General features: G+C 39.1%; 8 protein-coding genes and 1 non-coding gene across 11 annotated transcripts; 5 read left to right on the top strand and 4 right to left on the bottom strand.

The window, feature by feature from the left end:
• Positions 1–962: 962 nt before the first annotated feature.
• On the bottom strand, positions 963–8698 carry LOC139946064 (mitochondrial ribosome-associated GTPase 1-like). 2 transcript variants are annotated; one of them, XM_071943663.1, is made up of 11 exons: positions 8612–8698; positions 7374–7543; positions 6827–6891; positions 6056–6166; positions 5338–5424; positions 4679–4826; positions 3827–3888; positions 3230–3326; positions 2474–2555; positions 1651–1757; positions 963–1101 (listed from the first exon to the last, which is right to left on the bottom strand). In XM_071943663.1, the coding sequence occupies exons 2-11, from the start codon at positions 7474–7476 to the stop codon at positions 1004–1006; spliced, it is 960 nt and encodes a 319-aa protein (XP_071799764.1). In that variant the 5' UTR covers positions 7477–7543; positions 8612–8698; the 3' UTR covers positions 963–1003. The 2 variants fall into 2 exon arrangements, with proteins under 2 accessions (XP_071799764.1, XP_071799763.1); XM_071943662.1 differs by having other exon boundaries at positions 8529–8672.
• Positions 8699–8897: 199 nt separating this feature from the next.
• Trnae-uuc (transfer RNA glutamic acid (anticodon UUC)) lies at positions 8898–8969 on the bottom strand. The gene has a single exon. It is a non-coding gene; the product is annotated as a tRNA-Glu (tRNA).
• A 264-nt stretch (positions 8970–9233) lies between these two features.
• Positions 9234–17411, top strand: LOC139946043 (arsenite methyltransferase-like). Its single transcript, XM_071943628.1, is given in 9 exon segments — positions 9234–9456; positions 11974–12124; positions 13445–13581; positions 14778–14929; positions 15359–15496; positions 15751–15893; positions 16737–16826; positions 17231–17321; positions 17324–17411. Coding segments are annotated over 9 exon segments (1149 nt in total). The 5' UTR covers positions 9234–9289; the 3' UTR covers positions 17404–17411.
• An 803-nt stretch (positions 17412–18214) lies between these two features.
• Positions 18215–28560, bottom strand: LOC139946042 (BRISC and BRCA1-A complex member 1-like). 2 transcript variants are annotated; one of them, XR_011787201.1, is made up of 8 exons: positions 27999–28560; positions 26691–26749; positions 25028–25148; positions 24590–24699; positions 23995–24130; positions 23008–23094; positions 21042–22470; positions 18215–20164 (listed from the first exon to the last, which is right to left on the bottom strand). XR_011787201.1 is itself a non-coding variant. In XM_071943627.1 (7 exons), exons 1-7 carry the CDS (start codon positions 28482–28484, stop codon positions 22300–22302), a joined length of 1170 nt encoding a protein of 389 aa, XP_071799728.1. In that variant the 5' UTR covers positions 28485–28560; the 3' UTR covers positions 18215–22299. The 2 variants fall into 2 exon arrangements, 1 of the variants encoding a protein (XP_071799728.1); XM_071943627.1 differs by having other exon boundaries at positions 18215–22470.
• A 578-nt stretch (positions 28561–29138) lies between these two features.
• On the top strand, positions 29139–55634 carry LOC139946590 (membralin-like). The gene is made up of 11 exons (XM_071944286.1): positions 29139–29252; positions 32600–32915; positions 39563–39764; positions 40953–41192; positions 41835–41945; positions 42760–42882; positions 44149–44307; positions 45071–45154; positions 50157–50289; positions 50469–50568; positions 51759–55634. Exons 2-11 carry the CDS (start codon positions 32718–32720, stop codon positions 52467–52469), a joined length of 2061 nt encoding a protein of 686 aa, XP_071800387.1. The 5' UTR covers positions 29139–29252; positions 32600–32717; the 3' UTR covers positions 52470–55634.
• A 1414-nt stretch (positions 55635–57048) lies between these two features.
• Positions 57049–75622, top strand: LOC139946589 (E3 ubiquitin-protein ligase HECTD3-like). Its single transcript, XM_071944285.1, has 18 exons — positions 57049–57429; positions 58226–58401; positions 59026–59254; positions 59979–60097; positions 61309–61422; positions 62457–62539; positions 63407–63509; positions 64174–64395; positions 65253–65358; positions 65891–66008; positions 66413–66516; positions 67322–67444; positions 68245–68334; positions 68546–68752; positions 70049–70253; positions 71152–71245; positions 72815–72883; positions 73357–75622. The coding sequence occupies exons 1-18, from the start codon at positions 57049–57051 to the stop codon at positions 73439–73441; spliced, it is 2628 nt and encodes an 875-aa protein (XP_071800386.1). The 3' UTR covers positions 73442–75622.
• A 79-nt stretch (positions 75623–75701) lies between these two features.
• On the bottom strand, positions 75702–89278 carry LOC139946588 (GPI ethanolamine phosphate transferase 2-like). The gene is made up of 14 exons (XM_071944283.1): positions 89193–89278; positions 88285–88528; positions 87459–87649; positions 87023–87232; positions 86261–86449; positions 85403–85544; positions 84160–84378; positions 83596–83810; positions 82893–83174; positions 82032–82336; positions 79883–80059; positions 78859–79231; positions 76863–77029; positions 75702–75960 (listed from the first exon to the last, which is right to left on the bottom strand). The coding sequence occupies exons 2-14, from the start codon at positions 88478–88480 to the stop codon at positions 75717–75719; spliced, it is 2910 nt and encodes a 969-aa protein (XP_071800384.1). The 5' UTR covers positions 88481–88528; positions 89193–89278; the 3' UTR covers positions 75702–75716.
• Positions 89279–89434: 156 nt separating this feature from the next.
• Positions 89435–104380, top strand: LOC139946428 (protein KRI1 homolog). The gene is made up of 16 exons (XM_071944072.1): positions 89435–89538; positions 90408–90481; positions 91019–91121; positions 91484–91736; positions 92838–92925; positions 93219–93308; positions 94266–94369; positions 94472–94592; positions 94877–94972; positions 95628–95798; positions 96846–96924; positions 97926–98020; positions 98453–98615; positions 99530–99725; positions 100619–100720; positions 101545–104380. Exons 1-16 carry the CDS (start codon positions 89445–89447, stop codon positions 102971–102973), a joined length of 3258 nt encoding a protein of 1085 aa, XP_071800173.1. The 5' UTR covers positions 89435–89444; the 3' UTR covers positions 102974–104380.
• Positions 104381–105405: 1025 nt separating this feature from the next.
• LOC139946421 (protein wntless homolog) lies at positions 105406–127465 on the top strand. Its single transcript, XM_071944061.1, has 12 exons — positions 105406–105691; positions 113451–113717; positions 114568–114692; positions 115965–116135; positions 116822–116958; positions 118614–118654; positions 119745–119872; positions 121111–121208; positions 123080–123143; positions 123472–123615; positions 124779–125019; positions 125376–127465. Exons 1-12 carry the CDS (start codon positions 105586–105588, stop codon positions 125501–125503), a joined length of 1650 nt encoding a protein of 549 aa, XP_071800162.1. The 5' UTR covers positions 105406–105585; the 3' UTR covers positions 125504–127465.
• Positions 127466–140305: the final 12840 nt, after the last annotated feature.

Here is a 140305-nt window from a genome sequence, read left to right as displayed (position 1 = left end):
CACCAATGCGCCCTCTAGTTCTTATATATAACTCTATGGTAAACTCCCACAAGGTGATATAAACACCAAGTTTGCAGCAGGCAATCTCTCTCACACAAATAGTGGTTTAACATCTGAATTCATTTAGGACAATACTTATTATAGTCATTATTGTGAACACAGTGGTTAGCTTGGATTCGTAATCCACATTTTGTGATTGCCAGTCCTGCGCTCTAACCACGGGTAACCCTGTTGAGGATGTTTCTTCCAAAAGCACCTTGTACCTCCACTCGTTTCATATGGAGATTTGCAGTCAAATCCTCTGTACATGTGGACCAGTCTATGTTACCTCCACTCGTTTCATATGGAGATTTGCAGTCAAATCCTCTGTACATGTGGACCAGTCTATGTTAGCTCCACTCATTTCATATGGAGATTTGCAGTCAAATCCTCTGTACATGTGGACCAGTCTATTTTCGCTCCACTCATTTCATATGGAGATTTGCAGTCAAATCCTCTGTACATGTGGACCAGTCTATTTTCGCTCCACTCATTTCATATGGAGATTTGCAGTCAAATCCTCTGTACATGTGGACCAGTCTATTTTCGCTCCACTCGTTTCATATGGAGATTTGCAGTCAAATCCTCTGTACATGTGGACCAGTCTATGTTACCTCCACTCGTTTCATATGGAGATTTGCAGTCAAATCCTCTGTACATGTGGACCAGTCTATGTTAGCTCCACTCATTTCATATGGAGATTTGCAGTCAAATCCTCTGTACATGTGGACCAGTCTATTTTCGCTCCACTCATTTCATATGGAGATTTGCAGTCAAATCCTCTGTACATGTGGACCAGTCTATTTTCGCTCCACTCATTTCATATGGAGATTTGCAGTCAAATCCTCTGTACATGTGGACCAGTCTATAATAGCTCCACTCATTTCATATGGAAATTTGCAGTCAAATCCTCTGTACATGTGGACCAGTCTATGTTAGCTCCTTCTGATCCAGAGGTGAAAGTTCAAAGGTCAAGTGTGATAGTTCCAAGGTGACCTTGACGGAATGACTTGATCATATGTGCGGAGGCTGCGTGTAAATTGGGCCTCATGACGACTGTTCCTAACCAACCAAAAAATCGAAAAACAAATTGTTACAGAAAAAAAAACACATTTTGACTTCACAAACTCTCCAAAATTTAAATTTGCTCTTTCAAAACCACACACCAATACGGACTAAAGGCAGGGTACACTTTTGGTAATTGTCAAAGACCAGTATCCTCCAATCGGTGTATCCCAATAATAAAGTTATTAAAGTTGCAAGAAAATAATGAAGGAAAAAACACCCTTGTTGCAAAAAAATTGTGTGCTTTCAAATACCAGAGAAAGACGTACTTTATGCCTGAAGCTCTTTTCAGATTCAAGTTATTTTTGGGGGAAAATGACCTTTTCTCTCAAACTACGTTACTTTGGAGGGAGCCCTTACTACATGTAGCAATGTTTTATACTATCAACAGCTCTCCATTGCTCTTTACCAAGTAGGGTTTTGTGGACGTTAATTTGTTGCTTTAATGCCAAAGGTATACCTTTCCTTTCACAATTCAAACTACAACATGTCGTTGTGACGTCTTCTCAAAATTTCAAGAGTATGCCAAGAATTACTTCTCCTTACCGTCCAGAGTTTTAAAGCGTGAGGTCTTGTTGAGTTTCTTGGCAACACCGACCAAGACCTCCAAAATATTATCATTGGGAGCCACCAGATCATAAAAATCGACGTATCTGTCAAAATAAATATGAGAAAATAGTATTAATAATAATAATAATAATTGTGGCTTCTTATATAGCGCACATGTCCGTCACTCAGTGACGCTCCTGGCGCTCTAACACAGTATTTCCTGCAAGATGTGGGACTGTTTTTGAATTATGAGACCTAATTCTTATAGCACCATGTAATGTTTTACAAGGTGCTGTGGCGCAATTTGCTGCCGATCGGACCAGGAACACCGGGGCGAACCCCTTCTCTTTTCGATACGTGCACTGGGTTCTTTTACATGCGTTACATAACACATGGGACCAACGGTTTAACGTCCCATCCGAAGGACGAAGCAATGGTGAAGTGTCTTGCTTAAGGACACAAGTGTCACGGCTGGGGATTCGAACCCACACTCTGCTGATCAGAAACACCAGAGTTTGAATTCGGTGCTCTTAACCGCTCGTCCATGACACTTCCACATTAGCTGTTTGCAAACTGCTGACCAACCAAAAGGACCAATGGTATAAAATGCATACAATAATTAGTGGTCCGACGCTTAGTGGCCCGAGGTTATTGTTTCAAAACCTGCTCTAGTCAACTTGTCTTTGACCAACCCAAATTCGTATAAGCACTTATAGTTACTATTGCTACATTTATTGTTATTATTATTGTGTTAAAATGAATGATTAATAGTCTCCAATCATAAAGACATGGCTTTGGTCTGATTTCTGGACTGCCTTACCTGTTGTGGTTGTATTTATTGAGGTAGTACAGGAGATAGTCTGCGATGACGTCCTCGCCAACTTTGTGATCTTGAAGCATTCCTGCAAAACACAAAATTGCAAACAAAAAACTTTCAGAATTTGACCGACTTTGTTTAGTAACTTTTTCTTCATTTTTTTTTAGATTCTCAGAAAAGCAAATTTGATTACTATACTAGCCAAGAACCCCATGGAGGGAAGACTAGGATGGAAGTTTCATTTTGAGACGTGGGAGAAAAACCAAAAAGAATTGTTCCATGGAAACTCAGGCTACCCGATAGAGACTTTTTCATATTTTTTATATATGAGCACTCTTTGTTTTGTACTTTTTGATGAATGTTTTGACGACTAGTGTCAAAGTCGCAACTATTTGAGGCATGACAAGCCTAGTAGTAAATTTCACTAGTGGGATTGTCGTGGCCGAGCGGTTAAGACCACCGAATTCAAACTCTGGTGTTTCTGATCAGCAGAGTGTGGGTTCCAATCCCAGCCGTGACACTTGTGTCCTTAAGCAAGCCACAAAACCATTGCTTCGTCCTTCGGATGGGACAAAAAGCCGTTGGTCCCATGTGTTGTGTAACTCCTTGCAGTAATAATACCTGGGGCTTTGTATCCTTTGGCAAAAGGCGCGTTATAAATACGGTTATTATTATTATTATTAGTCGCCCAGGCTTATTGTTAATGCTGATTTATCATTAACTAAGCTCGTTAATCTATCGTTAATGCCTAAATCTTACCACAGAGGGCGAGTTTCATGCCGACCTCGATGTCCCTAATGTAAGGTGTCATAATCCCTGGTGAATCCAGCAACCACACTTTGGGTCTGCTACTTACCTTCAACAACAAAAACACAAGTTCATTCATTCATTCATTATTGGTTTATTATTTAAAAACAAATTCCCATGGTGACCGGAGGGCGAATAACAGGAAAATACAAAGATATTAAAAGTAAGAAAAAATGTGTTAATAGCACGTTTAAACATGGCCAGGTAATCTTCTTTTTACCAATCAGGGCCCAATTTCATGGCTCTGCTTACTGCCGAATTCTGCGCTTACAATCGCGATTCCCAGCTAATGTGCAAGCGCAGAATTTCTGCGCAAGCCTTGTAGGCGTAGAATGCCTAGTAACTTTGAGTACGCACGCGCAGAAGCCCAAATTCGCCGCTAACCCGTGAAATACCCTTGCCGTAAACACAGAATTCCCTGCTTCCGTAACGCCGATTCTGTGCTTATGGTAAGCAGAGCCATGAAATTGGGCCCTGAATGTATGGATAAACTGTCCCAGGTATTTATAAATCAAATATAATAATGGTGGCCATAGAATTTAATCTCACCTGTATTTTATGCATGAGGGATCTGGTCACGCCTGGCTGTATACCCACTGGTGTTGCTTTTCCTGAGGTTAAATATGATACAACAATGGAAATTAGCATAGAGTTTCTAAACTAGACCTGAAGTATAAGGACTTAAATTAGCACTTCAATTGACACAAAGCACCTCAACAAGCACCCAAGTATCTCAATTAGTACCTGAAATGTTAGGCCTTAAACTGAAACTAAGCAATTCAACTACCACCAAGTACATCTGCACCTAGTTATGATTGCGCCAAGTATCTCAATAGTACTTCAATATGCACCAAGAACAATGAGCGCTAAACTTGCACCAATAACCTCAACTTTAACCTTATTTTAGCACATTATTTGTGCACTTACACCACATCTAGCACTTTTCACCAAGTATCTCAACGAAGTACTTCCAATTTAGCACCTATTAAATCAATGTTGTTCCTCACTCACATGTTCATTTAGTACCTCAACTCCAACCTCAATTGAGTACTACCCTCTAATAACAATAATATCTAGTTCTTATATAGCGCATTTCACAGTAACGTCTCATATGCGCTTTACATCAATGCGCATTTACATGGCCCAATAATAACATCCCTTTAATCTTTCTCAGATTTCTTAGGAGTGTAAACCTGAACTGCCATTAGTTTGTTTATACACAATATCAACCTCTACCCTCGCAGGTACCCATTTATTCCCCTGAGTGAAGAGAAGCAATCATAGTATCTTGCTCAAGGACCGAGTGTCATGATCAGGATTCGAACCCACACTCTGGTGAATTGGCACCAGAACTTTAATTTGATGCTCTTAACCACTCGGCCATGACACCCTAAGTAGTACCTTTCTTGAGGTGGATTCTCCTCATGGCGTTGATTAGAGATGACTTTCCGACATTAGGTACACCAATGACAATCACTGTGTACTCCTCAGCCTCTACTCGATTGTATCTCTCGCTGTTTTCTATCAGTTCAATAACTCGCGGTATAATCTACAAACCAATATTCATAAACACCTTAAGACAGTTTATCCATTCAGGAAAATCCCCCAATCAGTCAAAATCCAATAGCACAGAGACCATGTGAACTTTGTTTGCAATAAACACAACCTTGTGCATTCTTTGGCTATTCTGGCAGGCAAGATACTGCACTGGTTCTATGGGAAAGTTGACATTTTGTGCCATAATTTCCACCTAATTCCAAGAGTTATGAAAGTAAAAGCTGGACAAGTTTTGGGATGTGCCCCCTTTCATCATATCAAAAATTGAAAAGAATTGGACAGTGCAATCTCCATAAAATATAAGATTTGATGTTTTCTTCCATTGAGCTGTGTACAAATCATGCCTGCAGGAAGTCCAGGCTTGGTGGCTCTATTGTAAACATGTAATGTCACAGGTCACATCGTCTGTATTTGTATCGCGCATTTTGTATTGATGCAAATATAGAAGTTTCGGTTCTGAGGCTGATTGATAGAAAAACTACAAAATTATTCTTCAAACTCACATTTTTAACACTTGGGCTGTTCTGTGTAAGGCACTCTGTGTACAATACATCTTGTACTCCTTCCTCTTTCAAACGATTACGAACTTTCTGTAACAAAATCAATTTTGAAATCTTCAGAAAATTTTGTTGTCATTCATAACATGAGAGACGCAACAAACTAAAATCTTTCATGTCAAATTCGGCATGCACTACAAAAAAAGTGTGTTGTTACTTATACACTGTAGTGTGACAAGCATTGTAAACTTAAGAAGAAACCATAAATAAACAGTAAACTTGCGGGTACAACCATGTGTAAATCTCTTATGGTGAGTGTTGGCTCTAAAAAAGAGCCGGTTTGGTCTCGACGTTTCGAACAGTATACTCTGCTCGTTTACTTTGGACACCTGTGGTTAAAAATCCACAGGTGTACTACTCAGGTACACCATTCTAGGAAGCGGCCCTGTCTGCCATTAGAGAGGGCGAGGCATCCGGTTGGTGCAAAACTACTCTAAAACTTCAAGCCAAGCTGTTAATAACACACCATCAGTTTTGTCGTGTTGGATTTTCCAAACCTTATGCGTCTTCACTTGCAGCTTTCGCCTCTGACGTCACACTGCAACACATCCCAAATTACTTCTTTCTCAAAAACTACAATTACTTCAGATGGAACTTTTCTCACAACTTACCAAACGTTCTTACCAAACGTTATATCAATGCTATGAATCTTGAGCATACTTACACTGGTTTCTTGAGGCGTCATATCAGCCACATCTTTCTTATTTAATATCAGCAGATGAGGTCTAACATCCAGTACATCACCGAAGATTGGATTCCTCCCTGAAAAAGGAATCTTCCCAAGAAAAAAAAAATAACAAAAAGGTTTAAGAAGAGTTGTTTGATTACTTTCCTGAGTCCATCAGATTTGCTCCAAATCTAGTAAAACTTGGTTTCATACTGACTGCGAATGCAGTGCAAATTTTGATGTCACTTTTGAGTTGAGTGTGGTTCATACACACTATTCGTGTTTCCTTTCTTAGACCTCAGTGAGGGCGACTTAAAGGCAGTGGACACTTTTGGTAATTGTCAAAGACTAGCCTTCACAGTTGGTGTATCTCAGCATATGCATCAAATAACAAACCTAAGAAAATTTGAGCTCAATCGGTCATCAAATTGGGAGATAATAATGAAAGAAAAAAACACCCTTGTCACGCGAAGTTGTGTGTGTTTAGATGGTTGATTTCGAGACCTCAAGTTCTAAACTTGAGGTCTCGAAATCAAATTCATTGAAAATTACTTCTTTCTCGAAAACTATGGCACTTCAGAGGGAGCCGTTTCTCACAGTGTTTTATACCATCAGCCTCTCCCCATTACTCGTCACCAAGAAAGGTTTTATGTGAATCATTATTTTTAGTAATTACCAATAGTGTCCACTGCCTTTAATGCAAGGGGTCTGGATACAACCGTTGCAATGTCACTGTCTATTCTAAATGAAAATTCTAGGACTACGTACTCTGGCGTCGTGGACTTCTATTATGCAGTCTACAGATCGTAGAGCATTCCTCATTTTCTTCATACCTGCAGAAACCATGACCAGAGAAAACAAACTGAATCAATAATTATTGACCCTGTGGAATCAACAGGGAGTATAAACCATGACTCACTTGTGAACGAGTGATCACCAGGACAAAATTTTTTTTTTAAATGCTAAAAAAGCAGAGAATTATGTTAAGCAACCTTTCTAGTGCTTAGCAAACAATAAGCAGGATACCAGTCACAGATTGTACATGTGAGATGGTACTTTGGATGGTAACCTTATTCTGTTCAGCATATTTTTGTTTTACTTAGCAACTTTTAGTACTTTAGCAGCTGTATGAAAATTTGGACACTGTTCCTGTGTTAGGCCAGAAACCACATATGTATGTGTGGACACCTTGTGCCAGGACTCTGGCCTGCAACGGGAGGAGTTGCGTACAGCAACGGTAGATACCAAAATGTTTAGAGGGTCATCGTTTGATGCTCCGACTGAATGCATGAATAAAAATATATATGATTTGTACCTCTTGCCATGTGCGATGGGAACCAGTGAGTCAGATCTTTACTTCCAAAGGTGAAGAAGTCGCGGAAGATGCGCTGACCCTGCCTAGCTCCTTGTCCTGCCATTGTAAAGAGCAACGCCTATGTCTTCAGACACGCCCCTCCTCATCCATAGACATTAATATCCGATAACCTAGGATTTTAAATAGAATAATCTGTCTGCATATTATTGTTCTTTGTATAGCTCTCCGCATTTATGATAAAAATGGAACCTTAGTACTCGGATCTCAGACAAACGTTCAACATTTCACTAACATACATGACATACACGTGGGTAAACACTACAGAGCAGTGGGTACATGCCCGCATTTTATGTTTACTTGCGTTAGACTACTGTACTAGTACTTACATCTTGATGATTGCCTGATCGCTAAAGTAGTGGAATGTTTGTCTGCCAGCCGGGTGTTTTGAGCAAAAGAGTAAAGACAACCCCCCAGGACCCCACAGTTTAAAAAGCAAGAGAAGATCGATAGACTCGCTCACTGAATTGGGTATGAATCAAGATAAACAGTGTCGTAAAAAGCATGTTACTTTGTAAAGATAGTATTTGTACTACTAACTTTTGCTAAAACACAGAAAGTAATGGCTAATACCAGACATACACACTCGATTACTACTATACAGTCCCACTCCCATTGGTTTTGTGCGTAAATGCAATTTGAATGTCAATGGTCAATCGAGGAACTGATTCGTGTTTGACACGAATGTCCAATGTCAAATGTGAAACCAACTTCACACCGGTGTAATAAATCATGGAGGATCAAATATAAATCTACTTCAAACAAGCAGGCCATAAAACAGTAAACACAACAAAACTGAACTCAATTAAATAAAATTGATCGAAACATCAACATCACGGAACATCATCAACAAAGAAAGAGTTCTACTATTTTTATTATTACTAAAATACTAAACTAAAGTCTAAAATTTGTGACCAGATGGGAGACTTCAGAAAGTTCATTATTAGACCCAGTAACTGGAGCGCTGTGCTCCTTTTTTCGAATTTTGACATTATTATCGGTCGGTAGAAGAAGAAGTACGACACAGACAGAGAAGAATGTCAAAATTCGAGAAAAGGGGAGAACAGTGCCACAGTTACTGGGTCTACTCTTACTTACACTGTCGGCACAGGCCATGGAGGTAGAATTCAGACCAATCAAGTAAATACAACAAAAATTTATAGTAAAAGTAGAGAACTCACGTCGGATTATCGTCCGTATTTAATATGCAGCATTCACTCATCGGACATCAGCAAACAGATCGTGCAAGTTTAAAAAGTCACGTGCATGTCATGTGTTTCGCTAAAAATAACAAACAGTACTAGCGCCCTCTAGAGAGCTCTCTTGATTGTAAATGAACAAGACCCCCCCCCCCCGGTTCTTTTTTTTCACAAATAAAACGGGAAAAACAAGTTTATTCTATATCTAAGCAATAGTGCCTCCCAAATAAACTCCAAAAAAAGAAAAAAAATATTTAAAAAATACGGCTTCCCACACCGGGAATCGAACCCGGGCCGCGTGGGTGAAAACCACGAATCCTAACCACTAGACCATATGGGATCACGACCAAAAGTGGGGAAATAACAAAATTGAATCATTAATAAATTTTACTAGTTCCGGTCTAATACATTGCTCAACGACTCAGAATTCCATGTATAGTCTATTCATTTGGAAGTGATTAAATCGAACAAAATTATGAGTGAGTGTGGTAAACATGTGATGTCACAGGTCACATCGTCTATGTCCATGTTTTCTGTTACCAAAGTTTTATTGCTGCTGTGCGATTCAAACGCAAGAGGGCGCTCTAAATTCTGATGACTTTCCCAAATCTTTCAACTTTGAGTTGCTTTTGACCGTCGACCTTTTGAGTGCAAAAGACCATGGCTGATTGTGATAGTATCCACGATAATGTCAAAGATTACTACGGCAGTGTTATTCAGAAAAACACAGATTTGCAAACAAATGCTTGCAAAGTAGCGGGATCAGTAAAACCACCGTTGAGTGTGAGGAACGCTATTGCAAGCGTTCACGATGAGGTTGTTTCAACGTAAGTCATTTTTCTATCTCACTGGGTTGGGTTTGGGCTAGTTGCGCTAACGTAACCCTCCTGCCGTCTGCCGACGGCTCCGGCTACGTCGAGGGTTACGTTATCGCAACTAGGTTTGGGCATGGAGCTATAGCTCCATGGTTTGCGCTTGGCTCTGTCTTTTCTATAGTCGTGTCTACTGTGTACAGTGTTTCTATCAATTTCTAATCTATACTGTTTACTGTGTTCATGGTGTTTGTTTCGCCCAGCCAGCCCGAAGCAGCAGCTATTATTATTAACAATAAGATTCAATGACAAGCTACCACCAGATTCAGCCACAATGCCAACAATTGATTAAACATAGATAGTAAAGATAGATCTACGTTTTGCTTTTAAAATTTTAAGTTTACTTTTATTTAATTTTTTTGTTGTTGACTATATATAATAAAGTTATATATTTATTATTTTTATACAGTCATTTGACCAGTTCGGGATCATTGACCGGTTCGGGATCACTTCAACTTTGCAATAACCAAATAATTATTTCACTTCTCATTATACCCAATTTCTGTTGATAAATGTGAAGATTAACACCCATTTAAACCAACAAACCCCCCAAAAGGTGCCAAACATCATCAGCAAATAAATTATGGCCGTTTTCCTGAAGGTTGTCTGCGAAATTTATCATTTTTTAGTTTAAAAATGTTGGTTGAAAACCACTGTTAAAACTTCTTACCTTTAGAATTGGAGTGCCGGGGCAAAAAATATTTATGTAAAATGATAAGAATGTGTAAAAAAAAATTCCTGTAAATACTGTGCAGTCATCTTGTTTTTTTGAGGAGACGAAGTTACCAAAATCTTCTTTGGGGGGGCAACTTACCCTTGACCAGTTCGGGATCACTCAACATCTCATTGCGTCAAATGGTGCCGCACTAACTTACTAAGTAAGGTAAAATCATACTACTGCAGTAGAAAGTTTTTTTTTAGTTGATTTTGAGAAACATTACTTCAACAAATTCTTGTAGATTTTTTTTTTGTGAGAAAATTAAACTTGGAGGGGTCAATAATGCTTTTTAGGTTCGCTTCACTTCTTCATTTGCCTTTGCTGTTGTTTTGTGGTTTTGTCGCTGGGTTTTTTGCGCTGCTATTGAAGACACTTGCATGACATTCACTAAAGAAAGGAAGTCCAAGTCCATGCCAACACACCTCTGAAGTTTCGTGTCCTTGAGAGACAGTTTTATGAATGGGAGTATGGGTTTGCAATAAAGGGCACTCTACTGATTCAGAATAGATTCAACTGATCCTGAACTGGTCAAACAGGTGACGATACTTTTCTCAAAGCCCCTTCTAAAGGACTAATCTTTTTTTGTCAGTGAATACTTGGTGAGTTTTATGTCATGTTTAGGTAAACTGATAAACTTTTTTGTTTAAGATATCAAAGAGATTGCAACAAAAAAGAATGTGAATTCAAAAAGTGATCCAGAACTGGTCAAACGACTGTAATTTATAAAGCCAACTCAAATAATATATTTTTTTTCTTTCCAAAGTCAAACACAAGAGTATATACATGTAATATGCTTATGAACAATAAAACAATTTTTTTAGTATTGGTTTCTCCCGATTTATATGTTTAAAAAATAGTTAGAGTTATTTGGGGAGCTGACTCCGCCTATCCCTTTTGTGACGTCAATCGAGATAGACTTTGCCTGCAATGCGTAGAGTAAACACACGTGCAAAGTACATTTACAGTCCAAGTAGTGAGTTTATACGCTTCGAAAGAAGTTTTTTGCATTTTTCCGGCAATGCCGACCAGGTGTATTGCTGCTGGATGCAGCAAAACAACTAAAGATGGGGTCAGGTCGCATGTGTTTCCTGCAGATCCCAAGTATGGGTGGTTGCTGGCCGCGAAAGTCAGACTCACAAGAGCAATAGTGGTCCGGTCCGGCGTCTTTTTCAGCGCTGTGGAGCGAACACTTCGGCCGTCGTGCTTCGAATCCGGAATACACCACACATTTGACACGAAGAGAAAAGTTTTTCTTAAACATGACGTCATCCCAACAAATTGTCCAGAGTGGGAAGTCAAAGAAGGTCTCTGAAAGACGTGATGAACCTAGGGGAGCGTATGCCAAACGTGAAAAATAGTTTGAAATTTGAGAACATGCTTTTAGCTTGCGATTCACCGTGCAGGGTAATCCGAGGGGACCGTCCGCAAAGCAGCGAGATACTAGTGCGTGCAGTCTGCTGCGTGACTGTAGTTCTGTACGTAGGCATCATACCGATCAGGTACCCAGACGTAGTGTAAGGGGCCAGACAACACATTTTCTCTTCAAATATCGCGCCTCGATTGACGTCATAAACAGCGCCCTCTTGGGTCGGGGCCTACTCTTAAATTTGTGAAATAAAATGAGAAATGATTTGTTTAGAACCTTAGTTCTACTCATCAAAACACATCATTAGTTACAAAAGCTTTATTTTTGAAAAAATACCACTTCCAGGTGACTTTACGCAATCATCTGCTCTGCTTCTTTCATATGACAGGTTCTATGGATGTGGTCTGACTATTCCAAGCCATGTTGAAGGGCTAAGAGTCTTAGATCTGGGATCTGGAACTGGCATGGATTGTTTTGCCATCAGCAAGCTGGTCGGAGAAAACGGATCAGTGGTTGGTGTTGATATGACGGATAATCAGGTAAAACTAAACCAGTATCTGGTTTACCAAACATACAGGTTATAAAAAGCACCAATGTTTCAGTATTTTTATGGAAATTTGTTTTAATTTTTCTTATTAAAGATGCTACATGTATGTCAGATTTTTTGCCCCAAACATTAAAAAATTGATTTTTTTATCTGGTTTACCAAACATACAGGTTATAAAAAGCACACCTATAAAAAGCCCCAATGTTTCAGTATTTTTATGGAAATTTGTTTTAATTTTTCTAATTAAATGTATTCTTATTTTGCATTTATTTTATTTATTTTCATGAAAATGTACATTATGATGACTGTAATCAGTGTGATATAGCCCAAGGACAGTGTCTTTAAATGGTGGTTTATTATTATGATTATTGTTGTAATTATTATTATTAATTTTACTTAGGTTTTGTTTCAAGCCAATGAGCCTTTTTGAGGTATGGCGGACGTGATACGCGCGTGTCACACGCCGCGACTGATGCCAGGCTCAACATGTTGGTGGTCATGAGGTTTACGTGTAAACGCCGCGTCGCCTAAAATGCGCACTTCACTGAATGACATACGTTCTCTTTCTATGGTCAATACGCACAAATTGTCCACAACTTTACAGTGTTGTAGCATTGTGTCCGCCATACATGTACCTCAAAACGGCTTTTGATGTCGGTAACACTGTTTGTGCTTGGGTTTCTTTGAGAAGGGAATCAATCTCGTACAACTGCCATATTTGAGGTGGCAGGTTCAAATGCCCTTCTAGTCAATGGAACCCTTGCGTCACACTCTCAAAAAGTGCCCTCACCAGCTCACTGAGGCAAAAAGTGCCCTCATCACTGAGGCCAAAAAGTGCCCTCACTTTGGCTAAAAGTGCCCTCACTTTGGCTAAAAGTGCCCTCACTTTGGCTAAAAGTGCCCTCACTTTGGCTAAAAGTGCCCTCACTTTGGCTAAAAGTGCCCTCACTTTGGCTAAAAGTGCCCTCACTTTGGCTAAAAGTGCCCTCACTTTGGCTAAAAGTGCCCTCACTTTGGCTAAAAGTGCCCTCACTTTGGCTAAAAGTGCCCTCACTGAGGCCAAAGCGGAGGCAAATCATTGTGCGATAGGCCCAGATGTTCTTTGTGCTTAAAACGTACGAGTGACCTCAGCGACCCTGTAGCGTTCATATTGATTTGCTTTCTTGTATTTGATTTTGTATTACTGTTTATTAACATATGTAATAATTTTGCAATTAGGCCTTTGGCTGCCATGGAATGTACATGTATCCTAATAAACCAATTTAAAAAAGTATTAATTGTTTGTATTCAACTACATACATTTACTCCATAGCTTGCAATGGCAATCAAGTATGTGGACTACCACACAAAGGAATTTGGGTACAGCAAGAAGAACGTGGAGTTTGTCAAGGGCTACATTGAGAAACTCGGAGAAGCCGGACTGCAAGACAATCAATTTGATCTCATCGTGTAAGTAACATTTCGTGGGGTGTCGTGGCCGAGCGGTTAAGAGCTCCGAATTCAAGCTCTGCTGATTCTGTTCAGCAGAGTGTGAGTTCGAATCCCGGTCGTGACACTTGTGTCCCTGAGCAAGACACTTAACTATTATTGCTTCTCTCCACCTAGGGGTAAATGGGTACCTGTGAGGGCAGAGATGGTTCTTGTGATTGATTTAGCCGAGTAGCGCATATTTGTTGCACGAGGCTGTATACTCCCCAGGGAGCTGAGATTGTTTAAGGAGTGAATTAAGGCCCAGTGACCAGGGGTAATAGCTTGAAGCACTTTGAGACACCCGTAGGGAGTGAAAAAGCGCTATATAAAAAAAAAAAACACTCAAAACTCAACCTTTTCAGAAAATGAATCTAATCTATTTAAATGTTCTTCCATAACAGGCTTCACCTAGGTAAAGGTCTAAGCCAAGATTTTGGAAAAGGGTGTCAAATTTTGCTTGAAATTTAAAAAACTGGGTGTCCAAATTGTTTTACTTACATTCATAGCAAAAGTTATAAACTACCATTTCATCAAGATCACAGCGGTTTGTGATGATATACAGCAAAAGAAACATAGGAACAATGTTACAAAATTGCAAATTAAAAACATTAACAACCAAACAATCATTGTGGAAACGGGTGTGTTTTCAGGTGCTTCTTGAAAATATGAAGTGAAAAGGCAGAGTGCTAGAGATGGGGGGGGGGAGACTATTCCAAAGTTTAGGTGCGACAAACATGTTTTTTCAGCAGCTGATGCAAGAGATTTTTGATGAATTTTGTTCTCGACAAGACAAGTAGTGTCTTTTGATCAACGCAAGCTGACTCTTTCTGGGGTATACAAAACCAAGCCAAATTTTAAGTGTGCTGGGGTGGATTTCACAAAGGTAGTCCTAACTTAGGACTAGTCCTAGGCAATGCTAAGAGATAGGACTGGTCCTAAGTAAGGACCAGTAACTCATCCTAACTTAGGACTGGTCCTATCTCTTAGCATTGCCTAGGACTAGTTCTAATTTAGGACTACCTTTGTGAAATCCACCCCTGTGCCCATAATACATAATACATATTTACATATGAATGGCAGATAAAATTGAGTGCCAAAAAGAACAGGGTGTTAACAAGACTCGAAGATGATCTCTCTAGAACTTCTTAACGAGATTCTCCATGGTTCTTTTTCAGTTCAAACTGTGTTGTGAATCTGTCTCCAGATAAGAAGGCTGTCTTGAAGGAGGCATATCGAGTTTTGAAACCGGGCGGAGAAATGTACTTCAGTGATGTCTACACCAACAAAGTAGTCCCAGAACACCTCCAGAAAGATAAAATGCTGTGGGGTGAGTGTTGTACTGATAAAGACCATAGTCTCTACAGGTGCGGAAATATTTCCAGTCTTGTGACCAAAAGTTTAACATGTATTTATTTTTGTCAAATAATAAACCAGAAGGGAAACTGACTGGGTACATTTTTAAATGATTTTGGGTTGAACAAAGAAAAAATGACTAGAGCTCGATTTGAACCCCGACCTCCGGTTTAACGTGCCGGCCCTCTACCAACTGAGCTATCTAGCCCTATGTTGGTGGTCTCCCAATTTTGTCAATATCTTTGTTCGAGGGGTGTCTGTCAGAAGCCATTCAACCACAAACTGCCGTGTTTCCTGTTTTGTGTTACCCGAGTGTAAGCTTCAGGGGGAAAACTTACAACATTTTGATATTTTTGTATCAAATTACCACATTCTGACATACGATCTTTATGTTTGGTTTTAGGAGAATGTATAGCAGGGGCTATGACTTGGCAGGATTTGGTGAGCTTTGCTGGGGAGGTTGGTTTTGCGACACCTCACCTGGTCTCTTCCACCATTATGGAGGCAGGCTGTGAGGCCGTTGCAACACCATTAAAAGAAGGTAGGTTTCATCAAAAACCAGTCTTGATATTTTGTTATCTCGTTGCAACCCTGGCAGAGTTTTTATCGAAGGCTTTATCGATAGACTCTGCTAGGGTCGAAACGTTTGGCCCTTAAAAAATTGTTGTATTTATACCATAGGTCCTTTTGGTTGGTTGGTTCGCAGTTTGCAACAGCTAACTCAATTTTCTCGTTTTGTATTACCCGAGTGTAAGCTTTAGGGGGAAAAACTGACAACATTTTGATTTTATACAGCTGGTATCCACTTTGTATCTGCCACTTACCGCCTGTTCAAGCTCACTGCCGGAGCACCAGCCAATAGGTCAGAGGTCAACTACCTTGGCAACGTAACGGATTATCCAGATGAGCTTCCTTTTGATGCTGTGGCTAAATTCAAGGTATGTGATATTATTTATTTATTTATTTACTTATATAAGGTGGGTTTTTTTTTTTTGGGGGGGGAGGGCATGGTGCAGCTTCTGATTCAGTAATATTACAGGATACATGTATTAAACAAGATTTGTGAGGATGAAAAACACCACATTTTAAAGACAGTGGACACTATTGGTAATTGTCAAAGACCAGTCGTCTCACTTGGTGTATCTCAACAGATGCATAAAATAACAAACCTGTGAAAATTTGAGCTCATTTGGTCGTGAAAATTTGAGCTCATTTGGTCGTCGAAGTTGCAAGATAACAATGACAGAAAAAAACACCTGTGTCACACTAAGTTGTGTACTTTTAGATGGTTGATTTCGAAATCTCAAGTTCTAATTCTGAGGTGTCGAAATCAAATTTGTGGAACATTACTTCTTTCTCAAAAACTATGTCACTTCAGAGGGAACCGTTTCTCACAATGTTTTTTACTATCAACCTCTCCCCATTACTCGTTACCAAGTAAGGTTTTATGCTAACAATTATTTTGAGTAATTACCAATAGTGTCCACTGCCTTTAATTTTAGTTTGAAAGCTTACTGATTATTAAGTTCATACAAGAACTATTTTTTCTGTAGACTGTTAATTCCGTCAGAAATGAAGTGGTATTCTAGAAAACTATCCGACAATATGTTAACATGCTGACAATTGCGCATGGTTTTTAACTATTTTCTCCTGGCTCACACAATGGATTAAACCCAAATGTCCACGTATGTACAATCCCTGTTGTTGGACTTTGAATTGTCGGGACTGTAAAGGTATACAATAATGTTTGACTTTTCATCATCTCCTACTGTGTGTTTCAGAAAGGATGTCCTGTCAATGTCAGTGGCGAAGTAGTCCAGATCATACGCCAATCTCGCTACTCCAGTGCTTTTACCATTAAAGATGCAGAGGTATGCATAAAGACCATTTAACCTATGACATTAAACCACTAGAATAGAATAACAGAGTAGACTTCTTCAGCATCCCTACCATGGGCAGCCCGATATACCGATATCTCTTGCCACTAATCCTTTGAAGGGATGCACAAAAACAAACAAGGATACATACAAGAATTACAAAAAGACAGTGGAATCACTCTCTTCCGGCAGAAACTCAAAACACACTTGTTCTTGCTTGCTTTCCAACATCTTGACAAAACTTGACCGGCGCCTTTGAATGTTCCTCTTTTTCAGTAAAGTGCGCCTTATAAATGCTGTAGTTTTTATTATTACAATCTGAGTTGTCGTCGAAGGTAACACAAAAAAACAAATGTTATGCTTTTGAAAGGTCTTGGTTTTTTTGTGTCAATCATCAGGAGTGTCCGGTGGATCCATTTAAGTTTCTTACGACTGCGCAAGCATCTTCAGGGGGTTGCTGTGGGCCCCCCAAGCAGGAAGTCTCAGGGGGCTGCTGTCCCCCTCAACAGCAACCAGCCACTTAGGGTTGTTGTGGTCCTCTAAATCAAGCATCGACAGGCAGCTGTTGTGACCCTCAAAAGGTAAGAGGATTTAATTTGTTTTAACCCTTACAACGATATGTTCAAACACTGTATACTCACTACTTTCCGAGTTCTGTGAACAAAATCACAGGCATATTACTCAGTTGGGATTTGCAAAGGTCGTTGGTAATATGTCGGTGATTTTTTTTTTCCACAGAGCTTGGGAAAAGTACTGAGAATACAGTGCTTAGATATATCGGTGTACGGTTTAAAAAAACCAAATAATATTCTCTATCCCGATGCAAATTTAACAACTAAAAAGTGGATTGACTTGTTCTTAAATTGTCTATGTAATTTTTGTAGGACAAAAAAAACAATGTCCACAGATTTACACTAAACTTACACAGTTTGAAGATAATGATATTAGGGAAGCTTCCCTGAAAATATAACGTGCTGAGGTACTGTAGTTTTTGGAAAATGAGTAAAACAATGTCATGAAAATAATTTTCGTCTCATGAGACGAAAATTATTTTAATCATTTACAAACATATTTTCGTTAACTTATTTTACTAATTTCTCAAAAACTACAGCACCTCAGTAAGTAATATTTGAAGGGAAGCTTTCCACTATCATTATCTTCAAACCCTGTAAGTTTAATGTAAATCTATGGACATTTTGAAAAAGTACACAAATCCTTAGAAGTCTTCTTCCCAATTGTTGCCGATCAGATCTCCATCTGAGAGCAAGTAAACTTTTTTGTTGGCCAGGCTGTGTGGTTCGTGGGAGTGGGGTGCTTTTTGTACTAGCAGTAGGCCTTTAACAAATCCTGACAATGTATTTTATTTTTGTTTCTACAGGAAAAGCCTGTGACAAGTTGTTGTGGCCAAAAATAAGTAAGTAAAAATAATTTCAGACAAAGGTATCTTAACCAAGATTTACTTTCCAATAAATAAAAAAAGGATAAATGTAAATTTAAGCTGTTACAATATGTAGTTTGGGGAATAATGACTTAATACCATCATCTAGTTTTCAATAAACGAAAAAAGAAAAAAAGGTTTGGGTCTCGCAAGGGATTTTGTGGATATTCCTATCCAATTTGATCAGTGGTGGTCTGATTGTCATGAGATGGTACTTCAGAACTTTGACAGTTTTTTTCAGGTGGAGATATTTCTCTGGAAGATTGGTACTGGTATGAACTTTAGAACCATCAAGTTTTCATGTTGATATATTTTTGTGGAGGATTGGTACTGGTATGAACTTTAGAACCAGAAAGCTTTCAGGTGGATATATTTCTCTTGAAGATCGGTACTGGTATGAACTTTAGAATCAGTGAGCTTTCAGATGGAAATATTTCTCTGGAGGATTGGTACTGGTATGAACTTTAGAATCAGTGAGCTTTCAGATGAAAATATTTCTCTGGAGGATTGGTGCTGGTATGAACTTTAGAATCAGTACGCTTTCAGATGGAAATATTTCTCTGGAGGATTGGTACTGGTACGAACTTTAGAATCAATGAGCTTTCAGGTTGAAATATTTCTCTGAAGGATTGGTACTGGTATGAACTTTAGAATCAGGGAGCTTTCAGGTGGATGTATTTCTCTGGAAGAGTGGTACTGGTACGAACTTTAGAATCAATGAGCTTTCAGGTTGAAATATTTCTCTGAAGGATTGGTACTGGTATGAACTTTAGAATCGGGGAGCTTTCAGGTGGATGTATTTCTCTGGAAGAGTGGTACTGGTACGAACTTTAGAATCAATGAGCTTTCAGGTTGAAATATTTCTCTGAAGGATTGGTACTGGTATGAACTTTAGAATCGGGGAGCTTTCAGGTGGATGTATTTCTCTGGAAGAGTGGTACTGGTACGAACTTTAGAATCAATGAGCTTTCAGGTTGAAATATTTCTCTGAAGGATTGGTACTGGTATGAACTTTAGAATCGGGGAGCTTTCAGGTGGATGTATTTCTCTGGAAGATTGGTACTGGTATAAACTTTAGAACCATCAAGCATTCAGATTGATATATTTCTCTGGAGGATTGGTACTGGTATGAACTTTAGAATCAGTGAGCTTTCAGATGGTAATATTTAATGGTTTTGCAAGTAAACTTATCAGGGTTTTCAGAAAGAAAAAAATTCTTGTTAGTTTTGTAGACGGTGGAATAGACTATGTAAGTCTCTTGAAAAAAGGGAAATCAACCTAAAATATTTCTATAAAATAGTATTAATATATGTGTAAAAATTGAGATACTTGCACGAATTGAATGCTCAGTTCTAGAAACCCCATATATTTCCATCTCGCCATAATTTGTGGGACCATTGCATAGTGTTGATAACATTAACATCAAACAAGTAATTGGAAACAGAAGTCAAGTTCACAGATTTTATTTGTTCATTGTTAAATTTGTGTTACTTTCTTTGGTGGCTAAATTGTCTGACAATAATAATATAATTTATAAAGTCATTTGACGAAACAGTATTTGAAGAAACAGAATCGTGCACAAGCAGGGCTAACAGTCATTTGCACCAAAATGGTTCCTAAAGTGTGAATACACGCAGGTCTGCTAAATTCTTTATGTTTACTACCTCAGTTTCAGAGAACCAGTATTACCTCATTAGTTTTGGTAAATTTTCATATTTAGTTACTTGTTTATTATTCATTTATTAAAATTATGTTTTTGTTACACGGATATCTTTCTAGATAACTTTACATCAAATGTATGTTTTCTGTGAGGACAGAAACAAAAATCCTCACCATTCTTTAGAGGGCAGTAGACACTATTGGTAATTACTCAAAATAATTATTAGCATAAAACCTTTCTTGGTAACGAGTCATGGGGAGAGGTTGATGGTATAAAATATTGTTAGAAACAGCTCCCTCTGAAGTGCCATAGTTTTCGAGAAAGAAGTAATTTTCCACAAATTTGATTTCGAGACCTCAGATTTAGAACTTGAGGTCTCGAAATCAACCATCTAAACGCACACAACTGCGTGTGACATGGGTGTTTTTTTTCTGTCATTATTGTCTCGCAAATCCGAAGACCGATTGAGCTCAAATTTTCACAGGTTTGTTATTTTATGCATATGTTGAGATGCACCAACTGTGAAGGCTAGTCTTTGACAATTACCAATAGTGTCCACTGCCTTTAATGTTACTGAAATCTTAGAATCATGTTCAATCTTTGAGCAAGGGCAAGCACTAGTGGTTCAACATGTACATTTATTTTAATAGGGTAAACTTCAAGGGGTTTTCACAGATGCTGATCCAGTTTTTAAGGGGGGGAGGGAAGGCACAACTAAATATTGACCAAGACATTAGCTCTCTACACAACTAAAAAATACAAACCAAAATATTTCCCATCAAGTGCTTTATATAATTACTGTTCTCTCACACGGGTTACACAACTATGTTTCCACAAGCCTATTGTTCCGACACACCCATGTTCCGACACACCTAGTGTGTTTCTTGTTCTATATACCCTAATCCTAACCCTAAACCCCAGCATGTAAACTAGGAGGGGGAGTTCTTGGGAATATGAGGATTTCGGAATATAAGGGTGTCGGAACAAAGGGGCTTCAGAATATAGGGATGTCCAGAATATAGAGCAGTCACTCTCACTCATGGGCAATCCATCTATAATTTAAGGCAGTGGACACTATTGGTAAATACTCAAAATAATTATCGCATAAAACCTTACTTGGTGAAGAGTAATGGGGAGAGGTTGATAGTATTAAACATTGTGAGAAACGGATTTTCTGAAGTGACAAGGGTTTTTTCTTCTTTCATTAGTATCTTGCAACTTCAAAGACCAATTGAGCTCAAATTTCACAGGTTTGTGATTTTATGCACATATTCAACATTGTTGAGATTGACCAAGTGAGACACTGGTCTTTGACAATTACCAATAGTGTCCAGTGTTTTTAAGGCAAAGATGAAACATCATATATGATAAAATGTGGAGGTAAACAAACTGACTTGTTATAAAGTCATTAAAGCAACTTAGAATTTGCAAGTATGATTGAAACAAATGAATATTTATTTGTCAGTGTTTTTGTATCTTACATTTGAGCAACTGAAAAAATACCCAAGAATGACCACACATTTTGAAGAAAAGAAACAAATAAATAAGCAATGGTGCGCCACCAAGAATTTGGCCAATAAAAGAACATTTTTCCGGCCCCTTGTCTTCTACCGCAAGGATAAAGACGGGTATTGGTTTTACAGACCCAATGATGTCATTGGATAAATGTAAAGTGATGTAATCTTTCCATTTCTGTGTTTTGATTGGTCCGAGTTTAAGAGCAAATAAGTTTCAAGCATGAAATTGCAATTATTGACATTAGAACTGAGCTGACCATATGTTACTTTTACTGTTTTTTCTTTATAAAAGTGCCTATAAATAAGCATATAAAGCATCACAAAACCCAATCTATTAGACCCTACATTTACAACTATTATATAGACCCATTGCATATTACGTCACAATTTAAAAAAAAAGAAAAAGATCATTGGACAATAGCTGTTCTCTGTGCTTAAAAACTTGCGCGTGACCTCAGCGTACCTGTAGGGTTTCGCGTTATGCAAGGGGGAGCTACTGATTTCTTACACGATACAGAACACGCCTCCGAACAATGCACGTAAGTTTGGGTGTCGACTCTCTTTTGTGCATGTTTGTATACGATTTTAACGCCCAACATGACACCCAGGATAGGGACATGTGAGTAAGCTGCGCGTATTGCAAGGGGTCTATAGACCTTATGCACATGACGTTATTTCAGTACGGCGCCCTCGCCTTGAGGTCAAAAGGAGGATGTTCATTGGCCAATGTATGTGCGTTTCGATTGTTTTGTCACCGTTTGACCTCAAAGATGGCGGCTGGATGACGTCAATGCATAAGGTCTATACCAAAGAAAAGTTGGTTACCGCAGAGAACAAAATAATAAAAAGTATCTACTCCGCGTCTCTGAAGATGTTATACTGGCACTGTGTCTGGGGTGGTCTCTGTAAGGGATGAGCAACTAACATTGCCATCTTGTCATGGAGTTGAGTTGTTTGCCGTCCAACCTCGTGGATATATGAAGTGTTATGGACGTCAAGGTTTAAGAAAACGTCGTAAATTTCCTGCATGGGAAAGAAAAACATTTTTGAGACTGTCAGGTTGGTCTTAGTGGTGTCTTTCTTCGCCTTCCCGTAGGACCCTGGGCCCAATTTCATAGAGCTGCTATGCATAGAAATTTGCTTAGCATGAAACTCTTGCCATGATAAAAGCAGGATTACCAACCAAATTTACAAGTGATTTTTAGGATAAGCAAACAATAGCTGTATACAAGTTCAAAACAATATGCAACAAATGGAAATTTGGTTGGTAATCCTGTTTTTATCAAGGAAGAAATTTCATTCTAGGCAAATGTTCGTGCTTAGCAGTTCTATGAAATTGGGCCCAGGTTCAAATACCACCGGGATAAGCAGAGCTGTGAAACTGAGCCCAATATTCTCTGATCATACTTATTGACAAAGTTTAGTTGCTTTTATTTCTCTTTGCAACGTCTTCAAAACTGATATGGCACTAACTATTATTACCTTGACTTTTACTGGGTCTTATCAATGCTCGGTACACACCCATAGTCTGTCATTGAGAAGGGGGATGGTTATTTTTACCTTGCAGCAATTATCTTCTGTTGGAGGCTCATGGACATAAAAGACGTCAAAGAAGAAGTACGGAGATGTTGTCAAACTCTGTTGTGACTGCAGAAGACAATAAAACATATAAAGAAATTAACTTTCAAACGTTCAAAACAAGATTGCATTTGGGAGGTGCAGATTCACCAATAGTAATCTGTTTGGAACAGAAATAGAAACCAAGCTATGGGTTAACAACTAAAACACTATGAAGTACGATACCGGTTTGACTTTAGACTTGTAGACATGTTTTTAAATGTTTGTTGCAGAGATAACGGCTTACTCCAACATAGCACCAAGACTCTGAAACTCACTTCCGGAATACCTCAGACAAATACACAACATCACTCTCTTCCAGCAGAAACTCAAACCACACTTGTTCTTGATTGCTTTCCAACATCTTCACAAAACTTGACCGGCGCCTTTGAATGTTTCTCTTTCTCAGTAAAGTGCGCGTTATAAATGCTGTAGTTTATTATTATTATCATGAAACTATAGTCTTGCAAGATATTGCGTTCTCACAATACTGTGCCGTTCTTGCGATACTGCTGCTGTCCGTTCTTGCGATACTGCTGCTGTCCGTTCTCAGGAAAGTGCTGCTCTTGCGAGACTTGTGCTGACGCAACTATGACCGCGCCGTGAGCCAGTAGCTGTGAAAACTGGTGTTTGTATGCAGGTGTATTGTGTGTACACATGTGAATGGGGTGAAAGGTCAAAGGTACATCTGGTAGGATCCCGCCAGGTGCTCAAGGCTAGTATCTTTTTCTTTCTTCTTTTTTTTTCTTTTCCAAGGAGGAAATTGTTTATTCACACTTAAGCCCACTAACAGCAAAAAAATTAACAAAATACTTAAGGTTAGTATCTGGCGTTATTCACGTGCCGCAGATGTTCAAGCTAGAAGCTGGTTTGCTATAACCGCTACAACCAATTTAACGACTCTAGCATGGTCTCTGTAATAAAACCAACCTGTGAATGTGTGTCATCGTCTGCAGCAAGCTGAGGGATGCATCGTGATCGACCGTACACAAACAGGATCCTGACTATGTGTGGAGGTGGTAAGCACTCAATGTCTTCAATTTCAGGCAGCTTCACTTTATCTTGTCTGTAAAAGAACAGAGGGAGTACAGAATAGGAGATATAAAGTGATGCCGAATCAAAACTGGGATTGCACATACAAAGAGTCCATTGCAAATTTACATTTTGTTTGCATTTTGTTATACGGACTTTGAATTTCTGGCACAGAAATTTTCCTCAAATAACAATTTGTATTGGAAATTCACAAAGAGCACCACAGCAAAAGCTCAGGGCAATTGGTGCCATGGGTCATTTTTGAGGCCTGTGTTTAGCATAAATTTAACACTTTGCGAAGCCAAGCAAGGCAAGGAAAAGCAAGGCATTTGGGGCGCGCAAATTTCACTGCACAATTGAAGTCTGCATGCGTACACTTACTTCACGCAAGGGCACTTGGTATCAAATTTTTCAGTCTTTCACTTTCAAACATGAAACGGTTTCAAAGTATGAAACGGAGCATTAAAAAACCCCATAAAATTAATAAACTTACATGACATCAAAGAGTGATCTCAAATTACAGCTCTCACATTCTGTCGTATCGTTGGTCATATCCAGTAACACATTTACAAATTCTTCAACATCAGATGTAAAGTCCTGGATCTGAAAATAAAAAAATTCAAACTTTTAAAAACAAACCAACAAATACTGTAAAATTAGTACAACACCCTAAACAAAGATGTTGAGAAAGTAGGAGGGAGACCACCAACAAAGTGCTACATATTTCAGTTAGTAGAGCACAGGTATATTAAAAGGGTGGCACGGTTGGCTTGTGTGAAAGCGCTCGCCTCTCACCAAGGTGACCCCGGTTCGATTCCCGGTCGGGAAGCCATTGTGATACACAAAGTGTGGGTCTTGGACAATACTGTTTACCGAAAGTGTCCAATGGCTTTAAATGACAATAAATTTGTTCTTGGATGAGGTGTCTTACCCAAATTGCACTTTCCTGAAGGAGGACTAGCGCAAATTCATGCTTAGGGCTAATGGCACTCTTCGTCTGGACGAAGATGTTTAATGCTCTCTTGATAAGCTCCAGAGGATTATGCTTGATACTGTGAAGAATAAAACAGAATTAAACGGAATAATTCTCAGAATATTTGACTATTTGATCATTTTTAAAAATCACTCTACCAATGAACAAACCTACATGTACATGTACATGTATGCCCCATTTCATATAGCCTTGCTCAAGGCAGTCGAATTATTCACTCCGAAAAAAGACCGCCGCTGTATAAAAACCCACCCGTATTCACTGTGCGTAAAACCCACCCGTATTCACTGTGCGTAACATCGCACGACACGATGCCCCCGTACACTATCCGCATGCGGAGGCCGTCAGGCCGACAGCCTTGTAGGATCTGTGTTTAAGCCACTGACCTCATTACTATAATAAGCGAAGAGTTCCCACGGTCAGCTCATTACCATAATGCCCGCGAAAGACGAGACATGTTTACCTCACACACCACCACCACCACGGACGCATGATAGGGTCCAAAGGTCGTGATAAGGGAAGTGCGTGATTGGACGTCAAAATGAATAATTCATTTGCCTCACATCCTGTGTTGTCTGATAGGTCTGACGAACGATATACATATTCATGAGCTGCATACTAGCATATCCTCGAGCCCCCCCAATTTCGTCCACTATTGGAATTTTTTCAATAGAACACATTAAAACGGGAAGATACAGATCCGACAAGGCTGTCGGCCTGACGGCCTCCGCATGCGGTTAGTGGTGTACGAGTGCGATGACTTGTGTGAACAGTATTCGTGCGATGTGACAGTGTGTATACGGGTTGGTCATTCGGTGTGATCGCACCATGCACAGGGTATACGGCGGGTGGGTTTACAGCTGCGTCTTTTCGGAGCGAATAATGCGACTGCCTTGAGCAAGGCTACATTTCATAGAGCCAGTAATGTAAGTATAAACACTTGCCATTACAGCACAACAAAATATTGCCGAGTAAAATTAGCTTACTGTACCAGCCAGAATAATAAACAGTTAAATTTACATTTTTTGCTTAGCAAAGACAAACAAATTGGCTCAGCAGAATGTTCTGCTTAACAGCTTAATTGGATAGCGCCCTGATGCTTTATTGCCAAGGGCAAGGCAGCTTTTTCCTTTAGTAGAGGGCACCTCTATTGTCTACAAGGGAACTTTCTACTGGAACTATGTTTCTACTGGAACATTCCAAAGGGCACAAAGGCAACAACCAAGTATCAGGCAGGCCAGGGCCCAATTTCATAGAGCTGCTTCAGCAAAAAAATTTGCTTAAGCAAAAAAATCTTTGCTTTGCAAAATCAGATTACCGGCTAAGACTCCACTCAATTGTTATGCCAAGTAAACAACAGCTAAATATTAGTCACAAGCAATGTACATGCCATGAAATCTTTGCCAGTAACATGTGTAAAATAAGCAAGCTATTTTCGTGCTTAAGCAAATTTTTTGCTTAAGCAGCTTTATTCATCTTTAAATTTGTGCTGTGACAGTCACATCACACTTTGTACTTGAAATTGATGCACATCTTAAGATCCCAAACTTTGTGAACTGCAGAATACGCTGAAAAACAACGAATTTAAATAACTTTCTCTTACCCTTCCTTGGATACAAAAGGAACTCTGTTTACTTCGGTGGCTAAATCAATACAGATGATCTGCAAATGAAGAGAACGATAAATCTGATAAAATCACATCTGATGATTTGTTACATATGGCTAGCTGCTTGCTGTGGAATTCTGTGCTTACAGACCCCTGTAAAGCTTGTAACTCTATGGGCCGTTAGCGCAGAGTTCCTCTGTAAGCAGAGCCATGAATTTAGACCAGGGCCCAATTTCATAGAGCTGCTAAGCACAACAAAATTGCTTAGCATGGAATTTCTTCCTTGATAAAAACAAGATTACCAACCAAATTTTAAATTGTTGCATATTGCTTATTACTGGTATTCAGCTGTTGTTTGCTTATCCTGAAAATCACAAGAAAATTTGGTTGGTAATCCTGTTTTTATTAAGGGATAAATTTCATGCTAAGCAAATTTTTGTGCTTAGCAGCTCTATGAAATTGTCCCAGGAGCAAGCAGAGATAATGGGGCCAATCTTAGCATGAAAACGCCAAGAGATACTTCTAGATCTGTTTGATATTGTCTACGATATTGTCTCCAGATGACAGCTGTAAGGAACAACCCTCCAAGTCGTAGTTCTAAGACTAGGCAGTAGAGTACATAGCAACTACTTCTAGAAACTTCACAAGGGAGCATTATAGTTTCTAAGGTACATGGTAACAAGGTTTTAAAATGGCCTTAAGTTAAAGACTGGAACTTTGAAGTAAATTGTAGTTACTCTAGCAAGCTGATCAGATTCTCAAAATACCACACAAAACAGTACACAAGATAAGGCATTGGTTTTATATAGTATACCAGCACCAGCTATACTACTCCTACCTAGAACTATGAGGTTAGTTCCGAAATGGTTCCGCTATCAATCATCTATACGAACGGAGACAATACAAGAACGAACCTCATAGTTCTACGAGTACAGCTGTTTTCTTATTTGCGATAAACGAGGATGGATGGTTACGATTATCACAACTAAAGCTGTACAGATGGAATTCTAGCCTAATGGATGGTTCCGTGGCAGTCTATGGTATTGGTAATTGCAATAACGTAATCCTCCTCCCGACAGTGGGAGGAGGGTTACGACTTACGTTATCCCAACTAATAACTATGGTATTGGGTGATCTTTGGTACAACTAGTTGCAGTAACTATGGGATAATGGTACCATCAGTGTCAAACTGCAATATTGATTCTTACCCCCCCCCCCCAAGAATCTAGTCCTGGTTATGTAACTTTGATTAATCTTCTAATTAAAACCCTCGATCCAAATCAAACAAATGAGTATTAATTATACAATTTTTTCAGGACAGTTGATGCGCGGCAAATTGAGCGTCGGTGCAAATGTTTCTTGTTGATGTGACTCAGTCCCAAACTCCATCTCAACATTGCCATGGTTACGATGCTGATCAAACTGCATCTCTCGTTCCATATCCGGCGCTGGACTCCTTGAAAGCCCAGACATCAAGTCAGAGTCATTTTCACTTTTGGTGGTGCTCATTGAATCGTCACTGTCCTCCACTTCGGCAGCGCCGAGTCCACCAAGAACACCCTTCCGGAAAATCTTGTCTGCTGATGCGTGCAGGCTCTGCCCAACTTGGCCTAGAACTTTTCTCCCGACACCGGTGATCGGCATTGAAGTTGAACCAGGAGCTGTTGTCCCAACGGCTTCGTCGTCAATTATGTCATAGTCTCGGGTTGGTTCAATTTGAGAAACCCCTTGAGGAACTGGTGACCTTCGATCTGTCATTTTGGGAGGTATTTTGGGCAATTTATGCTCCATTTTCTGGTAAAACTTCTTGACACAATTTCCTCAATGTTTTCAATGTTGACAAATTTAGGACTGGTATCTGTTTCCCTGAGTTGAAATTATCGCATACGTTTTCTTACTGTAAAGGGACCAGACTACATAAAGGCAAGTAGTCAGTGGCCATTTAAATCACATCTATTGTAAAAGGTAAATACGTCTAGTTGTATGACCTAAAATTTGACTGCTCTGAAACATGCTAAATAAAAAGTGTTTTGAGAAAGAAATTTCGTTGTGTTTTACCATTGTAATGTGGAAAACTGTTAAATTGGTGGAGGTTTGTTGAGAAATGAATCAAAATAGTTAAAAATTGATTAGAATTGAGTCGGAAATATTGGGATGGGACTGACCTGTATGGGTATTCCAATAAAAAAGGGGGTTTCCAAAAGAAGTCTGATCAACTTATATTAATAACAGTTTTGTTTTAATAAATTAAGTACATTCAAAGTCATCTGAATATTAATTTAATACAATTTTATGAGGCTTTTGCAGTAAAAACGATAATTTGGAAGAGTTTTGTTCAAATTTGTATTGCAAACAATATTTTTTGCACCCCCTCAGAGATAATGGTTTTTCCGTCGATGGTGATTCACCTTCACTGGTCCACGTTTCAGCTGTGCAAAACTATTACGAAACACTAGGAAACCAGCGATAGCAGCAGTCAATGATTTTACCGATTGGTGATTTTTAACACACAGAGACTAGACAGAGGACAGCAAAGCTACACATGCTCAGCAATAATTGGTATGCAAAAACTCCTTTTTGTATGTTTTTGTTCAATTAAACTGATATAGAAATGTGAAATACCATTTTGTTGATTCATAATGTATTCGATCATGTAATTTAATAAAAACTTGTGGTTTGTAAAAGGTTATTTGACGAAGCATTTAATGTTATTTTTTTGTACTTCGTTTTCATGATGAGTCAATTGAAATCCTCTATGATCAAGCTGTCGTTATAAAGTTGTTTGTCTTTTTTGTGATTTTTAGACTTGAGGTTTTTCTATATGTTTTTCTATATTTTATATCAGTTGAATGCCATACAGATATATACATTGTATAGCATGCATCGTGGTTCTGGCAGTGGTGTCAGACAATTTGTTAACATAAACATATTTAATAAACATAAAATTAATATTAAATCAAACTTCAAAGTTGTTTCTTCCATTGTTATCTTTTTGTCAGTTTGTATAGTTCTTGAATTTTGAATTGAAGGAGTTGTTTTGGGACATTAAATTAAGATATAGGCACAACTATAGAATGCAGGTACACTTCGAAGCTTCCACTGCGCCTTTGCGGAGACGGAGTCGCGGTGACAATCATACATACACAGTACACTGGAGTTGAGGTCGCGCTCTGTTGCTTAACTATAAATATTTGGCAACCTAGGGGGCACTCTGAAAGATGCACAACAGCGCCCTCTCATTAGGCTCGAAAATACACAACTGCGCTATAGCTAATGCGCAGCTGTGTTGTCAATTTATTTTATACGATAACTCACAAGACCATGGATTATTTAAAAAAAGGGAAAGAAAGCCCGAATTCCGTACAATAATTAATATTGCCCTCATACATTTGACCTTATTAGAGGATTTAAACAAAAGGGAAAGGGAAAGCCCGAATTCCGTACAATTATTATTATTGCCCCAATACACTTGACCCCATTAGAGGATTATTTAAAAAAGGGAAAGAAAGCCCGAATTCCGTACAATTATTAACATTGCCCTAATACACTTGACCCCAATAGAGGATTATTTAAAAAAGGGAAAGAAAGCCCGAATTCCGTACAATTATTAATATTGCCCTCATACACTTGACCCCAATAGAGGATTATTTAAAAAAGGGACAGCCCGACCGCACCTCCGCGCCTCCACCTTCCCCTTCTTCACGATTGCATCATATGCTCGTATTCCTAAAGACGCCCTCTATCGGCCATTGTCCACACCGCGCCTCCGCGCCTCCACCTTCCCCGTCTTCACGATTGCATCAAATGCCCGTCTTCCTAAAAACGCCCTCTATCGGCCATTGTCAACTGCCCGACTCCGCGCCTCCGCCCCTCCACGCCTCCAGCTTCCCCGTCTTCACAATTGCATCAAATGCACGTCTTCCTAAAACGCCCTCTATCGGCTGCTTCACCTACCCCACCACTCACGTCACACTTTGACTCCCTACGACCCTAACATTTTATCTGTTGTATTCATCAATCGCACTCAATACAATCAAGTAGTATAGTACGACCAGCTATTTTCTTCCTCCATGCTACGACCAAGTTACTTAAAACGTACGTGACCGCGACTCCGCCTCCGCGGAGGCACAGATAGAGCTCGGAGTGTACCTGTATTCTATAGTTACTCCAAGATATAAACCGAGTTAAAATGTGGTTTGTTTTACATTTAAATTTACCGATTGCGCTGCGCTGGAATTCATTGCACTCATTGTCAATATCACATAGTTGTTGTCTTTCAAAAAGTCATAGTATTATTTGCAATTATAACTTTAGACATGTTTTGTTATTGTTAATGTTAGGTTCGGAAAAGTTTCCGTATGGCGCCACCACTTTTTCATTCGATATGAAATAATAGAGTATCTAATTTACCTCAATGAGATATCCCTTTTTGTAAAAATGAGTGAAAAAGTGGTGGCGCCATACGGAAAGTTATCCGTTAATTCGTACTTCTAGAAACTACAAGGCTCACCTGTGAGGAGCCTTATAGTTTCTAGAAGTAGTTAATTCGGAGGTCGCTGGTTCCAGTCCCACTCTTGTCAATCTTCTTTGTTCAACCCTTAATCATTCAATCTTCTAATTAAGAAGCCCAAATTGAGTAAATAATAATAGAAAAGGAGAGACAAGTATATCTGAGATTTCTGAGTTTTCAACAAGTACTCTATCACAGCAAAGAGTACACTGGCTGGGTATTTCTCTTTGGCCAACTGAGAAGAAAGCAGTCCTACTATTTACTGTCAACACACGGTCGACACAAACAATAACAATACATCTACACAACATCAACAGAAATCAACAAAAGGAGTAGTTGTGATAACCTAACCCTCCTGCCGACGGCGACCACTTTGCCGTCGGGAGGAGGGTTACATTATCGCAACTACAACTGTAAAGTATGAGCTAAAGAAGATTTTCCATTGGTTTGAGCTTAAATTTCATTTGTGAAAATTTGTTTTTCTTTTTCCCGCGAATTTTATTTTATCCATTGGCCATCATCTTGCCTTTCACAGAGCTTGTTCAACATGGACAACAGAGGGTACCTTACTGCAGATGGCTTGCTGTAGATTAGTCTTGGCCCAAGACAACGGTGACCGATAGCTGATAGTCTACCCTTTGATTTAAATCGTTATCCGCTGTCGATCACTGACGTCTGAGGCCAAGACTGATCCCCAAGTAGTAGCCATCTGGGAATCCAGGCAAAATAAAGGATAACAATAACACGTGATCTGTGTGCATCCAATAATAATAATAATAATAATAATAATTATTACATTTATATAGCGCTTAATACTAAAAATAAGTTTCTAAGCGCTTCACAAAAAGAACATAAATAAATGATAAGTAAGCAAACGGGAAAATTAAAGCTAGAAATATACAATAATAATACAAAAGGTACACGAAATATACAATATAACAGGCTATTTAGAAGAAACTAATATCATTAGACTATGAGGAAAAAATATTGTAATCTCATTGGCACTGATGGAAACCATTGAAAAGATGGGTTTTTAATTGTGAAACTGCCAATTGTCTGAGCATTCTGGATGTAGGAGGGGAGACTGTTCCATAATGTGGGGGCACATACTGAGAAGGTTGTATCGCCGTATCGTGTGTTGGTACGGGGACCTGGTGCAAACTGGGATGACGACGAAGATCTAAGGTGACCGTGTTCTGGAAGACAAAAGTTCAGCTAAGTATGATGGTGGCCAATCAAATGAAAAGGATAGATCTCTGTGTATGATGTTAGTATTTAATAGGAGTTCATCACTAACCATTGTTTTAACTTGGGTTATTATCAAAAGAAAATGAGATACAGTCAAATGATTCAGTTTTGTTTAAAAATATATGAAAATGTTTTTATTTTGACACAGGGCTGAAACAAGTCTGTTCTCAGAGTTCAAAGGTCGCTCATCAAGGACTTTCTTCCAGCCATTATTTGTTTGACTTTCTTCATCGGTGTTGATAGAACTGCAGTTGTGGGTACCAGCCATGCCGCCTGTCAACCCACAGCAGCAGCAGCAACCAGTGAATCCTGATGCTGCACGCAACAACAACAACAACCCAAATCCGTTACTCAACGTTAGGGACAGGCTTTTTCATGCGCTGTTCTTCAAGATAGCTATTACATATGCAAGGGCGTTTCCTCCCTCCGTAAGACGCTTCTTTGAGTTTGCAATTCTCATGAAGGTAAGAAATTCTTTGAAACCCAATTTGAATTATATAAAAAAAAACTTGTTATATGGTCTGTACATTTGTAACTTTGTGGTTAACCAAAACTTGTAACATTTTAGTTTTTGGGTTTGTACTGTGGAGACACCAAGTGTACATAAAACTCTTTTTTTTTTATCCATCACAGTATGACTATGTATTTTTACCTAATGTACAAACAGCATGTATTGTATCTTCGCAAATGTCACTGAATTCCCACCATGCAAAGTTTAAATTCGTATACCATATTAAATTCTTAATCGTTAATAGAAAGTACACATTATAAGCAGCCTTTACTTTAATGTTCCAACACGCCTGCCGGATGAGTCAACCCAAAGTTGTTTCACTAGCCCTGCCTATATGAAAACTATTTTCGAAGCGTCCAAAAAAAGAATGAAACAAAAATCTACCATTTTCATGGATCGTGATTTGAGGATTGATTTTATAGAACTTCAGTGCAATAAAATCTTTGTGAGTCAACGGTCGGTTAACAACGCACGTTGTAAACAAATTGTGCTAAGTGAGAGCAATGTGTGTATGAGTGCATGGTTATAGCTTTGCATAAAATTTAATTGTATCAATATAAACCACAAGGGAAACTGACTGGGTAAATTTTGAAATGATTTTTGGGGTTGAACAAAGAATTGACTAGAGTGGGATTCGAACCAACGACCTCCGGATTAACGTGCCAGCGCTCTACCAACTGAGCTATCTAGCCCTATATTGGCGGTGTCCCTATTTTGTCAATATCTTTGTTCGGGGGTGCCAGTCAGAAGCCATACAACCGTTAACTGCCGTGTAGCCAGGGATCACACCCAAATTACGATACAACCTGGGAAGCGACAGCTGGTAGAGCACCGGCACGTTAATCCGGAGGTCGTTGGTTCGAATCCCACTCTAGTCAATTCTTTGCCAATTTTTTTTTTTTAATTGTAACAGGGTTGAGATTAGACACGAGGCGTGTCTTCCAACCCTCGAAATTGAGTTGTGTGTTTCCCAATGCGCCTCCATATCGTTGTATGGAACATATGAGAACCAGACTAATGTGCGTGCCTTAGAACTAGACTAATGTACGTGCGTGTTGAAACTTTTGTATACTGAAATTAGCGATCGTGGTCACAAGCGGCCACAATAAATTAAGCAAATATCAAGTCTTGTCAGACAGTTTTTGTGAGGTTATACAATTTACCACCGTACCCCTCATTTATTGTGACGGGGAAACAATGTTTTGACTCGCCCGGCGAACGAGTAAAGAAGGTCTTTGACTCACCCCCACTGTTTCACTCGCATTTGGACACAGGCTTGCATTCCCAAATCCTTTAGCAAATTCGAGTGGGCACATTTAGTTGACCCCTGGTTGACTACTGACCAGCAACTTACATGCGCAGTGACGCACTCCCTCGATGCTCATTTGGAAGTCTAGTCAACCTTCGGCCTTTTCGCTAAAGTGTCACTTGTTCCCCTCTGCGCTTTACACATGTTAAAATGGAACATGCTGTTGGGACCAGTGAAGAAACCATGGGCTCGAGGCTGGTTCCAAATGGTCGACAACAGTAGTCATACTGCAGGGTATAAATGGGTACCTGCGAAAGTAGAGGTTGATATTGTGAATGAAAAAGCCTTTGGAGTGATATAAACTGTTGCCCAGGTTGTATACTCCCAAGCGAGCTAATTAAGGTTTTGGGTATTGGTTTTCCATACTGGACATGCTGTGGGTTCGAATCCCGGTCGTGACACTTGTGTCCTTGAGCAAGATACTTTACTATAATTGCTTCTTTTCACCCAGGGGTATAAATGGGTACCTGTGAGGGTAAAGGTTGATACTGTGAATGAAAAAGCCTTTTGAGCGATATAAACTATTGCCCAGGTTGTATACTCCCAAGGGAGCTGAGAAACATTAAATGGGATGTTATTGGCCCTATGACCAGGGCACTTTTTGTAAAGCGCATTGATACGGTTATTGTGAAATGCGATATATAAGAATTGGTTATTTTTATTATTATATTATTATTATTTATTCTGATGAATTTATGAATTTATGGTGCTCTTTGCAAAGTTCAATACAAATCTACATTTGCACATAGAAGTGCTTACCCCTTACCAGGGCCCAATTTCATGGAGCTGCTACAAAAACACAAAATTTGCTTGGCATGAAATTTCATCCTTGATAAAAACGGGACTACGTACAAAATTTCCTGTTGTTTCATGTTGCTTGTTACTGGTATTCAGCTGTTGTTTGCTTATCCTAAAAAATCACGTGGACAATTGGTTGGTAATCCTGTTTTTTTCAAGGGAGAAACTTCATGCTAAGCAAATGTTTTTGCTTAGCAGCGCTATGAAATTGGGCCCTGAGGGCAATTGTCCTGATAGTCCATCAATCAATGTTTCCACCAGTTCATATTTTCCATATTAAAATAGAGACTTGTTCAACACTAAATCAGACAGCTGGACCACTTGGAGATAATTTTGTCTGGTCCTTGTTTTAACTAGCATCTGGCTAGCGAAACCACTGTCAAGAAAGAACGCTGAAGTGATGAAAATAAATTTATGGCTACCAGTAACACTAACAGGTTTAAGCTTTTTTTTTTTAATGCCTTGAAAAAAAGAAGAACAAAAAAAAAGTAATGCTTATTTGATGTAAAGCTTTCATTTAAAGGTTAACAATAAAACCTTTTATGCCGAACATAAATCATGAAATGGCTGTTTTGATCTGTTCTACAATGGGTCAGAAACACAAACATGTATGTACTTTGATTACATTTGTTATATAATTACAAGTATTTCAAATCAGTTTGATTAGAGTGAACAAGAAAACTTGTTCATTTGATGTACATGTACATTTGTACATGTATGTGTAATGTACTTATTCCTAATCCCAAGTATGAAAATACACGTATAATATCATAACAAATTATCACCAAACATGTACTTTTGGGCTTTTTGTACCACATTCTTTCTGAACAATTTCCAAGCCAACAAACTTAAAAGTGTAATCTTATTTTCTCAAGCTCGAAGAAATAGAAAGCCTGTGGGTTTATTTTGGCTTGTGAGTAGGTGTGCAGCACAGCGCTTCTATTTTGGCTTTTTGACCCGCGGCATAAAAGCCCACACCAGACTCATTGTTAACACTTCTTAATGGTGTCCCTGCAGTGGCGCTCATACAGGCTTACTTACATCTGACCTACAGACATTTGTAGCTAGGGCTATTTTTGTAGGTTCTGTTTATGTACAGGAAGTGCATTGTATCTGGATGTTTGTATGATGACAAAAGTCAAGAACTCAAGTTATTGCCATTGTGCATCGGGTGTGAAGGGCACATGTGTACTGTACGGCCAATATTTATACTCACAAAATATGCTTACACATGTATGTAAAATTAAACATTATTATAATGTTTGTCTGACCATGTACAGGTACCCTACAAATGCTGCCCTACATAATACCTTCTTTGTGTATTAATCCAGTATCCATAATAACTACATGTATTGGCTTTTATTAGTGGCTTTTATGAATTCCCCAAACTGCCATTTAGCAAGAAAACAAACATACATGATTTACATTGTAGGCCTACAGATTTGCAAAACACAAGGTGATGACTGAACGGTTTTTTAGGTATGAAAAAGCACACTAGTAAGTCCCTGTCACACAAGAGCAATTTACATGTACTGTAGCAAGGGTCCCTCGCTAAATTGCAGCAAGGTTGCAAAAGTTTACAAAATATACCTCAAATTATATACCTGAGACAATTTTTTTTTGTAGTGTCCAAGGTCCCTTGTAAAATCTTGTCCATGGGCTGCACATTTCAGTTATTTGTGATGTTATTCATGACCAGGGCTCAATAGACCCTTCCCATGAAATATGTAAATTGCACATAGCGTGTGCGCACTAACGTTTTGGTTGGCAAAATGAGGGAACATCGCGCTGTTTTGTACACGGCTAATGGGTGCGTGACGCAGACGCGATTGCGCGTCTGCTTAGTGCACAACTCTATGGCATTTGCCAACCAACAGGGTCTGTACGCATGCGTGAATATAATTAGCATATTTCATGGGAAGGGTCCATTTCATGGCTCTACTTACCGTAAGCACAGAATCAGCGCTTACGGAAGCAGGGAATTCTGTGCTTACGGCAAGCGTATTTCACGGGTTGGCGGCGAATTATGGCTTCTGCGCTTGCGTACTCCCTGTTACTAGGCATTCTACGCTTTACACGGCTAGCGCAGATATTCGGCGCTTGCACGTCAAGCGAGGAATCGCGATCGTAAGCGCAGAATTCGGCAGTAAGCAGAGCCATGAAATTGGGCCCTGCTGTTACGCAGAAAACATACATTGTACATGTACTTGTTTACATTAAATTAAGATGTGGCGGTTTGCATTGTGGAAAGACAACAATTTATGTAAGCATTTGGCAGTTGGCACTATGCCAGTAAACATCATAAATCTCTCTCTACAATATTGCATATAATGTATACGATCATGGAGCAATAAACGATGTAGGTCTGTTTTTTAGTAGCGTAACACTTTGTACATAATGTGTGTAGTTAAACTATTTCAGTCTGTGATTCCATGGTTATGACCTATCCAGACGTGAAGCACAGATGTATTGCTTTGACCAATGCGTACGTACAGTATGTATGATGCACACATTGTACACACACGTACTATGATGCACACATTTACATGTACCTGTTTGTGTGGCAAAAAACATGCAATGCTTTATTCATGTACACATTCATGATTGATTTATATTACCTCAGTCATGAACATCACGGACCCTAAATTAAGTTGGCTCCTCACAGCGTGGGAGTTGACAGCCCCTAGATTCTGTCATAATGCGACCAATGCTTAGTGTAGGAGGCTTCTGCACATACTGTAGCAAGAGGTAGTGCCAGTAATTTTTCAGGGGTACAGGTCTTCATTTATGCTCCACCATGAATTGAATACTCTAATGCTTGTGGTGGGATTTCTGCCTTGCACTGTCATGACTGTAGTGAAGTTGTAGAGACCTAAATGTTGCCACTTCTTGGAAGAATTGCATTTGTAGCATGCAAACTCGCTGTTCATAAAAAAGGCACGATAAAAATTCTTCTTCATTTACAATTTTTTTAAAGACATTTTAATGGTTATTAAAGGGAAGGTACACCTTCGTAATTACTCAAAACAAATATTAACTTAAAGACTGACTTGGTAACGTGCATTAGAGAGCTGTTGATAGTATACAACATTGTGAGAAACGGCTCCCTCTGAAGTAATGTAGTTTTTAAAGAAGTAATTTCTCACCAAAATAATAAAAGACTTCTAGCTAGAAGTCTTTTATTCTTATCTGAAAGCACACAAATTTGTCCAACAAGGGTGTGCTTTCTTTCATCATTTTCTCACAATTTCGATGATCGATTCAGCCCAAATTTTCACAGGTTTGTTATTTTATGGTTATGATGGGATACACTAAGTGAGAAGACTGGCAAAATGACTGGTCTTTGACAATTACCAAACGTGTACCTTCCCTCTAAATCTAGATGTCCAAAAACTTTCCAATTGTCAAAATGTGTTTTCAAAAATATTGGAGATGAATATGTTGTGTACTATTTTAAGTAGTTACCTTTTGGATTATCTTGCTTTATATGTAGTTACCTAGTCTCCTGGACAAAATTGTACTTGAATCAACAGACAGTAGAATCAACAGATGATCATTGTTTATAGTATGGCAGACTACCCCATGTAACCTGTGTGTGACATCACACCAGGGCCTAATTTCATAGAGCTGCTAAGCACGAAAATTTGCTTAGCAAATTTCTTCCTTGATAAAAACAGGATTACCAGACAAATTTCCATTTGTTGCATATTGCTTGTTACTTGTATTCAGCTGTTGTTTTTTTATGTGAAGCAAATTTTTGTGCTTAGCAGCTCTATGAAATTGACCCCTGGCCTTAAAAATAAAAAAATGACACCCTTTTTTTTGCAAGAAATCGATGTTTTAAATGTACTTTTTTTTGTAATCATCTAGTCCAAGTAAAGATGATAAAATCCAAGTTCAAATACTTGACCATCATAAGTCACAGTTTTAGTCAGTGTGCACATTACTGCAGTGCTTATTTTGCAGTCATTAGAGTTTGGCTTTTTTATGGACATTGTTCAATACATGTAATAAAAATGAATTAGGCCTATAAACCACGTGGCCTTTGTCACAATAAGTGTGACCTTGTACATTCTTTGGCTATTCTGGCAGGCAAGATACTGCACTGATCATATGGGAAACTTTACATCTTGGTGTCATAATTTCCACATAATTCCAAGAGTTATGAAAGTAAAAGCTGGACAAGTTTTGAAATGTGCCCCCTTTCATCATGTCAAAAGTTGATAAAAATTAGACAGTGTAATCTCCATAAAATATAAGATTTTATGATTTCTTCAATTAGGCTGTGTACAAATTATGCCTGCAGAAAGTCCAGCATGTCCAGACTTGGTGGCTCTTTTGTTTGTCACAGGTCACATCGTCTATAGACCAACACAGTAGTTTGATTTAAAATCTAATTTTTACTTAAATTGTTCAATAAAAAAGTGCTATATAAATAAGTATATTATTAATAAATTCCGCTTATTTTCTTTATTCTGTTGTCTTTTCCCCAGGCGTTGACAGCCCTCTTTGTCCTAGCGTACATACACAGCACATTTTCCCGGACACCTATTAACTGCTTAGCAGACTACCAGGAAGTGTGGCCACGTGACGGCATCCTCCGAGTAGAGATAGTTCACAATCGCACCAGCCCCCAGGCCTTCTCTATATATAACAAGAAAGGACAGACAGACAGTCAGTCATCCACAAATGCTGGTATGTCTCCATGATGTCTTAAAGATGCTATGTTGGATTTTTGGCCGATTCGACCCAAAAGTTTTGATTTAAAATTCAATATTTTGATGGGGGTCGAGAAAGTTACATGCTTTCATTTGCCCCGCTGTTCGAAAAAGTCCGCCAATTATTAGAAGCAGTGAAATAAAGAGCTCAAAATTAGTTTTTGTCGGGATCCCGACAATATATCTAGATATTCACTAAATATTCACTAAATATATTATTTAGTTTTTGTGGTTAAAATTTTTGTTGTTGTAAAGCGCCTGGGAGCATTTTTAATGGATTTGGCACTGTCTAAATATTTTTATTATTATTATTATTATTATTATTATTATTATTATTATTTTATCACGTGACCAATTCTTTTGTGTTTTACAAGAAACGTTTTAAATTTTTGTCATGGTTTCGTTAGAGCGGGTGATACTTTTTGAAATACCATTCACTCAAAAAAATCAATTTTTTAATGTTTGGGGCCAAAAATCTGACACAGCATCTTTAAGGTTTATGAAGTCAAAGTGCCTTTGGTTTTTTGAACCGTTTGATTGTTTTTTTTTGGTTATATAAATGACGATGACTACCACAAAAAAAACATCATGTGAAAATTTCATTTTAAAAGGTGGTTGTGGAGCCAATACCTAAAATAATCCCTAATAGCAACACAATCTGAGAAACAAAAATGACGGTAATTTTGCTTCTCAGATTCAAGTTTTGGGTCATAAAAACTGATTTCTTTTTTACATATGACCACATTTCATTAAAAAAATGTTTCTCCAATTACTTTATACTGTTGAAAGCTGCTGTGTAGGCTTCTGACCAGAAGTTGTTATCACCACTAATTTTAAGAGTGATAACGATATAGAAAGGTTTGAGGTAACACCACGTAATGACTATCGCTAATGAGTTGGGGCGGTTCTGATAAGAAACGTTGGTTTCAACTCAATGTTTCGATCAGTATGCTCTGATCGTCTTCTGCAGAAAACATCCAGAAGACGATCAGAGCATACTGATCGAAACGTGGAGTTGAAACCAACGGTTCTTTTCAGAACCACCCCAACTCATTAGAGATAGTCATTACGTGGTGTTACCGCAAACCTTTCTATATCGTAGTTCCACCATGCAAAGTTTCAAATCCTACTTAAGAGTGATAACCAAACGTACTCTTTAACTCAGATGCCGACGAAGCGGACCAAAATGGAGTCACCCTGATGCCAATGTTCTGGGAGTACCCTGGGAAAGATGGCAACTTCTGGACCAAGGATTCAGAAAACGTCCAGCATGAAGGCCCAGAGGTAGACCCTGCTCTTGACGATGCTAATATTACCGTCGACATCATGGTGCCCGGGAAACCAGTCAAAAATATGCAACCATTTCGAGAAACGGTCTCGGAGTTTGAAATGTTCACCAGGGCAGGTAAAGACTACATACAGTTGAACAAGAAGCCATTTAGAAATAAAATTTTGAATGTGTGATGCATTGTTTTGATTGGTCGTAAGTGTGTTCAGTTGTGACCAATTAAAGGAAGCGGACACTATTGGTAATTGTCAAAGACCAGTCTTCTCACTTGGTGTATCTCAACATATGCATAAAATAACAAACCTGTGAAAATTTGAGCTCAATCGGTCGTTGAAGTTGCGAGATAATAAAGAAAGAAAAGACAACCTTGTCACACGAAGTTGTGTGCTTTCAGATGCAAGTTGATTTGGAGTCCTCATCTAAATTTGAGGTCTTGAAATCAAATTCGTGGAAACTTACTTCTTTCTCGAATAACTACGTTACTTCAGAGGAAGCCGTTTCTCACAGTGTTTTATACTACCAACCTCTCCCCATTACTCGTAATCAAGAAAGGTTTGACGATAATAATTATTTTTGAGTAATTACCGATAGTGTCCACTGCCTTTAATTAATCTAATTATTATTATAAGATTACTTAATTTGCAAACCTTGTACATTTCTTGTACACAAATATAGCTGGCTGAATAGTTTTACATACTTTTTCCACATTGTCTTTTGTGTGGTTCACCCTTTTCTGTTTTTCCCCCGTTTCCTTGACAGTGTGGCCTGCCGATGAGTATATCATGGAGTATTCATTGGAGTATGGATTCCTTCGCCTCTCATCGAGCACCAGAGAGAAGCTTGGCATCCCCGTCATGGTGGTTCAACTCGGTAAGACTATCAAACTAAAACTTTCACCTGGATAAACCAAACTCCCAAATTAGTGATACCTGCTATGGTGACATACATGTATTCAGATGACCAAAATTAATATTCCTATATCCCCGATGCAAATTTAACATCTTTTATATCGTTGCGGTACCCGCTGCCAAAATATAGGATTCGAACTGCCTCTAGCTGCCGGGCAACCTTGGTAGTCTAGTTGGTAAGACACTGCTCTAGAATTGCAAGGGTCGTAGGTTCGAATCCCACCCGAGTAACATACCTGTGATATTTGTTCACAGGACTCGGGGAAAGTACTGAGTATACAGTGCTAACGCACATCGGTGTATGGGTAAAAACCAAAATTAGTATTCAGATGAGCTTTGTGGTTTCACCATGTGTAAATCTCTGTTTAGTAGTGTTGATTCTGAGAAGAACGGGGTGTTGACATCCTCCTGATTACAATCATAATTTGTTTCTGTTCAAGATGTTACAAAGTGAGGCATTGTTATTGGAATTGGGAGAAAACAAATGTTTTTGTTAGGTCATGATATTGCTTGCCCGAAGCTAGTTTCACAGGGGTCGATTTCACAAAGAGTAAGGACTAGTTCTAACTTAGGACTAGTCCTAACTTAGGACTAGTCCTAGGAGATATAAAAAACATATGGGTAGTCCTAAGTTAGGACGAGTAACTCTTCCTAAATCGAGATAAGACTAGTCTTAACTCTTTGTGAAATCCACCCCTGGACTCGGGCCTGCGGTCCAGTGTAAAATTTGAGCCCTGTATTAGTTCTGAATTGGGTTTTTTGTGGTTTGATTTTAGATCCAACACAAGATGAATGTTTTGGGGACACATTGAGTCGGTTCTTCCTGGAGGAATTTCTTGGATATGACGACATTCTGATGTCTAGTGTAAAGAGTCTGGCTGAACACGAAGATAATAAAGGTAGAAATTTACTTTATGAACTAACATGAGATGTGCGTATTGTGGGGTCGATTTCACATACAGCTAAATCATACAGTTATATATCAGAACTAGAGGGCGCACTGGCCTATATACGCGACCCGGCATGCGTGCAGACGGCCATTTTCAAAGTTGACAAAACAGGCATTGCTTAGCGTGTGTTTGTGCGGCCATTTTGTAAGTTGACAAAACAGCATCCCATAGCGTTCAATAAACACAGACTCCATTGGTTTTTATATTCAACGCGTGTCCCATTGTGTTTGTGCAAGAAGCATCACCAGTGCGCCCTCTAGTTCTTAAATATAACTCTATGAGCTAAATTGATCTTAGCTGTGTGATGTCGCAATACAAATCACTATGGAAATGTCAACAACTCATATACTTAAGATGAATCTTAGTGCTTTGTGAAACCGCCACTGGTTTTTAAATTTGTAATATAAAGTATAGAGCCTTCTTACTGACTGATTTCGTTGCATATGGACAGAACCATTTTACAAATCTTTTAGACCCTTCAAATTATTATTACATAATCGTCCATTTAGTGTTCTTTGTATATGCATGCACGGGACTGGTGCAAGTTGGACAGGGTAGTTATTAAGCAAGCAGGGGTGGATTTCACAAAGGTAGTCCTAACTTAGGACTAGTCCTAGGCAATGCTACGAGATAGGAACAGTCCTAAGTTAGGATGGGTTACTGGTCCTAACTTAGGACTGGTCCTATCTCTTAGCATTGCCTAGGACTAGTCCTAAGTTAGGACTACCTTTGTGAAATCCACCCCTGATAAAGTTACTGGTACATTGGTACTGATGAGTAAATGGTTGACAGTTAAAATTATATTAGAGAGGTTTTGTAAGTCTACGGATAGACATACAGATACCGATACGTCGACACTTTGACTTTGTATTTTGCACACACGTTACAGGATACAGGAGCTCGTACACGTCGTAGAAAAGCGGATACTGTTTTGCAGACTTTTAGTTGTCCTTTTGTCCCAGATCAAAAACATTTCCCACGGAAATGCTTTGCTTTCACTGGTATCGCGCTTGATATGAAATTTTGTTTTAGTCATTTGCTAGCAAAACGATGGGAAAATGCAGTGTATAAAACACGGGGTCTCTATAGGTCGTACTTGTCGGGAAAAACGCTCATGATGAATTTTAACTTGTTGATGTAAAGGTTGAAAGGTTAAAAGATGTAAAGGTTTGAAATTTGCAGATCATAAAGTGAATTGAATTTTCTTTGATTCAGGATACCTACGCAATGTGGTGACCGGTGAGCATTATCGGTTTGTCAGTATGTGGATGGCAAGGACGTCTTACATCGCGGCGGGCTTCATCATGCTAATCTTCACCATCTCCATCTCAATGCTACTCAGATACTCACACCATCAGATCTTCGTTTTCATTGGTTAGTTTCAGTAGGCTCAAATGAGACAGGAGTTTTGATTGGCTAGGATTGTAAATCTGTGAACATTTTGGCTCAATTGGTCATCGAAGAAAAAAATGAAAGAGAAAACACCCTTGTTGTACAAATTTGTGTGCTTTCAGATGCCTGAGAGAGGCTTCAGGCCTGAAGTCTTTCTCAGATTCAAATATTTTAGTGAGAAATAAACTCTTTCTCTAAAACTACCATTCTTCAAAGAAAGTCGTTTCTCAGAATGTTTTGAACTGCCAACAACACTCTGTTGCTTGTTACCAAGTAAGTTTTTAAAGGGTCTGTATAAATTTTGTAGGACAAAAAACACAATGTCCACAGATTTACACTAAACTTACACAGTTTGAAGATAATGGTAGTAGACAGCTTCCCTGAAAATACTACGTGCTGTTGTGCTGTAGTTTTTGGGAAATGAGTAAAACAATGTCATGAAAATAATTTTCGTCTCATGAGACGAAAACTGTTTTATTCATTTACAAGCGTATTTTCATGACATTGTTTTACTCATTTCTCAAAAACTACAGCACCTCAGTAAGTAAGATTTGTAGGGAAGCTTTCCACTATCATTATCTTCAAACCCTGTAAGTTTAATGTAAATCTATGGACATTTTGAAAAAGTATCCAAATCCTTTAAGCTATAATAGTGGCACAACTAAGAAGATCAATATTTTGAGTTAAACTTTTCTCTCCTTGATCTTGTCATAATGGATTTCCGTGTCCTTTTTTTCTTCTTCAGTGGATTTACTACAGATGCTTGAGATGAACACTGCTATAGCTTTCCCTGCAGCTCCTCTTCTAACAGTCATTTTAGCTCTTGTGGGTAAGTTGACTACTCTATGAAACACTTCTACCTGACATCAATATAAAAATCAATCTGGGCGTTTATGTAGCACTTGTAGCTCACACAGGTCTGATTTGCAATCATAGAGTTATATATAAAAACTAGAGGGCGCACGGGTGATGCTTCTTGCACAAAGGTGAAGGGACCATAAGGAGACACGCGCGCGCCATTCTGTACGCGCGTTGAATATGAAACACACGTTGGAGTTTGTGTTTGTTGAACGCTACGCGATGCTTTTTTGTTCAACTTAGAAAATGGCCGCCGGAGCGCGTATATAGGCCAGTGCGCGCTCTAGTTCTTATATATAACTCTATGGTTGCAATCACTCTGTGGACATTCCTTTGTTCTGTACACGTATGGAAAATCCCAATTCTTCAACACTGCAAATAACACTGTGGACATGTGTAAGTAAACATCGTGTCGAGTCTATCAGTCTATATGCTGTGTGTACCGCTTTTGTTCTCAAGTCCACACTTTGTATGTAGTGCTTGCCCAATGGTGTCACAAGGCTGTACAGAAACTAAACACACATAGGTTGTGGCTTTTTGGTACCCCATGCATTGACCACCATCGCTGAGGTCAAAACTTGCCTCCAATCAGAGGTCTTCATTTAACTCAAAGAGGGCGCTGTTTTATGCTTGCGATTAGGTAGATTGCATTGATGTCTTAATAGGTTTTACAGCTTTTAGATCCGTGACCAGGGGTCAATTTCACAAAGAGTTATTAGGACTAGTCTTAACTTAGGACTAGTCCTATGAGATGATATAACCATAGAGTAGTGTGCGCCTCCGTGTTGCCCTCTCACACTGCTCTCGTTTATTATGGTGTCTTTTCTGCATTCATCATAAGTAAGCATATTTTTGTTGGATCATCTGATAGTTAAACTCCTGTGGAACCAGTACGACAATTTTAAAGGCTCTTGAGTGGACTTTTACTGATCTGTAGAGGAGGGAACTTTTTGACTTTTGCTGATAGAATTATATGCCATCTCTTCCACACACCCCCACCATTACAACTTGCTTACTCAACCCCTGTACACAACGCTATAGCTACTGTTGCCTTGACAATACAACTACTGTTCAACAATGGAGCAAGTTGACTTCACGACCATTGTCTTCTTTGTCCTTCTTTGCAATGGAAAGTGTATCCAGTGTTCCACCCCCCTTCCACAGAACAATACACCAGCGACAGTCAAGTATTGCTATGGCAGCCCTGTGTGTTATTACGCCAACTCAACCGCTACCTTTAACCTGTTGCTTTTAAGATCGGGAGACATTTGTCCCAACCCTGGTCCTGCATCTCATGAACCTGACAGCCATGGAAACATTTCAATGACACTGAATGATAAGGTAACTTACGAGCAAAGCTTTCTCCATAGCCTTAATCCGTCCAATCTACATACACGTACCCACAGACTGGAGAAAGATGTATGGGAAAGAATGTTATTTCTTGGTATTTCTAAGAAGGGAAAGACACATCGCGGGCGAAGATCCCCTAGAAAACAGGAGGAAATTGCTATTAGAAGGAATCTCTTCCATCGAACCAGTATTTATTCTACACCTGAACTTAATAATAACCAGTTATTGCTCTGCACCATAAATGCACGTTCACTCCGGAACAAATCCACGGAATTTCAGGACTATGTTAATGACAATGGATTTGATATAGTGTGCATTTGCGAAACCTGGCTGACTCCATTGGATGACGCAGTAATTGCTGATCTGACCCCAACTGGCTACATCTTTAAACACCAGCCAAGAGCTAGCCGACGAGGAGGTGGAGTTGGCATTTTATTTCGTGATGTACTGAATGTCAATGTCAAATCTTCTCCGGACTATCAATCTTTCGAAACAATGTCTGCTACCATAACTTCTACCGGTAGAAGTGTGGACCTTATTGTTGTCTACAGACCCCCTGGGCACCAATATCCTTTTGCCAACTTTGTGGACGAGTTTACACCCCTTCTCGAAGATTCTACCTTGAAGTGTACTCCGCTTGTAATAACTGGTGACCTGAACATTCATTTTGATAATGTATCGGCTCCTAACACCAAACGCTTCAATGACTTGCTTGTCGGTTATGGTCTCAGGCAGAGAATCTTGTCACCGACCCATGACCATGGTCACATCCTTGATGTTTTCATCACACGCATTGCTGACAGCAATTTCTTCTCTGACCTTGATGTTGTTCCTGGCATTTCTGACCACTCTGCCATCGTAGGCCAGTTACACTTGGAAAAGCCACGCCCCGTCTGTCGAACAAAAGTCCTGAGAAACATCAAAGCCATTGATAGACTTTCCTTCGCTGCGGATGTTCAACAGAGTAACATTATAGCGAGCTGTTCCGATGGGATTGCCAATCTGATTGATTGCTATAATTCCACCCTAAAAACTTTACTGGATGTCCATGCTCCTGCTAAATCTCGCCCCGTCAAGTTTCGTCCTCATGCCCCATGGTACAACCCCACTGTTTCCGTCGAGAAACGAAAACGGAGACATCTGGAAAAAAGGTGGCGATCCTCTGGATTGGAGGTGGATCGTGACCTTTACCGCAAGCAACGTCAGCACGTCAGTTCCCTCAACTGCAAGTATAAACGTGCTTATTATAATGAAGTTGTTGATGACTGTGGAAATGACACAAAACGTCTGTTTCGTGTGGCTAATCAACTTCTTAATCGCAAGCAAGCCTCTCCACTTCCTACTCACAGTTGCAGTATATCTCTTGCTCGGCTCTTTGGTGAGTTCTTCACAAACAAGATCGATGCTATATGCACCAGCCTATCTCCTGACATCTCGCAACGACCTTCTAGAACAATTACAGTTTTCGATTCCTTTGAGCCTACTTCTACAGAGGAAATTGAGTCTCTCATTCGTCACACTCCTGCGAAATCTTGTGACTTGGACCCCATCCCCACTATGTTGTTGAAGGATTGTTCTCATATATTTGCACCCATTGTTGCGGAGATTGTTAATTTGAGTATGAACAATGGTGTTGTTCCTGCAGCTCTCAAGCTAGCCCACGTTCATCCTACACTCAAAAAAACGTCTTTAAATCCAGAATTGCTCAAAAACTACCGTCCTATCTCGAATCTTCCATACATATCCAAGGTACTCGAACGAGTGGTCTTCTCAAGACTGTCAGACTACCTCCGTGAAAACAATCTTCTCGATAGTCGACAGTCTGCGTATCGGGCACACCACAGTGTTGAGACACTCCTCGTGAACTTATCTAATGACATTCTCATGGAGATGGACCTTGGGCGGATAACTGTCTTAGTTTCGTTAGACCTTTCATCCGCTTTCGACACTGTTCATCATGACATTCTCTTAAATATTCTCTCATCCCTCGGTCTTCAAGACGTTGTGTTAGATTGGTTTAAATCCTACCTGACTAATCGCCAACAAGTCATGTACATAAACGGGACTCAATCTGATCCTATCTCCTTGAACTGTGGTGTCCCACAAGGTTCAGTTGGTGGGCCAATGTTATTTTCTATATATTTGAGTGAACTCAGGGATGTTTTTGATCGCCATCACATTAGATACCATTGCTATGCTGATGATGTTCAAATCTATGTTTCTTTTGTTCCTAATCAACAGAATGCTTCTAGTGCCATCCACAAACTAGAATCATGCTTAGTTGATGTCATACAATGGATGGGATCCCATTCACTCAAGTTAAACAATGACAAATCTGAAATGATTTTACTTGGTTCTGTAGCTCATCTGGCCAAGGTCAAAGTCTCTCATATCAACATTGGTAATTGTAAAATTAAGCCTTCTGTAGTCTGTAAAAATCTAGGTGTTACATTTGACTCTGCTATGTCTATGTCTAACCAGGTTTCTAACATATGTAAATCAGTTTGGTATCAATTAAGAAATCTGGGCTTTATCCGTCAATACTTAACTCGTTCTACCACAGAAAAGATTGTTCATGCTCTGATTTCTTCCCGGTTTGATTATTGTAATTCTCTCTTCTGTCTTCTACAACAGAATCAAATCTCTCGTTTGCAACGACTGCAAAACACTGCAGCTCGGCTGGTCACTTTGTCCTCCAGGAGAACCCATATCACTCCGGTTTTAAATGCACTTCACTGGCTCCCTGTTCAATATCGCATTCAATACAAATTACTTCTGCTTGTTTTTCATTCTTTACATGGTTCTGCTCCTCAGTATAATTGTCAATTAATTACCCGTTACAATCCTTCCAGATGTCTTAGATCATCCACTTCGTCATTACTGGTTGTTCCCCACACCCACAACAGTTGGGGTGACAGGGCTTTGTCTCATGCTGGTCCTTTACTTTGGAATAATCTGCCTCTTAGTATCCGTAACATGTCCTCTATTCATAAGTTCAAAGAGGCCCTCAAAACCCACTTTTTCACAGCTGCTTTTCATTAATTTTGTGTTTCTTCCTTGCGCCATGAGCATCACTTGTGGTGGATACCGGCGCACTATAAGTGTTCATATTATTATTATTATGTTAAAAACTTAAAGGAGCGTTACAGAATTGGTGAGAAACAAAAATTGTGAAGATCACAGATTTACATAAAACTTACACAGTCTAATGATGATGATAGTAGAAAACATCCCTTGAAATATTTCTGTCTGAAATGTCATATTTAATGAGAAATAAATGATCCAACTTCGCGTTTGGAGTTTATGGCTCAGTGAGCATTTTATTTGTTTTTATTTTGACATCAATGCAATGCAAAGTTTGTAATCGGTTTTTCATTATTCTCTCGTGACCCAGATGGCTGATCGATCTCAAACTTCTACAGGTTTGTCAGTTTATGTATATGGTGGATTACATAAACTGCTTACACTGCCAGCAACTGTTTTGTTAGCAAAAACCAATTCTGTAATGTTCCTTTAAACTCTGTGTAGTCCTAAGTTAGGACGAGTCGTCCTTACTTGAGATAAATCCACCCCAGAGAAATGTCTCTTGAGTTCAGTATTTACTTGTGTTTTCATCTCTGTAGGTATGGAGGCAATCATGTCAGAGTTCTTCAATGATACGACAACAGCTTTCTACATCATTCTGATTGTGTGGGTTGCGGATCAATATGATGCTATATGCTGCCATACAAACATCACCAAAAGACACTGGCTTAAGTAGGTTCAACATTTTGGCACTGATTTGACGTTATAATATTACTTTTTAAATATTTTATTACATGTGATTTTAGCTTTTGACTTTGATATTTTTCTTTAAGATTTTTGGATGAAAACTTGACTCCATTCAGAGCTTACCTAACTCATTGTTTTTTAATTTCATTTTTGTACGTCTGCAGGTTTTTCTACTTGTACCACTTTGCGTTCTACGCCTACCATTATCGCTTCAACGGCCAGTACAGTGGATTGGCTCTCATCACATCATGGTTATTTATTCAGGTATGTCACAATACTTCTATAGTTTTGTGTTTCCGTTCTCGGAAAGTTTACCCTCTCCAAAGTCTTTCAAAACCAACGTACCCTGCAATACCGTAATAATTATGCTTAATACAAGACAGGCTTACCACTGGATTTAGAGTCTAAAGGCCCGGTCCCACTGCAGCGATAACGCATTCCATTGGTTGAATGAGCGTGTGCGTATTCTGCGTGGAGCAGTTCAACCAACACTGTGCGTTCTCCGTGTGTCGTGACTCGGCCTTATCAGTTTGGTTCTGGTCTGACTTCATGACATTGGGTTTGAGTACAGGGCCAAATTTCATAAAGTCTGTAAGCACAAAAACTTGCTAAGCACATACAAGTATTGCTTAACAGAAACAGGTTACCAGCCAAAGTTACGTTAAATTTACATTAGTGTGACTGGTGCCAACTCAATTTTTGCTAATAGCAAAGAAATTTGTCCAGCAGTAGTTACTGCTTAACAGCTTTATGAAATTGCGCCCAGGCTGGTTCGTACTTCAGGCAAAAGCAAGCGAGTTTCTAAGGTGGTGAATTGGTAGTTGGAAAGCTGCAGTCGAGACTAGACAAAGAAGTCAATAGTTGTGAAAACCATGCGCAGCAAAGAGCAAGTTCGAGTGTGCACAATGGTTAACTAAAGGTTGACCATTTTGACTCGAACCCAGGCTGGTCGACCATTGGTTGACTACCATGGTCGACCATTTGGAACCAGCCTCGAGCCCATGGTTTCTTCACTGGTCCCAACAGCATGTTCCATTCTAACATGTGTTAAGCGCAGAGGGGAACCAGTGACACCTTAGCGAAAAGGTGGAAGGTTGACTAGACTACCAAACGAGTCGTTCGGGTGAGTACGTCACTGCGCATGTGCGTTGCTAGTCGGTGGTCAACCACTGGTGGACTAAATGTGCGCACTCGAACTAGACTAAAGCAGCTGCAAAGGAGTGATATCAATTTTACTTTGATTTTGCAATGCACATGGATTATTAACAGGGCTTAAGGTGGATCTACATAAATAACAACCCCGTGTCACTGGCTTTTGAGAGACACATCACATGATTAAATGTATACTTTGGCAGTTTCTTTGAAAGATTCTTTGAAAACAGTATTTTTCCATGACCAAGAAGAATTTGCTTATAATTCTCAGAATTAATTTTGTAAATTTTATTTGTACACAGCATTCAATGATCTACTTTTTCCATCATCATGAGTTACCAACGATCCTACAACAAGCACGCATTCAGCTCCTCCTACAACGGAACCAACACGGCGGCATGCACGGTGCGGGCCTAAATGCTAATCTTAATCTCAATCTTCAAGACAACATACCCCAAGATATACCTCTAGAGGAGCCTCAGGGAAACCCCCAGGGTGGGGCTGAGGCGCAGGCGCACCGTACCCCAGGGAATGACACCACGCAACCCACGGCCGTCCCTCAAGCACAGCCTACCACCCGACCGACCATTTGGCAGTTCCATCTGGGCCCATTTAGGCGGGTTGCAGCTCAACGTTACCCACCTCAGCCAGCTAGTGCCAGTTACCCGACACCGGCGTCCAATGCAAACATTAACAACTCAGTTCACTCCAACATTCAGCAACAAACTGTGCCTACGACGGAAACTGTACTAAACAGTAATAGACAAAACAATGCGAGTGGTCCTGGAACAAGTAACAGTGTCCATCCCTCCACCACAAGTATAAACAATGAAACTGTACACGCTGACACAGCGATAGAACGGGACTCCAATAGTAGCATTTCAAGTTTGCCAGAAAGAAATTCCGTAGATAAATCTCAGCAGCATTATAAAAAGGATACACAATCAAATCTTGATGCCACTGACCGGGAAGCTAGATTGAGTAATTCAATGGACAGTGGAACAAGTGTTTGAGGAGTGAGCCCTCGCTTGAATGCAACTCACAAACCTTCAGTGACTATTAGTACTCATTGAGTGCAACTACATGTATCATCTAGTGGAAATATCTTTGTGACATGCCGTGCCAGAATTGTTACCTTTATGAGTTTGAGTAATTCGGCTTTGAGTAACTTTTAGGGTCTATTTCCTATATAATTATTCCACTTTATGGTGGCTAATGCGTACAAGCGCTCGCCTCTCACCACTGTTGCCCTGGTTCGAATCCCCACCAGGGCCATGTGAGTGTAGAGCTGTGCATTGGTTCTCTCCTATGTCACGAGGGCTTTTCTCTGCAGACCCTCCGGTTTTCCTTCCTCTGGACGAATCAAACACTGTTGATCTCCAGCGAGTATTTTGTGTTGCCATATCGGCGACTACGTTGACCAAAAGAATCGTGCCAGTCAAGACTATCCAAATCCCAGTTATTTATTGAGCTTTTAAAATGCTTTTTTTTTTTTTTTTTTTTTTTTTTCATCTCATCAAGTAAGCATAACTTGTAAATAAATTTGTCCCTTTCATGAAAATTTCATAGAGTTCCTCTAAATCTTAGCTGTCGTAAAATTATCAAAATAAATTAGAATTCTCTCGAAACATTATGACTGTGTAATATTTTGTCTAAACAAATTTGTTCAAATTGGTTTAAATTAAATGTATATCAAGCTCCTCAAACTGCTAAATGTGTTGCCATGTTATTGTACTATGTACATTCCTTTAATGTGAGTAATCCAGTCATAAAAATTAGTAGTATGGTCGTATATCTATTTGTATGCTTCAACACCTTGCAGTGGCTATGTCACATCCACAGCCCATTCGAAGGAGTCACTTAAAGGCAGTGGACACTGTTGGTAATTACTCAAGATAATACGAGCATAAAACCTTACTTGGTAACGTGACGGGGAGAGGTTGGTAGTATAAAACATTGTGAGAAACGGCTCCCTCTGAAGTGGAGTACTTTTTGAGAAAGAAGTAATTTTCCACGAATTTGATTTTGAGACCTCAGATTTAGTATTTGAGGTCTTGAAATCAAGCATCTAAAAGCACACAACTCTGGTGATAAGGGTGTTTTTTCTTTCATTATTATCTCGCAACTTCGATGACCGATTGAGCTCAAATTTTCACAGGTTTGTTATTTTGTTTGCATATGTTGAGATACATCAAGTGAGAAGACTGGTCTTTGACAATTACCAATAGTGTCTAGTGTCTTTAAGCAGATTAAAAACCCAATCATTTTCTGCTCAGCACAAATAATCACGATACCAATCACACTTTCTGCTTGATACTTTTTGTCTGAGCTAAGCACTTTTTTGTTCTGACCAGCTTATGAAATTAAACTTGAGATGCAAGTGAAAAGAAAATTTGGCTGTGTCTGTATTGGCGAAGATGGCTTTAGCCTATGCTTCAATGCTTGTGGTACTGTGATCCAGCCACCAACTCCGACTTTGGCCTTGTGCCCAATTTCATAGAGCTGCTTAACGGTAAGCAAACTACCAAATTGCTTACTGTAGCAGAAAAATTTGCTAGGGTGCAAGCGTATTTCACAGGTTGGCAGAAAAAATTGGGCAGCCATATTGCGCAGTTACCATGGATTTGCATTGTGACATCATTTATTTTTTTGCGGTTAGCACTGGAAGGTTAGCATGCCTTTTCTTGTGCTTACGGTTAGCAGCGCTTTGAAATGGAAATCGCACAGTAAGCACAAAATCAGCCGCTAAGCAGCGCTATGAAATTGGGCCCTGGTCAGTAGCGGTCAGTAGAAGATCCTTGATTAAATTAAAGTTGTGGTCACTAAGTCTGACTGTGATTGGTCAATTGTCATTCAAGGGAGAGCAACCATTAATCATTTTTTTTGCTAGAATGTCATTTTTGAATTGTTTACTTCGAAACTTTTTAATTAACTGTTTTTTAGTGAAGTATAAAGCCTTTATCAGGATGCGGCCATCTTGATTTTTTTTCACCCACATCAGTGTAACCAAACCGAGGCTAGTAGGAGAAACAGTCTGGTTCCTTTTTGTACAACAAGTAAAAGAATTCATTACTGTTTTTGGATTCAGGGAACTTGACCAATATGGTGGCAGCATGATAATGGTCTATGTTAAGTGTGATTCTGTGGGTGGTAAGCACAGACTTCTGCAGTAAGCAGAACCATGAAATTGGGCCCAGGTAGGGACTGAAAACTCAAACCATGCAAGGCTCCGGGTAGGATATGAACCAGGGTCTGTTACGGTTGAAAGGCAGGGAAACATGTCGTGACCATCCTGATCCCACAGACCTATGAAATATTGCCCTTTGAAAAAGTTAGATATGCCATTTTTTAGCTATAAAACTCATGAAGATATTTATCTAGGTTTAGAACACGTATCACGGTACGGTCAATAGCATTGTAGGGCAAAACTAATGTGACATGCTTACAATATTAAAAACAAGTGTCCCCCCCCCAAAAAAAAAGCACAAATTGGACTAGTTGATAGAATTTAAACAAAATGTACATAACATTTTATCACAGAAAGATTTCAATAAAATATTTATTAGTTTTCAACCAAGACCTAAACATGTTGCACAAATTAATTTGTTTTAAAGCAAGATATATTATACCCCTGTTGGTACCCCCTTTCCCATGTCTAATTAAATCTGAGATGTTTTATTTCAACAAATCAACGGTGCTTTTACCTAAACCTTCATTTTGTTTTTGCTACAGTGTAACTTAAGGCTGTATCCGGATTGGCGGGTACGGCTACAGCTACGGCTAGCTGCGTCATCATGCATTGAAGTATAGGACATCCTTAGCAACATTATTAGCAACAGCCGTAGCCATAAGCTGTAGCCGCCAATTCAGTTACGGCCGAAGTTTAGGATTGACGGGTACGGCTACAGCTACGGCTAGCTGCGTCATCATGTATTGAAGTATAGGACATCCTTAGCAACATTATTAGCAACAGCCGTAGCCATAAGCTGTAGCCGCCAATTCAGTTACGGCCGAAGTTTAGGATTGACGGGTACGGCTACAGCTACGGCTAGCTGCGTCATCATGCATTGAAGTATAGGACATCCTTAGCAACATTATTAGCAACAGCCGTAGCCATAAGCTGTAGCCGCCAATTCAGTTACCGCCGACGTTTGGCCTTTGAAAAGAATAAAGCTTCTAAAAAGACATGTCGAATATACTAGCTGAGAGTTATGAAGTGTTATTGTGTACAGGGTTAGTTCTTTGAAACAATTGAATTTGAAAATGGTGTTTGGATATTTCTGTCACTTTTTTTTTTAAGGTTGCAGAAACTGTTTTTGTTCATCTTCAGATTTTCAATCAAATTAGAATGATTCGTGTACATTGCTTGTTTGGAAGTAAAAAACACACACAAATAAAATAAATTGCAAAAGGAGCAAAAAAGGGGGGGCCAATCCTATTACGGCTATGTGTGAAGGTGAAAGAGGCTGCTTTTTCACCGATAAAAGAACCAGGAAAATCTGTATTTACTCTATGAGGGTGGGGGTTCAGTGATTTAAATAGTGGTATTTAAAACAAAATTGTCGGGGTTCATGGATTAGGCCAACTCTGTAAAAAGAAATTATGAACAGGAAGTTTATTGTCACTTTTGTGTTTTGGTTTTCAGTTCACTTGGGAGGGGGGGGAATGATTTGGATAATTGGTAGAAATATTAAGGTTAATTAGATCCAGCAACCTTATATTCATGGCTTCACAAAATTAAATAAATTATTTGGAAACTTAAAGATGCTATGTCAGATTTTGGGCCCCATTAACATTAAAAAATAGATTTTTTTTTAGTGAATGGTATTTCAAAGAGTATCACCCGCTCTAACGAAAAAAGGTTTAACTTTTACTTTTAATGGTCAGGAACCATGACAAAAATTTAAAACGTTTCTTTATAAAACACATAAGAATTGGTCACATGATATTTGTCGGGATCCGACAAAAACTAATTTTGAGCACTTTATTTCAGTGCTACTAATAATTGGCAGACCTTTTTCGAGCAATGGCTCAAATGAAAGCTTGTAACTTTCTTGACCCACATCAAAATACAAATGAAATTTTAAATCAAAATTTTTGGGTCAAATCGGCCACAAATCTGACAAAGCATCTTTAAATAAAATGATAACTACTTTCATGAGTGTCTCACACTTTTTATTATCAGTGTCAGGTGGGAGGCTGTTTTGTAGGCCTGTATGATAAACTTGACAGGTGAGTGTGTACCTTTTTTTTTTGTAGTCGGAAATATTTTAGAGATAAATACTTTGGAGACTCCTATTAAACATTTTTAGAAATTTAAAAGACAATCGTTACAGGCTTATGGGTAATTAGCTAGAATTTATATCTCGAGTTCAAGACAATCTTGGACTGAAAATAAGACTTTATGTCATAATTTTGACCAACAAAGGGGTGTGGTGGGCGGGGCGGGTGTGGGTATTTAAAAAGTCAGATGCACGATGGTCGTTGGTGGCGCTGTTAATCAATGTTGTTAAAGTCTGGTAACGCTATCCGATTTATGTATTAAATTAACAACTCATTTCATGGTACCAGTCTAATAAGATTGTTGCAAAAATGGGTTCCGCCGAAGTGGACGGAAAACCACTTGATACGAGAGCAATTCTGGCCAGAATTCGTTGTCTTCAGGAAAGTATAGAATGTTTTCGAATCTCGACAACGCTTCCCAAGTCACTGTGCTACGTCACAGGAGAAATTGAATACAAAATCCACCCGACTTTTGCCGGACGGGCAAGCCCAAGAAGCCGGACGACCAACGGGGCCGGTAGCCGAAGAACACCGAGAACATCGCGCGTGAAGCTCGGTGTGTATGCCGTGCCCAGCAAGGATTGCCCGGCGGAGCAACAGTGTCATGTCTACTGCGGTAAAGACACGAGAATTGTCGCTAGTGGAGAAGAAATGTGCAATAGTTTTGGCAGCTGGATAAGACTGACGACGGTAAATTCTTTGTTTACTAAATTTATTTTAGTTTGTCATAATAATTGTTGCACCATTTTTAATCATGATTATTAAACATTATTATTATGTCATGATCAGATTGTTTCAATTCAAGTTAAATAAGTTAGTAAATAACAAATAAAAAACATTCAAGTCAGTCACAAAGCTAGGGCCGTCACAGATTCATTCTTTGTATCAACTGTTAAACTCTGGAACTCACTCTCCTCAGCTGCTGTGAACAGCGCAACACTAGCTGAATTCAACTTCAAGAGACATAGTTATAGTTATACTAGTAACTATATAGTATAGGCCTATACATAGACCTTATGCTCATGACGTCATTTTAGTACGGTGCCCCCGTATTGAGGTCAAAAGGAGGTTGTTCATTGGCCAATCTATGTGCGTTTCTATTGTTTCGTCACCGTTTGACCTCAAAGATGGCGGCTGGATGACGTCAATGCACAAGGTCTATTATAATTAAGTAATACCCACCACCAGTACAGTAGTCTATTTCCACACGCAGTGCGCAAGTTAGCGTTGATGTATCCGGCAGGATATTTTGCTGACAAAACCAATGGAGATGGAGATGAAAGTTAATAAAAGATTGATGACACAAGCTCAGCTTAAATTATCATTTATCATGTTTATCACAAAAGTTCAACAATAGACTATCATAAACTACCTTAGGCAAATTGCATCTATAACGAAAATGGCTTTGCCCTCTCAAAGAAAAAAAAAATAAGGACTGTATTAAAAACCATCTTCCCTTTGAATTGATTTTTAAAATTTTATATAGAGTTGCTTGGAGAAACTGAATGCATTTCCAGGGAGTGATATACGTACCGGCTGGCTTCTCATCTATGAAAGCAAAGCTAACCAAGATGATCCGCCTCCCCTTGTTCCAATCACTGAAGAAGAAATGAGTGAACGGAGAGAAATGCTGTTTGGAAAACAAGAGAAGGTTATCACAAAGTAAGAATCTATCCCATCACTTCTCTGGTTTCATGCAGCAGCTGCACAAATCGAAGCTCTTTGACTTTAGAAGAAAGACAAATTAGTTCCAACAGTGTAATTGTTAGGCAAAGATATCGGACCAAAAAGCTTATTGCACTGTTTGTCTACCCGCATTGCATTGCCAAATCTTTTAAATGTAATAATTAGGCCTAAGTTCTGTTAACCCTTAAAGGCCCGGTCACACAGGCCTCGATAACGAGAACAAAAACGAGAACGTTTACAATGCATGCCCTCAATTGGTTGAATAAGCGTGCGCATATTCCGTGCGGAGAAATTCAACCAATTGAAAGCGTTCTCTTTGCGTTGTTATCGATATCGTTTTCATAATGGCTGCTGTGTGACCGGGCCTTTACACTGATTTTAAGCACTGCTGTATACTCGGAATACGTACGTAATACACCAGATCTGATGGTGGACTGTACTTTTACGGAAGAAGAAGAACTTTCCACAGTTCTGTGAAAAAATTCCACATGCTAATCAATCGGATGGGATTCGAACCAACAACCTCTACATTGGTAGCGCAGATGCCTTACCACTGAGCTAACCCAAACTTTCAAATCCTGATTGCCTTTCCCTCGACAGTTGGCTAGCAGTAGTAGAGGAGACACACATGTTAAAGTTGGGCTCGATGAGGAAAATCTCGCCTTCAGATGACGCTGCGGTGAAAACCCTCCAAACTGTCCCTCAGAATTGGAGTCTTGAATGTGATGAGGAGTTAGCGAGGTTTCTCTTTGAGAAGACGGACCAGGTCAATGAACTTTTGGGAAGCAACAAGCAGTATATCAACTCTGTTGTGGTGTCGTCTACTGCTGTAAGTTTAATAGATATTGGAACTTTACTTGATATGTGGCTGAATCTAATTGATGGAAATTTGCATCGGGGATAAAGAATATTAATTGTGGTTTTACATATATATACACCGATGTCTGTAAGCACTGTCAGACTGTATAGGCCTACTCAGTACTTTCCCGGAGTCCTGTGAAAAAAAAATCACTAGCATATTACTCGGGTGGGATTCAAACCAACAACCTTTGCAATTCTAGAGCAGTGTCTTACAAACTTAATGGGTAAGACCAAAACTAATAGGGGTGAATCTTAATCAACATTTACAATCTTGGGTGGTCTAATCGGCGTAGTGGACCATACCTTGCCCTCCACCTTCAGGACCCCGCTTTGAATCACGCCGGGGGGCACCAAATGGATTGGCTTTTCAGTTCTTACCTCACTGCATGGGTTTCCCCTGGAATAATTCTCTCGGGTTTTCCTCCCACATCTAAAACTGAAACTTCTTTCTTGTCTTCTCTTTATTGTGTTCTTGACCAGTACAGTGATCAAGTTTCGCTTTTTTGAGAGTCCTTCGCTTCACAACCAGAATAAAATAAATGAAATCGACCATCGCAGAACAGTTCACAAACTTTTAAGATTCACATCCTTTTCACCAATTTATTTGTGTGTTATATTGTCTGAAACTATTTCTTGTTAGATGTACATTTCCATTTGTAATTATCATGTTTTTCTTCCTTCAATTTATTCAGGCTGATGATGAAGATGCAAACTGCTTGACTGACGGAGATGAAAACACATACTGGACCAGCGACGGAACTCATGGACAACACTGGATCAGAATCAACATGAAGAAAGGAACTATCATCACGTAAGTCTTCAGTTTAGATAGACGTCGGGTGGCCTGGATGGCGAGAGTGGTATCTTTCCTCGTCTTCCGCCCTTTCGACCCAGGTTTAAACCCTGCTGAGGGCGTTACACGGATTGGGTCTGCAGTTAAAAGAACACGTTGCCTTTGATCGGTCGAGTTGGTCTTTGAAAAGTGTTTGTTACCGTTTGTTATAAAATGCAAATGATTAGAAAGATATTTTAAAAGTAGAATATAATGATCCACACATGTATCACTCGAAATTGTGTGGTTTTCCTTTTACCTCGTCGACTAACACGGTCGGCCATTTATGAATTCCATAAATTGCCCACCATTTTAGTTCGCAAAGTAAAAGGGAAACCACGCAATTTCAAGGCATATTTGTGTGGATCATTGTATTCTACTTTTACAACATTTTTCTAACCATATGCATTTTATAACAAACGGTTACAAACGCTTTTCAAAGACCAACCTTGAACGATCCAAGGCAACGTGTTCCTTGAAGTTGGTGTAGTGGTTAATTTTCTTCGCCTTCCACCTTCAAGACCCTGGTTCGATTCTTTCCGAGGGCACTATGTGAATTGGGTTTTTAATCGGGTTGGCGTAGTGGTATCTTGCCTAGCCTTCCACCTCTAGGACCCTGGTATGAATTAGGCTGAGGGCACTATGTGGATTCGGTTTTCAGTTGTGAAAGCTCAATAACCAGTGCACTAAAGTAAAGTGTAATGATACGTTAAAGCCATTGGACCCTTTCGGTAAACAGTATTGTCCAAGGCTCACACTTCGTGGATTACAACTTCTATATCAAATGACAAACCTGTGAAAATTTAGGCTCAATCAGTCATCGAAGTCGGTAGAAAATAACGAGAAAACCCACCCTTGTATCCGCGCGTTTCGCCGTGTCATGACATGTGTTTAAAATAAATCCGTAATTCTCGCTAACGAGAATTGATATTGTTTTACTGTTTTCTCAAAAAGTAAATCATTTCATGGAATAAAATTTCAAGAGAAGTCTTTCACCACTACCTTCTCTAAACCCTGTAAGTTATTTGTAAATCTGTGGTATTTTTTTTGTCTGTACCAAAAGGGTCCAATGGCTTTAATGTACACAGTGCTATACAAGAACTACTTAATTATTATAACTATCACATTTTTTACCACCATAGTATCAGCGTTTGACCTTTGACATACTATTTTGTTTTTTCCCCCATCAGTAAGTTGTCTGTCACTGTGGATTCCCAGGATGATAATTACATGCCAGACCACATCATCGTCATGGGAGGAACGATAGACAACCTCAAGAAACTCAAAGACATCAATGTTGACTTGTATGTACTTGTTGTTTGTTACCCCAGATTGAGTTTTGTTTTCTTTAGGCCAAAAAAGAAAACATGTTTAGCGTCCTGCCTGTTTAAAGACAATTGGCAGGGATACTTTCAAAATTATCGTTTTCCGTCTGAGATTGTTCAATTGTACAACTTTTGTTTTGTAAAAAAAAAAAAGTAGCGAGTGGGGCTACTAAACATGTTTATTTAACATTTATTTGGCCTTATTTGTTTATGAGTCGAACTCGATGTCCCAAGTTTAATAGTAAAACTTAGGTGTGATCCTTGGCAACACGGCAGCTACATGTTACAGTGTATGACTTCTCTCTGGTATCCCCCCCTGAACAAAAGACATTGACAAAATAGTGACACTGCCAACATAGGGCTACATATAGCTCATTTGGTAGAGCCCCAAGACTTTAAACCGGAGATTGTTGGTTCAAATCTTGACCGAGTCAATTTTTCTTTGTTTTCAATCCCAAATGAACATAATATTTGTTTGTGATTCGGAAAAAAAACATTAACCTCATAACCCATGATTTATCAACAATCTAGATGAACTTAATTACATAATTTTAGAGTCAATTAAAAAGGGGGGTTGTTGTAAAATTATTTCTTATAAATGTTGACAAGGAACAATCTTGTAAGCCACTCAAAAGTTGGGTTCACTGATCTGTCCCGCTCCCATGAGTGTGATAGAAAGGAAAACCCATAACAGTGCAACTACTTCATTTACGTAGGATTTGAAACTTTGCATAGTGGAAATACGATATAAAAAGGTTTGTGGTAACACCATGTAATGACTATTTCTAATGAGTTCTCCAGAAGACGATCAGAGCACACTGATCGAAACGTCGTGTTGAAACCAACGGTTCTTTTCAGAAACGCCCCAACTCATTAGAGATATTCATTACATGGTGTTACCGCAAACCTTTCTATACTTCATTTACAAGTACATACAAAAGTTCTTTTCCAAATCAATCTTACGTTATCTATTAAACTTTCTAAAATTCGTTTCATGAACCCATTTTTTGTAGAGAGTTTTCTGGTGACATTTGCCTGCTGGAACAAATGAGTCAACACTATCCAGTCATTGAAATCAGGATTAAGTCTTGTCATGGTAAGCTTAAAAAATTCTCATGCATATTCATTTTTAAATAAGGGAACAAAAGGGTAGCGACGAGGTCTTCAGCGTACGTTTAAAGCCGGCAGGGTCGGCGGCCGTGTGATAAAGCCCTTTATCGCACGGCAACGACCCTGCAAGGTTTTAAACGGACGTTGAAGAACGAGTCACTGCTCTTTTATTCCCATTTATAAATGCCCTTTTGTTAAAAAACGAATACAGTTATAGACACTTTAACAATGGAAAATTTGGGGGTTTGAAATATTTTTTTCCCCAAAACTTTGTGAAGAATCTGTTTGAGGCGCGTGGGTTGTGTGTACGCGCGCGGGCTTAGATTACGCGCTGATAGCTATGATTTGCGTGTTCTGCATGAAAATCTTGCGCGCCCGACACGCGCTAGCCAGCTCAGTGTGCATAAACAGAGCTCCAGTGTGCATTAACAAAAGGTTTATGCACACCCACGTGACGCGCTCTCCACCAATAGGAGTAGAGAAACTGTCTGGGGTATTTATGAAGATAACATTCATCATCTTGTTTGCATTTTTTGAAAAAAGTTTGACGTATCTTGGTACAATGACAGTGATTTGATTTGTCATTTAACATATTTCAGAATGGTATCAAATGCCACTGGTATCAAACACGGTACATCACTAACGACGTTCAAATCTAATTTGCATTTGGCAAATAACTAAAGTTTGATGCAGCCCATTTACAATGTCAGTGATTCTGGTTGTTCCTATACTTAGATTGGTTTCGACTGTAGAACTTGTGCTATCAAAACCACTTTTGTATATTCAGATAGTATTTCATTAATATTTGTGATTTTATTTGCATTGAAAATTTTTGTCTTCTATCTTATCTCAGATGATGGCATTGACTGTAGAATCCATGCTATTAAGCTGGTCGCTAACATGGAACGTCATCTTGGGATCAGTAAGGACGTCTTCTCTGAAACGGAGCTTGTCAGGTAAGAACTGTTTACAAAAAATCATTTTCACTATTTTTTTTTTTTTAGACTAGTGCTGTCCCAAAATCCGGACAAGTTTTCCGGTTTTCATGACCTGGGCCCAATTTCATAGAGCTGCTAAGCACAAAAATTTGCTTAGCATGAAATTTCTTTCTTGATAAAAACAAGTTTGTTTGTTTATCCTCAAAACCACGTGGAAATTTGGTTGGTAATTCTGTTTTCATCGAGGCCAAAATTTCATGCTTAGCAAATTTTTGTGCTTAGCAGCTCTATGAAATTGGCCCCAGCTCACAGGCCTGGATTAAGCCAAGGCTTTTAAAAGACAGCCTAGACAGACAAACTCCAAACATGGAGACAAGACAAACAGGTTACAAGAAAACATTTCCAAAAAAGACCCAGACTCGGTTGCTATGAGAGAAATATGAAAGCAAATGGCACATAACTTAATGTACATGTAGGAGCTGGAATGACTATAAAAGAGAGCTTTTCCACATAATGGGAGAGAAGAAATCTTTTGTAAGAATACTTGAAGTGTCCCACAGACGGCAATTTGCTAATTTCATCATGAATAGAACTCCACAAGCGGGGCCCATAGAAACGAAGAGTGTTGCTGGAGTAACAGGGTGGCGAGTATTAAATTCTCATCGCTCTCTTCTTGTCTCAGGTACCCAAGACTGGAGCTGGTAGATAAGGAGCATCTATACCGTCGAGCTTTGGTCCTTCAGCGATTTATCACTCTCCTAGACGGAGTGATCCATTTCATAGTTCCTGCTTGGGAGTATACGCTGGGGTCGTTTTCATCCCTGGAGGTCGTCCGTCAGCTTCTGCCTCTCTCTAGGAAGAGGAACGCAATCATTCGACACTTCCTGAAGGCTTCTGAAACCAGGTGATTACGCTATTGCTGCATCACTTATTTTAAATAGAGTGATGGCCGAGTCATCAGAGTTTGGGTTCAAATCCCCCTCCATATGTCCACTAAGACAACTACTATCTTGTTTATTCTACTCGTCAAAACAAACTTGAGGGGAGGAGCAGCCATGTTCATCAGTGACTCTCTTAAATATCATACAAGAGAAGATCTCATGACTTCCTGTTCTGATTATGAATCCATCTTCATTGAGATCGAGCCTGATCATGCAAGTAATATAATTGTTGGAAATGTTTACAGAGCTCCTAATACCTGTATTGACAACTTCAATAATTGATTTGATGTATGTCTTAGTGTGAATTTTTTTTTTTTAAATCCCCTCAGGACACTTACAAGTGTTCCTGAGAGAGACTCTTTAACCATAATTTGTTTTTCTCCTGAAGACTAGCGTATACTACTGGCTCTTTTCTGAGCCAACACTCCCTTAACCGGCCCCCTCCTCCCATAAAACCCCCCCAAAAACAACGTAATTTTTACATGGTTGTACCCGCAAGTTGACTTTTATTTACAGTTTATTCATTAAGTTCCTCTCCTAACCCAGGTGTGAAAATGGAGACCTGCAAGGGCTGAGACGTTATTATTTTGGATGAACACCTAAGCTCTAATATTTGCAGCTTTAGGCTGTATACTCCCTGCTCCCCAGGGAGTTGAGAAAGTTTTGAACTAGTAAAACTATGCCCGATAAGCAGGGACAAATTTGTAAAGCGCATTTTTCTCGCTTCCGTAGCGCACTTTGATTTCAAGAGAGACTGTTGCTAAGGTTGAAACGTCAGACCACTAAACTATTTGATTGCATTATTTGATTTGCTCAACAGTCAACCTCAGCAGATTCCTAAGCTGTACATCAACAGAAGGAGTGCGTCTGAACACCGAGGCAATCCTTCTCAAGATCCTTCCTGTAAGAATGCTGTCTTTACGCAGGTCAGTCTCTCCTTTAGTATCGGATAATTATGTCTTTGGGAGGAAGATTTGGCGTGTTGTGGCTCAGCAGTTCAGTACAACCGTTGTTTCTGATCAGCAGAGTGTGGGTTCGAGTCCCGGTCACGACACTTGTGTCCTTAAAGGGTCTATGTACTTTTTCCTAACACAAAACACAATGTCCACAGATTTACATTAAACTTATACAGTTGAAGATTATGATAGTAGAAAGCTTCCCTTGAAATCTTAATTACTGAGGTGCTGTGTTAATTTCCATTGTTTACATAGTTCTGAACATGAGCATAATTCTGAGAACAATGGATTTACCTGATAAAGTCTGCTGCCACCTATCGTCCCAGAAAGTCTCCTTTTAAACAAAAATTAAAAACATGCTTTGCATGTTTTGTGTTTGTTCAAGTGCCTCGAGTACCTTATTGCTACAGTGTATTTAAAATATTGTATTTTATTGTTATCTACTCACACCTGTTTCATCAGTCTACAGTATTAAATATGTCTTTCTTCTCTTTGTTTCTAGATCTACGAAGGTTTAAAACCTAAGGATCGTAGCGAGAAGTCTCTGGACTTCAGATGGCCTGATAGCTATGATCAGTGGTGGGAGTGCAAGTTCCTGTCTGAAGGCATCATTGATCAAGGTGAGATTATTAAAGAGGCCATAAAACTTTGACTACAGCTGTATTGGATTGGGTAGCTACAGCTACGACTACGTGATGCTAAGAACCCTCTAAACTTCAATGCATTACGCTGAAATATAGCCAGTTTTAGCATGAAAAATGTATTTCCAGCAATGGTATATTACCAAAACTTGTTAATAAGTTTTACATGCTAAAATAATTTTCGTCTCACTGACACAAGCATTATTTTTGTGACTTGTTTTACTCATTTCTCAAAAGCTACAGCACCTCAGCTAGTAATATGTTAAGCAGAGCTTTTTATCATCATTATCTTCAAACCTTGTAAGTTTAATGTAAATCTGAGGACATGGTGTTTTGTGTAATACAAAAACTGACTAAAGCCTTTTTGTGTGCATTGGTTTCAGGAGGAGGTTTCCGAGATAGTTTAGCTGATATTGCTGAGGAACTGTGCCCAGTGGGAGGAGAGCATCCAGTCCCTCTACCGTTCTTCATTCGAACACTCAATCAGGTAATATTCAGAGCTGATTCCTCTTAGTTGTGGGGTGTAGTGGCCGAGGGGGATAACAGCACCAAACTCAAGAAAAAGTAGTACACATTGTGTCCAAACCTGTAGTGGTGCACAGAGTCTGTCAACCTCCTAAATTGTACTGGGTTTAGAATGACTGAAGGGAGTGACCCACCTACTTTCAGGAATAATAATAATAAAGAATATTTATAGGGCGCCAAAATCCACCAAAATGAGGTGCTCAAGGAACGTTCACATTCGTCCAATCTCATCCCTTGTTATAGGGTGCGTTCGTTTGGCTTCCCTGGGTCATCTCCGGTCTGCCCCGGTGCGTTCGAATAACTTTTGACGTCATTCCAGGGGCTCACTCAGGGCAGTGGAGTGGGTCACTTGGGGGCTGGCCCCAGGTAAACGACGTCACTACGAGAGCGGTCGTTCGTTTAGCTCTTGTCAGGGGCTCACCCGAGTGAGCACTGCGGGGTATATCCAGGGAAGCTAAACAAACGCACCCATAGTATCTAGCCCACAAGCACAACAAGGAGCTGAACCCACTCTCTAAAGACTAGGTCATTCAAATTTAAGTTCAGTAAATTTAACCGCTCGGCCAAGAATCACTCAGACCTTGAATTTCTTTCTTGAAAGCACTTCTTAGTGGAATTTGTTAACTTGTATTGGATCTTTGCAAATGGCACCACAGCAAAAGCACAGGGCACCACGGCAGTTGCTGTGAGTGCCCCAGGTGTCATGGCACTGGTGTTGTATTATCATTCTTATAATAAAATGTTGGTTTTTTTTTTGTACTTTACAGCAATTAGACAACTCTAATGTTTATCGTGATATGTACGTGCCGAACCCTTCCTGTAAACTGTTTGCTAAGTACGAATGGATAGGAATGCTGATGGGAGCTTGCCTACGTAGCAAGGAGCATCTGGTATGTGAGTTAAAATAACAACATGTAAAATTAATATGTAGTAAAAGGAACACGTTGCTTTGGATCGGTCGAGTTGGTCTTTGAAAAGCGTTTGTAACCGTTTGTTATAAAATGCACATGGTTAGAAAGATGTTTAAAAAGTAGAATACAATGATCCACACACATTTGCCTCGAAATTGCGTGGTTTTACCTTGCGAACTAACATGATCGGCCATTTATGGTAGTCAAAAATCTGACTCCCATAAATGGCCGACCGTGTTTGTCCACGAGGTAATAGGAAAACCATGCATCTTCGATTGATACTAAATGTGGATTATTATATTCTACTTTTAAAACATCTTTTTAACCATATGCATTGTATAACAAACGGTTACAAACGTTTTTCAAAGACCAACTCGACCGATAAAAGGCACTGTGTTCCTTTAATCAAATTAATGATTCGGGTTTGAACATAGACAAATTTACAAAAGCGGGTTTTGAACAAACAACCTGCAGATTGACATGTCGTTGCTCTACTAACTGAGCTTTATCGACAGATTTGTCCAAAGTCTCCCTCTTTTATCAATATTTTTGTTATTTTTGTTTGAGGTGCCAGATAGGCCTGGTATGCTAACTTGTGTAAAGATAAAACACTGTGTCCATGCACGGGAGAATTGTGAAAGTAGTGTGTTTTTGAATCAGAAGTTGGTGTAGAGACTGCAAAAGTGGGGTTGAGGAGTGTTAGATTGGCACCTGGTACCAATAGTTCAAAATTTGGATACAATGTACGTCAGTAATGTGTTGAGTTTTGTTGCTTTCAGGTGTTGGCTTTGCCCTCGTTTATCTGGAAGATACTGGCTGGAGAGAGAGTGACGTGGACCAGGGACTTTAAGACGGTTGATGAAGCAGCTGTAAGTTCTTTAATAAATACACGAATGAAAAATTTCAGAGTTTGTTGTAAATTCTGTATTTTTTCTGAGAATATTTGGTTTTCATCTGATCATCTGTCATTGTCTGTGAATGATAAACCAACTTCAATTTCAATTTACAAAATGAATAAATAATTGATTATTATTTATATTAAACTGACAATTGTTGATTGATTGATTTTTCTTTTTCCAGGTGAAGTTGTTGGAATCGTTCCAAAAGATGGACAAGGAGACATTTGAGACCAATTTTGCCAGTGAGATGACCTTTACAACGGTGTTGAGTGACCAGTCAGAGGTCATGTTGACCAGTCGAGGGTCGGAGGCCGCAGTCGCCTATGAGGACAGAATGGAATGGTGTCGGCTGGTTCAGTCCGTCAGGATGAATGAAAACAAAGACCAGGTGAAGATCAACAGTTTTAATATTTGGTGTAATTTTGTGTTAGAATCTGTGAGTGGGAACTTACCCGGGGAGCGTCTCAAAGGTCGGCATATTCAAGGCACAAAAGAATATTGAATTTTCTATGATCTTGGTTCTGAGTTTTTATTGTTTAGCATTGGTGTGGTGTGCTATTCTTACCAGAACCCCAGAAAAAAAAGAACTCCGAAACAGTCAAAATTCCACACACTGCTAGAATGAGTACATTGTTCAGAGTTTTAGTACTGCATGTAGTTAAACTTCCACCCTTTTGATTTGTTGTTGCTTGAATAATTGTTACTATACACATTTTGTTTTTTTAAAGCTGTTTTTTTTTCAAAAAGGGAAAGTACACGTTTGGTAGTTACTCAAAACAAATATTACCTTAAAAACTGACTTGGTAACGAGCATTCAAGAGCTTTTGATAGTGTAAAACATTGTGGGAAACGACTCCCTCTGAAGTAACGTAGTTTTTGAGAAAGAAGTAATTTCTCACTAACACAATAAATGACTTCTAGCTAGAAGTCTTTTATTCTAATCTGAAAGCACACAAGGTCGTCCATCAAGGGTGTATTTTTTTCTTCATCATTTTCTCGCAACACTGATGACCAATTGAGCTCAAATTTACACAGGCTTGTTATTTTATGCTTACGATGGGATACACCAAGTGAGAAGACTGGTCTTTGACAATTACCAAACGTGTACCCTCTCTTTAAACCTTTGTAAATTTGTAAATCTCCCTCCTTTGTATTTTGATTCCTTTCTATTGCATAAATGTTGGTGTCCATATGTATTCAGTTATATTTGGTTATTTGTAAAAGTTCTATAACCTTTTACCTCTAAGCTCGACTAATTATATACATGTACATGTGTATTTCTGTTTCATCTTTTTATGTATGCCAGTGGCTGAGGATCTTGGCGTAGGGTGATGTGCTGGCAACCTCTCCCCTGCGGCATTTGTCTTTTAAATTACTTTAGATATTTTAGTATCCATATCTAATTTGTAAAAATTATTCTGTTATGCCGTTATCTTTTTGCCTTTTTACCTTTTGTTTTTGTTTTAATATTTTTTTTCTTCTTCATCTTGTGATTTCATAATTGTGTTCTCTGTATTATGTATTGCTTTTTACCTAATTGTAATTTTTTATGAGTTAAGCTCGAGGCCTAGCGTAAGTCGTATATACATACCTTTTTTCTATTATTTATAACTTGAAATTTGGCATATTCTGTGATTTATATTTATTGTAAAATAAACTGTTACTGAACTGAATTGAACTACAGGTAGATGCAATGCGACGAGGACTTCTGCGCGTCGTCCCTCAAGCGGTCCTTGACCTTTTGACCTGGCAAGAGTTGGAGAAGAAAGTGTGCGGGGATCCGGAGATCAGCGTAGAAGCCCTCCGCAAGACATCCTTCTTTGAAGATCTTGAAAAGACGGATACAAGGGTGAAATACCTCTGGGAAGCGCTGACGAACTTCACCAATGGTAAGCGGACATCTCTGCCACTTCATTTTGGGTGAAGGGACATTGCAAAGTTGTGGGATATATTTCTTTCATGTGTGATAGAAACAGGGGTAAAAGTCACTGGTGACAAAATTGTTCTGAAAGTGGGATCCAGGGCCCAATTTCATAGATCCGCTTAAAGGCACTGTACACGTTTGGTAATTGTCAAAGACCAGTGTTCTTTCTTGGTGTATCCGATCATAAACATACAATATCAAGCCTGTGAAAATTTGGGCTCAATCGGTCCTCAAAGTTGTGAGAAAATTATGAAAGAAAATCACCCTTGTTGGATGAATTTGTGTGCTTTCAGATATGAATAAAAGACTTCTAGCTAGAGGTCTTTTATTATTTTAGTGAGAAATTACCTCTTTCTCAAAAACTATGTTACTTCAGAGGGAGTCGTTTCCCACAATGTTTTATACTATCAACAGCTCCCCAATGCTCGTTGCCAAGTCAGTTTTTAAGTTAATATTTGTTTTGAGTAATTACCAAACGTGTACCTTCCCTTTAAGCCACAGCAACAAACACTGCTTAGAAACAAAAATAAACGGGACACCAGTGACAACTCGTACACATGGAAAGCTATTTTGCATGGAATTCTTATTCTGCTTTTCCTTTTTCCACTATTTCTGCTTTAAAAGCGGCTCAATGAAATTAGGACCTGACCTTAGGAGGTAGAATGAAGTTATAGCATTTCCTACACCCGTGGAGTTATATGTTCATGAAAGAGGATGATTTCTTTATATCCAAAAAAAAGCATAGAATTTTAACCAGGCAGACATTGAAAAGCCTAAAATCTGAAATTACTTAAGAACTGTCCCATCTGGAATATTTCAATCCTAAATGCTGGTTCTGTCTTTGCATTTTTTTTTTTTTACAGAGGATCGGAGTCGTTTCTTGCGGTTTGTGACGGGGAGACGTCGTCTTCCAACACCATTGTATATCTGTCCTGGGAGGAGCTACTCCAGTGACAAGTAAGTCATTTTTTTTGTTATGCAAGTCGCCAGACACACGAGGCCTGAAGGCCACTTCAAGGTGTGGGCTACAATTATTTTTGTCCAGAGGCCGTTGCCACCTACTCCTAGGGCTGAAACAGGGTTAGCCCTTTTACAGTCCATACGGATGTAGGCTTGGGTATCATCAGTCCGAAGCCTGGCCGGTAGAGCAGAAAGCAATACCTCCCCAATTTTATGTAGCAAGTGTCACAACCGGGATTCGAACCCACACTCTGCTGATCAAACAGCAGAGCTTGAATCCGGTGCTCTTAACCGCTCAGTCATAAATTCAGTAGGCTGCAAATCCATGTGTCTTTCATGCGCTGTGCGTAATGCGTGCAATCCTTTTTTAATCCTTTTAAATGAAACCGCAAACCAAGCACAATGAAATAAACTTTTAAGGATACCGCCATAATACGGCTACATAGAATTGAGTGCATCATGCCTGGAATTTCATATTTGAACACGTTGAAAGGGCAATGTCATTTTCATTTTTCAAAGGGCACTTCCATCATAAATCTTAAAGTCAACGGGAAACTTTTGATGGGCACCAAGGCCAAAATCAGGGGCATAAGAGGCCCTGACCTCCATGACCTTCATTTAATTACAGGCCTGGTGCATTGTTAGGCATGTACCTCATTTTAAGGCTATGTGCACTAAACCAGAATGCATGATGAACACATGTCTTTTGGCTTGTCGTTGGTCCAGTTTTGTTTTGCTTTTGTTCTTGTGTTGTCCTCCCTTTGTTAGGCGATCTGTTCTTTGTATAGCGCCTGATAAATGCTTTGTATTATTATCAATGTTGTTATTATTATGTATTTCCACATTAGCTAGCAGGCCATTTTGCATATATGGCTACAAGTTTAGTAAAATGAGTATTTACAGCTCCAGTTACATCTTTATCAGCCATTTAAATCAGATCTTAAATAAGGGAATAAAAGGGTAGCAACGAGTTCTTGCATGGCCGTTTAAAGTCGGCAGGGTCGAGTTGCCGTTTGATAAAGGCCCGAGCCGAAGGAGAGGGCCTTAAGCACACGGCAACGGCCCTACAAGGTTTTAAATGGACGTTTAAGTAAGAGTCACTACTCTTTTATTACCATTCATAAATGCCCTTTTGTTAAAAAATGTTACAAAAACACAATTACAGACACGTGACAGTTGAAAATTCGAGGTTTGAAATATTTTTTTTCAAAAACTTTGTGAAGAGTCTGGTGTGTGTTTGGTTGTGTGTACGTGCGCGTGCTTAGAAATAGATTACGTGAGCGCGCTTAGAAGTAGGTTACGAGCTGTTACTAGTAGTTACTTGTATGAGTTGCGTTCTGCATGATAATCTTGTGCGCCTGACGCGTGGAAGCCAGCCGGATATAAACACTGGTCATTATCAACTGTTTAAACACCCCCACGTGATGCGCTCTCCACCAATAGGAGTAGAGAAACTGTCTGGGATATTTATGAATGGTCATTTTGTCCACCACTGAACCAATAGGACAGCCTAAAATAACAGGGGTGTTTATGAATATTGTTTTTCTTTATATGTTTACTTTTCAGTGATATGACTGATTCACTACCCGAATCGTCCACATGTTCCAACACGCTGTTCTTGCCAAACTACTCCAGGTAAAACACTTCTATAAAGATGTATTTCAATTTAATTTAATTTCATTTATTTATTTCACAGATAAAACATCACAATTGCATCATCAAAATATCATAACATACAAAAGAGATATAAAAATATAGACAGTAAGAGTAAATTTTAAAAAAATCTTCTGTTTTGGACATTTCCATATTCTGCACTCAAAGTAGGATTTGAAACTTTGCATAGTGGAAGTATGAGGTTCGTAGTAATACCATGTGAAAATCTCTTTTGAGTGATTTTTTTTCTGAAAAGAACTGTTGGTTTGCTCTGATCGTCTCCTGAAGAGTTAAGTTGTCAGTTCTTTTCAGAATCAACACTACTCAAAAGAGATTTCCACATGGTGCTACCACATACCTCAACTAATTCTGCATTCTAAAAGATCCTGTCAATGAAGTAAGATAAACTTAAATAAAGATAATAATAAAAGAAATAAATTTTACGTTTCTTTCAGTGCCAAAGTTGCAGAGGAGAAGTTGCGATACGCAGCCTACAACTGTGTCGCTATTGACACAGACATGAGCCCCTGGGATGAATGAGCAATCTACATTTATCGTAAGCTTTTATAAAAGTTCATTCTATAGATGATGTGACCTATGTTTACATTCAAACTGCCCTCTGTTGAAAAAACACTGTATACGTCATGTTTCGCCGGGCAAAAAGAGTCGTAGTCATGGTAAGATTACATACACTTTCTAGCTGGTTGCCAAAACACAAAGGTTTTGCCTGGCGGTATGCGCGCGAATCATGTTATGGTTTTCGTGTGACGTCAGAGGTCACATCGTCTATAGTAACCGATGGTTTAAAACCAATGGTTTGAAGCCAAGGGCTCTCGGAAAAGCAAACTTACTCGCTGTACAAACCAAGAACTTAAAGAAGAGAAGACAATAAAGGAAGTGTTCTTAGAAATATTCAAGGGATAATAATAATGTTTATTTGGTTGCGGTAACACCATATGTGTATCTACTTGCCAGGTAGAGTTTGTTCTTAGAGAACTGTCTTGCTTTATTCTACTGCCGTGGAGTAGATAATCGGAGGTTCGGGAGACTTCTCAGTTCTGAAAAGAACTGTCCTGCTTTTTAACTATTACCAGGGCGGATGGAATAGAAAATAAACTGGACTACTACTTTAGCTTACATAGGATCATAATTAACTGTACTGCCGCGGAGTCAGTTCTGAAATGGTCTCAAGGCTTAGGTATACTGTTTGTTTAAAATAATAATATTAATAATAATAAGACTTGTAATGCGCGTGTAGAATACCTACACAGTCAGCTAGAGGGACTCATTCCATAGTGCCCCTAGCCTAAACATCTTACGTCACACTTCGAGGCTCGTAAATAACGCCAGAGACCGGCCTCCAGTCGGCGTTAACATGCACATTTGTGAATATGCATGTTCACATATGCATATGAAATATGCATGTGAAATTATGTTTGCCATAAAAAAAAAAAATATTTTAAAATATTTCAAAACCGTTTGATATTAATACAAAATATGAAAAATAGATAGGTTAATTCTTCTTTGGAATGCATAATTTGTCTCTCGGAAAGAAGCGATAAGCTGTTTCAGGCTTTTGTGTACTGTTTGTTTAAAATAAAGTTTATTTATAAATGATGATATTTTGTTAGATTTCATTTGATAAATTCTGATACAACTGAGTGACAGAAACATCAACCTGTATTTTCTAAATACTGCACAATAAAAAGTCAAAACAGAAAATCCGTAATAGAAAGTTCCTGAGAAATGTCATCTTTATGAGCAACTTTGCTTTTGAGCTGCACCATGCAACTCTCCTTTGTAAAGTTTCATTCACACCGAACTAGTTCTCAAAACATCTAAACACGTCCTAAAACAAATCTTAAAGCCATTGGGCACTTACGGTAACAGTATTGTCCAAAGAGCCACACTTCGTGTATCACAACTTATATATAAAATAACAAACCTGTGAAAATTTAGTCTCAATCGGTCATCAGAGTCGGGAGAAAATAACGAGAAATCCCACTCTTGTTTTTGCACGTTTCGCCATGTCATGACATGTGTTTACTATAAATCCGTAATTCTCGATGTCGAGAATTGTTTCAATGTTTTCTCAAAAAGTAAAGCATTTTATGGAATGTTATTTCAAGAGAAGTCTTTTACTATTACCTTCTGTAAACCCTGTAAGTTATTTGTAAATCTGTGAACTTTTTTGTTTTGTTTCTGTTCCGAAAGTGTATAATGGCATTAAGGTTGTTGTCTGGCTGGAACAGATAGCTTTGGCCGGACAATGTCTAGAGAGTGACCCTAGTTAGTTAAATTCTGGTCAAAGTTATGTATTTAGAATGAGAGTTGGGTATGTCTGTGAACAGGATGAACGTGCTTCGAACGTGCTTCGAACGTGCTTCGAACGGACTCGGTGTCTGTGGCACACATGCATCCAATTAATGCACAAACACACCACGTCGTCTAGTACCTAGTACAATCCAAGTACGGCAATTACGTTCGTAGTACGTCCTCGTACTTTTTCACTCTGTCAAACTGCCAGACGAGATGGACGCCCAAAAATCTTGGGCATGCTTAAAGTTCTGAAGCACCTCTCCTGGATCAAACCCGTCCGAGCCCACCCATGAAGTTTATATACAGACCGTAAAAAGTTGCTATTACGTTCACTGCGTTTGCATACCGTTTAAAGTCCGTTTGACTACATTTTTCCAGAACGTAGTGCGAACAAGTTCGTTGTGATGGGGCAATTCAGGGCCCCTATATGAGGAAAATTGTAAACCTCTAGTGGAACATTTGAGGGGCACCAAGGCAAGGACCAGTGCCTCTGTTGTTATAAAGTCTTGCTCATCCTGTGATGCATTAACCACTTTATAATTCCCAAATGCACCAACAACACTGCAATGCCTGCAGTAACTACATATGTATGCATTGTGTCATAGAGTAGCTTAGGTGAAAATACACTCCAGACGAATAGATGATACCGCTGGAAAGAGACTAGCACAGTGTAAAAGGCTAGAGGTAGGGCTCGAGTCAAGGCTAGTGTGTGGGTGACTTCCAGTATGGCAGAATTATATCTGAACAGAAAAGATTAAGAATATGAAACATTAATCCTTTAGTAGGATTTGAAACTTATCATGGTGGAAATACCTGGAAAGGTTTGCGGTAAACATGTAATGATAAGATCTGAGTTGGGGTGGTTCTAAAAAGAACCATTGGTTTCAACTCAACGTTTCGATCAGTATGCTCTGATCGTCTTCTTATAGTAGGATTTGAAACTTTGCATGGTGGAAATACGATATAGAAAGGTTTGCGGTAACACCATGTAATGACTATCTCTAATGAGTTGGGGTGGTTCTGAAAAGAACCGATGGTTTCAACTCGACGTTTCGATCTGTATGCTCTGATCGTCTTCTTATACATGTAGTAGGATTTGAAACTTTTGAAATACGATATAGCAATGTTTGCGGTAGCACCATGTAATGTTAATCTGAGTTGGGGGTGAGTTTGGGTGGTTCTAAAAAGAACCGTTGGTGTCAACTCAATGTTTCGATCAGTATGCTCTGATCATCGTCTAGAGGTATAACCCTTTAGTGCACCGTTCATTTCTGTATAATCATCACATAGATTGCCTCCAAGTTGCCTGCAAAAGTTGCCTCGTGTGACAAGGGCCCAATTTTATAGCACTGTTGAGCAGAAAAGACCGCTGAGCAAATTTCTGTGCTAAGCAAAAATGAGGGGGTCACCAGTCACAACAGTGTAAACTTTATGAACTTTTGACTGGTAACCAGTTTCTGCTAAGCAATATTTGTCTGTGCTTAGCAAGTTTTTTTGTGCTTACAGACCTGTGTTAAACACGTGTCTTTGTCATGTCTTGGCTTAATGACTCAGTTGGTATAGCACCAGCTTGTTAAACAAAATATTTTTGGTTAACACTTTTTTCTTTATAACTCAAAGAAGTGGTTTACTTTGTGCTTACCTTTGTGAATGGTGTTTAGCTGTATAGGCAAATAGACTAAGCATCCATAGTATAGGACCAGCATAGGTTGAGATACACGTTAACAAACCAGCCACAGAGTGTACATATGAGCTCATACCAACGTACCCGGCTGATATATCCACTGTTGCAATACTATTGGAATTACCCTGTGTGGTTAAAGGCAGTGGACACTATTGGTAATTGGTAAATAATTATTAGCATAAAACCTTACTTGGTAACGAGTAATGGGGAGAGGTTGATAGTATAAAACATTGTGAAAAACGGCTCCCTCTGAAGTGACATAGTTTTCGAGAACGAACAAATTTTCCACGAATTTGATTTTGAGGCCTCAAGTTTAGAATTTGAGGTCTCGAAATCAAGCATCTAAAAGCACACAACTTTGTGTTACAAGGGTGTTTTTTCTTTCATACTTATCTCGTAACTCCGACGACCAATCGAGCTCAAATTTTCACAGGTTTGTTATTTTATGCATATGTTGATATACACAAAGTAAGAAGACTGGTCTTTGACAATTAACAATAGTGTCTGCGGTCTTTAAAGTGTAGATATGGGAATTAAACGAAATGAAACTGGAAGTTTGGAGTGATGATGAAGTTGATTTATCACAGGTGTCGGAAGCTAATCTTATCATTATAATAATAATACTCCCTTTTTTACAAGAAATAGTACATTAAAGGTAATCACTCTTAAAACCATTATACACTTTCGGTACAGAAAAAAAAAAAGTTCACAGATTTACAAATAATTTACAGGGTTTACAGAAGGTAATGGTGAAAGACTTCTCTTGAAATATTAGTCCATGAAACGCTTTACTTTTTGAGAACACGGTAAAACAATATCAATTCTCGATAGCGAGAATTACGGATTTATTTTAGACACATGTCATGACACGGCGAAAGGCGCGGAAACGAGAGTGGGTTTTTCCGTTATTTTCTCCCGACTCCGATGACCGATTGAGCCTAAATGTTCACAGGTTTGTTATTTTATATAGAAGTTGTGATACACGAAGTGTGGGACTTGGACAATACCGTTTACCGAAAGTGTATAATGGCTTTAAAATGAATGGCAATGAATATGTACCTGGTTAGAAGTTCAGCAACTTTCGATAGTATAAAGGATTTTGAGAAACATTCGGGTTTGAAGTCATGCAGAATTTTTTTTTTCAGTTTGTATCTCTACAAATTTGATTCTAAGAAGCTTTACTGAAAGTAAAGTCTATCAGAAATGTGTATTCCAATTGCAGATAATTCTTCCTGCGTAGACATTGCTCTGGATTTTCAGTGATTTTACACAAATTTGTGTGCTTTCAGGCTTGAAGTCTTTTTCAAATTCAAACTTTTTTAGTAAGAAATTACCTCCTTCTAAAAAACTTTGTTACTTCAGAGGGAGTCGTTTCCTACAATGTTTTTTTTACTATCAACAGCTCTCCATTGATAGTTACAAAGTCAGTTATTTGTTTTGAGTAGTTACCAGTAGTTACCATTAGTCTCAAGTGCCTCCAACAATGCAGGCTTACGTTTGCAACACAATGTCTACCAAGCACTGTGAGTAATGGTTTGATGACCTTTTGTCGCTTTATCTTAAAGTGAAATTTTATCATACTTTAAAGGATTTTGGTACTTTTTGTAACACAAAACACAATGTCCACAGATTTACATTAAACTTACACCGTTTGAAGATAATGATAGCAAAAAGTGTACCTGAAAATATTGGTTGCTGAGGTGCTGTAGTTTTTGAGAAATGAGGTAAAAAAAATGCCACAAAAATACGTTTTTACATGCTAAAATAGAAAATTATTTTCATGACATTGTTTTATTCATTTCTCAAAAACTACAGCACCTCAGCAAGTAATATTTTCAGGGAAGCTTTCTACTATAATTATCTTCTTTAAGTTGAGTGTAAATCTGTGGAAATTGTGTTTTTTGTCCTACAAAAAGTACATAGACCCTTTAAAAGAAAAAGAAACTCAACAAACCTGAGCAAAGAAAGAAGCCTGTCCCATCCATACATGCACCAGGGCCACTGCCCATGCTCTCATCTGTAACCATGGTAACACTACTCCCACAATGCAATACTGAAGCACAACTAACATGGCTGCCACAGCGCTATTGTGAGGTCTCAGCAACAGCGCCACCAACATAATGTGAATGTCGTATAGTTCATCAAAAACTTGTCCAAAGCGAAACACATCTGCCGTTTTCATGTCCGATTTGCGGGAGTTTTTGTGACTATTTTCTTGGTTTGGACTCTTGTTATGGGAGATGTAAAATTGCCTTCCATAACTCAGAGAAACTCTTGCCAAGGAGACAAACAGCAAAAGGTACACCAGCCTTGCTTCATGGAGTCCTCTGCAAACAAAATAGCAAACATATTGCAGAAATGTTATATCTGTTCTTAGAAACAAGACGGAAATTCACAATACAGGTTCCCAGGAGAGGCTTTTTTCACAGGTTATCATAAAATAAGGTTTTAGAAGACTTAGAAAAAGAACAGACCAAGAAATTAAAAAAAAAAAACGGATGAATATGTAGAACTTCAAAACACACAGCAGACACTTTGTCTGATATCCAGGCACTAGTGAAAAGTGCATTGAGACGTTATTGTGAAATAATAATAATAACATAACATTTATAATGACAGTATCTAGAATGGTACCATTCTAAGTCTCTTGAACTAGTTATTATTGCTGGGTTTTTATTTTAATTCAAGCATTAGTGCTGAGTGATATTTTCATTAAATGCTGTGGACAAACAAATCAATACTAAATGTGATCAACTTATGTGATTTATAAAATGCTGAATATGTAAACCTTTTAATAAACCTTATGCATATGATGTCAAAAGGACATTGGTTTCTTGGTAAATTCCTCTGAGCCACCACGCGTACAAATCTGTACAATTCCATTTTTTCATCATCGAGTTACCACTAAGATGGTGGCTGGACGACTTCAATGCAAAAGATTTACTGTTGGTGTTTAAGTATGCTACAAGAATGCTTACTTTTGAGAAGTTGGCAGTGACACTGGCAAGTCCACAGATCCTGTTGCATAGCGGTAGAGATAAGCCCCAACCAGAGCTACTAGAAGTCTATAGTTTGGTCTTTTGAAGCAGCGTAGGATGTATATGATCATGAAACTAGCCATAGTCAAGATGGAAAGACTCGTCTTGTTCTCTGGTCTACGAAATAACAAGATTATGTTTTCGCAGTGATTATGATATTCAATTTAAAGGGATGCTGCAGTGAACTAAAATAAAACAGTTAATTTTGCTGTCATTTATTTCTGATATATGTATTGAACATCAATAAATGTGTTTTGTTTCCCAACATATCTGACTTGCGTAATGACCCTTTTGTGGATTGTTACAGCCCCTACCATCGACGTCACGTCGGGAATTCAAACATATCTTCGGCAAAAAGAGTCTGGTCCCTAACTACACGCGCCTAGGTACCAGGCCACACAGTGCACACGTCTCTATATGCACACAGCCAGGGGGCCCAACGACTCGGGTTACCGACATGATGTCACGTTTATGCAAACGTTTAATCTCTTGAAAACCATTTTTAAAATACTTGCACATTTAATAAACAATTTTAAAAAATATTTTAGGTTTAAAAAGTCATGGTTAATCGTTTAAAGGAACACGTTGCCTTGGATCGGACGAGTTGGTCTATATGAAAAGCGTTTGAAACCGTTTGTTATGAAATGCATATGGTTAGAAAGATGTTGTAAAAGTAGAATACAATGATCCACACAAGTAGCACTCAACATTGTATGGTTTTCATTTTACGTCGCGGACTAACACGGTCGGCCATTTATGGGAGTCAAGTTTTTGACCCCCTTAAATGGCTGACCGTGTTTGTCGACGAGGTAACACGAAAACCACGCAACTTCGAGGCATATTTGTGTAGATCATTGTATTCTACTATTACAACATCTTTCTAACCATACCAATTTTATAACAAACGGTTATAGAACGCTTTTCAAAGACCAACTCGACCGATCCAAGGCAACGTGTTCCTTTAAATGAATAAAAAAAACACTGCAGCCACCCTTTAAAATTAATTTTGATATGCACATGTTTTACCAATAAATAGGAATAGTTTGGGTGTTAGTTTGTGGTGTGTCTTGGCCGAGCAGTCATCGGAGTGTAGGTTTGAATTCTGATCATGACCCTTGTGTCCTTGAGGAAGGCACTTGACCATGATCACTTCTCTTAAAGGCAGTGGACACTATTGGTAATTACTCAAAATATTTATCATCATAAAACCTTTCTTGATTACAAGTAATGGGGAGAGATAGATGGTATAAAACATTGTAAGAATTGGCTCCCTCTGAAGTGACGTGTAGTTTTCGAGAAAGAGGTAATTTTCCACGAATTTGATTTCGAGACCTCAAGTTTAGAATTTGAGGTCTCGAAATCAAGCATCAGAAAGCACACAAATTCGTGTGACAAGGGTGGTTTTTTCTTTCATTATTATCTCGCAAGTTCGATGACCGATTGAGCTCAAATTTTCACAGGTTTGTTATTTATATCAATATAAACCACAAGGGAAAGTTTACCTTGTGGTTTATATTGATATCTGAAACAAAAAGTCGCATCCCATTAGGGTGATCCCCTGGCTGCCGCTTCCCAGGTTGTATCGTAATTTGGGTGTGATCCCTGGCTACACGGCAGTTAACGGTTGTATGGCTTCTGACTGGCAACCCCGAACAAAGATATTGACAAAATAGGGACACCGCCAATATATGGCTAGATAGCTCAGTTGGTAGAGCGCCAGCACGTTAATCCAGAGGTCGTTGGTTCGAATCCCACTCTAGTCAATTCTTTGTTCAACCCCAAAAATCAGGTTTGTTATTTCATACATATGTTGAGATACACCAACTGTGAAGGCTAGTCTTTGACAATTACCAATAGTGTCCACTGTCTTTAAACTGAAAAATAAGGATTAAGAGGGCCTGAAAAGTCAATTAGAGTCTACGCCATGTGTACATGATATGTAGGGAAGAAGTCTTTGTACTTTGTACTTTGAGCAAAAAATTCCCACCTTTTTCAGAAGACCATACATCGTGCCTGATCTAGCTACTAGAAGTTGCCCTATTTAAGAACCATTTTTTTATTATTATTTATTAAGTTAAAATGAATTTACCTGACAAACCAATCTCCAATGTCCGGCCTATCCGCCCACTTCATCCCGGTCTGATTCCACGCCCTCAGCAACCGACAAATAACAAGAGTTGCTGCCACCGCCATAGCAACCCTTGCGGCCATCTTGTCCACGGACTGACCAATAGCAGCGCTTGTTACATAGATGAAGACGGCCAGTAGGAGAGTGAGAGTTAGGAAGTACCATGTTTGATGCTCTTCCTCAATGAAGCTGCTAGCAGTAAATGTTAGGGTATGGGACACTGTTCCTATTAATAGGAAAATCTCACACCATGACAGGCTCTGAAACTTTAAGAAAAACAAGAAAGAAACACTTGGATGTAAAAATCACTCAAGTATGAAAAACCCTAAAGGGTGCACCCAACTAAAGAAGGGGAAAACGGAGCGTTGGCCTCATTATTATTTTGTAGGTCTTTAATTGTTGTCTATTAGACAGATTTGAGAGCCCAATAGTAAAAGGGGTACAGTGTTGCCTAATTCTGACCTGGGGTTGTTGACTTCCAACTTGATCTATACTTGATGACATAAACCCCCAAAAGAATATGGGGAGGATTTCACAAAGGTAGTCCTAACTTAGGACTAGTCCTAGGCAATGCTAAGAGATAGGACCAGTCCTAAGTTAGGATGAGTTACTGGTCCTAACTTAGGACCAGTCCTATCTCTTAGCATTGCCTAGGACTATAGTCCTAAGTTAGGACTACCTTTGTGAAATCCACCCCTGGTCCCCTTTGCTGGGAGGTGTAGGTATATTTTTCAAGATTGATCCTCGGACATTTTGTAAAAATTACACCGATAGTGAAACATCTGTCTTGATTTTGAAATGTTTTTGTCATCAACAACTTACATTTTTTTTAATCGTCTGACGCCATTTAAGACCGCCGCCAGTTGATACCAAAATGGCCGCCAGTGATCCCCCTGTCACTGTAAGAAGTAATGGTAGCGTTCCGGCCCCAATGGTTGGTATGCAGAGCAGTTCACTGGTCTCCCCACCCGCTGCTGTGCATAGTGCAATCTGGGTTATTCCCGCTGCTAGGCAACAGCCAATCAGAAGCAAGAGTGAAGGCTTGAGGTCAGGGGTCAGTGAAGTGCCAAGTGAGGAAGCGCTGTAGCAAAGCAGGAATAGAACCTTCAAAGAAAAAAGGTGAGACATTGATTAGCAACGGCACAGATTTTTAATAAGATTCATTTCAGAAATACTTCATTTTCTAAGTTGCAGATGTGAGGCATTGCATTGTGGAGTAACAATGTGTATTTAGTTTCTGTAAAACCATTTTGTATTATCTACATTGCTGTTTAGAATTGTAATAATAACAGAATTGTTATGCGTAACAGAATACATACACAAATAAACAAATTTGTGTACAATATTTAAAAGGCAACACTCAATTCTCAATCTACTTCTTATAAGAACAATATATAACAAGACGATCTACATAACAAAGTGTTACCAGGCCTGGAATTTCATATTTGAAAGGACAATGCCATTTTTATTTTGCATAACGCACTTCTATTGGAAAATCTGAAAGGAACTGAAGTTGTTTTCATACCTGCCATAACAACACCACCCCACAGCCCATGGCATGTAGGTCATATCGCGAAAGTGATGAAGCTACCTTGTTCCTCATAGAACCCATGGCTTTCAGGTACTGCCCAGCCGCTTTGTCAAACAGGCTCTGTGCATTGTGGGTTGAGCTATTAGCTGTATGTGACAGCCAGGTGGCATGCAGACGTAAAGCATGCTGATACATTGAGTAAGCAATATCTATGAAATGAGAGAAAGAAAAAAACTCTCTTAAAGGCAGAGTATTCAATGACCATAAAAACTTACTTAGTAAGAGCACTGGAAAGCTGTTGTTATTATAAAACATGATTTGAACTATACCCTTGAAAGTAAGAAAAAGAGATAGTTTTTCATCCCAAAAATGCCTTTAAGACTGTCATAATTTCAACAAAAGATCACCAATAAAATTTAATGTGGGAGTGTATGTCAAAAACTTATCTTATTCTTTTAAAATAATGTATATTGATATCCTCTTCTAAAACATAACAGAAGTTCGGAAAGTAATGCTTAACACACATTTGTGTAAGGTGAAACTAACAAATTATATTACCTGATTTAAACGAATCTTTGTTCTGTTCCAACACCCGACTCAGTTGGTAGCTATTCAGCTGTAGCGCCCTCAACTGTTCCCGAGGAGAGAGGCTCCCCTCTAGCACCGCAGGGATGGCTTGACCCAAGCTGTTCTGAGGAATGGGTAGTCCCAAGAAGATAGCCAGGGTTGGGGCTAAGTCAATCTGCTGCACCTCTTCTGGGTGTGGCACTGGGGTTTCTAGAAAGATTTATTTTTTTAAACAAGTAAATTTACAGAGTTTTGCCAAAAGAAAAATCAAAAGGATATTTTCTGACATAAAATTCATTCACTGAAACAAGTTTTGTGAAATGCAGGTAAAAAGTTCAGTAACTAAACATACAGTTGTTTTTTTCCACTATTTTCTCCCGACTCACACAATGGATTAAGCCAAAATTGTCTCATTTGTTCATCTTTAGATTGATCACAGACAAAAATGACACAGTGACTATTGAGTCACCTCTACCAGTCCAATATAAAAACATTAACAGGATTTTGTCCCAACAAATTTAGACCAAACTTATTTTATGCACACTGGATGCCAATATTGAATAGCAAATCATGTTGTTTGAGTAGCAACTGGTACTTTTTGCGTATCATATTCTTCTGCTATACGAGGGAAATCACTTTGGGTGATTGGATCTGTTAGGGACGAATTCAAAATTAAACAAGCGGTAACTCGGGGGCTTTTTCAGAACCCCCCGAGGTAATACAGGGTATTTACAGCCTTGCATACGAACAATAAATCATGAATATCCGTCTGCACATGCTGGGTCAACTTGGTCGTGGTTGGGTGACCACGGATACAAAGAGCAATTTAACAAAAGGCAAGATTTGTGCTTGGGATTACGTCAGCAAGGGATTATCGGATTAGTGACAGCTGCCTGGCTGCTCCAATAAACGTTCTTCTGATCCATTCAGGTACTCATTGGTTCTAAAGAAACCAATGGACCGCAAACTCCACTGGTCTATTGTTTAACAGTATCAATTACGGATTAACCGAGCCTCTGCCAAACCGCGGGGCGGCCGACGGCGATATCAATGAAGTAAACTTGGCTCCAAGAGCGATGTTCATTGACCCGTAGATAATGAGCTCATTATGATCCGACTTCCTTTTGCCTTGTAAAACCCCGGGGGAAAATGAAGATTTACCCCGAGTTACCGATTGTTTAATTTTGAATTCGCCCCTTATTGGATTCTTGGGAGGGGGTCTTAGAACTCTAACCTTGATCTTGCTTGAATGCTGAGCTGATGAAGACTAGAGGTGTAATAGTCTCACTTGCTGATGCACCACCATGACTGCCTGCATCACTCATACCATGATCACCACATAGTACTATCAGACTCGGTAGTGACAAAGATTTATCCTGACAATACAAACGAAATGACACCAGTTTAATCAAGCTCTTGTGTTTCTGATAAGCAGAGTGTGAGTTGGAGTCCAAATCATGTCACGCAAGACACTTTTAAACTACTATTCCTGTGTCCTTTCGGATGGTCTCGGTGGTTGTTTTAAGTATATGAAAGAACCCAATGCACTTGTCGTAAAGTGAAGGGGTTCGCCTCGGTGTTTCTGGTCTGATCAGCAGCATATTGTGCCACAGCACCTTTTAAACCAGTTCATGGTGCTACAGTAAAGGAATACATGTAGATCTGGAACTTCAAAACCAAGCCCCACCTAATTGCAGGAAAAAGATGATGAGCAGTTTAATAGGCCCATCAGTGTGATAAAGCGCTATATAAAAACCCAGTGTTATTACTAAGCCTGGGTGGCCAGTGTAATTAACTACTCATCTAGTCGCACCCCAAATAGTAGCAACTTTGACACTAGCCGCGACTTATTTTTAAATTCCCAAGATGCATTGCCGCAGGCGCAATATGGTAAAATTTGTGCTGAAAGGATTGAAAGATTGTGTCACTGGTGTCTAATTGTGTTTCAGGATGTCGCGACTATTATTGTAGTAGACGTGGCCCCACGATTAATCGAGTAGTTGAATAAAGGTAGTCGGGACTCAACTAAGCAATCAATAGTTGCGACTTTGACACTTGTCGCCCAGGGTTAGTTATTACAAATCTCCTTTACCTGTTCTATCAATGCTTGATGGATGTTTCGGATCACACCATCCATCTCCAGTAGTTTAGGGGAGACTAGAGGGCTAGTAGGCCCACCGAGATGCCCGATGTGGTCCAGACCAAGATAGTGGAGGATCAAGACATCCCAATGAGGGTTGGATAAAGCTGGCTGGACGTGCCTTGTCACATTGTTATCAACCTGAAAAGTTAAAAAGTAACATTCAAGTATTTTATTTTCGTTTTCAATTGCAACAAAAAAATCTTTGAGGGAATAAAACAACTAACAATTTATGTGCTCATTTGATAATAGTAGGGCCTAAAAAGCCAGAGATTGGAATGCCAATTTTGACGTCAAAAATTTGCAACAAAAAATTCGCAAGAGTAGTCCTGTGCTAAACTCCTGCAAATTATTCACAGTGAAAATAGAGTTGTGACGTCAAACTCGCTCCGCATGAAGCATTTGCTGGAAATATGAACCAGGCTTTAATCTAAACAAAATCCAACACACGGTTACCCAACACCCAAACTGTTGAACTCTGTTTCCAGTGCCCAACTGCTACACACTTCACGCAATCTCGGTGGTCTAGTTGGTATGACACTGCTCTAGAATTGCAAAGGTTGTAGGTTCGAATCCCACCCGAGTGATTTGCCTGTGATTATTTTCACAGAACTCGGGTACGTACTGAGTACACAGTGCTAACACACATTGGTCTGTACGGTAAAAACCAAATTTAATATTCTTTATCCTTGATGGCAATTTAACATCTATTACTTCAGTGTAGTCGGTGACAAAGAAAGATGTTGTGCCGTCAGTTTCAGTGAAATGTCCCGGGAACAAACGCATCCATGTGTCGTCCCCATAAAAGAAGAGCTTCCTGTCTTGACGATGCATCTGTGAGATGAGATTATCCTCCGCTAAAGCCGAGGAGTCCAGATTCAAAACGATGTCAATGAAACCTGGAATGGTCCCGGATGTCAACGCCTGCAACAAACACAAAAATATTGAGATTGTTATATAGTGTATACAGAGTGTGCGTTCGTTTAGCTTCCCTGGGTCTACCCTGCGGTGCTCACTTCAGGTTTTATGCTAATAACTATTTTTAGTAATTACCAAGTGTCCACTGCCTAGATCTAGAACACTTTTGATTAATAAATACCGATAACAGGATGGGTAATTTTGGCAGAGGTAATTAACCATCCATTCTCACCTTAATTCTTGGCATTGTGACTGTTGGAGGATGAGCTCTAGCCAAGAAACTCCTCGTCCATCCCCCACTTAGAAGCTCCCTGGTGTACGGCATGTCTTCCTGATTGCGCTTACCATATATGAAATCTGCCCTCAAGGCGTCTATAAGAATAATGACGAGACGGCCAAATACAGGGCGGATCGGTGAGGTAGCTGTTCAAAAGAAAATTTTGAAGGGTTAAATTTGTCTTTATAATTATTTAAACAGGGAACGATGTCACTCAGAAAATGTTGCAGAGTTGAATGTTTAGACTGGAAACTTTTGTATGGACAGTGAATGCTAATAGCAACTGTTTTTCCTTGTTACAACAAAAAGTGGACAATCGGTTGCACTGGTTGGCAGGCTGATATTAGGCCCTGGTTAGGCCTTGGTGCCCCTTTAGAACTTTCCTGTTGAACTTTTTCAATGGCCTTAAATTTTGAGATCCTTGTTCAGCTATAGGACATGTTAGATGGTGCAGCTGTGACGCCACACTAAAGTGTATAATTTATAAGAAATAAAAGGTGGAAATAAGGTGGCACAAGCCCCACCTGTGTGGCCATACTCTCTGAGGAATCCTCCAGAGAAATGGCCACACAGGAGGGGCTTAGGTGGTACAAGACAAAAAGATTGACAACAATGGACGATCTTGATCTTGATCTTGATGGAATAATTGAACAGCTCCTTTCTAGGAACAACACTTGAAATGGGTTATAAATGAATTGACATGTAGGTGAAAGTTTGTGGGAATAAGTTCAGAGGGGGCGGAGGGGGGGGGGAGCAGTTGTAGGTGAGATGAAAAAATCACCAGATCCAGTTGCCACACTGGGAATCACGTCATCTTGATGCAAAGTTTCAGTCGATGGCTCTTCAGGAAGTCCTTCAAACATTGCATAGCCCTCTACAGCCTTCTTTATAGGAAAGAATCCTTTTAAGAAAACGTAGAGTCCCAGAAGTTCCCCAACGACACAAAGCAGCAACAGATGGCGATGTGATAAATGCATGATGAGAACTTTAGACTACTTCTCTTTTCCTACTTATAGTAGTACTATCTGAAAGAAGTAGAAAAGATAAAGTGGCTTAATTGAAAAAATTGTTTGTTTGTTGTTTTTGTGATTTGTTGTGTTATTTTACCTAATTTAGTATAGACAGGGGTCCAGGGTATATTTTGCTGGCATGTACCCAGATCTGATAAAGTGAAAAACCTAGTGTTAACGAACCACTCGTGTACGCATAAAGAGGGCGCTATACTATCCTGCCACTCTTTATTATAACAATTTATTTAGCCTTTACTGGATTTGTACTGGACACAGTGTTGGTAATTACTCAAAATAATTGTTAACTTAAACTTCATGCCTGAAGCCTTTTCATCTGAGGCGCACACAAGTTTGTGCAACAAAATTAAGGTTTTTTTCTTCTTTCGTTATTCTCTTGCTTGGAACTGTGAATGTGATGACCAATTCAGTCCAAAATTGGGAGGAGGGCCGGGTTTGTACATGATGTAGTGATACAATGTGAATTATCGCAACTATTCAGAATCTAAGCCTGGGCTAGCCCGTGTGGCCAACTCCACTAAGCCCAGCCTAAGCCCTAGGCTACCGCTAGGCCAGAGTCGCTATGCTAAATAATATGAAAAATAAAAAGTTGGCTAATTCTAAAGTTTTGATTTCTTCTTTACTTAGACAGTGAAATAAAATGCAAAAGATAGACACTCACGATAAAATATATTCACAATTCTCATCTGCCAACAGCTTTTAATCGCACACTTGAATTAATTCGACATTTTACCTGTTCAAAAAAACTATCTCATGGGCGCAGCCATTTTGTTTCATGGTACTCGGTAACGGCGTGCCTTTTCGCAACGTTCATCCCCGTTTACCAGCTCAAAGTAAGTGTCTGATATCCGACTCAAAGCATAGATGTTGCGCGTATACGTTGCACCGGTATCAGACTAACTAAGAATCCAGCATGTCGGGCAGTGAGGACGATTTGGAGTTTCGCATCAACACAAAATTTGCTGAAAATTACAATAAATGGCGAAGAAAAGAAGAGATTCAAAAATGTAAGTATTGTGTCATTGTGTGCGCTTATATCGAAAGAACTATAAACCCGTGACTGAACTAAAATAGTGAAAAAAACGGCCGATTTGATGACTGCCTAAGTTGCATTGCAATTGCATTGCATTGCAAATGTATTTGGATTTGCAATGACTGCTTAAGTCAGTGACGGTCGCACTAAATACCGACCCCTCACGACAACAATTTTTAACAGAACATTTGAACATAATTCAACTGTTAAATATGTGCACAAGACTCACATGCATCTAAATTATGTTCAAACTGTTGAAAAAACTTGTATTTTTAACTGTAAAAAAAAAAGTTTTTTACCCTGGCTGAGTTTAGTAACCAACGGAAATTTTTGCCATGTTGTCTTTCGACGTACTTGGACGATTCTATTACGCCGCAGGGGCAGGAGGCAATTTCTGAGGGCTGAGTTGTATTTTGTTCTTTTTGGTTTTATTTAGCTGCTGTTTTTTTCTTGTTAAAAATGTTAGTAACTAAGCCGCCACTCAGGAATTCGAAGTAAAAAGGGGAGATTTAAAAAAAAAATTTTTAAACTCCATGATGAGAGGCACATAAAATGGTCAATAATCATTTGTAAAAATGATTGAAAAAGTGGTGGCACTGCACTGGCTCACACAATTTGGAAAGTTTTCCTTGGTATGCGAAGAGTCATTTGCAGTACCAAGTGCCCAGTGCATGTTGACAGGCTGAGACATCAGGACAATTCATAACCCAGTTAAAAACATATCTGTTTACTTTCAATAGTTGTTGATTTTCTTTTACAGCGCATAGGGACCTCACGGTAAATAATTAAGTTTTTTGGGTTGGAATTTAATTTATATTTACTTTTTTACTTTTCTAATTCTAGTGAAAGATCGTTATGGAGAGAATCCAGAAGATGATTCCTCAAGTTCTTCAGAGGAAGAAGATGAAAATGCTGAGGTACTCCAACTCCTTTATGACCTTTAACCTCGGTGATAAAACTTTAGTACCTTAGCGACCTGTTTCCCCCTCAAATGTTTCTGCCCTTTTTGGAAACAATTCTCGGTGATTTTTTTTCATGCCAATGAAACTTGATATATAAACATCGGCCTGATGATCAATATTGGCTCGGAAAAGACTTTACTTCCTCACCTAAATACATCGCTTCTCTCATCAACATCCATAAGCCATCTCGCTCAGGTCTCCGGTCTTCCAGTGATCTCTCTCTAGTTGTCCCCAAATCGAAACGATCATGGGGTGATCGAGCATTTGCTTCCGCCGCTCCTCGCTTGTGGAACAAACTCCCTAACTCAGTGAAGACATGTGAGACTGTTGATAACTTCAAGAACAAACTGAAAACACACTTAATGACACGCCATTTTTAATTACTTTTCTTCTTGTGAGCGCCTTGAGCACCCCTTGGGTGGATATGTTTTGCGCGTTATAAATATCTTTATTATCTTTATTATTATTATTATTATTTTGTTTCATCCACAGGGTCTTACCTCACTGGTAGAGAAAGATTTCTTGAAGATGCTTTCATACGTCAAGAGCAAAGATCCTAGGATCTACAATAAGGAAGCTACATTCTTTCATGAAGGTTGGTTGATGACTGCTTCAAGATTGAGTCGCGTTGTTCTTTTCACACAGGGGGGTTTTAAAGGGGTACCTGCAAGGGTAGAGGTTGACATTGAGTATGAAAAAGCCTGGGGACCGCAGCGGTTGCCCACCTTAGTTGTGGCTTACAAGTTTCTTAAGTAGACCTGATTCTTCCTTTTTTTATCCTTTAGTTTCACCTTAGTAAATCTATAAGGAAATTGTCATTTTCTGTTGGAAGATTTCAAGTTCCCTTACGAAGTATCACATCTGCTCATGTTCTTTAATGACCCAACATTTCCAAATAACTCCTGAAACCTTTTTCTGCATACTATTGTATAAATTCAATCTTTCGCTTTAATGTAGAATCGTCGGAGGAATCATCAGACGACTCCGATGAAGATGCCACATCCACCAAGAAGAAGAAGAAGAAACAAAAAGTGAAGAAGGCAAAAGAGGATAAACCAGTGTTCCTGAAGGACTATGAGAGGAAGATCATCACAGAGAAAGGAGGACACTACAGCGACGAGGAAGAGGAGGTGGAAGATAGAAGGGATGAGTGGTTTGAGAGATCAGCATCTCCAACATATGTACAGGAGCAAGACATGATCAAGAAGAGGTAGGGTGGGTTGCACTGGGTTGTGCTGGCTGGCTTGATATGTGTAGTCATTATGGATTGCACTAGGTAACAATCACTGGCACCACAGAGACGAGGAAGAGGATGGGGAAGATGAAAGGGACGAGTGGTTTGAGTGATCAGCATCTCCAACATATGTACAAGAGCAAGACATGATCAAGAAGGGATAGGATGGATAGTGGGTTGCACTGGGTAATGCTGGGTTGAGCTGGCTTGTTTTGTATAGTCGTTGATGGGTTGCACTGGGTGGTACTGGGTTGAGCTGGGTTTGTATAGTGGTTGTTTTTTGCACTGTGTAGATAATGGGTTGCACAGAGTTGAGCTGGCTTGTTTATGCATACTTGTTAATGGGTTGCATTGGATACCACTGGCTGGCACTGGGTTGAGCTGGGTTTGTACAGTGGTTGTTTTTTTTGCACTGGGTGTTACTTGGTTGCCAATAATACTGGATAATGAGGAAGTGCCGTGGCCGTGCGGTTAAGAGCACCGAATTCAAACTCGGGTGTTTCTGATCAGCAGAGTGTGGGTTCGCGAATCCCCAGCCGTGACACTTGTGTCCTTGTGTCCTTAAGCAAGACACTTTACCATTGCTTCATCCTTCGGATGGGACGTAAAGCCGTTGGTCCCTTGTGTTGTGTAACGCATGTAAATAAACCCAGTGCACTTATCGAAAAGAGAAGGGGTTCGCCCCGGTGTTCCTGGTTGTGGCTGCTTAATTCGCTGTAGCACCTTGTAAACCCTTATGGGTCTCAGAATCCATCACTGCAATAACCTATCTTTCTGAAAGTTTGTATATACTCAGCGCCTTGAGTACCTTGTTTGGTACATTAGATACGTGTGCTATATAAGACTTCGATATTGTTATTTTTATAATGGGTTGCACTGGGTGGCTTGAGGTTAAGTTGAGATTTTGTGTCCAGTGGGGTGTTGTGCATTGGGTAACACTAGATGACAGTTGGTTGAGTTAGATTCCAGTTGGGGTGGGAAGGTTTTGCCTTGATGTTTGATGATTACACACGATATGTTTGCTGTTTGAGGTGGTTGTGACAGAAACAAATGATGATAGTTTTCTTGTTTTCACAGCTTCCAGAAGGCGTTACTAAGCAGTGGTGAAGATGACAGTGAAGATGACACCCTCTTAAAGAAGAAGGAGAAGACGAAGAAAGAAAAGGTACTGCATGAAATCGGTTGTATTACAACCCCACCTCGGTGCACTTCTGTTGCTGGGAAACCTTAAGCATCTTGAAGAAAGTTATGCAAAAGTGAGCTTGTCTACCCATATTAACAAGGGTCCAATTCCACAACCGGCAACCGTCAGAAACACCAGAGATTGAGTTTGATGTTCTTAGGCGCTCGTCCACGACATTGGGTTATTTCCCCGTATTATTCATCTTAGTTGTTATTTCCCATATATTATTCATCTTGGTTGTTTGTTTATTTGTTTCTTTTGTTTTCTTTCTCAAGAAAGAGGAAGAGGAGGAATATATCCAGTGGATGAAGGGTAAGAAAGAACAAGTGGAAGACGTGGACCAGGCTCAAGATGCTGCTGAACTGGTAAGTTCTCTCGAACCCGCCACCCTTTAAAGGCAGTGGACACTATTGGTAGTTACTCAAAATAATGATTAGCCTAAAACCATACTTGGTAACGAGTCACGGGGAGAGGTTGGTAGTAAAAAACATTGTGAGAAACGGCTCCCTCTGAAGTAACGTAGTTTTTGAGAAAGAAGTGATTTTCCACAAATTTGAATTCAAGACCTCAGATTTAGAATTTGAGGTCCCAAAATCAAGCATCTGAAAGCACACAACTCCGTGTGGCAAGGGTATTTTTTCTTTCATTATTATCTCGCAACTTTGACGACCAATTGAGCTCAAATTTTTCACATGTTTGTTATTTTGTGCCTATGTTGAGATACACCAACTGTAAAGACTAGTCTTTGACAAATACCAATAGTGTCCAGTGTCTTTAAAGGCAATGAATTCTTTTAGTGGTTACTACACAAGTTTTTAGTGACTATAAAAAACTTACAGGGTGAAGAGTAATGGAGAGCTGTTGATATTATAAAGCATTGTGACCCCCTTTGAAATAGTGTAGCTTTAGAGAAACAGGTAATTTTCAACTCGAATTTGAATATGAGAGAGGGTTCAGGGCCCAATTTTTGCTTAGCATGAAATTTCTTCCTTGATTAAAACGCGATTACCAACAAAATTCCATTTGTTGCATATTTCTTGTTTGTATTCAGCTGTTGTTTGCTTATCCTGAAAATCATGTGGAAATTTGGTTGGTAATCCTGTTTTTATCAAGGAAGAAATTTCATGCTAAGCAAATGTTGTGCTTAGCAGCTCTATGAAATTGTGCCTAGGTCTCGGGCATCTGAAAGCACATGATGCAATGCAACAAGGGTATTTCTTTATTTCATTATTTTGTTGCAACTTTGAAGACCAATTGAGCCCAAATTTACGATTGATGATACCGGTAAATAATTCCAATATTGTTTTGTTTTTTTTTCCCAGGATGCTTTGAGAAAATATTGGACTGATCCATCGTTGGAAGAAGGGGAGAAATTCCTGAGGGACTTCATTCTGAACAAAGGTTACAAAGACCAAGAATCTGATGAGTGAGTTGCTAATTTTATTTAGAAAAAAATAATTCTTCATATGTAAAGCTATAAATATTTATTTGAAAATAACTGAATATCTTTTGATTATCCCGTTGCTAGGGAAACGCCTGCTATCGAGCTGGATGAGGCGGATTTCTCCGAGGAGGAGCGTCTTCTAGAAACCCAGGATGAATTTGAGAGGAAGTACAACTTCCGCTACGAGGAACCTGATGCAGAGTTTGTAAGTGTTATTAGTTTGAAAAGGCGTGCATAATATTCTCCCAACTGTAGTCTGATTTTGTTTCAACTAGCCTGCTCTTGCCATCATTAGGAGTCTTCTCAAACGAAACATAACATACCTAGCAAGTTAAGTAGATACACATGTGGTGTTACTGCAAACCATATAAATATTTGATACCTATACATGCAATGCCTCAAATCCCAGGTACAATTTGTGTTATTTATCAAGAAGCACTTTTTACAATACCTCCTTCATTTATTTACATTTTTGTTTTTAATAATCAGATCAAACGCTACCCACGTACGATGGCAGATTCAGTGAGGACTAAGGATAACAAAAGAGCAGTTAAGAGACAAGAGAGGAAGGAACGCAAGGGTCAGGTAGGTCCCTCATTTCCTTCAAAGATTCTTTTAGGAAACTTTGTGTCATTATTTGCTTTAGATGAATCTAGGTGTTTTGTGAAACAGAGGCCCGGGAATGCAGTTTTGATCTCTGCATGTAGTCAACAACTACTTTGACATCACTAATCAAGGCTTTTGAATTCTCTTATAGACCCTGGACACTTTTGATAATTGTCAAAGACCAGTCTTCTCACTTGGTGTATCTCAACATTATGCGCAAAACAACAAACCTGTGAAAATTTAAGCTCAATTGGTCGTCGAAGTTGCAAGATAAGAATGAAAGAAAAAAACACCTTGTCACACGAAGTTGTGTGCTTTCAGATGCTTGATTTTGAGACCTCAAATTCTAAATCTGAGGTCTTGAAATCAAATTCGCGGAAAATTACTTCTTTCTCAAAAACTATGCTACTTCAGAGGGAGCCGTTTCTCACAATGTTTTATACCATCAACCTCTCCCCATTACTAGTTACCAAGTAAGGTTTTATGCTAATAATTATTTTGAGTTATTACCAATAGTGTCCACTGCCTTTAAAGACACTTGGCCATATCTACACCTTCTCCCTGATCCCTAATCCTCCTCTTGATCCCCTAATCCTCTCCTTATCTCTAACCCGCTATTCTTACTACCTCACAGGAGAAAGAGCACAAGAAAGAGGAACTGAAGCAACTGAAGAATCTTAAGAAACAGGAGATAATGGAGAAGCTAGAGAAGTTACGTCAGGTGACTGGAAACGACACCGTTGGGATTGAAGACGTCGACTTAGAAGGAGATTTCAATCCTGAGGAGCATGACAAGGCTATGAAGGTAAGCTTGGCCCAATTTCATTGAGCTGCACATCGATAGGTAGCCAGAACATCTGGCGTTACACTGGAGGCTCAGGAAACACGCCAGAGAATATCTTGACGGTAGCGTGGTATGGATGTACCGTTGATCTTGCACTCATTTCACAGTCAAATTGTACTTACACGTGTAAGTATAAAACATCACTGTATGGATGTACATGTACTGTAATACATGAACGTTATATCTAATAATTTTGCTGGTTCTGTAAAACCAATTCTTGTCTTTGTCATTCTGGATTTTTTTTAAAGATTTTTTTTTATGCAAGTTGCCTGACACACAAGGCCTGAAGGCCACTTCAAGGTGTGGGCTACAATTATTTTATTCCAGAGGCCGTTGCCACCTACTCCTAGGGCTGAAACAGGGTTATCCACTTTACAGTCCATATGGATGTAGGCTTGGGTATCATCAATCCGAAGCCTGGCAGGGGACCAGTATCAACTGGTTATATTTGCCTGAGGTTGCAATTTTTGCGAGATCTGAACAATCTTGAAAAGAAGGTGTACTTGAACTTTGCTTGTACTTTTTGTAGTGTTTTATTGGTGATCATATACCCGTGGTTCTATAGAGAAAGCAGAAATTAACCCCAATCAATTATACATATTGGGCTGGTAACAGTAATCATCGTTATACATTATACGCTATGATATGGGCCTACATGTACATTTATATGCATTGCAACAATGTGGATGTAAACAATTTTAAACGTGAATTACATGGAAAACCAACTTCCCTTAAAATCACCCTTTGCAATAATTAAAACAGTACTCGCGATTAAGATGCACGCACGGGACTTTGGTGATTAATAGAAGTGATTCGATGATTGGATTAACCTGGATATTTAGGAGTTATTTGAGGAATTTACGTGATTAGTTTGGATTCGGACTTGTAAAATGGCGATTGGTATGATCATGGAAACATTGGAGATTTTGATTCAAGAGAGGGCGCTATAACAAAAACTGTCCTGATGCGGAGACTTTCTGACAATCTATTTTGTAAAATCTGTTACAGAAAATCTTTGATGAGCAGTATGACTTGCAGGAAGGGGAAGACACCAAACCAGAATTTGAACATGAGGACTGGGAGGAAGGTAAGCAACGTTCATATTTGTTTTTTTGTTGGAATTTGTTTTGAAATAAATACAAAACTTTAAAGGCAGTGGAAGCTATTGGTTATTACTCAAAATAATTATTAGCATAAAAATTTACTTGGTAACGAGTAACGGGGAGCTGTTGATAGTATAAAACATTGTGAGAAACGGCTCCCTCTGAAGTAACGTGGTTTTCAAGAAAGAAGTAATTTTCCATGAATTTCATTTTGAGACCTCAGAATTACAATTTGAGGTCTCGTAATCAAGCATCTGAAAGCACACAACTTCATGTGACAAGGGTGTTTTTTTATTTCATTCTTATCTTGCAACTTCGACGATCAACTGAGCTAAAATTTTCACAGGTTTGTAATTTTATGCATATGTTGAGATACACCAAGTGAGAAGACTCATCTTTGACAATTACCAAGAGTGTCCAGTTTCTTTAAAGACTAGCTTGGACAAGTGATCTTTACTGAAATTCATTTAAAATGGGTTCAATCGAACATGGGGTCTCATGAGACTGAAAAGGTTTTAATCGTAGAAAAAAAACTTATTATTTTCGATAACCTTGTGTGGTGCTTTTCAGAATAAAAAACTTTAAAAACTTAATGACGTCATCACACATGTGATGTTATTTGTTGAAGCTCCGTTTTGTATGGACACTTTGTTGCAATACAATCTTTTGATTGATACTCACGAACAATTCAGAAGTGCCAACACGTAAAAATTTCAGTTTAATGACAAACAAACACATTATAAACAAGTTCAAATAGCATTCCGGTTAAAAATCTTTTCGCAATTTAGCATTTCCACAGTAGTATGTGATTTCTCGAGTAGGGCAAATTTGTCCATTTCAAGTATTCAATGACCTCTGCCCTTTGTACAAGCCATGTTGCAGTGAAAGTGCGTGTAAAGCATACTATACATTGACTCTACGACTTTCAAATGTCAGTGTTATTAGTGTAAAACATGAACATGTTTTTATCCATTTTTGATTGTAGAAAACTGGGACAATTGGAAAGGTGGAGACTACGGAGACGAAGAATATTACGATGAAAATGGAGAGGAGCTTGATTATGAGGATCCAGACTTCAATGTGAGTCAAATTTGTAATTAAATTTGAATGTCTGGTACAGTTCCTTGTTAAGGCAAATATATGAAAATAACATATTGCCTGTCCCCGTCCCCTCCGATTTTGGAAACCGTAACAGATTTTTTTGGGGGTTATTTGTTATTAAATATTTTCAAACATCAAAACATATCTACAAATTCTTCTTGTCGGAGTCCAGAAAATCCATACCTACCACAAACATTTAAAACGAAAAAAAATTGATACTATGTGTTAAACATTGCTACAAACTATGACTATCTGTTTTTGATTTTGCATTATGGCTTTCCATAGTTTTCCAACCTCGTTGCATCTTAGACATGGTGGTCATCTTGAACAAAAATAAAAGTCCGGACGATGTTATTTATCTTTCTTGGCCTTATTATAATGAGCTGATTTATCTACTTTGTTTGTCCATAGATGGATGCAGACTACGACCCCTCCCTCTCCAAGCAAGTCAACAAAGAGAGAAAAGCAGCACTTCAGCAAGAGCTCCTTGAATCTTCCTCCAAGAAGAAGAAGAAAAAGAAGATGTCCAAGTTTTCTGAGGCGTTGAAAGCCAAGAAACCAGTCTTTGATCCAAGTATGTGAAAACAAAAAGTTTGTTTAAACTTCTTTAGAACAAGCACAGTACCCAATTTCATGGCTTCTCTGTCCGGGGAAAAAAAAAACTGTAAGCGCAGAACTCCGCAGTCACCGGAGCCATGAAACTTGGCCTAGTTGATTTTAGGAAATACTTCAGTGCTTTGTAGAGTGTTGCGGCCGAGTGGTTCAGAGCATCGAATTCAAGTTCTGGTGCTAAGTCACCAGAGTGTGGGTTCGAATCCCGGTCGTGACACTTGCGTCCTTGAGCAAGATACTTTACTATAATTGCTTCTCTTCACCCAGGGGTATAAATGGGTTCCTGCGAGGGTAGAGGTTGATATTGTGAATGAAAAGCTTTCGGAGTGCCACGGCAGCTCGGGGCTGTATACTAAGAAAGATTAAAAGGATGTTTATTTGCCCTATGACCAGGGGACTAATGTAAAGTGCATTGATACGGTTTATTGTGAAATGCGCTATGTAAGAATTTTTTGTTATTATTATTATTAGTAAGATGCTGTGGTCATTAATTTGTTGGAGTAGACCAATCTATGACCCTACCTTTAAAGCGCCTTGTACCCTTTGGTAATTTAAGTAAAATTATTCTGAAATTTTAGCAGTCGGGTTGGAATAGCTGTATCTTGCATCACCTTCTACCTCTAGGGACCCTGGTTCAAACCCCATCGAGGGCACTATTTGGATTGGGTTTTCAGTCCCTACCTGATTACGTGGGTTTTCCCTGGAATATTTTTTGGGGGTTTTCCTCCCCCACCTAAAACTGAGACTTCCTTCATTGTCTGGGGTTCTTGACTAGTACAGTGATTAAGTTAGTTTTTCTGAGAGACATTGGCCTCAGAACCAGATTAAATAAATGAAAATAAAAATTTAATATTTTTTTATTTATTTTTTATGAAGATGATAAAACGTTTGAGGAGTATATAGAAGAGTTCTACAGACTAGACTATGAAGACATGATTGATGATCTACCGTGTCGCTTCAAGTATCGTAAAGTTGTCGCTAACGACTTTGGCCTGTCAACTCAGGAGATCCTAGCAGCCAAAGAACGAGAACTCAATCAATGGGCCTCTCTGAAGAAAACTTGCCAGTACAGGTAAATAATTGATTGAGAACTCAATTAATGGGCCTCTGTGAAGAAAACTTACCAGTACAGGTAAATAATTGATCGAGAACTCAATCAATGAGCCTCGCTGAAGAAAACTTGCCAGTACAGGTAAATAATTGATGGAGAACTCAATTAATGGGCCTCTGTGAAGAAAACTTGCCAGTACAGGTAAATAATTGATTGTGTCAGGGCCTAGCGGTTAAGAGCACTGGACTCAAGGTCTGGTGTTTCTGATCAGCAGAGTGTGGGTTTGAGCCCCAGTCTTGACTCGTGTGTCCTTAAAGACATTGGACCATTGGTAATTGTCAAAGACTAGTCTTCTCACTTGGTGTATCTCAACATATGCATAAAATAACCAACCTGTGAAAATTTGCGAGATAATAATAAAAGAAAAAAACACCCTTGTCACGCAAAGTTGTATGTTTTCAGATGCTTGATTTCGGTACCTCAAATTGTAAATCTGAGGTCTCAAAATCAAATTCGTGGAAAATTACTTTTTTCTCGAAAACAACATTACTTCAGACGGAGCCGTTTATCACAGTGTTTTATATTATCAAACTCTCCCCATTACTTGTAATCAAGAAAGGTTTAATGCTAATAAATATTTTTAGTAATTACCAATAGTGTCCACTGCCTTTAAGCAAGACACTAAACCATTATTTAGGCATGTATGCTACATTATTGAAAGGGCAAGGGCACCAAGGCATGTTCTTTTTTTTAAAGGGCACCCTATGAGGAAATTGTAATTTTCTACTTGACCAGGGGCAATGACCAGGGGGGCGCCAAGGCAATCACCTTTTTGCCTCTGTGGAGTACCAGGCCTGATTATTGCTTCAACAGCTAATTAATTTTTCTTTTTTTTTTCCTTCTAATTGAATCAGAACTGAGGAAGAGGAAATGAAAGACGTCAGGTTATTTGCGAAGAAGGGAAAAAATGAGGCCAAGAAACAACGAGTCTTCCTCAGTCTGCAGGAGGACCACCAGTAAGTTGCTCGTAAAGGGTTTTGATACCTTTTGTAGACCAATTTTTATGCCAAGACACAAGTCCCTACTTACTATGAATGAAGATGTATGTGAAATTATTTACCTGGAGAAGTTTCAGCTTCATGAGTCTTCAAGCTCTTGAGAGAAAAAAAATGAAAGTGACAGAGCAATGTTTTTAGGAGAGGCGTGTAAAATGTGCCAAAATAATTGTTTTTCTCCTGAGACAAATTTCTCAAAAACTACAGCACCTCATTAAGTAATATTTTAGCTGAAGCTTTATACCATCATTTTCTTCAAACCGTGTAAGTTAAATGTAAATCTGTAAACATTGTGTTTTGTGTCGTACAAAAAGTACCAAAACCCTTTAGTTTAGCCAATCAAAGTTGTTTTTCTGCACTTCCCTACCAGGAGTTAGTGACGAGCGGTATGGATTTGGCGCGCTGCTTATTTTAGCCAAGCTGGGTTAGGTTGGCTGTTTACATTATTCAGTATTGATTAGTGTACAGACAGGACTATGCAGGGTTCAATTTCGCTGCACTACTAACTGTCACATTCTGTGCTTCAATCACATTTCTCCACTTGCAGTGCAAGCGCTGATTTTTCTATTTTTGCTTTGTTAGCGTAGAATGCCTGGTAACGCGCGCACAAGCCAAAATTTCCTGCTAACCGTGAAATACCCTTGAATTAAGCACAGAGAATTCCCTGCTTCCGCAAGCACGGATTCGTTGCTTGGGGTAAGCAGAGCCATGAAATCGGGCCCTGATTTCTAGGTTGGATCCAATCATGTTTCAGAAATACTGAGCTTTTCTTTTCTGTTCTTTAGAAATGACAGTGACAGCAGCGGAGAGGAGGTCCCGAGGAAGAAACAGAAAACGGGAAAACCCGATGGTCAGTCATCCAACTCTCAATCGAAAAAGAAACAGAGCCCACAGAAGAAAGCTGTGAAGAACCCAATATCAGTTGCCGAGTCTGGGAAGAAGCAGCCTAAGCTAGAGAGTAAAGAGACACCTGATCTGGTGAAGGAAGATGATCATTCAACTAGGACGCCGAAGAAGAATCCAAAGAAGAGTCCTGCCCCTGAAAACCCTGACGATGTAGCAAGTCAAAACATCAAAGCTGCGGTATCCAAAGTGATTCAAGTGGAATCTAAGGAATTACAGCCAAAAGTATTCCTGAAGAACACTGATGGTGGTTTAAGTACGTCAAGCAATGCTCCAGATAAGCCTGACAATCTCACTGATGTTGGTATCTCACGGGAGAGTGACACAAGGACTTCTGAAACGCCACAAACTAGAAAGAGAAGGAAACGAAACCGAAGAAGGAGTCATTGTGAAGATGATCCAAAAGGGAAGATTGTCGAAACCTCAACCTCTGAAACGCTTGAAGAGTCTAAGCCATCATCTACCAGCAAGCAGAATGCGTCTGGCAATCCCACCTCTGCAACTAGGACAAAAGCGAACGCTAAAGCTGTAGAAAAGAAAGAAAATCCCACTGCTGCTACCAAAACTAATGACAGTTTAAATAGTACAGTTGGTACGAAGACAAAACGGAAAGCAGAAAATAATGACATGAAGCAAGACTCAAAGAGAGTAAAAATTGGTTTAGTATCACAATCAAGTGAAAGGACTGAGGGCAATGTACCTGAACTAGACGTGAATTCAGCCGTCAAGACTGATTCACAAGATGGCAAAAAGAAGAGAAGGCGGAAGAAAAAACCTAAAAATAACGAGAATCCAAATAATGAAAAACCAAGCGTTGAGCAAAGACCACAAGGAGATTCACCAGCCACAAATATTCAACCAAAACCGTCTTTGCAAAATAATACAAATACTCCTGCCGTAGACTTCTCTCAAATTATAAAGAATCTTAAGAAACGGTCGAGTAAAGGCGGCGTGGGAAGTCAAACACCATCAAAAGTTGACTCCAAGAAGAGTACACATGAATCAGCATCAAAAGTATCTTCTGCCTCAAACAAGGTCCAGAAGCCTACAGATAGAAAAGCCGACATCCAATCTTCAAAATCTGGAGCTGGTGGAACCCCTAAGACTACCAGGACTCGTAACAAGAATCGCAACAGGAGGACTGCTAAGAGGAAAGAGCAAGGGCCGGTGAAGAGGAAAGAACAAGGGGGGTCTGTAACGGATGCCAGACTCAAGGCGTACGGCATCAATCCTAAGAAGCATGGGTTTAGGATGAAGTTCTTGAGGGAACAGGAAGCTAAGAAAAAGCAAAAGCAGAACCAAAATTCTTAGAACTAAATTTTTGAGGAACTTTTTTGTCTTTATTCGAGGTCCAGAGTACCACACTGGAAGAAAGATGCATCTCAAAACTCAAGTGGTCTAGTGGTAAGAATGACAATGGTCGTGGGCTCGAATTCCACCCGAGTGATATGCATATGCATGTGGGTTTGTTCACATGACGTGGGGGGGTGGGGGGGGGCAAAAATACATTGTCTAGATCTTAATGTTTGTTTGCTGTTCCATTGTTGTATATTTTACTAATTAAGCCACACTTTTGGAAAGGTGGTTGCTTGGAGTTTTTTATTTTCTCAAGGCTCCACTGTTTTGAAATCAAATTATATTTTTTACTGATTTCTTATACATGGGGGATAAATAAACAAAAAAATGTTTTTATGTTCAATACTTGAAGATTAGTGTTCCAAGTCACTTGTTATACTTTCCAGGATGTTGTGTTCAAGCAGCTCTATGAAATTGGGCCCTGTAGAGTGTGATAGAGTTCCTGCCTTGACCAGACACTTATGTCCTTAAAAGCAGTGGACACTATTGGTAACTACTCAAAATAATTATTAGCATAAAACCTTACTTGGTAACGAGTAATGGGGAGAGGTTGGTAGTATAAAACATTGTGAGAAACGGCTCCCTCTGAAGTGGAGTACTTTTCGAGAAAGACGTAATTTTCCATGAATTTGATTTTGAGACCTCGGATTTAGAACTTGAGATCTCGAAATCAAGCATCTGAAAGCACACAGCTTTTTGTGTGACAAGGGTGTTTTGTTTTTTTCATTATTATCTCGCAACTTCATTATTTTATGCATATGTTGAGATACAACAAGTGAGAGGACCGTGGTCTTTGACAGTTACCAATAGTGTCCAGCGCCTTGAAGCAAGACACTTGACCATTGTAAAAGAGCCCAGTTACACCTTTTCATGGAGGTAGAATTACATGCATACACTTATCGACAAGAGAAGGGTGTGCCCCTGTGTTTCTGGTAGTGGCTGCTGAATGCACCTTGGAAGCATCTTATGAAATCTTTTATAAGGTACTACATAATGGGTTCCATATTTCAAAAACGTCAAACACCTGTCTTTTAATCGCTTTAAAGGCAGTGGACACTATTGGTAATTACTCAAAATATTTATTAGCATCAAACCTTTCTTGGTGACGAGTAATGGGGAGAGGTTGATGGTATAAAACATTGTGAGAAACGGCTCCCTCTGAGGTGCCATAGTTTTGGAGAAAGAAGTAATTTTCCACGAATTTGGTTTCAAGACCTCAGGTTTCGATGACCGATTGAGCTCAAACTTTCACAGGTTTGTTATTTTATGCATATGTTGAGATACACCAACTGTGCAGGCTAGTCTTTGACAATTATCAATAGTGTCCACTACCTTTAAGATTGTATTAATTAAAACAAATAATTCAAGTTTTTCCTATGTGTAAATAAAAATGTAAAAATCATTAAACAACAATGTGAACAAGATTTATTAAATAATAAAAAACATGAAATTTCATGAATATGAATTGGTTGACTTGTCATTATTGTAGGCGGCCTAGTGGTAGTTTTTATTTCCCGGTCCCTCTAATTGTGGTAGACAAAAAAGAAGTAAGGTTCACATTAATTATGCTGCATTTGCTTATTTCAGTGTCATAAAACACACATTTTGTGAAGTACAATCAAGATTTTGATCTGTTTGATCAAATCAAAACTTATTTTCTCACATTGTTGTTTTGTATTCCATGGGTTTTGTGCAGGGGGGGGGGTAGCCTAGTGTTTAAGATGAAGTCTAAACGGGCTACCAGTCCTCACCTGGGCCCAATTTCATAAAGCTGCAGAAAATACCGCTTGACAAACTTATTTGTTTAACAAAATATTATTAGGGCACCAGTTACAACAATGAAAGGTAAATTTTATTTTTTTCTGGTAACCTGTTTCTGCTAAGCATACTTTTCTGCACCTTTAACAAGTTGCCCTGTCAAATTAATCCCAGGTTATTCAATGCTCGATATAATATGTTAGTCGTGTCTAGTTTCCTTCCTTTGCTTATTATTGACACGACACGATGTGAAACATCATGTTTACATTTGTTATCAATTGCTTTTCTGAAGTGCATATTGCGCCCCTTATCAACAAAATACATCTTCCATTGTGCGACCAATATTTACTTTCGGCGTTAAATATTTGCTCAAAATTGTGTGTAAATCTGGTTTTCTTTATGTCGTATAGACACGCTAACATCAATTGACATTTTTAAAACGGAAATACAAATTGTTTTCTTGAGTAGTTGCGATTTCCGGCAGTGTGAAATCCATACACAAAATTCAAATAATAATTATTATCAGAAAACACGTGAAATTGACTAAATTTGTTACTGTTTTGAACTATAGAGGGCGCAACTTTTTAGACTTCTCACACAAAAAGTTTTTGTCTCGTTCTCTCAAAACACACGGTACACTTTATTGGAACTTCCGGCCTTGGAACCGAGTCGCAGACGTGAAAAAGTGACAGACAACCGGTGCTCAAAGAAAGTGTCATTATTTACTGTCAGCGCAACATTTTCTCATTAAGTTGTAGATATTTTCTTGACCGACTTGCTCAGCATAGTGTGTGGAATTTCAGTGGACGATGGCGGGAGCTGTTTTGGAGAATTTGAGCACGAGAAAGCTGTTCGGTTTTTGCGTGGTTCTGTTGCTGGTGCAGATCGCTTGCTTTCTTGTCGGCGGGCTTGTCGGTACGTATTGAGGGTCACTGGCAATTTACCCCCATTCATTTATCGTGTCATGATAAAACATGTTAGACATGTTTTGTTGCGATTTTTATATATTTTTGTTTCTTCTTTTACTTTTAGGAGTGACAAAAACTGGCATGCTGTGTATCTGTAACTGCCCCTTTCCTTCCCTATTTTAATATTATGAATACAGATTATCAAAAAATGGGTTGAGTTGAGTAAATTGTTTAGTTTGATTAGTAAATAAATTTAATTAGAAATCTTATTTGATTATTTTGTTCTCAAATGTGGAAATCCAAAGTGGCGGTCGGACCATGGAGGAAGAAATTTCCCTCCTCCATAGTTGGACCATAGTCATAGAGAAAGTCTTACTCTTATCTTATCCTTCCTCAATGGTCAGATTGGGTCAATCTTTGGAAAAGTTTCCGTATGGTGCCACCACTTTTTCATCCGATATGAAATAATATAGTATCTAATTTACCTCAATGAGATATCCCTTTTTGTAAAAAAGAGTAAAAAAAGTGGTGGCGCCATGCGGCAACGTTTCCCTATCTTTTTCAGTGCTGATAAAGTTTTAAAAAAATGGAAAATTTAACTACAATTTAGAAATGCTTGACACTGAAATTAATACTTAATTTTAAATTTTATGGAAAATTTAGAGATGTTCATCAAATGTAGTTTAAGTTTAAATTTGAGTGAGTTTTTAGGTCATGGAGGTTTTTAGTTGTAGCATGTTGTAGTAACGTAACCCTCCCGTAGGTACCAACCATCAGAACACTCATCTGCTCACATCTGGACTTTCTCCTTTATTGCTTAGCAAATAATAATATGGAACAAACTCCAAGTCTGCATCAGAAATTGTAACTCTTTGCCTTTGTTCAAAAAATCTCTCAAAACTCACTTGTTTCAGATGTAATTTGTTGTATTTATAGTTCCATTGGTTTTGCTCTTTTCAGCGCTTTGATCTTGATGTAAAGGCGCTTTATAAATATTTAGTTGTATGGAGTTTATAATCTTAAAAGCAACTTAGGATTGTCTTCAGTTTGTAATCACTGAAAGATATGTTGTCTTCAAATATATTTTAAATCTTCAGATTTATCTTACAATTCAATAGATTCACCCAAAATAAAATTCAACACAATAGTTTACTTGAGAAAACATTTTGACAACTACAAGAATTCCCATGATTGAAGGTTTCCCCCCTGCATTCCAAACAACCCTCCCCATAGACTTCTTATTACCCCTGGCCATTTCCATCCCAATTCATCCACCCTTTCTACACAATAGCTTCGTTTTAACCTCACCAGTTTATGGCAGCTAAACGCCATTGACTCTAACTTATAATATCCTTCACTCTCAGTACATTCATTCAGTGTGGCATAACTCCAGCCTGGTTATTGAATGGTGTGATTCACCAGCTACCCCACGGGGGTCACAAGGGTCAAGCAGCGGCTTTATTGTGGCAATTTCTGTGGTGGGTGATGAAGCGTATAGGTCTCAACACTCTTGGCTCCGCTCTTCAAAAACCGCAAGTGATTTTTTCACTGGAAATCAAGATGGTGTTGGAACTGTAACAAAAGCGTTTTGAAACCTGGATCAAAGTGTTATGATGCATTGATTTTGTCTGTCACTGCATGTGGAATGTCCTGCTAAGTCTAGTGTGGGTTTAACCATGGAGGTAGAATTGGAGCGTGTTGCCAGAAGCCCTGTGTATTAAAAGCAACAATTTTACTGGCAGAATTGTTTTTGTAACTCCTGGCTCCGGTAGAGTTTTGTTTTTCTTCATACACAGCATGCACACAATTTATAAAGCTAGTATTCACGTGCAACCTGGTATCCTCGCTTTGTGTACTCTCAACTGCATACTGTAAAATAATTGGTCTCAATCGCTCTAAAAGTTGAGAGCAAAATGGTGATTTTAAGCTGTGCGACGAACTTTGTTTTAAAACTCACTCATTCAAATAATTCCAAATAATATTTTTCTTTAAAATGATTAACACTTGGCCGAATAATTTTACAGGATATCTGTCAGTTCACTTTTTTCCCCTTTTAAAAACTAGTTTTGTAGTAAATTTGAAATAATTTTGTTTAAAGGCAGTGGACACTATTGGTAACTACTGAAAATAATTATTGGCATAAAACCATTCTTGGTGACGAGTAATTGGGAGAGGTTAATGGTATAAAACATTGTGAGCAACGGCTCCCTCTGAAGTGGAGTAGTTTTCGAGAAAGAAGTAATTTTCCACGAATTTGATTTTGAGACCTCAAATTTAGAATTTGAGGTCTCGAAATCAACCATCTAAACGCACACAACTTTGTGTGATAAGGGTGTTTTTTCTTTCATAGTTATCTCACAACTCCGATGACCAATCAAGCTAAAATTTTCACAGGTTTGTTATTTTATGTTTATGTTGAGGTACACCAAGTAAGGAGACTGGACTTTGACATTTACCAATAGTGTCCAGTGGCTTTAATGTCTGCAAATGATTTACTCTTTCTCTAATAACATGTTAAAGTAATGAACTGGCACTGACCTAATACAACAAACTTAAAATAATTGAATGTTCATGATTTCATTTCAAAATCTCTTTCGTATTATCATACTTGTTGGTTAAGGGGGTCCCTTACAATGTGGTCTTTTCTCTTTGCGTACTAAGTGCAAACACGATTAAAATATATCAATTCAATTGCTTGTGTTTGAACAAGATGGAGGAAGAAAATGAGTGCATCATCTTGGAACTGAGCCAACATACTCCATCAGGCCAAGTAACAAAATAAAAATGTTATGGGTATTTCACCCTGGCATTGTACCCTGGTCCTTCACCCAGGTGTGTCCCCCCCCCCCCCCCCCCCATCTATGAAATTCAAAAACTTTACGTAGCCTAAATAACTGAATAGAAAATAACCAAGCTTTGAAACTTTATAGCGAAATTGAATATCAAGATTTAAACTGGAAAGTTTTTGAATAAAACTTTGTTCACATTTGAAGGTAAATAATTCAAAATGCAAATACTTGAAGCAGTTTTTCACTTTGTTTCTTTTTTATTGCTCGGTAACCAATAATAATTTTGCCCATGGCCTGATTGATCATCCTGAGATTGTGGTCATCAATCATCTACCGTCTTGTTTAGAATGTTTTGTCAGACTCGGAGCACACCATGAATCTAAGATAATTTTGTGTCGGAAGATAATTGGGAGGATGCGAAGCGGGGGAAAGAAACTTCATCTTGTCTTGACATTGCAATTCCGTTTTTATAGACTTTTCCTCCAGACATTTCTGTGTAGTGTGTACATATTATGATTGCTTTTTACATGAGTAATTGCATTGCCGGCAGGTTGAATGTCAATACGTGGCACTTTCAACACGATGAGGTTTATATATCTAAGGTCGAGTCTACATCTTTCATGAGATGTTTTTAAAAATTTTTATATTAAACAAATAAAATTAGCTGTTGCAAACTGCTAAACCTACTGGAAAGGATTTATGGTATAAATTCAAGAAATAGTTAATGGTCTGACATTTTCGACCTTACCTGTAAACTTGTACACTATGTACTTGTAGCAGGAAGACAGACTCTGCTGTGGTCTTTATTTTTGTGCATTACTTTTAGTTTAAAGGCAGTGGACACTATTGGTAATTACTCAAAATAATTATTGGCATAAAACCTGATTTGGTAACGAGTAATGGGGAGAGCATGATGGTATAAAACATTGTTAGAAACGGCTCCCTCCGAAGTAACAAAGTTGTCGAGAAAGAAGTAATTTTCTACGATTTTGATTTCGAGACCTCAAGTTTAGAATTTGAGGTCTCGAAATCAACCATCTAAATGCACACAACTTCGTGAGACAAGGGCGTTTTTTCTTTTATTATTATCTCGCAAGTGCTATGACCGATTGAGCTCAAATTTTCACAGGTTTGTTACTTTATGCATGTTGAGATACACAAACGGTGAAGGCTAGTCTTTGACAATTACCAATAGTGTCCACTGCCTTTAAGAAGTCATTGGGCAAATTTCAAAGAGCTGTTTTTAACGGGAATCAAATACATGTAGGCCCAACAAGCACATTTTGCTGCTGTACTTCAGCAGTTCGAGTTTGCTTGGCACATTATAAGCATACTTCACAAGTTAGCAAGGAAAATTACTCAGCCAGCATGGGCATCCACCAAAGGTTAGCCTTTTCTTGTGATTATAAAGTAAGCAGCCCTACAAAGTTGAAATCACACAGCCCTACAAAGTTGTAATCAGCCCTACAAAGTTGCAACCACACAGCCCTACAAAGTTGTAATCTCACAGCAAGCACTAAAAAAGGCCGTTACAAAAGCTGTTATAGGCTGCTATAAAAGCATTATTGGGCCAGTGATAAAAATTTAAAAAATCAGTTGATAAAGGCCGAGTTATAGTCGGTTGCGCGATGGTCTGGTGTCGGAAATTGTGACGCGCGATCATAAAAAGACAAGGTTTTTAGGCCTCAGTCTTAGGATTGCGCACAAGATTTCCATCGCGCGACCATCGTGCGACTGACTATAAACCGGCCTTTAGTCTATTTGCTATAAAACAATTACTTTAAAACAGTCACCAATAGGCCCCTATGGCCCAAGTTACTTTTATCAATACTCTACATCTACAATCCTCTAAACGATCTGTCGCCTGTCTACCTGAAAGACTGCATTGTCACCCATGTACCATCTAGGGAAGGCCTGCGATCGAGCCGGGACGTTACTCGTCTTTCCATTCCAAAGAGTAGCAGGCGGATAGGCGATGGATCGTTCAGTGTTTTCGGGCCAACTCTCTGGACCACATTACCACGTACCCTAAGGTCCTCTCCAACAGTTTCTGCTTTCAAACGCAGCCTCAAAACTTATTTATTCTAGTGTATTATAATTATTTGCTTTTGTTTGTGTGTAAAGCGCAATGATCATTTTTTTGGATTTGCGCTATATAAGAGCTGGTTTTATTATTTATTATTTATTATTATTATTTATATTATCATACAGCTACTAGGGCCAAATCATCAAATTACTGTACAGTTGCAAATCATACTGCTGGTCCTCCTAAATAGGCAATCAACATGTTCCCTGATACTCATATCATGGAGGTCGGTCTTTTTCTATGTCCTAAGATGGGGTCAAGACATCCAAGGTCAAATGCTAGAGAAAGGAACAGTCTGTTCCTTGCTTTATGGTCATATCAAATACTTGTAGTAATCAATTCTGCCAGCTTGTGGTGAGTCAAAACAGTACATTGGACCAGAATGACCTCTAGCTGACTGGCCACTTAAAGTCTAGAGTTCAGTTCTTGCTCAGGCTGTGTGAGTCTGGCTCCACACCTTGGGGCATTTTCTTTTTGGGGCTTGAGTGAGGCTTTTTGGGCTTGAGGCTGGGCAAAAGTGTTCAGCCAAGTGTCTGGGTCTTAGCTCTAATTCCACCTCCATGGAGGAGGGGGGGGGTCATGCCACTGCCACACAGAATTGTTATGAATTAACTGAAATGTCATTTGGTTTTCTTCATTTTGCCTGCAACTGGTTGCTAGTAAATTCCCTTAGACTTAGAGCATGGTGGTAGCAGAGTGACCCTTCCTCCCCTCTCCCCCCACCGAAAAGACCAACAGATCCCATGCCCATACCACACAAAAGCTACTAACTGAAGCTGTCATGACCTGGTGATTAAATCAATACCAGGGCCTCATGTGGAGTCTGACACAGCAGGCAGTGTCCTCTGGTATGTTGTGATCCTGCTTATCTGATACAACAGTAACACCATAGTGCATGCAGGGTGTCACACTGGTGTACATGTACTGTACCAACTCTATAGCTAGCCATCAACAATTCCAAAATGCCTGTACAATGTCTAGACATGTTGACTTTCACTGCAAGTACACCAGGGCACAATTTCATGGGGCTACTTAAAAAGTCTGATTTGTTGCTATAGCGTATGATTTCCCATTTAAAGGAAGTGGACACTATTGGTAATTAGTATTACTCAAAAAAATTATTATTAGCGAAAAACCTCACTTGGTAACGAGTAATGGGGAGAGATTGGTAGAATAAACATTGTGAGAAACGGCACCCTCTGAAGTGGAGTAGTTTTCGAGAAAGAAGTAATTTTCCACGAATTTGAGGTCGAGACCTCAGATTTAGAATTTGAGGTCTCGAAATCAAGCATGGTGCGACAAGGGTGTTTTTTCTTTTATTAATATCTCGCAACTTCGATGACCAATTGAGCTCAAACTTTTACAGGTTTGTTATTTTATGATTGTTGAGAATACCAACTGTGAAGACTAGTCTTTGACAATTACCAATAGTGTACAAAGTCTTTAAGTTAACTTGATTATAATACCCGTATAAAGACAAGTGAGGTATCTTGCCCTAAATGTCTTAGTGCTTTTTCAAAACAGAAATGTGTCTGGCAGTTTTTTCTTAAATGTTGATTCTGGTATTGGAAAAAGACAATTCTGGTCCAGCAACAAGCCCCTTCAGTTTTGTGGATTCCCCCCCCCCCCAAAAAAAAAAAAAAAAATGAGCCACTCAGAATATTAAGTGTTTGAAAACTTCCACGTTTGGAAATTGTCAACACATGTTGAACATTTTATTTTAACAAATTTTAAAGTATATCTTTCTTTAGTATTCATGGTGCCAGTCTATTTTCGTAAGCGCTACTTGCATGCTGAGTGCCCCAAATACAGTGATGATGTTTTGCATTGACTTTATGTTGATTCTGGTTTTGTCCAGCAACAAGCCCCTTCAGTTTTGTGGATTCCCCCCCCCCCCAACAAAAAAAGAAATCACCCCAAAATGAGCCACTCAGAATATTAAGTGTTTGAAAACTTCCACGTTTGGAAATTGTCAACACGTGTTGAACATTTTATTTCAACAAAATTTAAAGTATGTTTCTTTAGTATTCAAGGTGCCAGTCAATTTTCATAAGCGCTACTTGCATGCTGAGTGCCGCAATGCAGTGATGATGTTTTGCATTGACTTATTGAAGAGGAGGAGGGGGGGAACTTGGGCAGAAGAGAACGGGGGAAAAAACCCTCTCTGATCTGCAGAAATTGACAAGGAATGGCGTTAAAAATACACTGTTTTGACATGGCATATAAATAATAACATACCACCTCTTACAATATCTAACTAACTTAACACCTGTTAATTTTAAGCTTCAGAGAGTTGTCTCTTCATAGTTTCCCTTCACATTCAAAGCTGCGTTAAAACATCAGCTGCAAAGTTAATGAAGTATAAATGTTTTTTTAATGGCCCAGTGACAGTGGTAATAATGTTGGATTTTAGCACTAGGCCTATATCAGAAGTCGCTACTACTATTATTATTATTATTATTATTATTATTATTGTTATTATAATAAATAATTTAAAAGCAAATGTATCCTTAAAAGTTGAAAGTATCCTCATTTTGCGTCAGTAGAGGCTGCTCAGGCAAATACAGTTCATTGTCTTAATTGTGACTGTGAATGTCATTGTCAATGTGTCATTGCTACTTTTGTTATGAAGCAGATGTCATAGCCTTTCAAGTTGGAAGTATCCTATTTTAAGGTATTTAGTGCAGTAGCTAGGCTGTACAGGGAACTAAAAAAATTCAGTCATAATTGTCATTGTCATTGTCAATGTGGTTGTCATCTGTCATTGTCGTTGTTTTTGTTCTTGACTTTCTATCAATGCAATAGCTAAATACATGATGCTGCAATTAACTTGGCTTTTTTATTATCAGTAAATGCTTTATTCTGTTCTGATTTCTTTTGTCTTAATTTAGCACCGGCCCCATCCACGGCCTTCAGCCACCTTGCCACTAAATGCATCGACCCTGCCTTCAACCTGAAAGGCTGGTTCGAGCCCTGGGGTCCAAACGGCTGCGACAAGATCAAAGACTTTGATGAGGCCGTTCACAAAGAGATCTACGCAGACTGGATCGTGTTTTCTGTTCACATTCCCAACAGGCCTTACAGCATGGAACGTTGGTTTCAATACTTAATAGGCGTCATGGCTTTGGATATTTCTCATACAAAGGAAACAATTATGGGTAAGCAGCAAAACTTCCTTTATAATCAGGGGCCAATTTCATAGAGCTGCTTAAGCAAAAAATTTGCTAAAGCACGAAAATAGCTCGCTTGTTTTACACATGTTACTGGCCATAATTTCATGCCACATACATTGCTTGTGACTGGTATTTAGCTGTTGTTTACTTAGCATAACAAGTGACTGGAGTCTTGGCCGGTAATCTGATTTTACTAAGCAATGAATTTTTTGCTTAAGCAAACATTTTTGCTTAAGCAGCTCTATGAAATTGGGCCCAGATTCACATCTTGTCTTACTTGGAATTACATAAAAGGGATTTTGATTTTTTGAGTTCCCCCTCCAGGGCAAAATTTAATTATTATGAAGCCAACTAAGAGAAGTTTGTGGTAACACCAAAAGAGATAGTCACATGGTGTTACTGCGAACCTCTCTTAGTTCCACTTCCACCATGCAAAGTTTCAAATCCTGTTCATAGACCTGATTAAGCACAAAAATAAGCTAAGCGAAACAAACTTGTGCTAAACTTTAAGAGCACTGCAGCCAATTTCACGAAACGCTAGGATCAATCCTATCTCGAGGTAGGACAAGTAACCCGTCCTACATGTAACTTAGGATGGGGAACTTAACTTGTTCAAGTCCTAGGATTAATCCTAAGTTAAGAAGAATTTAGTGAAATCGACGGCTGTTTACTCAGCACTTTCCCGGTTTCTGTGATGGGAGTTTTTAATTTTTTTTTTTACAAAGTTGCTTGTCTGTAAAAATACTCCAGCCTAAATTGTATGTGCAGTGTCAGTGCATGAAATTAACAAAGATGGCTTGCTCACTTGCTGAAAGACTTCATTGTACTTTTACAGATCCAGATGCTAATATAACGCTAGTCATCAGGCTCGGATACAGAAACAGTATGGAAGAGGAGTTCCAAGAAATTGTCAGCGTCAATGAAACAAGAAAACTTGAATGTGTGTTTCCTTACCCACTTGTAAGTAATCTTTGTTATTGTTTGAGGTTTTTACTCTAAATTGTTGTGTGATAAGCACACAGTGCTGGTCTGTTTCCTGACGGAAAGAAAAATTCAACGGCAACCTTGTTGAGCGGGATTCAAACCCACGACCCTGGCTTTTGGTACACCACTGAGCGTGCCCAATGTAGAGGCAATTTGAATAGTGTAATTGGCACTGGGCATCGCAGCAATTTAAAATATGAAGATTTAAAATGGCCTCTCTTTACCGAGCATGATATAGTGGTTTAAAGACACTTGGAAACCTTTGGTAACGTCAAATACCAGTCTTTTCACTTGGTGTATCTCAACATATGCATAAAATAACAAACCCGTGAAAATTTGAGCTCAATCGGTCATCGAAGTTGCGAGATAATAATGAAAGAAAACACACCCTTGTCACACGAAGTTGTGTGAGTCAGTGATTTCAAGACCTCTAATTCCAAATCTGAGGTCTCTAAATCAACTTCATTCCCGAAAACTACGTTACTTCAGAGGGAGCCGTTTCTCAGAATGTTTTTTACTATCAACAGCTCCCCATTACTTGTTACCAAGTTATCATGGGTTTGCAGTGTTTGCAGTGGTTTGCAGTGGATCTTTGACTGGCAACTCCCTGAAGCCCGGTTCATACTTCCTGCGAATGCGAATGCGATACGAATGTTGACGTCACAAATTCGCAGCGAAAAGTTTGCAGCAGTTGCCCTCGGCTCAACTCACTTGCGAATATCGCTGCGAAAGGAGGGTTATGACGTCAAATTCACGTCAAATTCGCATTCGCATGAAGTATGAACTGGGCTTAACAGTGATATTGATAACCTAGGGAGACCGCCAACATAACAGCTAGACAATTCACTTGGTAGAGCTCTGGCATGTTAATCTTGAGGGTTGCTGGTTCAAGTCCCACTCTAAGCAAAAGCCCTTGGAGCGGCCATGGCAATCCGGGGCTGTATTCTCCCCAGGTAGCTAAGAAAGATTACAAGAATGTTATTGGGCCAATTACCTAAATGTAAAGCGCATTTTTGATACATCATTGTAAAATGCGCTATTGACCCATTTCACCTGACGTCATCATAATAATCTTGGATGTGCCATTTAGGTTATTCAGTGAAGTGCGCATTTTTAGGTGATGCAGCGTTTACACATAAGCCTATTGACCACCAACATGGTGAGCGTGGCATCAGTCGCCGCGTGTGTGCGTGTGCAAGGGGTCAATATAAGAACTATAACAACTTTGGTTTGGTTTGATTCATTTAGACTGATGATAAAGTTGGCTACTACTACGACTGTACCCCGATTCCGCTGTTTGATCTTGGATCCCTTCATCATAAATACTACTTGGTGAACATCAGGTTACCCATCATTGATCATGGTAACGGACCTGTTGTCAACACGGGCATTGGGTCACTTCAGGATATTCACATTGTGGTATGTATGTCAAAGGTCATTGGGAAGGGGGGGGTTAAAAATCAAAAACATTTGTGTGCTTTAAGATGCATAAAAAGGCTTCAGGCCTGAAGTCTTTTATTAGATTCAAATATTTGAGTGAGAAATTACCTCTTTCTTAAAAACTACATTCCTTCAGAGGGAGCCTTTCTCACAATGTTTTATACCAACAACTTGTACCAAGTATGTTTTTATGCTAAACATTATTTTAGTGTCCAGTGCCTTTAAGGTGTGAGACTAAGCACAAATCCACAATTGTTTAAATGAACATTACGGAATTGGTTTTTGCTAACAAAAAAGTTGCTGGCAGTTTAAGCACTTTATGTAATCCACCATATACATAAACTGACAAACCTGTAGAAGTTTGAGATCGATCGGCCATCTGGGTCACGAGAGAAGAGTGAAAAACCGATTGCAAATTTTGCACTGCATCGATGCCAAAATAAAAATGAATAAAACGCTCACTGAGCGACAAACTCAAAACCCGAAGTTAGATTATTTATTTCTCATCAAATATGACATTTCAGACAGAAATATTTCAAGGGATGTTTTCAACTATCATCATCATTTGACCGTGTAAGTTTTACGTAAATCTGTGACCTTCACAATTTTTGTTTCTTACCAATTCTGTAACGTTCCTTTAAATATTGAATGGTTTTAAACTGCAGGCAATTCATCAGAATGGAGGCTTCACCAAGGTGTGGATCTCCATTAAGACGTTTATGTTTCCCTTCATCCTCTTGGCTACCTTCTGGTTCTGGCGTCGTGTCTTGTTACAAACCAGAGGACCCGTTCTCCTTGAAAGGTAAATAAACTGTACCCTCCTTGAAAGGTAAATAAACTACATCCAAGGGGTTTCTCACACAATGGGCAACCCTATTAATTGCCCTGAGCACGCCAACCACACAACCAATCAGAGCATTAATTGACTTACACTGGATCCTCTGAACCCCTATAAATAAGCCCACTCTTCTCATACCACTTCAGTCTCCTGACGATGACTAGAGCAAGCTAGTCGAAATGTTGAGACCAATTTAAGAACTGACTCCGCGGTAGTACAGTTAATCACGATCATATAGGCTAAAGTAGTAGTCCCAGCCTATTTCTATACCATCCGCCCAGGTAGTAGTTAAGAAGCAGGACAGTTCTTTTCAAAACTAAGAAGTCTCCCGAACATCTACTCCACGGTAGTAGAATTAAAGCAAGACAGTTTTTTAAGAACAAACTCTACCTGGCAAGTAGATACACACATGGTGTTAACGCAAACCAAATGTATATGTAAATAAACTCTTTTTAGTTGGGTTTGAATCAAGAAAAATTTACAGGAGCGGGACTTGAACCAACGACCTCCATAGTAATGTACCGGTGCTCTAACAACTGAGCTATACAGCATAATGATGGTTGTCAGTCAATATCTATGTTAGGGGTGCCAGTCAGAAGCCATATAACCATTAGCTGCCGTGTAGCCAGGGATCACACCCAAGTTTACGTTACAACCTGGGAAGGGGCGGCAAGGGGAATCACCTTAAGTGGATGCAACTTTTTTTAATATTAAATATCAAGTAATGAGACACAAGGAAAAGTGACTGGGTAAGTTTTAAATAGTTTTGGTTTGATTTTAAAAGAAATTTACTGGTGCAGGACTTGAACCAATGACCTTTGGATTAATATATAAGCACTCTACCAACCAAGCTATCCATGCAGATAACGTTTATATGGTTTCTAACTGCCACCCACGAACAAATATATTGACTAAGATGGAGACCACCAACAGAGGGCTGGATAGCTGAGTTGGTAGAGCGCCGGTACATTAATGCTGAGAATATTGGTTCAGGTCCCACTTTAACCAATTTTTTTAAGTACAAACCCAAACTAGTCGTTTTCCCTTGTAGTTTATTACGCAATATAAATCTTTTGAGGCGGTTGAATCTGTCAATCAATCAATTATCAGGCATTTGTTGAGCGCCATCATTCTAGTTGCCTTTTCCAAGGGGCTTAAAAATCTTGAGTCGAGACATCAAGAAAATTCATTATCAAGTGTATTCTGAATTTGTTGCATTGGACAACAGAGGGCAGTGTTCATTTATAAGGATGGCTCTTTACTAATGTGACTTGAGAGTAGCAAAGCAAGGTCAGCTGATAGTGGCTTGTGTAGGGGGATGCAGGGTGATGGGAGTCAGGTTGCTAACCTGTGGACTACCAATATCCTCCATTGTTTCAAGAAATAGCATGGAACCCCACAGTTTACAACTATTAAAAAGGATTGTTTTGCCTCCTTTTTTTGGCAAGAGCATGTGCTTAAAGTCACAAAATGGGAGGCAAAATGACAGATGCCTTCATCATGTTTCATGAAATGTCCTTGCTGCTATATCCAAACACAACAAGATCCCCTTGTTAGTCTTATTATAAATTTGATTTGTAATTGTTTAAGTACTTGTCTTTTTTTTAATTTACCATCAGGACCATTCTGGCATTGGCCATCATCATGAGTATTTTGAATTGTAAGTTTCCAACTTGTTTTGTAAAATAGATACTATTGAGAACAATAATCTATTCTTCGTAATAGCGTAGAATTCCATCTTTAAAGCCATTGGACCCTTTCGGTACAGAAAAAAAAAAAAAGTTCACAGATTTACAAATAATTTACAGGGTTTACAGAAGGTAATGGTGAAAGACTTCTCTTGAAATATTAGTCCATGAAATGCTTTACTTTTCGGGAAAACGGTAAAACAATATAAATTCTCGTTAACGAGAATTACGGAGTTGTTATAAACACATGTCATGACACGGCGAAACGCGCGAAAACAGGAGTGGGTTTTCCCGTTATTTTCTCCCGACTCCGATGTCTGATTGAGCCTAAATTTCCACAGGATTGTTGTTTTATATATAAGTTGTGATACACGAAGTGTGGGACTTGGACAATACTGTTTACCGAAAGTGTATAATGGCTTTAAAGTGGCAAGGTCATTTTCATTTTGCCAAGGGCACTTTTCATTTGGAAATCTTAAAGTCAATGGGAAACTTTTGAAGGGGCACCAAGGCCAAGACCAGGGGCAACGGAGGTCATGACCTCTGTGGCCTGCGTGTAATTCCAGGGATGGCTTTTTACATGAAATCTCTAAATGCTGTAAAGAAACCTTACCATTTATACAATTTGTTTTTGTTTGCACTTACCCCAGGTGTGTATTAATCACTGTATACTCTATGAAGCAATGTATATATACTCAGTGCTTTCTCAAAAATTTTGAAAAGGATTCAGGGTATACACTGCTTATACACATTGGTGTAAGGGAAATACAAAACCAAGTTACACTGTGTATTCTTTATCCCGATGCAAAACAAACATGTTAACCTGAGACTTACTGGTTTTTTCCTAGACTAATTATCTGGAGTTTTCCTCCCACATCTTAAATTGAAACTTCCCTCCTTGTCTTCTCTCCATTGGGTTCCTGGCTAGTACAGTGATTAAGTTCTCTTTCCTGAGAGTCCTTGGCTTTGTAATCAAAATAAATGAAATGACATGAAATGAGACGAACATTTGAAAGGAGAACTTTCTGAGCGAGTGACATTTTTTGTGTTTTTTGTTTTCAGTCCCTATGGAGTGGTTAACGCTGTGGTTGAATATCCCCTTCATGGTCTTACTGGCCGACTTAAAGCAAGGAGCCTTCTATGCGATGCTCTTCTCTTTCTGGATCATCTTCGTTGGAGAACATCTCATGGTAAGAAAACTCCCCAAATTTGTTCAAATATTTTTTATGTTCAAATATTTTGCATACATGTAATGCAGATGTGATACAATCAAGCTGTTCGTCAGAAATATAATGACGGAGAAACAAGCCAAAGTAGGGGTAATTATTTTTGGGTTAATTCAAATGCCCAAATATTGCATCAAAAAGAGGTTAAAACTAGCATCGAAAGAAAATGTGCCAATATATGTTCAATGAACATTTCCACTTTAAACTCCTTTTTCGCATTTTCTTTCTCCTGTATCTATTGGTATTTCTACTTTCACAAGTTTATATCTCGAAAAAGTATTGACCCATGATTTTAACAGCATTGAATGATAGACTATGCTTAAAGTATAGATTACGCTCTTTTCAAATGATTTGGGTGAACAAATGATTAATTCGCCTTACAAATAACAATATCAATGACTTCATTGTGTAGCGCTCATACTCGTTGAAGCGTTGATCTCATGGCGCATGGTGCTTGAACATAATTACCCTTAATCACTGGGCCATTGGGCCAGTTATTTCACTCCTCTAATCACCTCATCTCCTTAGGGAGTATACAACCTGTGCTGCAGAGTATGTAGCGCACCACGCTTAATTAATCACAAGTGACTATACCTGCCGTCACAGCAGCCCATTTATCCGTTGGTGAATAGAAGCAATTATAGTTAAGTGTCTTGCTCAAGGACACAAGTTTCATGAGCGATATTTGAAGCCACGCCCCGATGATTTTGCCACCGGAACTTGGAATTAAGTACATCCGACCGCTTGGCCTTGACACGCTATTCTAATAGTAATAATTGTAAATAGTTTTTTTATTTAGCACTTTGTCTACGTGCGTCTCAAAGCACTTATCATTAATTATTTCCAGACAAGTTTTTGAAGTTTATGAATTATGAGACCTATTTGTGTAACACCTTGTAAGTGTTTACAAGGTGCTGCGTCGCCCTTGGCAGCTACTGCCAGAGACATTGGGGCAAACCTCTTCTCGTAGTGACAAGCGTATCTTGTTTCTTTTTCTGCATTACACAACACCAAGGGCCATTGGCTTAACATTCCATCTAAAGGACGAGTGGTTAAGTGTCTCGGTCGTCAAGGACAGATGTGTCACGACCGGGACTCGAACCCCCACTCTGTTGATTAGAAACACCTGGGGTCGTTTTCACAAAGATAATCCGAACTAAAGAGTTCAAAAACTTATTAAGCGTTTACCTTTCCTTTAATAGGACCAGACTCAGCGGAATCGTCTCAGGGTTTACTGGCAACAAGTCTGCTCCATCGTCTTCACCTTTTTCTCACTCTTCGTCTTCGATATGTGCGAGAGGTGAGGAAAAGATAACAACTAAATCCAAAGCTCCTTGCCGTCGATTTCACCAAACTTAGGATTACTCTTATAGGACTTATAACGAGTTAAGTTTCGTATCCATAGATGTTAGGACGCATTAAATGCATCCTACGTTAGGACAAGGTCCCAACTCGAGATAGGATTAATCCTGGCGTTTTGTAAAATCGTCTGCTGCTTCCCTTTAAATAAGCACCAATCTTGCCATGTTCAGAACAGAGTTGGCAACTCTCCCTGATTCTGCAGAAAGTTCCCTGAAAATAAATCAAATTGGAAAATGTCTTCTTTGTCTTCTCTCCATGGGGTTCTTGGCTTTGTATAGTAATTAAGTTGTCTGCAAATCCTTGGCTTCACGACCAGTTCTAATAAATGAAATGAAATGAAATTTCCCTGATTATTTAAACCTTTTCCTTATTATGTGGAGTACAATTCTCAATGTCTCCCTGATTATTGTACAAATTGCAAGATGCAAATGTTTGCAGCTCTGATAAATCAGCCAGCGCAATGAATGTTTTTGTTGAGCTTGGAATGTCTCTATAACCTTTAGCCTCCAATAAAAATCAGGCACAATATTCTTCCTATTTTAATCTGGTTTCCAATTTTGTTTGCCCTTGGAAAAACCATATAAAGTGTGATTAAATAGCCTGACTAATGTAATAAAGCCAACTCCATGTGTATGTGCATGTTGGTCGAGCTTTGTATCGATTACATTTTCTTTTCTTTTTTTCCAAGGACCAATAGTGTCCAGTGTCTTTAAGAGTCTAGGCAATCCTTGTTTTCTTGAGTTTGATGGATTTACTACACCACTTCCAAACAAACCATTCTTTTACATTGAGCCAAGGATGCCAAACCTATATCCCAGTCTAATCAGCAAGATACAGTGGCAATAATGGAGAAGTGTTGATTAGGGAATCGTAACCAGGGTTTCGATTTCACAAACAGCTAGATTGGTCTTTAGAAGTGTATCAATCTTAAGTTGCTAAGCAAAGTGGGATGTCACAATACAAATCACCATGGCAATACTGACATTGCACTTGGAGATGAATCTTAGGTCCAGGCTGACGTTTTGGTTTGGGCAGCGGCCAATTTTGTTCTGCTCAGTAAACATTTGCAGGATACCAGTCAAAAATGGTACATGTCACTTGTTGTTTTGGCTGGTAACTTTAATCCGGTAAGCAGAATGTTGCTGTGCTAAAGCAGCTTAATGAAATTTGTCCCCAGGACTCTGTAAAGTCCTATTTTTGTTAAGCATAAAGTCCCTTGAATCCACTTAGTTTTGTGGAGTCAAGGCCACACCAAATAGTATTAAAAGTGACATTGTTTCCTATTCATAAACACCTAAGACAGTTTATCCATTCTGATGGTTTGGAGGGCATCAACTGGGGGTGTTTGAACGGATGATTTAACACTAGTAAAAAGTGTTGAAAAATGGGCGTGACATGCAAGCTTGCACCTGTGCTTATAAGACAGTTTTTTCATTCCTATTGGTCTAGAGCAACGGCTGAAACAGTTGTGCCACATCACGCAATACGCGCGACGTGCACAGCAATCTCCTTATAAGGAGATGTTTACCCGAGGGCCTTACCATTTCATAGCTGGAGGGGGTGTTGTGTTGAAAGAAATCATTGAACAATTATAATTTTTGCATTTATTTTACTTTTTGACCAAAAAGTGTTGATGTTTTTGAGTGAAAATGTATTTGTGAATGGGAATCAAAGTGTGTTGAATCGGTTTTCAACTAATGGTTTAAACCCACCGAGGCCTGGTTCTTGATAGTTGAAAACCTCTTCAACACACAGCAATTCCCTTGAATTCTTGCATTGCAAACTTGTATTTTGTTATTTGTTTTACAGGGGTGTGCAGCTCGCCAATCCGTTCTTCTCCATGTGGAACACAGAGAAAGGCCAGAATTTAGCTGTATCCTTGTCAATACATAGCAGGCTTTTCACCAGGGTTCTTTGAGATTGTTTTAAATACATCAGACTTTCACCAGGGTCCTTTGAGATTGTAAACAGGCCTGGTTCTTGATAATTTACCTCAACTTTGTCTTGGTAACATTATCAAGTACCAGGCCTCGTTGGGTTGTAACCACTATTTGAAAACCTCTTCACCACACATTGATTCCCTTATTAACTACACTACCGCGGAGTGAGTTCTTAATTGGTCTCAACGTTTTGACTAGCTTGTTCTAGTCATCGTCAGGAGACATCCTCTTTGTTTAAGATTCCTTAGCATCTTATTCTAGATGGCCTTCATCATCCTGGCTGGAATCTGCCTCTGTGCCTACTCCATCTTCCTCATGTTCATGGTGTATCAAGTCTTCAAGAATATCAGCATGAGACGAGCCACACTGCCCCACATGGCCAAGTCAAGACGGCTTCACTATGAGGTATGTTTGTCAACAGAGGGGGCTGTTTCCTTCAGCTTTTTTTTGTTTTTGTGAGCAATAATTATTGAAGGTTATGATGGATATGACAACAGAGGGCGCTCCTACAACCACCTTTTTTATTTGTTACTCTTTTTAATAGTAACTTCTTAAATGACTGCATGTTCATTAATATACACGAAAGCAAGGAAATTTTGATGTATTTTCCTACAAAGAAGACATGAAAACTATTTTGTTATGTCTATTGGTTAAGTCGTAAGTGTGTGGGTTAACACTGGGTTCGAGTCCTAGTCAGTTCCCTTTTGTCCTTGAGCAAGAAACTTGACTACAATAGACCGATCCATTAAGCTCCGCCCCATTGCGTATTGACCAATCACAACGCAACGAAGGTCCGACACTATGGCCCGACAAGCGTGCGCGTATGCTTGGCGCGCGCGGCAGAGTTGTGCAGAAAGGTATTGGATAGCCCCACGTGTTCTTGCTCACACGTGCGTCGTGGGCGGAGCCTACTGGATCGGTCTATTGCTTCTTATCACCCAGGGGTATAAATGGGTACCTGGTTGATGTATTAAAAAAGCCTTTGGAGCACCACAACGGCCCAGGGTTCTATACCTAGCTCCCAAGCAGTGTTGTAGCCATGGTGGGTGGTGCTGGGCGGGCCTGCCCAGGACTCGCAACTTTTGCCCTGCAATATGGAAGTGTCGTGGCCGTGCGGTTGAGAGCACCGAATTCAAACTCTGGTGTTTCTGATCAGCAGAGTGTGGGTTCAAATCCCCAGCTGTGACACTCGTGTCCTTAAGCAAGACACTTAACCAGTGCTTCGTCCTTTGGATGGGACCTAAAACTGTTGGTCCCATGTGTTGTGTAACGCATGTAAAAGAACCCAGTGCACTTATTGCAAAGAGGGATTCGCCCCGGTGTTTCTGGCTGTGGCTGCTGAATGCGCCGTAGCACCTTGTAAACCCTTTAATATATGAGGTGCTAAATAATTAGGTCTCATAATTCATCACTTCAATAACCTATCTTTCTGGAAGTTTGTATTTACTCAGCGCCTTGAGTATCTTGTTTGGTAGATACGTGTGCTATATAAGAATTTGATATTATTATTATATTTGGTGCTGCCAAATGCTGCTTGAAAAAGTTTCTCTAAATGTTGTTGTTTCCAGGGCCTGATCTACCGCTTCCGTTTCTTCATGGTCTTCACGGTCATCACGGCAATCTTCACCGTGGTTTTCTTCATCATGTCTCAGGTCCTGGAGGGACAAGCTAAGGCGGGAGAGGGCCAGCCTGACGTCCAGTACACCAGTGCCTTCTACACTGGTGTGTACGGAATGTGGAATATCTACGTGCTGGCTGTAATGGTGCTGTATGCTCCATCGCATAAGATGAAGCCATCCACAAGTAATGGTGAGTTTGACATTCACCCCTTCCCCAAGCTTTCCTCCCCCCCCCCCCCCCCAATAAAGCTAAACTTTTAACATCGTTTATTGAGGAATTTTAAACTGGAAATTAGATTCATGTATTTCTCATCAAATGTGACATTTCAGACAGAAATATTTCAAGGGATGTTTTCTACCATCATCTTTAGACCGTGTAAGTTTTATGTAAATCTGTGATCGTCACATTTTTTTCTTCTTACCAATTCTGTAACTTTCCTTTAAGTGAATCCCTCACCTTGAAATGGCCATTTGGCCTTGTGATGTTAGGCGTTATTAAAAATAAAAAATAAAACATAAGCATAAATTGCAAATTTTTTCTATTAGGCGAGGGTAGTGAAGGCAGCCATGTTGAATTTGAGATTGACGTCCTTCCAGCGCAGTCAACTGGCACGGAAGCGGCTGGCTCCTTAGCCGAGGCTTACCAACTGCTGAACAAGACGGCAATAGAATAAGACGGCAGCGTCAAAATACAACAGCTGAAGATGATCCAGGGAAGATGGTGAGCAGGTGAGAGGGGAGTTGCGACGGCGGAGGGGGGGGGGGAGGTATTAGCAGACTTGATACTTCACAGAGGCGACAAAGGCGATAAGCCTTTTTGAGGTATGGTGGCCGCTTTAGGAGCGCACTGTTTGGTTTGGGTGTATACAAACAAATTTACCCAAACCTAAAAGTGTAATCTAAAAATGGCTTATTGCCTCCATGCCCCCCTCGTCATTGCCTTGGTGCCCTTGAAATGTTCCAGTATAAATTTACAATGTTCTCATAGGGTGCCCTTTACAAAGGAGGTAATGCTTTGGTACCCTAAGTTGCCCTTTCCACAAAAACCGAAGCATACAGGCCTGTTTTAGCATTCTTACCGTACGGGAGTTGTCATAGCATTAGTACAGTTTATCTTTGCCCCAGTATTTGTCGATAGATATTTATTTTTGTATGTGTTTTGCACTCTGTGCCTTAACTACACCCTGGATGTCAACAGGGTTATTATGCTCTGTAGGCTTTATGGCATGTTTTTTTGTTTACTATCAAAACCAATAGCTGTATTTATTGACTTTAGCTGCATCGATTTAGGAGTCTTCATTAATGGGCCATTTGCATCTTAGATTTTATTATTGCCGGTATAAAGACGTGCTTGATCACAAGTTGCTGCTTAAAGGCAGTGGACACTATTGGTAATTACTCGAAATAATTATCAGCATAAAACCTCACTTGGTAATGAGTAATGGGGAGAGGTTGATAGTATAAAACATTGTGAGAAACGGCTCCCTCTGAAGTGACGTAGTTTTCGAGAAAGAAGTAATTTTCCTAGAATTTGATTTCGAGACCTCGAGTTTAGAACTTGAGGTCTCGAAATCAACCATCTAAACGCAGACAACTTTGTGTGACAAGAGTGTTTTTTCTTTCATTATTATCTCGCAACTTCGACGACCAATTGAGCTCAAATTTTCACAGGTTTGTTATTTCATGCATATGTTGAGTAACACCAAGTGAGAAGACTAGTCTTTGACAATTATCAATAGTGTCCACTGTCTTTAAGTTTGAGTTCCTCAGACTATGGAGACAGTTGCTATGTCATATGATTCGGGACAAGCTTTTTGGTAGTGAGGTAAGATACGGTAAACACCCATGCTTAATTCTGAATGAATTTGTACCACAGGGGTTCAAGGGTTTGCTCATCTGAAGGTTGCTATACAAAAGCTTCCCCAGAACCATTTGATATAGCAACTGCCTCCATAGATGATGTGACCTATGTTTACATTCAAACCGCCCTCTGTTGACAAAACACTGTATACGTCATGTTGCGCCGGTTAAAAAGACGCTTAGTCATGGTAAGATTGCATACACTTTCTAGCTGGCTGCCAAAACACAAGGTTTTTGCCTGGCGGTCTGCGCGTGATTTATGTTATGGTTTTCGAGTGACATCAGTGGTCACATCGTCTATAGTCTAAAGAATTCAAATGTAAGCAGTGACACTGGTGACTAGTCTTTTTACCAGAGTTATTTAGCTCTAACTTGCACAAGGCTTATTGAGAAACTTTAGCAATATTTATGTATTCAGTTCAACATTTGTACTTTGATAATGTTCTTCAGAGGTTGAAAGCAGCATGCGTATCAAAGTATGCTTTGCTTGTTGTAACTATCATGCGACAAATCTTGAAATTATGTATTTAATATTTCAGTATTCAAAATCTTAACAATAATTCATATTGTTCAGAATGTTGTGGTACAATTATAGTTTTACTGTTAGCCTGAGATGAATTTTTTTAATGAGCCATTTTGCGTGATTGCATTTTCTAGTTTTGTATAAATAAGATTAATAACAATTATTACTAATACTGAAAAGTCATATTTGTCTGCCATATGACCATCTGGTCACTAAAAAATAAATCATCCACATTAAAATTCCAAACTGATAATAAAATATCACATCAAAATTGTATCAATAGTACGGTCTAATTATTATTATTCGGCATCTATATTGCGCCCCAAATTTGAAATCCTACACAAAATATTTAATAGAATACAGTGAAGAAATAAAAACACAACAAAAGTTAAAAAATTTAATATTACACAATGGCAAACACATATACAAAATACACATGGAAAATTTAAAAAGAAAAAAGCAACAACATTTATATATATCCATAAAAATTTGTAAAAATTGGTCTTATCAATGCCATACTTAAAGTCACCTGAATGTGGTATTTTGTCAAAATTAAGCTTTTGTCACTTAAATACGTGTCTTGGTGAGTGGAATATGAACAAACAGTTCACTAAGGTTTAAAAAAAAAAAAATAGTTTTCTTTTTTATTTACAAATTTAAAAGTAGGCCCGACCTGAGAGGGCGCTGTTTGTGACGTCAATCGAGGCGCGATATTTTGGATTCTCCAAGTAGGACGGTTTGAAGCGTTTGCTGCACAGCGCTGGAAAAGACGTCGGACCGGTCCACTTTGCAAACTGACCCCATCTTTAGTTGTTTTGCTTCATCCAACAGCAACTTACCTGGTCAACATTGGCGGGAAAATGCAGGAAAAAACTTTTTTTGAAACGTACAAACTCACGACTAGGACTTGCATGTACGTGTGTTTGATGTTAGATCGAGGCAAAGTCTGCCTCGATTGACATCATGAAAGGGATAGGCAGAGTCACACCCCCAAACAACTTTATCTATTTTTTAAACATATAAATCGTTACAAACAATTACTCAAAAAATTATGTTATTGTTCATAAAAACATATACTCTAATGTTTGAAGAAGAAAAAAAACAATTCTATTTCTAGGTGACTTAAACTATATTTGCAGTAACACCATGTGAATTTCTCTTTTGATTTGTGTTGGATCTGAAAAGAACCTTTGGTTCGAACAACACAACATTTTGATCAGCATGCTCTGATCGTCTTCAGGAGAAGGGATACTTAGGAACGCTAGGTGGCAGCAGACCTACCACCAGGTAAGGTAACAACAAGTTTTTAGCATGTGTCCAACAATGAAAAAAGGCTGGTGGTGCTACCCAGAGTGTCCCAAAAGTCCCCTTTTGCCAAAGGTGGTGGTTCTGGTCAGGGCCCAATTTCATAAACTTTAAAGCCAAAAAGCTAAAACAAGTGGGCACCAGTTGCAACAATGTAAACTTTATGGAATTTTGGCTGGAAACCAGTTTCTGTTAGGCAAGATTTGTCCGTGCTTAGCGATTTTGTATGCCTATTTTTTTTTTAGCGAGGGTGTAATGTTACAGTCATGGGAGGTCGTAATGGCTGCCCCCATCACTCATAGCCACGCCCCCCCCCCTCAAACAAATCTTCAACACTGTGTAAAATCAATCTATGGTTGGCTTGAGTGGTGCTGTATAGCTCCTGTATCACACTCCATAACGCTGAAGCATTGCCAAGTACCCACCCCTACATCAGAGATAAATCACATCTTGTTGACCTGATGGGTAGGGTTAAGGAGGGATACAGAAATCATTTAAAGGCAGTGGACACTATTGGAAATTACTCAAAATAATTATTAGCATAAAACTTTACATGGTAATGAGTAATGGGGAGAGATTGATGGTATAAAACATTGTGAGAAACGGCTCCCTCTGAAGTGACGTAGTTTTCGAGTAAGAAGTAATTTTCAACGAATTTGATTTCGAGACCTCAAGTTTAGAACTTGAGGTCTCGAAATCAACCATCTAAACACACACAACTTCGTGTGACAAGGGTTATTTTTCTTTCATTATTATCTCGCAGGTTCGATGACCGATTGAGCTCAAATTTTCACAGATTTGTTATTTCATGCATATGTTGAGATACACCAAGTGAGAAGACTGGATTTTGACAATTACACAAAGTGTCCAGTGTCTGTAATTTATCTCTGGAGGATTCTAACCTGTCAAACAAAATACATTTTTCAGACTTGTGATGCCACCATCATTTCAACCGTGTGAGATTTTCCTCGGGTAAATCTAAACCCTTGTACACCATCGAACTTGCTCAATAGACCTTTCCCTTTTAATGTCACAGCCGAGTTTTTGCCAACCCAAAATTGTAAAACCATGGAAAATGCAAATCAAGAAAATATCACATTCATTTTTTGGTAACAATGTAACCAAATTTGTTGAATATGTTTAAAACAAAACAACTAATTATGAGAGGTATTTTATTTAATTGGAAGTTTGCAGAAAATGTTGAATTTTGTCAAAACATCTGTTGTTACGATTTAGTGTTTTACTGACATTCGGCCAACCAAGGCGGTTTGTTTATCAACAAAAAAAAGGTCTATAGAGCCTTATCATGCTGCCTCCATTTTGGTCTTGTTCCTGGTATCGAAGAACAATAATGCATGCTGGTAATCATTTTACAAATAGGAACCAGACTACTTTGTTCTTCCAGCCTCGGTTTGGTAACATTGATATCTATGGGAGAAATTCAAGATGGCTGCACCATGATTTAAAACATTTATTAATCGCTACACGCAAGTGTGGAGTGCAATTAGTTTTTTTTATGACAGTCAGGAAATGTTGAAATCTTGAAGTTGACAAACGTCTTTGATGATGTTTTTAAATCTCGACTGAAAAAAAGTCTATAACTTCATCTACATCGTTATGATATTCCACCAATTTTATTTAATTATTTTGTATTTAATAATCTAATCTCATTTTTGAATAGGTCTCAATTCACCGTTAAATTCAATCTATCTTGCCTCTTCTAATTCACGGTGGCTCGTTTCAAAATTATCTGAAAATTTCTTTGACTTTATAGATTTAATTCAATTAAATTACCGTTGCTTCTTAAAGCCGCTACCATAGAACGCCGATTTAAGCTTCTTTATCCAAACTGAAAATTGTCTCGGTTTCCGTGTCCCTTTGATGTTCCGTCGTAAACGCTACATCGCTACACATCACCATCGCCCGGTAATGATTGGTTTAGCGAGTGACTAGAGAAACGGTGCCCCGGGGTATCGCTCCTCTTAGCCCGACCAGAATCTCATCCCGACACCGCTCAAAATGTGACCTTCCCAAAGTTAAAGGAACATTACAAAATTGGCTCTTGCTGACAAAACAGCTGCTGTAATCCACCATATACATTAACTGACAAACCTGTAGAATTTTGAGATCGATCGACCATCTTGGTCACAAAGCAATAGAGGAAAAAAAAAAACGATTACAAATTTTGCATGGCATCGATTTAAAAGCCGAACAAAATGAAAACGCTCACTGAGCGATAAACTTCAAACTGGAAATTAGTTTTTATCCGTTTCCCATCAAACAACATTTTAGACAGAAATAATTCATGGGATGTTTTCTTCTATCGTAACCATTATACCGTGTATAAGTGTTATGTTAAAGGCAGCGGACACTATTGGTAATTGTCAAAGACTAGCCTTCACAGTTTGGTGTATCTCAACATTATGCAAAAAATAACAAACTCTGAAAATTTGAGCTCAATCGGTCACCGAACTTGCGAGATAATAATGAAAGAAAAAAACACCCTTGTCACACGAAGTTGTGTGCGTTTAGATGGTTGATTTCGAGACCTCAAGTTCTAAACTTGAGGTCTTGAAATCAAATTCGTGGAAAATTACTTCTTTCTCAAAAACTATGGCACTTCAGAGGGAGCCGTTTCTCGCAATGTTTTATACCATCAACGTCTCCCCATTACTCGTCACCAAGAAAGGTTTTATGATAATAATTATTTTGAGTAATTACCAATAGTGTCCACTGCCTTTAACTTGTGATATTAGACGATTTTATTTTCTTACAAACTCTGTAATGTTCCTTTAAGTTGAGTAAAATATGACCACCTTCCTGTCTAGATATATGGCCTTGTGATCAGTTATTCCACGTGAATATGTTGACATGTTTGGTTTAGCGTCAGCATGTCTACTGAGTGATGTTAGTTTTTAATTTTAAAAAGACATCTTGCTCGAATAGTTTTCCAGTTCGAGAAATGTAAACTTAAAATCAATGATGATTTTACTCTGGATTTGTTGCAGTGTATCTAACACAGAGACTAACACGTATGTGCCTGTCCAGACGTCAAACTTGCGTTATTCTCACATCAATGCTGTTATTTCTTATTGTAGAAATACATGTAATGAAATCGAGGCTGAACTCAAAATAGTCTGGTTCCTGTTTATGTATGTGATTGATGATTCACTTATGGGAGTCTGGGAGCCAAACGAATGCACCTGCAGCGTAATACAAATTTAACACTTTAAAGGCAGTGGACACTATTGGTAATTGTCAAAGACTAGCCTTCACAGTTGGTGTACTTCAACATATGCATAAAATAACAAACCTGTGAAAATTTGAGCTCAATGGGTCATCAAAGTTGCGAGATAATATGAAAGAAGAAAACACCCTTGTCACACGAAGTTGTGTGCGTTTAGATGGTTGATTTCGAGACCTCAAGTTGTAAACTTGAGGTCTCGAAATCAAATTCGTGGAAAATTACTTCTTTCTCCCAAACTATGGCACTTCAGAGGGAGCTGTTTCTCAAAATCCTTGGGGGTAATGAAGATATTCGAGTCTTGTTCTGGCAGACAGAACTGCTGTGTATAAATAGTTTTCTTTAGCAAACTCCAGAAATTATGTGGACATAGGCCTACCGGGCAATTGGTACTCTCGCAGAACGTATACCATCAAAAGTTCAAAGATTTATCCTTCGTAAAAAAAGTCATGGAGTAGAATAAGCTTGGTGTTTCGACCCCGCAGCAAGTCAGTTCTTGTCCGCGCGACACGTCATCGGTGATTCACCTTTCACGGCTATAAAAAATCTCAAAAACATTGGGGGGTTTTCTACGACAATATAATTCCCTCGCCGCACCGGGTCAACAGTGTCCACCAGTACCCTCATATCTCTTAAGGATGTGCTTTGAAGGTGTTCTCACTAATAAATAAAAAATTCAACCATCAGAGTATTTTTTGGGGATGAATACCACGCGTGAAACCACCCCATCACTATAGGGCCTAATGAGCGGAAATGTGAGGCGATCACGTTTCAACCACTTGAGTTGATCAACGAGGCATCCAGGGTGAAGCGTATTTACCCGCGAGCGCGGAAAAGTGTTTTTATTACCTGGAGGAAAGCCTCTATAAAAAAAAAACGAGGGGAAACCGGAGGTTTGTGGTCCTATCAAATTAAAAAGCATAAAAAACAAAAAAAAAACATGTTCTCTGATGATAAAGTCTGTGAAAACGTGGATAGTGAAAAGTGCAGCTATTTAAAGTTTTGATTTTTGGAAGTTTGTAAAAAGCAAGTTGGACATGCCTTTGGAATTGACATGAGCGTTGATATAGCATAGATTAATATTTTTAGCAATGCAGTTTAACCGAAATACAACTGGCGTTCCTTCTTGTCTTAGGTTTTATATGGGGTCAACATTTTGAGCCCTAAAATGGCGGGCAAGATAGACGCTTGTATTAAGTAAAGCTGTACTATATGCATTTGGTCAACAGTTAGGGTGCGTTCGTTTAGCTTCCCTGGGTCGACCCCGGTGTGTGGCGGTTTTTTCTTCCAGGACGATCGTGGGTAATTATTTGCACACGTTCGTCCTGGGAAAAAAACGTCACACCGGGGCGACCCAGGGAAGCTAAACGAACGCACCCTGGTAAAGAGATGCGAAATTAAACATCTATTCAGTCGATGCGGCATTCGCTCCTAAAATTACAATGTACGGGACTCGAAATTTAACATCTATTTAAATGGTAATTTATTTGTTATTTTTTTCTCTCTCATTATGTTGAAGCTTTGTCGTTTCTGTTTTTGGGGAATGGGATTTTTTCCCCCTTCTTTTTTGCCTTGTTTTGTAATTTCTGTACTAATTTGTACTGTTGAGGTCGAATAAATAATAATAATGAATAATAATAATATATTCACGCCAGTTTCAGCGATATCTCAAAAAACGCGACCAAAATTAAATGAAATTTTGTTGTATGCAATTTCATTTATTTAGGATTAAAACAATCGAACGTTACAAAAAACCTAAGGTATCTAGTGTCTATTCATTCATTCATTCAGTCGATGCGGAGCATCGGATGATGGCCCTCCAAACACGTTGGTCCTCCATTGCTGTACGCATGTAGCTCTTCGCGACGCAGTCCAGAGTACGGTGGCTGATCTCCGCCAACAACTAACACTGTTTCAGTTGGGCGTTATAACGCCCTAAATTACGGCCGTAATTTAGGGCGTTATAACGCCGTAATTTAGGGCGTTATTACGCCCTAATTAGGGCGTTATAACGCCGTACTGAAAAGGTGTTTATTTGTTGGCGGAGATCAGCCACCGTACCAGAGTCCCGGCACAAGGTGTCCACATAGGTGGTTTGTGGTCTGCCTCGGGAACAGTGACCTTGAGTAGGGGCCCAAAGCACAAGCTTGCTCACTGCCAGCTCAGCATGTCTGAGACAGTGACCTGCTAATCTCAGCCTTCTTGCCCTAATCTTGGTGCTAACTCTATACACAGTCGATATGAGGGCATAAACCAAACAATGGTCTCACATGCCGGATACTTCACGGAGGCAACGAAGGCGATTGCCTCCATGTCCCCTGGGCCCAATTTCATAGCGCTGCTAAGCACCAAAATTTGCTTAGCATGACATTTGTTCCTTGATAAAAACAGGAATGCCACCTAAATTTCCAGTCTTAGCATGTTGCTTCTTACTGGTATTCAGCTGTTGTCAGCTAGTCCTGAAAATCACGTGGAAATTTGGTTGGCATTCCTGTGTTTTGGAGAAATTTCATGCTAAGCAAATTTGTTTGCTTAGCAGCGCTATGAAATTGGGCCCTGGTCATTGCATTGGTGCCATTGAAACACCCCAGTAGAAATTTACAATGCTCTCATCCTTTAAAATGGAGAAAATGCCTTGGTGCCCTCGCCCTTTCAAAAACAAAGCATACATGCCTGGTCTCAGTTAATTTTTTTTTTTTTTTAGCGCGTATACATTGCTTATAGTGTTATTAATATGCCCTCTATTCATTGGGTTTTACCGTTGTCATGTCAATATCACCATGACTGATGACTGTTATTACGTTTTGTCTCCGCTCTAATTTGTTGCTTCACTGACGATGATTCATATTCCATCACAGTAGATACGACGGGGCTCGTTTAAAAATGGGGGAAAGGCTCTCAAAGTGTGCATGGTGATCATACATCATTGCTGTGGTCTCCCACCCCCACCCCCCCCCCCCCCCCCCATCACGATACCCGCACTTGAGTGTGTGAAGGTAATTCCACTTAAAAATAGTAGGGCCTAAGACTTATAATCTGCATCATCATTTAGGCTATGTTCATCCAGTGTTTAATGTAGCCCTCCTAATGTAAACGCCATTCATTTCTGTTTATTGAAGTGAAGTTCTGGTCCATGTTGTTCCTGCATCATTAACCCTGATGTCATCTCTTCATCTTCTTCTCTGTCTGCCTATTTTCCGTTTTCCCTGTCCTTGGTTGCCAATCCTTTATTCTTGTTGTCCGGCCGCAATTTTTTTTTCTTCTGCACATTTTCAAATTGCCATCCTCAAATTGTTTTCTGATTTTTGTTTAAGGGTTCCCTTTTTTTTTAATCGATTTTAAATGCTGCCCGGTCTGTGTGACCAAATGCTACAAACCACTAATCTTATCATTCTACTATTTGGGCTATTTCTTTTAGCATTACACGGATTTAATGATTGTTTGTGGTAGAATTGACCGTTCTAAGTTGGTATTTCACATACAGGGGCTGCATAGTATTGTAAGTTAACCACTTTTTCGTTTTATGCAATAATATTTCATTGTCGGACCATTGTTGTGTGGGTTACATGCAACGTATACTGTCTCACATACAAATTAAGAGTTTTTAGCCTATTTTATACTTTACTCCTTTTTTCGTGGGGGGGGGGGATCGGGGTGGTGAGAGAACTCACCTTCCTTGTTCCCATGAGTGTATGATCTCGTTGCACAGCTCTACAATACGCCTTTCTCGGTCGGCAGGGGACGATACGGCACGGTGCTCTGCCAATGGGAACGAGGTTAGGCACCTTCGTATTTTGAATTCGAGGCAACTTCAAGTCAGAAAAGAGACCACGATTAAGTTTTATGTAATGTTTATGTTTACCAGAGAAGGCCGACGTCCGCTTCAACTGCTCACTGTATATGTGAAGTATTTATTACGCCTGTACAAAATATTAATAACCCAGCCCATTATCAAATTAATGTTTTATAAATGCACTGTCTCACTGTCTCGAGTCACTGGTGCTCTACAGCCTCGTTGTTAATTACTAATTCGATTGGCGAAGTCGTTAAAAAGCCCTCAAAATAACACAGAAAAGTTGCTTTAACTCGGGTTGGGTGGTGGAAACCACTCGACTTATTCAGTGGTTCTTTCCAACCGTTAACAACAACTTGAAAGGTCTATATTGGTGTGGGATCTAATAGTGAAAATAGGGCCAAGGTTGTAGGGTGGGCTGTGAGATGAAGTTCTCAACCTCTCCCGTAGCTTCAACAGGGGGAATATTTGAAACAGTTGAACATCCTAGTGGGTTCATGGGGAAAAACATGAAGAAAGAGACTCGAAACAAAAATCAGAAACGCGCTCATTTTAATAACAGGATCGGTAATCTGTTTGCACTGCGTCAGTAAAGGTCTCAAAAATGACACTTTTATTATGCATCAATAAATAATAGTTGCACATAAGAGCTTGCCATTTTGTGGAGCTTGCCAAGGTTGCCATGTCATATGAAGTGCAGTCTCGTTTGCAAGACTTGCATTTTGACCTGAAACTTTTTGATCAGCACTTGCTCAAAATTGTTGTGTTTCTGTTAGAGAGTTCTTTCTCCCCCTCTATAGGCCTTGAAGTCAGTCTGGTTGTAGTGTAGTTTCCAAGCCGGCGAAACAAAGAAGCCTCTTCATGTGTAGTATTTGATTGCCTGGCTACCTTGAAGATCTCTTCACTCCCCTCCTGTCACCACCCTCTCACCATCCTCACTGATCGAGTAACTTAAAGACACTTGGCACTATTGGTAATTGTCAAAGACTGGTATTCTCACTTGGTCTATCCCAACATGTGCATATATAACAAACCTGTGAACATTTGTGTCCAATGAGCCATCGAATTTGCAAGAGATGAAAGAAAAAACAACCTCATTACTGCACAACTTTGTGTGCGTTTAGGTGCATAATAAAAGGCTTTAGGCCTGAAGTTTTTTAATCATTTGAGTGAGAAAATACCTTTTCCTTAAAAACTATGTTACTTCAAAAGGAGCCGTTTATCACAATGTTTTATACTACCAACTGCTCTCTGTTGCTCGTTCCCAAGTTTTTGGGGTTATCTATTATTTTGAGTAACTACCAATATTATCCAGTGTCTTTAACACGTCTTATGGTACTTCTCCGTTTATACCCTGAGCGGACCGTTACCAAGCTACATGCCGACCATTTCAGCAATGTCTCCCCATGCGCCACGACTGGCAAATCGCTTAAATATCACATCTCTCGGTCGTATATCCGGTGTTGGTGTGGCGAAGCACGTGGCATTCAGGGTGTCAAATATAATTAAGATGTTAATAATTTAAGACACAGAAAAAAATTAATAGGAAATTCAGTTTAATGTGAGCCAGGTTGCTATTCACGACAACAATTTAATTATTAAGGTATGCGGCATCACTACAAAAAAAACTCAGCTCTCTATGTTTTTTTTCTGTGACCGAAAAGATTTGTTTCCCAATAATTGTAGAAAAATCTTCAATACGCCTACAGATGTGTATGCGTTCCTCGTTGCATACTCACTAACTTGGACCACTCTTCCAACTAAGTTAGTATTTGCCCGTCTTGCTATTATCTGGTCTTACATCAACGATTAAAGTGCTTGTGGGACAGTTGAACTTTGTCACTTCAAGGTGAACGTACAATCGTTGTTAAAAAGAAGTGAAAGTTAAAGGCAGTAAAAACATAAGTGATAAAAAGTACTTGATTTGGATCATGCGTTTTGAGAAACTCACTTCGGAGTACTACGGTTACTAAAAAAAAATCACGTTTTATCCCCCAAATTTGAATATAAGAAGTGTGTACCAGAACACTTTAGATTATGTGTATTCCTTAAAGGCAGTGGACACTATTGGTATTTACTCAAAATAATTATCAGCATAAAACCTTATACTTGGTAACGAGTAATGGGGAGAGGCTGATAGTATAAAACATTGTGAGGAACAGCTCCCTCTGAAGTGATATAGTTGTCGAGAAAGAAGTAATTTTCCACGAATTTGAGTTCAAGACCTCAGATTTAGAATTTGAGGTCTCGAAATCAAGCATCTAAAAGCACACAACTTCGTGTGACAAGGGTGTTTTTTTCTTTCGTTATTATCTCGCAACTTCGACGACCAATTGTGTTCAAATTTTCACAGGTTTGTTATTTTATGCATATGTTGAGATACACCAAGTGGGAAGACTGGTCTTTGACAATTACCATCAGTGTCCACTGTCTTTAAGCCCGTTTCATACTTACTGCCTTTGCGATTGCGAAGCACATTTTGACGTCATAACATGGCTGCCAGCGCAGCGAATGTTTCGCCTTGCGAATTTGTGACGTCAACATTTGTACCGCATTCGCATTTGCAGGAAGTATGAATTGTGCTTTCTGCGTGGACATTATTCACCTGGATTTTCGGCGATGTCTCAAAACGCGACCACCTTTATATATATTGGATTTGATCGAGCCCTTTACTCATTAGACTCGACTCAAGTCCCAATGCCGTGCCACCGCCAGAAAACTATTATACAGAAAACGGCGAATAATGCTTAGGGACCTCTCGCACGAGAACGGGACTTGAATCAAGTCTATATACCCATTGTCACATGCACCCCGAGACACCGTGAAAGAGCAAGTGAAATCCATGCCAGCGTTGGGAGTAATCGAGAACGCTATGTTGGTTTCGATGAGCTAGAGTATCTAGGACATTATTGGGACATGGACAGCTGGAACTACTATACGATAGCAATTTTTGTTTTCCGCACTGCGAAATTGCCTCTGTCGTATAGTGCTTTTCAAGTGGGGAATTTTGTCCTTCTTAATCGATAAAAAAAGGGAATCCGTAAAAAAGAAGTAAGGAACTATTTAAGGATGGCAATTCTAAAGTGCCGGAAAAAAATGCTATCCGATAAGTTGACAACTATCCAAAATGCTCTCAGTCCAAAAACAAAGAAACATTCGAAGGGTTCAAAAAAACAAAAACGTACACTGACTCTTTAACGAGAAGTAATTGCTCTCGACAAGCATGGGAGCAGGAAGAAACCATTTAAAATCAAGACCTTAACGGCACTGGACACGTTCGGTAAATGTCAAAGACTAGTATTCTCACTTGGCGTATCCCATCATTTTGCATAAAAATAACAAATCTGTGAACATTTAGATTCGATTGTTTATCGAAGTTGCAAAAAAAATTACCCTTGTTGCATCAATGTGTGTGCAAATACCTAACAACATTCTTCAGGTTTGAAGTTTTCTTATTTTTGAGGGTAGAAATTACCCCTTTCTCAAAAACAACATTACTTCAGAGGGAGCCGTTTTTCACAATTGTTTAAACTATCAACAGCTTCATTAGTCGTTGCCGAGTAAGTTCCGATGCTAAACAATTATTTTGAGTAATTACCAATAATGTCCAGTGCCTGTAAGTCGCTGTAATTATAAGTCTGAATCGGATAATTCGGCAGCTCCAAACATAATTAAATGTATATATAAACCGGCTTCAGTCAAGTATATTTCGAGGGTTGGTGCGTTTTTAACATTGACACTCGCACATTTGTGTGGAATGTCAAAGGTCTGTACTGCAGTTAGTAATTCGTTAATTGGAAGTAACTCTGGTACTCTCAGAATTTTTTCCAATCCACTTTCGAATGTGGCAAAGTCAAATTCCCACAAATTTTTGGTGGAACTTGAAGGCTGACCTATGTTCAAAATGTCAACATGAGACAAGAAAGTACTTTGCTATCGGGTATTAATAAAATGTAACTGATTTTTATCCCACGCGTAAAATTTGCATTGATTATAGCCGTTTCCTTTCATCAGTGTGAGCTGTTAACAAATGCCGCTGCTGAGTCCCTTATAGATTAATGAGCAGTCACTCAGCAGAAAAAAACCCTCATAACTTGTTTAGTAAAATCAACATTCATTCAACCAGTCGGACCAAAATTAAATGGGTAAAACACTATGCCATTTCACTTGAAGTTATCGGGGACTTTGAACGTTGGGGGAAAATTATCGAGCTTACAATTAAACCTTCAAGCTGAATGTCGTTTTGATTTCAAGTTGGGGGCAATGCCCGAGACCAATGCTACGAGCAATCGACAAGTGGAGAGCAGTTGAAATTGACTTAATGTTGTTATAAACTCACCTCCGTCTGATCTTACGTTTGATTGCACATTCGATGATTGTGAGTAAAAAATAATTGCGATAACAATATTAAACCACGACATTGGAGTCCTTGCGAATTGCCAAGATCCTCACGGTACGGTTACATGCAGAGAGACGTTGAGAGACACTTGAGTTTTCTATTAGAGTCGAGAATCCCCGATTGTTATTGCGGGAACATTTCTAGTTGTGACATTAAGAGATTACAGCGCTAACTCTTACCGATTGAGAAGTGGATATGTCACGGGGCAAACTATAACGGGATGTGTGGCTCGACGTATATGAAGTCATTAACGGTGGTTCTTTCAGGTGTACTTTTTGGTTAAGTTCAGCGGGAGCTGAGTGGCGTTGATGAAGGAGACACCAATGGAACTGCAAATAGGGTTCGTTGGTAG

This window comes from Asterias amurensis, chromosome 13, assembly GCF_032118995.1.
Source record: "Asterias amurensis chromosome 13, ASM3211899v1".
Lineage (NCBI taxonomy): Eukaryota > Metazoa > Echinodermata > Asteroidea > Forcipulatida > Asteriidae > Asterias > Asterias amurensis.
This window is presented reverse-complemented; position numbering and strand designations above follow the sequence as displayed.

Coding starts and splice junctions, on each gene's coding strand:
- LOC139946428 (XM_071944072.1), top strand. CDS start 89,445: ATGTCGGGCAGTGAGGACGATTTGGAGTTTCGCATCAACACAAAATTT. Junction 91,737..92,837: donor CAAGACATGATCAAGAAGAG/GTAGGGTGGGTT, acceptor TTGTTTTCACAG/CTTCCAGAAGGCGTTACTAA. Junction 94,973..95,627: donor GGAAGGAACGCAAGGGTCAG/GTAGGTCCCTCA, acceptor ACTACCTCACAG/GAGAAAGAGCACAAGAAAGA.
- LOC139946590 (XM_071944286.1), top strand. CDS start 32,718: ATGCCGCCTGTCAACCCACAGCAGCAGCAGCAACCAGTGAATCCTGAT. Junction 41,946..42,759: donor CGTCATGGTGGTTCAACTCG/GTAAGACTATCA, acceptor GTTTGATTTTAG/ATCCAACACAAGATGAATGT. Junction 42,883..44,148: donor TGAACACGAAGATAATAAAG/GTAGAAATTTAC, acceptor TCTTTGATTCAG/GATACCTACGCAATGTGGTG.
- LOC139946064 (XM_071943663.1), bottom strand. CDS start 7,476: ATGGCAGGACAAGGAGCTAGGCAGGGTCAGCGCATCTTCCGCGACTTC. Junction 4,827..5,337: donor ACAGCCCAAGTGTTAAAAAT/GTGAGTTTGAAG, acceptor ATTGGTTTGTAG/ATTATACCGCGAGTTATTGA. Junction 1,758..2,473: donor AATAAATACAACCACAACAG/GTAAGGCAGTCC, acceptor TTATTTTGACAG/ATACGTCGATTTTTATGATC.
- LOC139946042 (XM_071943627.1), bottom strand. CDS start 28,484: ATGGAGCATAAATTGCCCAAAATACCTCCCAAAATGACAGATCGAAGG. Junction 26,750..27,998: donor TCAACTGTCCTGAAAAAATT/GTATAATTAATA, acceptor CTTCATTTGCAG/ATCATCTGTATTGATTTAGC. Junction 24,700..25,027: donor TTCAGGAAAGTGCAATTTGG/GTAAGACACCTC, acceptor TTTTATTTTCAG/ATCCAGGACTTTACATCTGA.
- LOC139946588 (XM_071944283.1), bottom strand. CDS start 88,480: ATGCATTTATCACATCGCCATCTGTTGCTGCTTTGTGTCGTTGGGGAA. Junction 87,650..88,284: donor CAGTGTGGCAACTGGATCTG/GTGATTTTTTCA, acceptor TCTTTTGAACAG/CTACCTCACCGATCCGCCCT. Junction 84,379..85,402: donor AGCATTCAAGCAAGATCAAG/GTTAGAGTTCTA, acceptor AAATCTTTCTAG/AAACCCCAGTGCCACACCCA.
- LOC139946421 (XM_071944061.1), top strand. CDS start 105,586: ATGGCGGGAGCTGTTTTGGAGAATTTGAGCACGAGAAAGCTGTTCGGT. Junction 114,693..115,964: donor GTGTGTTTCCTTACCCACTT/GTAAGTAATCTT, acceptor TGATTCATTTAG/ACTGATGATAAAGTTGGCTA. Junction 116,136..116,821: donor TTCAGGATATTCACATTGTG/GTATGTATGTCA, acceptor TTTAAACTGCAG/GCAATTCATCAGAATGGAGG.
- LOC139946589 (XM_071944285.1), top strand. CDS start 57,049: ATGGGTTCCGCCGAAGTGGACGGAAAACCACTTGATACGAGAGCAATT. Junction 63,510..64,173: donor TCTGAAACGGAGCTTGTCAG/GTAAGAACTGTT, acceptor TTCTTGTCTCAG/GTACCCAAGACTGGAGCTGG. Junction 71,246..72,814: donor AGGAGCTACTCCAGTGACAA/GTAAGTCATTTT, acceptor TTTACTTTTCAG/TGATATGACTGATTCACTAC.